General features: G+C 39.9%; 2 protein-coding genes across 2 annotated transcripts; one reads left to right on the forward strand and one right to left on the reverse strand.

Moving 5' to 3' along the window:
- Window positions 1-1,076: 1,076 nt before the first annotated feature.
- Window positions 1,077-38,215, forward strand: TBPL1 (TATA-box binding protein like 1). Its single transcript, XM_064291042.1, has 7 exons — window positions 1,077-1,191; window positions 29,265-29,443; window positions 31,412-31,494; window positions 31,660-31,723; window positions 33,222-33,325; window positions 33,425-33,519; window positions 35,950-38,215. The coding sequence occupies exons 2-7, from the start codon at window positions 29,309-29,311 to the stop codon at window positions 36,027-36,029; spliced, it is 561 nt and encodes a 186-aa protein (XP_064147112.1). The 5' UTR covers window positions 1,077-1,191; window positions 29,265-29,308; the 3' UTR covers window positions 36,030-38,215.
- Window positions 38,201-117,026, reverse strand: SLC2A12 (solute carrier family 2 member 12). Its single transcript, XM_010591111.3, is given in 6 exon segments — window positions 38,201-40,644; window positions 40,646-40,720; window positions 57,715-57,847; window positions 69,246-69,368; window positions 96,184-97,521; window positions 116,736-117,026. Coding segments are annotated over 6 exon segments (1,908 nt in total). The 5' UTR covers window positions 116,863-117,026; the 3' UTR covers window positions 38,201-40,532.
- Window positions 117,027-144,179: the final 27,153 nt, after the last annotated feature.

The raw sequence follows: 144,179 nt of genomic DNA on the forward strand, positions 1-144,179 counted from the left end.
GGCGGTTCAAACTGGCAAGACTGCACCCCTACGCGTTCTCCCCGAGTGATTCCAGGGCGCAGAGCCGCGTTAAGGGCCTCAATCCTGGACGCCCAGCTTCCATGTGAGCACCCTCCTACTCCGGACGGCCTGAGCAGCCCGACCGCTTCTCCTGCCTGCTGGCCTCTCCTCTCTCCAGCCCAACCTGCAGCCGCCCTCTGCCACCTCCCTTCCCGCCCCCATCTGGCTACCGGTGTAAAAGGCTCTGAAGTGCCTCCTGGCGCCGAGGGAGACCTGACCGCAAACCGAAGTTCCGTAAGGAATACTGAAGGGGCAGGCGGCAAAAATGTGGCAGAAGTTCCCTGCATTATCCACCCATCTACCTATCCATCCTTCTATCCCCTATCACTGGTTTCAGGACTAGGATTAGAATTCCGTAGTGAGATTTTTATCGCGACGTCGTAAATGAACGCATTTAAATTGAAAAAAATTAAAAAGTTTTTCAGACGGAAAACAAGTCTCATTTAGTTGTTCAGGACTAACTTTACCAATTATGTTGAATGGTGAACCTTTTCTGTAAGTTGAACAAGCAAAGGGAAAATTCTAAGGCTTTGACGACAAAATTAAAGCCGGTTTATAACATATTGTACGGCAGAAATTAAGTACATATGTTTAGGTATCAATTAAAAATCTACAAGGGAGACAGTTTTTTTCAGAATCTTTTAAAGCAGCTCTCAAGCAAAAAATAAAAGTCCAGCCCACTGCCCTAGAGCGCCCCCCCAACCCGTGCCTGGCCAAGCTCTACGGCAGGAAGGGTCTGGCTCGGTGACCAGCAAGGAGGAAGGCAGAGTGGAAGGGGAGGGAGAAAGTGACGGGAACAGTGAGAGCCGGAAATGTGTGGCTAGCGAGGAACCGAGTAGCGCCCAGTCCGGCGGCGCTCTAGCCTTCGTGCGCGTCTCTATGCTCCCCCGCGTCTCCTCTATTTATTGTCGCGGGGAAGCAGCGGCTGCCCTGTACCCGGAACAACAAAGCCCGAAAGACGGAGCCCGAGCCTCAGGGGCTCCTAGCAACCGGCCGGGGCGGGAGTTCCATGGAGACTGGGGAGCGCGCCCGCCTCATCATCATCCTTGTCCTCCAGCTTATCCTTCGCGTCCGACGTTACCGGCAGCAGCGCTGCCGCCGCGTCCTCTGCCGCAGCCCCCTCTTCCCACGGTAACCCCGTCGGCGACCCTTGGCGGGGGTGGGGGGGGTGCGGCGGAGCGGCCTGAGTGCCGGGTGCTGGGCTGCGGGGCGCGGGGCCGGCGTGCGAGCCGGGGCGGTGTTCGGGTGAGGCATGCGGGGGCAACGGACTGGACGGGAGGAGCTGGGGTGGGGGAAATCAGTCGGCGAGCCCCGGGAGGGTCGGCTTCCTAGGAGGACGGGGCGCTACTGGGGAATCCCTTTAGGGATAACGGGGTGGGGGTGGGGCCTTACCGGCTGGGAGCGTTATCTAGCCGGTGCGGTGCGAGAAGAGAGGCGTTTTATTTTTCTGTTAAGCACAACCGGGAAAGACAGGGGAAGGGAGAGTCCCGACTGTCTGCGGAGCCCCCCTCACTCAGGAGGGACCGTGTAAAGATGCTGGGGGTCCTTTGCTTCTCAGGAAACTTCCAGCGGCCTCTCTGCCTCGGCGGGAAGGCTTCCGAATAGCAGCTTCGTCGGTTCCTGGTTCTGGCGATACCAGCAGCCCCACTTGATTATTGTATTTTAAAAAACAAAATCGGGTTTGACGAAGAAGAATCTGGAACTGGGGAAGATAAAATAAGTTGTAGGTAGGGCTAAGCAGGGTTGAGGGTCGGGAAAAGCGCTTAGTAATAGTCCCAAAAGTAAATCTAATAGAGAAGGACGAATTTTAGAAATTGCTCCTTCTGCCGAGATGTGCATCTGCAGATTTTGAGCGTGATTACTGCTGTAAGACTCCAAGTGCTTCCAGTCCACATCTGTGAGCTCTCTGACTGCATCTGTCACCTGCAGTTCTAAAGCCTCACTGGCTTTAACTAGTGTGTTCGTGTAGAGTTAAATAAAAAAAAAAGTGCCTTAAAATTAGTGGTTCAAGAAAAGGGAACAGACTTGGTGTGATTTTTGTGTGAAGAAGCAATGACAGGTTCCCTCGGAAAACTGAAAAAGAGAAGACTGTTCAGGCATCCTGGCATAATCTACAGTTTTTGAAAGTTTGAGAAAAAGGGTAGTTCATTCAAACCTAGAAAGGACTTTTATCACTATTTGGTTTAAAGAGTTATTCACAGTTTGATATTTACAGTTAAGGTCTCATCAGTTTCTGCTATTTCTTTTAAGCCTTACATCACAAACTGCTTAATGGTTTTATACTTTTCAAAGCCATTCTAGGTCAGTAAATGAGGTTAGTTATATGTGGGATACTGAAAAGGGCACATATACATACCACAGTAACACCATTTTTTGTGTTCAGTGGGAACAAAGCTCTTTATATAAAGTTAAAAGTTAAGGATGAAAACAAAATGAATAAATCATGTAACCAATCATGTCAGTAACAGCTTATGGTTGCCTCCTACCTCTTTTCGTAAGCCTGACTGCTCTTAAGCAAAAACGTGTCATCCTTACCCCAGCCCTCTCTTTTAGTACTTTCTGCCATCAAAATCAGTATCAGAAATTTAAGACTGCTAATATGTGCCCTTGATTGGTTGACTGATTTCTTGAGTGAGAGAATACAGAGTTTTAAACTCAGGCAAATTCATTTTAAGCTTTTTTAATCTCACACTGAGATCTATGCAAAGAGGTGGGCAGTTTCCTTTAACAGGGGTGGGAAGTGTGACCATTGGGAGCCTTAAAATTGCCTAAGACTCTTAAGAGGAAAAACCCAGTATTGTCATTTTTAGAGTAAGCCCTGGTGGCACAGTGGTTAAAAGCTCAGGCTGGTAACCAAAAGGTCGGCAGTTCGAATCCACCAGCTGCTCTTTGGAAACCTATGGGACAGTTCTACTCTGTCTTACAGGGTATCTTTGAGGCGGGACTCGGACACCCTGGTGGCATAGTGGTTAAGTGCTATGGCTGCTAACCAAGAGGTTGGCAGTTCACATCCACCAGGCACTCCTTGGAAACTCTATGGGGCAGTTCTACTCTGTCCTATAGGGTCGCTATGAGTCGGAATCGACTCGACGGCAGTGGGTTTGGTTTTTGGTTTTTATGAGGCAGGATCACCTCGATGGCAATGGGTTTGGTTTTGTTTTTTGGTTTAGTTGCTTAGTCTAATAGCTGTTCTTCTGTGAAGGATATACTGAGGGATGCCCACCCTGAGGCTGTTGGATGTTGGGTCACAGGTTTTTCATAGTGCTTATGAGACTGCCAACAGATACTGCCATCAAACTCACTTCACCTAGACTTTATCTCCTATTGCCTCTTTGCCTTCTGTGTTTGAGTGGGAGTCAAGCCCCTAGCTTCCGCCTTTGTTAACAGCCCAGTTTGTGCTCTGCCTGCTCTCCGCCCCAACACTTCCAATGTTTGGTGTTGTCTTAGTTCCTCTCCTTACTTAATTGTGTCCCAGTCAAAATAATTTTTTATGCTATTTTCTTTCGGAGTTTTCAACATATGTCCTTGGCCTGTATATACTTTTCATTAATGTTACTTTGTTGCATTTCCATCTGTATCTCTCCCCTTTATTTGGAGAATTGGATTGGTCATGTCAGATGTTCTGTGTTCGTTCTGAATAGCTGTTGATTGTGCAGTACAACAAGCAAGAGCCTTATCCTGAGAATCAAGAGATTGTATTGAAATAAGACATGCAAAAATATTGAACTTTTCAGAATGAATGGGTTTTTAGAAGTCCAAGTTAATACTAAAACTAGTGTTAACACTGTAGTTGTAAATATACTTTTTTAAAGGTGAAAGTATTATAAAGCCTGCTGTGTGTTTTAGGTTGAACCATAGATTTTTGTAATTTGTGTTAAAAAAAAAAAATCATTCTTTTTTGTTCATTTTGCAGCTGGAAAATTACTTTGTCAAATTTGAGGGAACTATTTTAAGTTATTTCCACAATATATGTGAAAATTCTCACATCAAAATTTATGAATGTATACATATATGGAACATGCAGAATTTACTGTAAAGTAGGATAAATACATATGAAACATCCACAGCTGAATATATTTGGAGACTATTATTTCTTACGGATGTGAGACAGTATTTAAAAATCAGCAGATAATTGTATGATCTAGTTGACTGTGTCAGTGCTATATTCAGGTGAGGGAGGCCAGTAATAACCAGGGGGTTGATTTCCTTCTGTTGCATCATAGATCATGGGATGAAAGTATTGTTATGAAAAACAAAGTTTAAATTGATTTAGAGGAATTTATTTTTATAGTAGAATGTTTTCACTATGTCTTAGTCAAAAACCTGTAGTGTTTTGAAAATTTAGCTGTATTGTGACGTTTAAAGTACTAAAGATTACCTGAAATTATATTCTTATTTGTTGCACCTTTCATATGCGTGATACCATATCAGGTGTACAAAGCTGGTTCAAAGAGGCGCTTCTCTTCAGATGCTTCTTGTGCACTTGTAGATAGCAGAGAAATGACATTATATACGGGTAACAAAATAGGACACAATTGTAAATTTGAGATCCTTTATTACATACTGCCTGGTACTGAAGTTATTGCTGTGTATCATCTTAATTTCGACATGCCTGCTAAATTAGAAGGCCCTCGAGGACCAGGACTGTGAATTGCCGTCATGTTCTTGTGTATGTGTGTGTTTTAAAGTTTAAGGTGTTAATAGATTATATATGTGGATGTGTGTGTATCTATATGTATCTATGTATTTCACTTCAGGAGAATCGATAAAGAGGGCCTTAACCAGTAGACTGAGGGGAACCTTTTTGAAATCTAATTCTTGATGCCTAAAATTTCAACTTCTGATCCTGGCTGTAGGGATGGAAGTTATAAACAGCAAAAATTCTTCAAATGTGATTAGGTCTTGTTCTTAACCAATTCAGAACAGTAAAAATAATGGCTTACCACTTAAGGAGATTTCAAATGTGTGATGCCAAAAAAAAAACAAACCCAACACATTGCTGTTGAGTCGATTCTGACTCATAGTGATCCTATAGGACAGAGTAGAACTGCCCCACAGGGCTTCCAAGGCAGTAAATCTTTACAGAAGCTGATTGCCGCATCTTCCTTCTGTGGAGCTGCTGGTAGGTTTGAACCGCTGACTGGTTAGCAGATCAGGACTTAACCACTGTGCCACCAGAGCTCCTTCAAACAGGTAACAGATTATGTAAACAAAGTTTTTGCGGTCTACATAGACAAATTTAATTTTCGTCCTGTGATACAACCAACCTTTTATTCAGAAGAGAGAGGGAGTGTGTGTGAAAAAGCAGGATTCCAAAAGTGTGTCATTGTTGTCGGATGCTGTCGAGTTGGTTCCATCTGACAGAGTAGAACTGCCTCATAGGGTTTCCTAGGCTGTAATTTTTACAGGAGCAGGTTGCCAGGCCTTTCTCCCATGGAGCCGCTGGGTGGGTTTGAACTGCCAACTTTTCGGTTAGCAGCCGACTGCTTAACTATTGTACCACTAAAGGACTCCTTTATCCTAGGACTAAAAGGTAATAAAATTCCTAATTTGATTTTTAATGGCTGATTTTTGTGTTGGGAAGCATGCTGCTGGGAACTCTATTAAATGTCAAGAAAACATTTTAAGGTGAATTCTGAAACTGTTCAAAATCAGTCTTCATATGGGAGTCAATATGACACTTCAAAATTTCACAAAAAATGCTGCACAAAAGTTTGGCCATTGGCTACTTTCACCATGGAGAAAGAATACTAAAAATCAGAAGGTCTGTTAACGGCAGTTTTCTGAGGACACGCGTGAATGGCTTTAGTACTGGATTGTGCCTAGCATGGTGGACAACTGTCCGTAGACATTGGTCCATGGAATTTTTTTTTTTTTTTTTAAGCTCATTTGGTGTTGACTTCCAACATCTTAAAAGTAGTTAAAAAAAAAAAAATTCCCATTAACTAAATGGTTCCAAAGAATCAGATGTTACCCCCCGTACCTGATGAATTACAAGTATTTTCATTGTGAGGTAGAATGAAGTTTAGATCAAAATCAGTTAGATTTTCTAGGGATTCGGGTTGGGTGTAGTTGAGTATAGCTTTAAAGGTTATGGACTCTGAACACAGCCCCCGTTGCCTTGATGCAGCATCATAGCTATGCTGCTTATTAGCTAGATGGCCTTAAGTTATTTAACTGCCCCGAGCCTCAGTTTCTCTTTGGCAATATGGAGTTAATATTAGCACTACCATATAGGGCTGCTGTGAGCATTGAGTGCAAAACATTTAGAATAGTGCTTAGCATCATTAAGAGTTGAATTAATATTAGCTGGTGCCAGCAGTAGTGGTACTAGTAGTGGTTAGTACATTAAAGGTAAACCGTTAGACCACTTGAATGCTTTGCCTTTTTCATTAGCGGCTTTTTACTAAAGCATTGAAATTCTTTCCTTGTGACCACTGGCTATGGGAAGACTCATCTCTGCCTGTAGGTTTTGGAAGGGGGAGTACTTTTGTTTTAATTTTCAATTGTCACAAAGGCATCCAGTTATCACTATGGCAGATGGACTAAGTAAAAAGAGACATCTCTGTGTCTTGGAAAAGGCAGGCCAACAAAGCCTGGTCTGGCACTGTGTTGTGGCTATTGAAATGCTATTTCCCTGTGGACTTGACTGCTTGTTTAGCTCTATCATACTTCTGAATAAAAGAAATCAACCCCAATGGTTTCATCTAGCAGAATTGGTCTTTCTTTAGAAGATACTATTTTTTACTGGTATAACCTTAATTGATGGTAAACTTGAAACTTGTTAGTGTCAGCGTTAGGCCATTTAACTTGAGTTTCTGTGTCACAATAAATGTTCTAAATAGTAGCTTTTTTGTAATTTCAGAAGTAGCTGAAACTGCTGCTCTGCTCCAATAATTCAAGTGACTCAAGAATAACTGTATAGAATTGCTAAATTATTTGTTTATGGTAAGGCTAAAGCTAAATATTGAGGCTACCTAATCACAGAAATAAATTGATAATTATAGCTTTGTTTAGGCTGTTATTGTCACAAACCACCCAAACCCACTGCTGTCGAGTCGATTCTGACTTATAGCGACCCTACAGGACAGAGTAGAACTGCCCGATAGAGTTTCCAAGGAGCACCTGGCAGATTCAAACTGCCGACCTCTGGGTTAGTAGCTGTAGCACTTAACCACTACGCCACCAGGGTTTCTGTTATTGTCATAGCTACGCTACTCTTTAAAGTTAAGTTCAGATGTTTTAGTTTCATTGTGTGGGCGCTTGCTAAAGAAGAAATGTTTCTGCTTAAACAAAAGTTAATTGCAAATTATTCTTTATTTCCGCTAATATTCCAGGTCTTGGTTTTTAGTTGAAATATATTTCTATGAAATGTCATAGAAATTCATATAAGTACTATTATTGAAAGTATGCTTTGTTTTAAATGTACGTGGGTAAAGTTTTATAGTTCCTTCTTCTAGGTTGTGCTGTTTTTGTATATTTGTTTTAGTTGGCTTTTATAAGCCTCCCAAAACTAAAGAGCTTGGCAAATATGTTTGCATTTGGAGGTGTGGCTTTTGTTTTCTTTTTTAAAGAGAGTGAAGTCTAATTGCTACTATTGATTTAGTTGAGCAACTAGGTTGGCCAGAATAGATTTTGTATTGGTATGTTAATATCATTTCCATAGCTATCATGGATTCTGGATATAAAATATATTGAGATAAAACAGGAAAATATCATGGAAATTTTACCAAAATATATACATCTATGTAATAAATATATATATATATATATATTACATATTTTAAGGACTGTGTTGTTCCTGGGTGGCACAAATGGCTTGTGCTTAACTACCAACCGAAAAATTGGCATTTCAAACCCACCCAGCAGCACAGAGGCCTGGCAACCTGCTTCCGTTAAGATTACAGCCAAGAAAACTCTATGGAGCAGTTCTACTCTGTAACATATGGGGTCACCATGAGTTGGAATCAACTAGATGGAAGTGGTTTTTGTTTTTGAAAGACTGTGTTGGAGATTTTTAGGAAAATAGGTCCCTAAGGTGTTGATATTGTTGTCCAGAATAAAACTTGCCTGTTTGGAGACAAAAACCTAACATGTTGTTAATGTTTCCCTGGTGTTCTTTCTACCACACTCTTTATCAGGGACAGATATTGCTGTCCTGCAGTTATGAAGATAATAAAGCCAGTGTGTAACCCAAAACTGTGAACGTGACGATTGATTGGTATTTGGTTAATGATCATGGTCAAAATTTATAGATAGAGCCTATCGTTGTATACCTCAGCTAGATTTTGTAGAACAAGAACCATCTCATTCTTTTTTAAACGACTAGATACTTTTGTTGCCCCACAAAGTCTTTTTTCCTTACCTGCTTATAGATATGTGAGCTTGCGTATCTTCACTTACACGTAAGCGTGTACAGCCTAGTGAAGTTGTAATGAGTATGTCATCATTGCTGGTAAATTGACCACATTCCAGGATATTTGCTGGTTGCAGGCTAGGGTGGCCCAGGAGGCACAACCTTGCTGAAGGTACAGTTATCAAACCTTCCTCAACACAAACTTGGTGTGCTAATCTCAAAGGCTCACAAGCTTTCTTAACTCAGTTCTCTCTTTGTTTTGGGTTGGGGTGGGGAACCTGAGGTAACGATTGCGACATGGGTCAACCGCTCACGGCAGATAAATGCTATATGAATAATAATTCTGTCATTTCCTCCACAGCGTATTGCTAATGTAAATCTCCAGATCAGCATAGGAGAGAAAACCTTTGCCTGGCCAGTGAGCTTGAAACTTCAGCCTCACTACATGGTGGAAAAACGACTTGAATATTGCAAACTTTGTACATACTTTAAGAACACGTGCTTCTTGACTTGTTCTTTCCAGGCGTTTTGTTTATGGCCTGTTAAATTGGAAGAGTTTCAGATTTCTGAGCCATATTATTAATTTGTTTGTCTTGTGTTATATCTTTAGTCTTACTTTGTAAAGTAGAAAAATAGTAACTTTATCATAAAACCCTGTTTAATTGGATGGTTGATCCTGAGAGTGACTGACAGGGTAGCCCTTCTATGATCATGGAATAGCTTTAGGGTTTGGATAAATTAGGACCCTTGAGGGGAAGTAAAGGAGAGTAACTCTTAGGGGAGGGAAAAGGAACCATATATCAAAACTGCTGAGAGTTTGTGTGTGTGTTTTCATTAAAATAATTCTTTTCTTACATCAGAATGTATTATATTACATTTCCGTGCTTGTAAAAGCTCCTGGGTCATTTTCCCTTTAGGAGTTTGGGGGCAGAAGTAGAACCAATGATAACTTGTTAGGTGCGGGAACGTTAAAAAGGAATATAACCAGAAAGTAGATTAGGATACTGTTGGAAAACTTGAGTGCTTTGGGGCTACCCTGCCTTGGGGTGCTCCTCTTCCAGTTTTTCATGTGGCTGGCTTTTTCTTAGATCTCACTTTAAGGATCATTTTCCATTTATGAGCAAGTGGAGAGGACTTTGCGGGTCTTCCTCCTAAAGTTTATCTAATGTCATGTTGTTTGTTTGCTTTGTAACAAAGATGACATTCTCTAATTATTTTAGTTGATTTCTTATTTGTTGCCTGTTTACTGGAACATAAATGCCATTGGGATTGCTTACAGGACCATTTAGTTCTGAGCTATATTCCTCGTGTCTAGCCACAGTGCCTGGGCCACATCAGCTGTATACTGAATGAATGCAATTATGATTAAGAGTTTGTTCACTGAAACAGGAAAGGGCATCCTAGACAAAGTCATGAAAGGGCCTGCTATTGTCAGAAGGTGGTAAGAAGTTGAGAGTGTTAAGGGGTGTTGAAAGTGGAAGACTGGGTTATGAAAGGAAGGTTGCAGACATTGTGAAGCACACTGCAATGCCAGTCAAGCAGATGAGATTCTGTTTTGTCTGCCTAAGAGAGCCAAGAGATGTTTCTTCAAGCAGGGCATAACACAGTGAGGAAGCTAATTGTGGTAGCTATTTGGTAGATGGACTAGATGGAGGAGACATTAAGCAGAGAGTTCCATTAGGAGGCCATAGCTGAAATGACGTGTGAGAGAGCCTGAAATAAAACAGTGATGCTTTGGATGCAGAAAAGAGGCTAGATTAGAAGTTAACTGGGTGTAGGGGAAAAAGAAGAAATGAAGGGTGATTCTGAAATTTCTCGTTCAGGTGAGTGAGTTTTGGATGACATTAAATGAACCAAAAGTAGGAATCAAAAGATAGAACAAGTATTTTGGAGGGGATTAATGACTTACGTTTTGGGTGTATTGGTGTAATTTCATGAATATAGGTAATAGACCATAGGGCATATGAATTCAGGTCCCTGATAGGTCAGAACTGATGTGGGACCCATAAATTTATTGATGATTCTTGAAACCTGAAAAGCTTAAAGAGCAAGAGGGGGGAAAAAAAAGAGCAAGAGAATTTAAGGCAGTGACTTATGACATTTCAGGGATCTTAAACCCCTTTGAGAATATGAAGAGAACAGTAGCTTCCTCAGGTACACATACAGATTTGTGTAAAATTTGTGTGTATATAATTCCATGGGGTTCCTAGACCTCTGGAATCTGACCTTGAACTTTTCAGGGACTGCGGTGGACTTCAAATTAAGAGCTTCTGATTTTTAAGGAGTAAGGAGCAGACAGAAGTATTTGAGATGGGCAGAGAAGCCAGGAAAGCTACCTCAGAAGCCAAGGATGGGGAGTCGTGAGGGAGAATTTTGAGAATCAGACTATCTATTACTGTATACTCTGGAGAAGTCCAGCAGGAGAGAGCTTCAGCTGTGCCGTTGGGTTTAGCAATGAGCCATTCATTTGTAACATTTCAGTACTGTGAAGAGGCAGAATGTAGTAATTCAGCACGTAGATCAGAGTTGAGAGAACAAGATATGGTAAACAGTGTAGAAATCTGGATGTTCTCTATGATAAACAGCCCTGATGTTAAAATATATTCAATTTTAAGGACCTACTGAAAAGAAAATTCTATTATTTTGATGACCTATTGTGACATTTCAACTGAGTGGTTCTCAACTGGTTGCCCATTAGATATATCTTGAAATTAAAAAAAAAAAAACCAAAAACCCACCATTACTAGAGTCTTGTCCCAAATCAGTTTTTATTCTGTTTGTTTTATCTTTTTTCCTAATAGTTAAGATTCAGTGTTCCAGTCCAAAAACTCATTTCTTTTGTTTTACATGTATGTTCTTAATCAGATTACTCACCTTATAGCGATACTAGTTTTAAGTCTGTGTTCTTTAGTCTATCTTACAGGACTTAGCTTTCAATTAAAAAAAATAGTGTGTCTTTCTTTAGCTCTCTGGCCAACTTCTCCATATTTATATCTTTTGAGTAACACAGCCCTTAATTAAAGGTCTGACCAGTTCCGAGTAAAATAAAATTAACTAGTGGTGCTTACATGTGAACAGTACTTGTATTATAATCCTGTCTGCTTTACATATGTTGCATTTGTGACTTTTTTTTTACTGTTTTGTAACCAGAAAAGTTTAAACTTTGTGCATTGTTTCCCAAGTAGCTACTTTCATAATATTACCCTCTTTTTCTTAAAATGGCATTCATGCATGACTTAGACCTTAAACAGATCATCTGTACTAGAACAGATATTTTATATAAAGGGTAAACTTGTAAAAAGCAGTTGAGGGGAAACTCAAAATAGGAAATTTTACCTGTTATTATTTTCATCTTGTAGTGTTTCCATTTGACTGAATTTTTGATTTAGGTGTCAACTGTTCAAGTTTGAATCCTGTCTTAACACCTTTGCCATAAAATCAGAGTACAAAGAAGTTTGACCTTTATGCATGCCAGCCCTGACACCAACCAGAAGCTGAAAGAGGATTTATTTGGTCTGTTAGCTACGTAATGAATTAACATATATACTTGCAAGTGAAAATACAACAGTTGCCATCAAGGCAATTTCAACTAATAATAACCTTTGAAAATTATGCTCTTTTATTAGTATCAGCTTAATGGCTGAACGAGCCTCACAAATCATTGTCACGTAGTATGGCTAACTTAGGACAAATATCAGCATTGTTTATAAAGACATAAAATATTCTAAAGATTTTTAAAATAGTAGTCGATAATATGGGAAGATAGGTACACATGTAAGACCTGCTCCAGAAAACTGATACCTTGTAATTTAATTGAAATGAACGTATATAAACTTTTGTTTGAACTTCATATCCAAATCTGTGGTACTTCTAATTATCCCTTTTTTTTTTTTTTTTTTTTTGCAGCTACCTAGCTAAGTAAATTTAGCAAAATATCTCTTGTAATATGTAATAGACTTGGTCAATCCCTGGGTGATAAAAGGGTTAATACATTGGGCTGCTTGCTCATCAAAAGGATTGGTGGTTCCAGTCCACCCAGAGGCACCTTGGAAGAAAGACCAAAAAATCAGCCATCGAAAGCCCTATGGAGCGCAGTTCTAGTTCTTCTGTGGCGCACACCAGTGGTCACAAGTCGTAGTTGACTTACCAGCAACTGGTTTTGGTGTAATAGATTCTTTCTTTTTCCTTGTCTCTCCCCATGCTCCTTCCTCCTCCTCCTCCCCCCCAAAAGAATAAAACAACACAGTCAACAATAACAAAGAAAACTTTGTTTTGATTTGAAATGGTTTTGTTATTGTTGGGGATTTTTAAAAAATCCACTCTTGAAGTTCTTTCCATTTTTGAACATTTTTCTATGCATGAAAGATGAATAAATGAGATAATAGTGACAATGAGAATAGCTAAATTTGAATGCTTACTGTGTACCAAGTACTGTCCTAAGTGTTTTATATGAGTTTTCACAACATTCTGCAATATGTACTGTTATCTGCCTTATTTTACAGATGAGGACATTGAGGCACAAAGGTGTTAAGTAACTAATCCAAGGTCATACAGCTCCCAAGTGGTAGCTCAAGCACTCTACTCCAGAGTCTGGCTGCTTTAGTTTATAATGTGTGTGTGTGTGTGTCTGTGTGTGTGTAAGAGAGAAAGAAAATGAATTGCTTTTTAAAAATCTCAAGTTAACAAGCTCGACATACTGAATGTGTATACTGCCTTGGGAACTATGCTAAGGCTGGAGTACAAAAATAAGTAAGATTTGATCATGCTTCTGAGGAATTTGTTGTCTACCAAGGAGACATATTTAAGTATTGTCTGCCAAGAGGACATATATAAATGTCACTGTAGCACAGGTATGGAAAAATGCTGTGATAGGGATATGCATAGTAACATGGTAATAGAGCTGAGAATAGGGACATTCCGGCTTAGTCTTGGAAATTCTGTTTCTTGGTTCCGCAGATTTTTTATTTCACACATGACGGTTTTAATTACTTTCTCTACCCTTCTAGGGTGTAGAAACTAAGGTTTCCAAATTTTCATCTCCAACCTAGGCCTAAATATGTCCCGAGCTATGACTCTTATCTAATTACTCTGTATCTCCTCTTGAATGGCTCACAAGTTCCTTCAGTTCAACATGTCCAAAACTGAATCCTTCAATTGTCCCCTCTCCCACTTTCCTCTCATCCCATTTCACTTGCAAACCTGCTCTCCTTCTAGCATTTCCTATCTCACTAAATATCCCGGGTCATAAACTTGGAGTCATCCTCTAGCTCCTTTATTCTCATCCCCAAACTCTGTTCACTCTGGCTCCTAAAAATGTGTCTTCTGCCCACTTCTTTCTGTCTCCATCAGTACTCTAGTCTGCGCTGTTGCCATCTTGCACAGGACTGCTGTACTAGGCCTGACTGGGTTTCTTACCCATTTTTATCTTCCAGTCCATTCTCCCATTGTAGAAGTGGTGGTAATATATTTTAAAAATGCAAATACATCGTGTCATTTCTTGCTTTAAAATCTCTTTTGGCTTGCCATTGCTCTTGGGGTAAATGTGAAAAACCTCAACATGCCCTAGAAGACCCAGCATGATTTGACACCTCTCCGCCTCTCCAGCCTAGTCTTATGCTACTTTCCTTTTCACACTTGCCATGTTAGCCCTCCCTCAGTTCTGAACAGTTCATAAGCTGAATGCACCTCAGAGCTGAGAACACCTGTCGTTCCCTCTACCAGAACTACTTCTAGGCCCCTAGCATGGGGCCTGATACTTAGTAAGAGTTCCAGTGCATTGTTATGGAATTGATTGAATGAAGGTGATGCTGAGCCATAGGACAAATAGGAATGAGCTTGTTAGGTGTAAAAGTGGGGATAGAACATTTTCCTTAGAAGTAATAGCATAAGCAGGCCAAGGGTTAATGTTCTTTCTATAAGAGTTTTTATAAATCAGTAAGAAATCTCAGAAGGGAAATGAACAAAGGATATGAGACAGGAGGAAATACAAACTGTTAGCAATATTGGAAAAGTTCGCCGTCAGTATTCAAAGAAAATCAATTCAATACTGCTTTTTTTATATCTCAGATTGGCAAATATTTTTATTAAATCTGTGATTGACTAGAAAGGACAGCGTACACATATGATCCCAATTGTGTTTAATATGTACAGATACATATATGGATTTAGCAGGCTAAAAACCTGTTTATATATGAACACAGGAAAAAACAAACAAAAACCAAAAACTGGCCTAATATTTACCAAAATCTTAACAATGATTTTCACTAGTAGGATTATGGGTGACTTTTTTTTTTTCTGGAATGTTTCATGTAATCAAAAAAGACATACTATTTTTTTTTAATCGTAAATAAACACCATTTATTTGAAATACTAAGAAATCTATCCAAAATGAGTTTTGCTTTTACATAACAAGGAATCAGTATGCCAGATTTCCCACTTTGAGTTTGAATCCTCAAATTTAAAGGTGTGTTATGTAAGAAACACCTTTTTTCTCTTGTTATTCACAAAAGTGCTTTAGTTAAAATTAATGTTTATGCTGTTGTTATGTGCTGTCAAGTCGATTCTGACTCATAACGACCCTATAGGACAGAGTAGAACTGCCCCATAAAGTTTCCTAGGCTGAAATCTTTAGGGGAGCAGATGACCAGGTCTTTTCTCCCTAGGCGTGGCTGGTGGGTTCAAACAGCAGACCTTTCAGTTAGCAGCTGAGTTCTTAACCATTGTGTCACCAGGGCTCCTTAATATTTATGTTAGCTTCGACTAATACGGCATTACATTAGTGGGGCATGTTGTAATTTGTGAGGTGCTCATTAATCCCTCAAGAGCATCATGTGAAGGAAATATGATTGTCTGTTTTACACATGAGGGAAGGAGCACTTCAGATCTAGCTCATTGCCATATAGCTTTAATTAGGATCTGTGTCTACTCTGTCAGCGTGCAAGTTTTCATATTTTATAAATATATTTTAGTATATATTGAATAGTAAAACTCAAGTATCCTACTGTTTAAACATTGTTAATACGGAATGATATTAGATTATGCATTCTTACATTGTGAAATACTTCATTTTTTCAACGAGAACTTTTTAATAAGCATGTAAACCATTAAACTTATCCTTTCCTCATTCAGAAAATCAGCATCATTTAAGTCTTCCGCCACCACTTGATAGGCACTATCACAAAATTTTTATTGCCCAAAGCATAAAATATGCTCTTCTTTTCCAGTTTTTTTTTTTTTTTAAATAATTGTTGGGAACCCTCAGAGTTGTCATTATTAATTAATTTCTGTAAAAACTAGTATCTTAGCAGCTCCCTTGATAGAGATTAAAAAAATGTAACAACTCCTTTGATGCAAGTTATTCACATGAACCCTACTTGTGTTTTCAGTCTTCAGAATTGCTATAGCTTGTCTTAAAGGTAGTAGATGAGCTATATGTAGTGAAGATAGTATAACTTTCTGTTTAACTTAATGTGATGGTGGTTTTGTATGTCAAATACTTTTCATTTACTTATTGTTAAATATTTTATACAGTGTAGGTGGTTTTTTTTTTTTTTTTTTTTTTTTGTGGCCAGACCTACAATATTTTCTTCATGTGGCTAGACTACAAAAATGCCAGCCCACCAGCAGGCTCCTAAAATATAAGCCCTTGGGTTATGCATAGAAGTGTCCTCATGATAGAATGCCACCCTGCCAAATAAGTGTAAAGGTTTTGCAGTTTTATGTGTCTACCTGTGCCGTTTACCCCATAGTGCCTCTAACTTCCTCCCTTTATTGCCTCTTTGAACACCAGTGCATATTGAAGGGAAAGTGAGAAGTTCAGAATTGGGATGTTAATTTAATTAAACTAGGATAATAGTTCTAGATTGAAAATGAAGACTCAGTATATAATTTGTAAATTTGTCTACACTGTGTCCTCGACTTAGGTGTTAGAATCCTGGGATTTAGAATTAGATAGGATCTAATTAGAAACTATCTCCTACCTAATAGAAGATTCATGTCATAACATTCCTAAATGCTAGTTAGTTAACTAGCCCCCTCCCCCCCCTTTTTTTTTTTGGTCACTTAACCTCTGTAGAGCCCACTACTTTGTGATGTAGCTATTTGTTTTTTGTGTGGCTTCAAGAGATCTGCTTCCATGTGACTTTAATCGGTTCTCTCAATTTCCTTTTTATTCAGCTATTTGAGAACAACTACTATCTTTCCTTGTTTGGGCTAAATGTCTTGAGACTTTCTTAACACAACTATTTTGATATCCTTTACCATCCTATTTTCCTTTGGATATCTCGATATCAGTGCCCTCTTTAATGAATTCAGGAACTAAACATTCTAGATGTTTCAGTAGTAGAGGGACTATTACTTCTTTTGGTCTGGACACTTGTATTTTTTTTTTAAGTAATATAATTTTTAAAAAAATAATACAATTAAGACGGTGTTGTCTTCGTATGACCTATTGTAGAATCTCTTTCTTATACAGCTTTTAAAAATTATTATTATGGAAATTTTCAGAAAATAGGAAAGTAAAGAGAGTAGCGTAATGAACACTCATGTCTGTGATCTAAATTTAACAGTTACTAGAAGATGAAGCAGTAACATGGCATTTTTTTTTGCGTAAAATACAATTATACCTTATTATCCCAGTCCCTTCTGTACCTCAGAATAGATTGTTTGATTCCAGTGTTGAGATCTGATAGTGAGATATTCATCTGACACTTTATACATATCTATTTGTTCCTGAGTACAGATAGTGAAAGATACTGATATTTTAAAGTATGTTATAGACATAACATTCTCCCTGAATAGTTCATTATCCGTGTCTAAAAAGTAATGACATTTGTTTGTATAGTGATTTTACCTATTCCCAACTAACAAAACTAACAATAATATCATCTGTTGCTCAGTTTCCATACTCAGATTTCCATCAAATATTGCTTATAGCTTGTTTATTCAAACCAGGCTCCAATCAAGAGTCATGTTATATAGATGTTTTATTCGTTTTAATAAAAATTGGGCTTTTTATTGTCAGTGTTGAGTTGTGCCATATCAGCAAATGAAGGTCCCGAAAGTGTAACTCCATCCACGTCATTAAGATTGACTCTGCTTTGAGGAGGCAGCTCTTCCCCAGTCGTCTTCTGAGTACCTTCCAACCTGAGGGGCTCATCTTCTGGCACTATATAGACAATGTTCCGCTGCAATTCATAAGGTCTCACTGGCTAATTCTTTTCAGAAGTAGACTGCCGGGCCCCTCCTCCTAGTCTGTTTTAGTCTGAAAGTTCAGCTGAAACCCATCCACCATGGGTGACCCTGCTGGTATTTGAATATCCGTTGCATAGCTCCTGGCATCACAGCAACACGCAAGCCTCCACAATACAACAAACTGACACACTTGTGGGGACAGACAATTCCAAATGAGAAAAAATAGTTGCAAACATCCATTTAATAGTTGGAATGTGGAATGTACGAAGTATGAATCTAGGAAAATTGGAAGTCATCAAAAATGAAATGGAACTAATAAACATCAATATCCTAGGCACTAGTGAGCTGAAATGAGCTGGTATTGGTCATTTTAATCGGACAGTCGTATGGTCTACTATGCTAGGAATGACACCTTGAAGAGAAATGGAGTTGCATTCATCATCAAAAAAAATTTCAAGACCTAGCCTGAAGTACACCGCTGTCAGTGATAGGATAATATCAGTACACCTACAAGGAAGACCAGTTAATGTAACTGTTGTTTAAATGTATGCACCAACCACTAAGGCCAAAGATGAAGAAATTGAAGATTTTTACCAACTTCTGCAGTCTGAAATTGAGCGAACATGCAGTCAGGATGTACTGATAAATACTGGGGATTGGAATGAGAAAGTTGGAAACAAAGAAGAAGGATTGGTAGTTGGAAAATATGGCCTTGGTGATAGAAATGATGCCAGAGATGGCATGATAGAATTTTGCAAGATCAACGACTTCTTCATTGCAGATACCTTTTCTCACTAACATAAACGGTGACTATACACATGGACCTCACCAGATGAAATACACAGGAATCAAATCTACTACATCTGTGGGGAGAGACAATGCAAAAGCTCAATATCATCAGTCAGGACAAGGCCAGGAGCTGACAGCGGATCAGACCATCAGTTACTCATATGCAAGTTCAAATTGAAATTGAAGAAAATTAGAACAAGTCCAAGAGAGCCAAAGTACAACCTTGAGTATATCCCACCTGAATTTAGAGACCATCTCAAAAATAGATTTGATGCGTTAAACACTAATGACCAAAGAGCAGAGAAGTTGTGGAATGACATCAAGGATATCATACATGAAGAAAGCAAGAGGTCATTAAAAAGACAGGAGAGAAAGAAAAGACCTAAATGGATGTCAGAAGAGACTCTGAAACTTACTTTTGAACTTCAAATAGCTAAAGCGAAAGGAAAAAATGATGAAGTAAAAGAGTCAAACAGAAGATTTGAAAGGGCTACTCGAGAAGACAAAGTATTATAACGATATGTTCAAAGATCTGGAGATAGAAAACCAAAAGGGAAGAACATGCTCAGCATTTCTCCAGCTGAAAGAACTGAAGATGAAATTCAAGCTTCGAGTTGCAATACTGAAGGATTCTATGAGGAAAATATTAAATGACACAGGAAGCATCAAAAGAAGATAGAAGGAATACACAGAGTCACTATACAAAAAAGAATTGATCTGTGTTCAACTATTTCAGGAGGTAACATGTGATCAGGAACTAATGGTACTCAAGGAGGAAATCCTGGCTGCACCGAAGGCGTTGGCAAAGAACAAGGCTCCGGGACTCGACAGAATACCAATTGAGCTGTTTCAACAATCAGATGCAGCGCTGTAAGTGCTCGCTTGTCTATGCCAAGAAAATTCTGAAGCCAGCTACGTGGCCAACCAACTGGAAGAGATCCATATTTGTGCCCATACCAAAGAAAGGTGATCCAACTGAATGTGGAAAATATCAAACAATATCATTAATGTCACAGGTAGGGAAATTTTTGCTGAAGATCATTCAAAAGCGACTGTAACAGTATATTGACAGAGAACTGCCAGAAACTCAAGCTGGATTTAGAAAGGACATGGAACCAGGGATAGCATTGCTGATGTCACATGGATCCTGGCTGAAAGCAGAGAATACCAGAAAGATTTTTACCTGTGTTTTACTGAGTATGCTGAGCCATTCGACTGTGTGGATCATAACAAATTATGGATAACATTGTGCAGAATGGGAATTCTGGAACACTTAATTGTGCTCATGAGGAATCTTACATGGATCAAGAGGCAGTTGTTCTAACAGAAGAAGGGGATACTGCATGATTTAAAGTCGGGAAAGGTATATGTCAGGGTTGTATCCTTTCACCATACCTAGTCAATCTGTATGCTGAGCAAATAATCTGAGAAATTGGACTGCATGAAGAATGGGCATCAAGATTGGAGGAAGACTCATTAACAACCTGCATTAGGCAGATGACAACCTTGCTTGCTGAAAGTGAAGAGGACTTGAAGTACTTACTGATGAAGATCAAAGACCACAGCCTTCAGTATAGATGACACCGCAACATAAAGAAAACAGAAATCCTCACAACTGGACTAATGAGCAACATCATGATAAATGGAGAAAAGATTGAGGTTGTCAAGGATTCATTTTACTTGGATCCACAATCGACACCCGTGGAAGCATGGAAGCAGCAGTCAAGAAATCAAAAGATGCATTGCATTGGACATATTGGCTGCAAAAGACCTCTTTAAAGTGTTGAAAAGCAAGGATGTCACCTTGAGGACTAAGGTGCGCCTGACCTAATACATGGTGTTTTCAGTTGCCTCATATGCATATGAAAGCTGGACAGTGAATAAGGAAGACCAAAGAAGAATTGATGCCTTTGAATTGTGGTGTTGGTGAAGAATATTGACTATACCATGGACTGCCAAAAGGATGAACAAATCTGTCTTGGAAGAAGTACAACCAGAATGCTCCTTAGAAGCAAGGATGATGAGACTATGTCTCACATACTTTGGACATGTTATCAGGAGGGATCCGTCCCTGGAAAAGGACATCGTGCTTGGTAGAGGGTCAGCAAAAAAGAGGAGGACCCTCAACCGGATGAATTGACACAGTGGCTGCAACAGTGGGTTCAAGAATAATAACAATTGTGAGGATGGCTCAGGACTGGGCAGTGTTTCATTCTGTTGTGCATAGGGTTTTTATGAGTCGGAATCGACTCAGTGGCATCTAACAACAATATTATTAGTGTTAGAATTTTTTGTCGAGAAAATATACATAAAAGATATGCCAACTCAGTAATTTTTACATGTACGATTTAATTTGATTACATTCTTCAAGTTGTGCATCCATTCTCACTGTCCTTTTCGAAATCATTCCACCACCATTAACAAACTCACTGCCTTCTAAGCAAAAACTTTCCCTGTTCCCTTCTCTCCCACTCCTGGTAACCACTAATAATCTTTGGTTTCTATGTATTTGCTTATTTCATGTAAGTGAGAACATACAGTATTTGTCCTTTTACAACTGACTTATTTTGCTCAAAATCATCTACTCAAAGGTTCATACATGTTGGGACATGCATCAGGACTTCATTTCTGTTTATGGCTGAGTAATATTCCATTGTGTGTATGTCCTACTGTTTGTTTATCTATTTATCTGTTGGACATTTCGGTTGTTTCTGTCTTTTGGCTATTGTGAAAAGTGCTGCTGTGAATATTGGTGTATAGGTTTCTGTTTGCATTCCTGCGTTTACTTCTTCTAGGAATATACCTAGGATTGGGATTGCTGGATCAGATGGTAGTTCTGTGTTCAATCAGTGTTAAATTCTTAAAGGTACAGATGAGCTTGCAGATTATACAGTCTCTGTTACACCTATTCAGTGTATTTGCATAATCACGTAAAAACGTAAATGCATGAACTCGGATGTATTACAGTAAAACTTGTTTCCACAAAGCAGACAGCTGACCTACTGGTTGTAGGTTGCTGACCCCTGCCTGCTGTTTATTATCTTGTTTTTTTCCATCTGTTGCTGTGACTGTTCTCAAGTTTTTCATCAGTTAAATAATACTATTTGGTCACAATATTCAACCACCTGTGATTCCATGTAATTCTTTGGTCCATTTTTGACCCATAGCAAAATGAGCACATGCTGTGTGCTGTGCACTCGTAATGGATTATCAGTCGTATTTAATCCTTAAAAGAACCCTGGCATGTGCAGGTGATATTATCATCAGTTTGTGGAAGAGAAAATTAAGACTTAGTAACTGGTTAAATAACTTACCCAGTGTCACACAGCTAAATGTAAACACTAGGTCAGAGCCACTTTTTGTAAGGTTTATGCTGTATTGCTACACAGATGTGAAAGAGCACCCTCTTTCTAAAAGGCAAGATGTTTGTTTTTCTCCGTCATGGTCACAGGTGTGTATTAAGAGATTATCAAGAAATGTGTTGGAATCTGACAGAGACCACATGGATTCGTGTTTGCAAATTGGTCTACTGCCAGTTTCTGAGCCTCTGCCATGTCTCAAATTATGGATGGTAATTTTGTGGTTAAACCTTTGAGGCCCCTACTGCAGCATCCTCACATGCAACTTGAATACATTCTCATCTTTAGGTTTATTCCTTTTCTTTTCAGGCTTCAGCATTATTTTCGGTTTACTCTTTTGGCAGTGTTCATTGTGGCCTTTCAGTTTGTCTGTTTTTCGTGGTGCCCAGAAAATGTAAAATGTAGTAGTCTTTGATGCAATTTGTTATAAAAGCCAGGAGGTGGCAGTGTTTTCCAAGTGATAATTTAAGGTTACAGTTTGTGGTAGTTGCTGAAGCTTAACTAGTGTTTGTGAATACTGCTAAAAAGTCAAAGGACCCAAAATATGGATAACGTGGTGTTCTTGTCCATAAAATCACTGAGCTAGGGAGAAGTTGCTTCAACTTTTATGATGCATTTTAATAGGAAGCTAGAAATATGACATTTCTGGAAAATAGGATAGCTGCAGTTTTGAACTTTGCTTTTTATTAGAAAGGAAAGTATGGCAAATTAAACTCATATTGGTGTTTACTCTAGAAACAAGACAAAATATCTGACAAGCCATGTCTTAATATTAGGCCTTGGCAGTGGGTAGATTATTGATATTTAAACTTAAATAGATATAACTTAACTTAGAAATAACCATTTTTCTTGTAGTAAACTTAACATATGTTGTTAAAAAAAAAAATCCAGACTCTACAGAAAGATAGAAGAAATAAATCAAAAAGAAAAGTCACTTTAATGCTAACTCTCTAAATAGAATAATTGTTAACGTTTTAGCAGAAATGGAAAATTTTCTGGAAAATTTAATTTCCCAAAACTGACCCAAGAAGAAATAGAAGTCATATCATAAAGAAATTTATTAGTTTTTTTCAAAAGTCTACCAAGCAAGCAAAGAAGCAAGTAAGACAGATCTAGATAATTTTCAGATAAGGTGTTCTAAATTGTTTTCCAGCAAAAGAGAGAGAAAGAAATCTCCCATCTCCCCAATCCATCTAATGAGTCTAGTATAACCTGGGTACCCAAACCAGATAAGGACAGTAAAAGAAAGAAAAATTATAGCGTAATTCTACTTATGAACATAGATACATAAATTCTAAATGAAATACTGACAACCTAAATTCAAGAGTGTATTTTATATCACAGCTTAATTGAATAAAGGGATGTAATATACATGTAACAAATTTAACCCTTTTGTGATTGCAGTTACCTCTAGGGACCAAGTATTTTTTCTGCCTCTAAAGATTTATTGGAAACCTTGGTGGCATAGTGGTTAAGTGCTACACCGCTAACCAAAGGGTCGGCAGTTCGAATCCTCCAGGCGCTCCTTGGAAACTCTATGGCACAGTTCTACTGTGTCCTATAGCATCGCTATGAGTCGGAATCGACTCTACGGCACTGGGTTTGGTTTGGTTTAAAGGTTTATTGGGAAGCTGCTGCACCACTGACAGTGCGTGCTGCCACGGGACAGCGGCCTTTACATTGTTTGAAACTGAGGAAACGGGCATGTGCCGCAAATTACTGTTTTTACAGGGCATTATATGAGGTGTCTGAAATTTTGGTTGGAAAATTAGAAATTTTGAAAATTTTCATTTGTTACACATACATACCAGTAGATCCTGGTGGAGACTCTGGGATATAATTAGTGGTATTTCATATGTACCGTTAAACACTTGGGGTTGACTTGTAGGAGGGGGTAACAACAACAACAACAGAAATCCACACTACCTACCAAAAATTCAGACACATATAATGATTCAGAGTGCTTCCATTCATGAAAACACATGGTATCAACAAAAAACACAAACCAGAAAATAACTGGTTCACGGAAGAGTTAAGATGAGGATGTCACCTGGCAGAAGTGCGTGTGGAGGCATCAGCTGTATATTAAGTTGGGTGATGGGCAAATAGATACTCGTTGTATTACTTTCTGCCTCTTAAGTATCTTATACTCTAGTGCTATGTTTGGCAAGTTTAACAGCTTTTCAACTTTAAATATTATCACTTTCATATACTCTGTTTTTTTGGAGTTTCTTAAACACATTCCCTTTGGAGCCATACAAACCAGTAAGACAGTAAAACTAACATTTGCTGTAAGTATAAACCAACATGAGATGTAGTAAAGCATCCTACATAGCATTTTAATGGATACTGTATTAAGAGGCTTATGAGAAAAAGACTGTAAGCTCTTTTACCTTCATATGAAAATAGGTGGCTTTGGAAGGAAAGTTTGAGGCTTGCTAATAATAACTTTTTTTCCCATATCTAGTATTAAAAGAATTTGGAATTATGGTTAGATGAGAAGTTTAATATAGATTGAAGGTTGAAATATTGGACTTTATACCATTCATTCACCAAATGATAATTCAGTATCTACTATGTGCCAGATTGGGTGCAAGGCCGTGGGAGTATGTAAACTTTCAAGTCAGAGTCTTTGACCTTAAGAAACTCAGAATGAGGTATTGTTAGGTTTTATTAGATATCAAAAAAAAAAAAACCCAGTGCCGTCGAGTCGATTCCGACTTATAAAAAAAAAAAAAAAAACCCTATATTAGATATTAAGGGTTATCAATTCAAGTCAGAAGCAGCCGTGTTATAAATAGATATCCAAATGTTTAACTGTATTATTATGATAGCATAAGAGTGGTAAACAATTTGGAATATTTTATCGCTACTGGAAATCAGTTCCAACCATCTTTCTTACGGAGCCCTGGTGGCTCAGTGGTAAGAGCTTGGCTCCTAACAAAAAGGTTGTCAGTTCGAGTCCATCAGCCGCTCCTTGAAACCCTGTGGGGCAGTTCTACTGTGTCATACAGGGTTGCTGTGTGTCAGAATCAACTCGATGACAGTGGGTTTGGTTTTGGTTTTATCTTTTTTATATATAAGTAATTATTTTTCACCTAAACAAAGTTATATGTGTGTTTTTTTTTTTTTGAGCTTCTCTTAGGTTCAATCAATTCCACTTTAAAACTGAGAATAAACTTTACTCAGACAGACCTTTTTTACTTATTGATAGAATTACTTAGCCACACTTAAAACTCAAGATATGATAGACTTCCAGCTGCTTTGTAGAAATCAGTTTGTCCATTTCACTGCGTTATCATCCTAGTTATTTTATTTAAAAGAGATACAGTGTGACTAGCCTTAAGAACTCTTTGTTAATATCCAGTACTACTCTCTTGTTTTACAAGATAGGTAGATAAACTGATTCGCAAGTGAGCCTCTTTTCATACTGCTTAAAAAGTGTGGAGTGTTTCATGTTGTTAGGGGCTCTGGAGTTGGTTTCGACTATAGCAACCCTATGTACAACAGAATGAAACACTGCCCAGTCCTGTGCCATACTTAAAATCCTTGTTATGCTTGAGCCCATTGTTGTAGCCACTGTGCCAATCCATCTCCTTGAGAAAAAAAAAAAAACCCCGTTGCCATCGAGTGGATTCTGACTCATAGCCACCCTATAGGACAGAGTAGAACTGCCCCATAGCGTTTCCAAGGAGCCACTGGTGGATTCAAACTGCTGACTTTTTAGTTAGCAGCCAAATAGTTAACCACTGTGCCACGACAGCTCCGTCTTCTTGAGGGTCTTCCTCTTTTTTGCTGACCCTCTACTTTACCAGGCATGATGCCCTTCAGTGACTGGTCCCTTCCAACAAGTCCGAAGTATGTGAGATGAAGTATCGCCATCCTTGTTTCTGAGGAGCATTCTGGCTATACTTGTTCCAAGACAGATTTGTTATTCTTCTGGCAGTCCATTCCTCTTCGGCCTTCCTTATTCCTTGTCTAGCTTTCACATGCTTATGAGGTAATTGAAAACACTGTGACTTCCATCAGGCACACGTTAGACCTTAAAGTGGCATCTTTGTTTTTTTGACACGTTAAAGAGAACTTTTGCAGCAGATTTGCCCAGTGCAATGTGTCCTTTGATTTCTTGACTGTTGCTTCCATGGGCTTTGATTGTGGATCCAAGTAAAATGAAATTCTTTAGTATTTTCCCTGTAGAATCCTTCAGTATTGCAACTCAAGGCTTGAATTTTTTCTTCAGTTCTTTCAGCTTGAGAATGCCAAGCATGTTCTTCCTTTTTGGTTTTCTGTCTCCAGCTCTTTGCATGTGTCATTATAATAGTTTGTTTTGTCTTCTTATGCTGCACTTTGAAATCTTCTGTTCAGCTCTTTTCCTTCATCATTTCTTCCTTTTGCTTTAGCTACTCTACATCTAAGAGCAAATTTCAGAGTCTCTTCTGACATCCATTTTCATCATTTCTTTCTTCCTAATCTTTTTAATGACCTCTTGCTTTCTTCATATATGATGTCCTTGATGTCATTCCACAACTCGTCTGGTCTTTGGTCATTAGTGTTCACTGCATCAAATCTATTTTTGAGATGGTCTCTAAATTCAGGTGGGATATTCTTGAGGTCGTACTTTGGCTCTCATGGACTTGTTCTAATTTTCTTCAACTTCACCTTGAGCTTGCATATGAGCAGTTGATGATCTGTTCCACAGTTGGCTCCTGGCCTTGTTCTGACTGATAACATTGACCTTTCTCATCGTCTCTTTCCACAGATGTAGTCATTTTGAATCCTGTGTATTCTACCTGGCGAGGTCCATATTTATAGTTGCTGTTTATGTTGTTAGAAAAAGGTATTTGTGATGAAAAAGTCCTTGGTCTTGCAAAATTCTATCATGTGATCTCCAGCATCGTTTTTGTCACCGAGGCCATGTTTTCCAACTATTGATCCTTCTCTTTTGTTTCCAGCTTTCGCATTCCAATCACCAGTAATTATCAATGCATCTCGATTGCATGTTTGATCGATTTCAGACTGCAGAAGTTAGTAAAAATCATGAATTTCTTCTTCTTTGGCCTTAGTGGCTGGTGTGTAAATTTGAATAATAGTCCTTTTAACTGGTCTTCCTTGTAAGTGTATGGATATGATCCTGTCACTGACAGTGTCATACTTCAGGATAGTACTTGAAATGTTCTTTTTGATGATGAACGCGACACCATTCCCCTTCAATTTGTCATTCCCGGCATAGTAGACCATATGATTGTCCAATTCAGAACAGCCAATACCAGTACATTTCAGCTCACTAATGCCTAGGATATTGATGTTTATGTATTCCATTTCATTCTTGACGACTTCCAATTTTCCTAGATTCATACTTTGTATATTCCACATTCCGAATATTAACGTATGTTTGCAACTGTTCCTTCTCATTTTGAGTCCTGTCACATCTACAAACGAAGGTCCTGAGAGCTTGACTCCATCCACGTTATTAAGGTAGACTCTATTTGAGGAGGCAGCTCTTCCCCAGTTGTGTTTTGAGTGCCTTCCAACCCGGACGGCTTACCTTCCCAACACTGTTCCACTGTTGTTTTCAAGTAAGATGCCCTTTTAAAAAAAGTACTGACTTTCATATTGTATCCTTGATTAAAAATAGTGAGAGCAGTATTTTCTGAGATTGCTTGCCAGGTTACTACTTATCTATGAACACTTACTAACTTGTGTTAAACTATTCCCATGACCTCATTTTTAAAATTTAAGTTGCTGAGGCATAGAAACTATTGTCGATTTTGAATTAACTTCAAGGCTTATTTGCATTCACAAAGATTTACTTTACCCGTTCTTTCTTGACTTGTTTTTACCCTGTCTATTTCCTTGTATTCTCCCCTCAGGCAGTGTGTTAGTTTAGGAAGACAAAGTATTAAGTCTGAATCAGTAAGTTTTAGCCTGTTCAGTGGGAAAACTCTTATGTAACACTTAATTTGGCACAGTTTCTTAATACAGTTTCTCCTTAAATAATTGCTTTTTGTTGTTTACTCTCAAGGGACATGTATCAGTTAGGATTGGGTTTGGCTGCATGCAACACAAATCCACCATTTGAGGGTAGCATAAACAAGATAGAAAATGGTTTTTCTTTCACATTTATGAAGCCTGGAGGGTTGCTGTGAGTTGGAATTGACTTGATGGCAATGGATTTGGGTTTTTTTTTTTTTTGGAGTTAAGTGCAGGACTCATAAGGAGATTCATGGTATCAGAGGCCTTATCTCATAGTTTCATAATCTAAAATGGCTACTTTAGGTCTAGCTTTCATGTCCAGACTCCAGGCAGAAAAAATGGACAGAAAGGCAGGGAATGTAGGAATATCAGAGTGGCAGAATGTAATGAAGTTGGAGTACAATTAATACACAGAATTGAATGCTACATGGTCCTATAGAGGTGTTAGAAGTCTTGGTCTGACTTGTCATTATGTTGTATCAGAAACTAAGAGTGAGAAGAACGTGAGCGAATTTTCTTTATTTGGACTCTTGACGTCTTCACTGTTTTTTTAATATAATTTAAATCCTTATAAAGAATACTAGCTTTTAGACTTTGTGGCTGCAAGGAACCTTAAAATATAGTTATAATAGTATTGTTACTATTTCCTGATTTTATTTTTGTGGATCAGATAAGCTGAATTGCCATTATTTATTTTTTAAGATGTGGAAACCCAGTCAAAGAGAGAATATTTTAGGAGGATATGGGTGATGTACATAGTAAAAACCAGGGGTTGTTTTTTTGTTGATACACAGAATTACTCTTAGGGTTTTTTTTTTTTTCCCCTAATATGGACATTGGAAGATTCTGATTGTGATAAAACAATACTGTGCCAACTCTGTTAGAGCTCCCCACACACACTGGGCTATGAGCTCCATGAGGACAAAAGACTTCGCCTTACTCGTTTTTTTCTCTCCAGAATCTCTGTATAGAAGGTGTTCAGTAAGTGAATAATGAATGAATGGTTAGTAAGTTAGAGAAGTCTTTTGATTATATGTTAAAATCAGTATTTCTGCTTCTTTGAACTTCAGCTAATTGTTTGACATAGAAAAAAATAGATCATACTTTTTATAGCCCCAGCAAATTGTATGAGGTGGGCTATAATATCATTACTAGTCGGACATTGGGACCACAAGAATAATTAGAGCAGAAGTCCAACCCATAACTGTGGTATGCCTGGAACACACATGGTGGTTGCAAGGCGAGTAGCAGGAGGTGAGTCTGGAAAGTGCCTAGCACGTAAAAGTAAACTTATTTTAAGGAATGACAGATAGGCCCAGATCTAGAAGAACATTATATGGCATGCTATCTTAAAAAAAAAAAAAAAAAAAGAAGAAGACATTTTAAGTGGGGAGGAAAAGGGGCATAATTTGAGTAGCAAATGAAAAATACATAATATAGATTCATTTCCTGCCTTTTAATTTTCAAGATTGTTTGTGAAAAATAAATTAACAGAACGTTTAAGTTTAATTACTTTATTTTGTTTTATTTCTCAGGATGTGATCTTCGTGGTGGGAAGCTAAATTTTTAAACTACCCCAATGGATGCAGACAGTGATGTTGCATTGGACATTTTAATTACAAATGTAGTCTGTGTTTTTAGAACAAGATGCCATTTGAACTTAAGGAAGATTGCTTTGGAGGGAGCAAATGTAATTTATAAGCGTGATGTTGGAGTAAGTATCTGAATTTTGGTGTGTGTACTACATGACCCAATTTTATAGTGCTATGAATGCTACTATAAAATGTATTCATTCTACAGATAATTTCTGAGCTGTAGAAGAGGCCCCTCCTTTCATGGACATAGTGGCGTTTAGAGACGCTATCCCTGCGTCTCAAAGAACTCGTTGGTTACATAGACATTTTATTCTCTCAGTTTCTTTTAACTGAAGAAAGGAACATTTATACTTTTATTTATACTTATTCAAATGTAATTATACTCGAATGATGTCCAAATATATATTGCAATTTTTGTAGTATATTAACTTTCATACTCCTCTTTAGTTAAGCTAGGATAGTTGGTTTTCTTTAGTAACAAATTGCTGAAAATAAATGGTTCATATCTGAACCTAGACGTTTAAATGTTTAGTTTTTGTTAAACCTATATATTTTAAAATAAAAACTTATACCTCATTATCTCAGTGTTTTAGGGTTAACATTATAAATGACATGGATTGTTTATTTGGCTTTTATAAACCAAAGAATGATGACATATGTATGTTACACATTTATTACAAAAATTAAATAAAAATGCATGTGAAGACTTTATTTAAGCTGTAAAAATTATTGCCAATATACAATGGGTAAATTGACACTATCTTTTTTTTTTTTCTTAGTCCTAGAAACCAAGTAAAGAGGAACTAAATTCGATTAAAGTTTTTAATGAACCCCAATTAAAGATTTTCAGGTTCATCAATAATACTGACTTCACTTAAAGGAATAGATACATCTGGCTAAAAAGTTTAGACAGAAAGTTGCCCAGCACTGCTTTGGTACTTTAGTCAACCATACGGAAGAGAAGTAGTTTTTTTCAAGGAAAGTTAACAAGAATCTGAGTTGATGGACAAGCTGGTGGTGAAATAATTAAACATAGAATAAACTCAGTTCAGCGTTTCTCAGTCACTTGTGATGAAATTTTACGATGTATTTTATATTTTAGTTCAAACTCCGTTTTGATCTTTGGTAAATTTTGAGTTTACCCAGATTTTATAGTTTTATAGATAATAACAGATAGTATGGTATATGGCAGAGAGGGAGAACTCAAAACATAAGTTTTAAGAAGAAATGTCTGATTCATTTATGAATTTACATTTACTCGGTAAACATTTCTTTCTCTCTTTTACACATAATGGGCATATAAGAAATATTTCCCAAAATGAAAAGTTGAAGTGAAAATTTAAATTCAAACATTATTTTGGAGCTCAGGTCTTGACCTACTTATACTCACTGTGTAGGTGATTTCATTCAAGCCTGTAGCCTTAAATGCCTTTCATATCTAAGGACTCAAGTTACATCTCCTGCTCCCATGTTTCTCCTATGCTTGAGATTTGCATATTGAACTTGAGTAGGTAGTAGGCATCTCAACTGTAAGATACACTATAAAGTAGGGGAGGGTACCGCGAAGCAGAATAAAGAAGGGTGTAAGGAGTTACAGAGCAATGAAGGGATAGGTATTTTGGATGGAATAGTCAGGCAAGGCCTTTCTGTGGAGGTGGCATTTAGTAAGAGAACTGATTGAAATGCCAGTGTTGAGGGAAGACTATTCCAGGTGAACGTGACAGCTCCTGGAAAGCTGAGTTGTGAACAAATTTTGCATGTTTGAAGATCCCTGTAAATTCCAGCCATTTGACTGGAGTGGAATGAGAGTTGCAATGTTTGTGTGCACATAGTATATTGGTTTCAAGTATATTGTGAGAGATTTGTATAGACCTTGTATTTTTGACTAATTAAATGTCCTTTTGGGTTAATATGTTCTTTGTATTAAGTACTGTATTTGATTTCTGAATGGATGATTTGAAGATCAGATGTTCTAATCTTGGATAAGCTTGGAATGGTATTTTGACATTAAGATGGCTACATAGTACAGAATCCTATATGAAAATTAATGCTTATTATGTAATGTGATTTTTCTTTTTTTTTTGCAGAAAGTATTAATGAAACTCAGAAAACCTAGAATTACAGCTACAATTTGGTCCTCAGGAAAGATTATTTGCACTGGAGCAACAAGGTAAATGTTACTTGGGTTTTTAATTTCTTTAAAAATTCCTCTCATAAGAGAGACTTTTTTCTTAGACTTCAAAACAAAATCATATTATTAAGTTTATTATGTTTCCTCAGTATAAAATTTATTTTTCGTGTAACTGATGATCTTTTTCTTTCCTTAAAACCATAGTGAAGAAGAAGCTAAATTTGGTGCCAGACGTCTAGCCCGCAGTCTGCAGAAACTAGGTTTTCAGGTAAAAATTTTCAAAAAATATCCAAATAGCAAATATTTAAGGATTTATTTTTATAAAATTTAAAACTTTAATTTGATTTTAAAAAATCACCATATAAACTCTTCCTATGATTGAACTTTTTCTCTGGTTTCATACTGTCCTGTAGTATGAGTGGTACTTTCCTAGTCCCCAGATTTGCCCATGTGTATTTGTAATAGATCCTGACTTTTTCACAAATTGCTTTCCCAGGGAGACATTTGTTTCCCTGCAAACTTAATTGCCGTTTCCCCTCTTTGGTTATTTTCATTGCTCATACAAAGCCACGTTTTTGATCATCTCAAGAGTGATACGTCAGGATGATGAGTAGAGAGCTGCAGAACCCTGCTGAAATGTCCACACTGGTTGGCATGCTGTCACACTTGTACAGTGACCATTTGCTGGCATGTTAGCCTTATCAAGTATGAATTTGTAGAGACTTATATTTGAATAAAATTGTTATATATTGTGGAGTTCCAAAGACACTTGCAAATGATGAGGAAATTGAAGATGAGCTATGGTCCCTGAAGTGGTGGGCCTACGCTCTTTTGGATTTGGGTCCATTTGTAGAAATAGTAATGGAAAGTTGAGGGTTTCCATCTGATGACTTCAGTCTTCTCTAAGGTGGAAGGTGATAGGAAGTAACTGAAGTGCTGGTGGGAAGCAGGGGGTGTTGGTGCTTGAGAAGGGCAGTGTAGAGAGCCCTGTTGTGGTACAGCCTGATGGTGAGGCCACTTTGCACAGCTTTTGACTTTTTGTAGCTACCTTGAGCAAGAACTGAGTTGAAGCTTGGTAAGCTCATCCACAATTGTGGTTGTACTAGGAGTGCTTGAAAAGACAATGAGATGATACAGTTTAAGATACTGATAGGGGTTGCTGACATTAATACTGAGAGGACATTAGCTTCAACCTTGGAACTTGTTTTCTTAGCATAACATTCGAAGTGTTGAGAGAAATCCCAGTTAATTAAAAACGTCCTCCCAAAACAAATATTTAACTAAACTCACAGAAATGTCATTTTACCTTATTGTGTATCAGAAAAACATTTGACCTTTGGAGCTCAATGTACACCCCATTTATTGACGTTTAAAGGGACAACTTTTCTATTTTTGACCCTTGAGAAGGAAGACGCTGCTTTAATTTTCTTTCCCTCTAGTCTCTGGTATCCCAGTTGTTTTAAATATCCCATGTAAACTATTAAAATACTAAACTAACGATTCAACAGACCCCACATGTACTGTTCTGATCATGCAAATATCACAGGTTTTATGTTTGTTTTAATGACTCTTTTTGAGCTCTTTTGTTCTCTTTAATTCAATCATAGCGTTAAGGAGTCACTGATAACTTTCAGTACTAAACTTCAGATGTTTCTGTTTTATCTTTTCTTAAGGATTGAAACTTAATTTTTAGGGATTGCCCCGATGAGCAGATTTTTCTATTTCAAAATAATTCATTGAATTTGACTTTTACTTCTCCCCTAAAGGTCATATTTACAGATTTTAAAGTTGTTAACGTTTTGGCAGTGTGTAACATGCCATTTGAAATCCGTTTGCCAGAATTCACAAAGAACAATAGACCTCATGCCAGGTAGGCCTTTGAAGAATCAACATAATATATTTGAAGTTACTTCTCTGGCTATAAATATCTGTATTAATTGTGGGTGTCTGTTTTTGTTTTTTCGTATAGTTATGAACCTGAACTTCATCCTGCAGTGTGCTATCGAATAAAATCCCTAAGAGCTACATTACAGATTTTTTCAACAGGAAGTATCACAGTAACAGGTATTTTATGATGTTGAAACCAAGCTTGTCAACGGTGGATGAATGCAGTAAGAGATGCCCATACCAAAATAAGAATAATGTCTAATTTGTCTTCCTCATTTACTTCCTCTGCCCTTCAGAGGGAACCAGTTTCCTGATTTCTAACACTGTAGATTAGTTTAACCTGCTTTTGTACGATTTGTAAATCTTACATATACTAACTAGTATTTTGTATCTGTCTGCTTTCACTCATAATTACCTTAGTGAAATTCATCTTTATTCTGTGAAGTTGATGATCATGCATTTTCATTGTTGTATAGTGTCTGGTGTGTGAATATAGTGTCCATGGGCATTTGGTAGTTTCTGGTTAGAATATTGAGAATATTCTGGTAATATCTCTATAGTATGATTTTTTTTTAATGATAGCTTATATTTAAAACATCCAAGATAAACCCATTTTATCAACTTCATAGAGGTTTTACTTAAGCACAATATTCAAATATAATTGGTACCCGTTTGTTACATATGTATTTTATAATGTCTCTTGAGTCTTTAAGTATTTGGAAGGGGTAGTTTCAGAAGACCAGGTATAGATGTAAAGAGTAGCATTAGCATGTAGGGTGATCTTTCAAAGGCACTGTGGCCGCAGATTGTACAGTGGCATTGCTTCAGACTCAGGCCCAACCTTAGTCAAAATTTGAGTTGAGGGAGATTTCTGTAGTGCCTTGAATTTTACTTTTTCTTCTTTTAATCCCTACAGGAGAATAAAAGTTATTAATTAACACATTTAAACCCTTAAAATAAGCTTTAGTTTTAACTCATTCTTTGGGTTTTCACATTTTCCTTGGGGGCACTTTTAAGCCTATTGTTGCAGGTCCTACCTGAATCTTAAAAATGGGGTGGTGGGTGGTAGCAAGTCTATTTGTTGCTATCTTTGAACTGTCTGGAATCCTGGTGGTGCGGTGGTTAAGAGCTTGGCTGCTAACCAAAAGATTGGCAATTCGAATCTACCAGCTGCTCCTTGAAAACCCTATGGGCAGTTAAATACTTACCCAATAGGGTCACTATGAGTTGGAATCAACTCAACGGCAGTGGGTTTGGTTTTGGTATGGTTTTCAACCGTCTGTTTCTACACCTTGGAGCCTGAACTTCTGGAAGGACACAAAGTCTAGCATAGGTCCCTTCTAAGAATAGAATAAAATGTGATGCATGTGTAAAATCTACTTTTGTTAGTAGAATAATTAAAACAATAACAAACTGAAGACAATTGACTTCGTTAATGAGCACGCATTATATACTTGTTTACATTTGTAATATCCTATGAAATGTTAAAAATTCACTGAGCACAGACTGAGTAATTCCCACTGGCAGAGTATTATGCTGTGTTTGTGTGGGGCGGCGGGGCGGTGAGTCAGCAAGGTAAGGTGGCATGGTCAGTACCTTCCAGAAGCTCACAATGACTGGATTATGTAAGTTTTCAGGATTTTTCATGTGGATAAGTGTGTGTTAATGAAACTATTTTTACTCAAAATAAATTTAATGAAAATATTTTCATTGCCCCCACTTCTTTTAAATGTTTCTTTTTAGCTATTTAAATGTAGGATTACATTTTTTAAAAGTTATTTCTAGTGTTATGTGGATTAATTGATATGCTTACTCCTTGATACGTTTTTACCCCTGTGGGTAAGCAGTGAAGGTGAGATAGCTAGATTAGTTGTAAACATTAGTTATACATATAGTTATAACTATAAACGTATTATTTTCTTTATAGTAGTAGTAGTAAATCTGTGAAGTTTTTTAGACCCCCTTTTGGTTTCCTAGCATTGTGGCAGCAGCTGTGATTCACTCTGCTAGGCTCCCAGGTACCCCTGTGGTCTTCACCCTTAGCCTCACCAAAAGCCAGACTGCAGTGATGAAAAGGATAGTAGTTGTCTAGCCTCGTTCCTTGCTTTCATAAGCATATTATTATTTTTATCTGTGATAGTTTATATGCAATTTCTTATATACAGTGAAACCTGTGAGAGCCAGAACTTGATGAGACTGCCTTGTTTTTCTGCGTCTCACTAATTTTCCTCCTTTAACAGGGTGCAGTCTTCCAACTTTTCTAACCCTCATGTTAGTGGAAAATATTTGAGTTTTCTTTCTCTGACAGGTTTCCTGCCTTACACAAGTTCTGGCTTTTGTAGGTTTTACTGTACTGTTTTTATACTGGTCTCCTAAAATGAGATGAATAACGTTATTTTGTGTGCTAGGTTTTTTTTAGTCCAAAAAAAAAAATTTATTCTCTCACAGTTCTTATTCTAACTATGTGTATAATTATGTAAGTGTAGAGTAAAAAAACAATTAATCTGCTATTCTAAAGTACTTGAATATTTTTAATTCTGGGAGATCAGTTTTTCCTAGCGCTCTCTTTTCCTCTTCTCATGCCTTTCTCCGTTGTGTTTGTTGCAGGGCCCAATGTAAAGGCTGTTGCTACTGCTGTGGAACAGATTTACCCATTTGTGTTTGAAAGCAGGAAAGAAATTTTATAATTCACCACTTAATTGGTTAGAATCCCTAACTGAGCACCTTTTAAAACCTGCTGCACATTGGACTCAGAACAAAAGGAAAACTGGACCAACAGTAACTGAGGAAATAGACTCTTTTATTCATTCATGGCTGCAGTGTAAGCTCCAGTCCCTTTGGATTTCATTTCAAACCTTGCTGTAATATAAAAAGGAAGTTTACAAGACATGACATTGCTGCTTTTACAAAAGGACATTCTATTTATTTTCGCAGTAATTCTCATGTCCTCATAGCAGAGCTGTCACAGTGTGCACTACCTTAAATTGTTTCATTTTGTCATTGTTTTTTTTTTTTTTTTCCCCAGTTTGAGCTAATGTGTCTTATTTGTGAATAGTCTTTTACATTTTTGTATGCTGAACATGGGCACCAAAGAACCTGTAAAAGTTATCTTTTTCAATTGAATGTGCACAAATAAAAGTTTGGAAACGATCTCTCTTCATATCCATTCTAGAACTTTCATTCCCCATTTTCTATTTTAACAAAAATTGTATTCATATTTTTTTTTTTTAACTATGCAAGCTTAGACTTTTGCTAAAGTGTGTTTGCTCCTTTTCGAAGTGTATTTTGTATATATATACATATATGCCACATGTATATAGTATCTCTTTAATGCTCTGTTACCAAATATCAAATAAGACTTTGTTTCTTGCAGATTAGAAATGCAAACATGTATATAAATTCAAGGGAACAGGAGTAGAACTTTATAGATAAAGCATAATGTTTTATGTTGCTAATTTAATATGATAGAAAATGTTAAATAACATTTGAAAGTTAAGAAAATTGTAGTTTTTAATAGAAAACCCTTCTACCCAGAAGATGGATATGAGAAAGAAACTGATGGGTTGTACCTCATGTACCTTTGTTATTCTGGAAGGACTCTACTATAGTTATGGGAAAGTGACTGAGGTTCTTGACTCATTAAACTTTGGTTGGTGCTCAAGGCTATATTAAGAGTCTTGTCAGAAGTTGATAACATTGTGCTGTTTTAATAAGAAGTGCCCACAAGCTGCCTCTGTGCCACAGTGTAATTACAATATATTTCAACGTGAACTTGAAAGCCATTTTGCGAGATGTCTTTCCCATTGCTGTGTCTTATTTAATGGAACTAAAGAGTGACTATTCAGTATAGTATATAAAGTGGGATCGCAACTCTTAATGTTATAATAAATATGCATTTGTGAAGCAGTTTCTTTCTGGCTCATCTGTGAGCCTGGAATGGAATGGTAATACAGGCCTGAGCCGCAGCTGCGCTCTGCCGTGGTAAAACCAGCGGTGATTTTACCTGCAAATAAGGCTGAGTGGAAAGTTGAATTAGCTTCTCAGTAGAAACTTTATAGAGACAGTATTCCAACACAACCTTCCACTAAAACCTGAATTACCAAAATGTTTTGAAACCTTTGTAAAAAATTATAACATCTTAACCTCCACATTTAGTGCCGTGTCCTTACCTTATTATAAAATCTTGAAAATTTAGTTGAAGCATTGCACTGAACGATACATAGCATTTTACGTGCATTTTTGTTTTCTCAATGCCTCCCCAGCCCCTGCCTCTCATGCCCTCAAAAGTGGGGTCAAAGGCTGGCTTTTATCTTCTTCCTTTTAAAAGACTTGTGATTTTTCAGACGTTTAGTGTCTTTCTCTTTTTTTCCATTGTGTTTATTTACTTTAAAATACAGTAGGATAGCTAATCTCATATAATACAGAGAATAGAATTAGATGGAAATGTTACAGACTCTGGACTGGCTGTTTTAAAAAATTGTTATTATTCATTTAGTTTTAATTAACAGTAACAAGTGAACTCCTGCTTTGCAACATTCACCCCCCCCGAAAAAAAAAAAAAGGAAAGAGAAAATAAAGCATTCTGTATGTGAGGTGCATATCCAGATGTTTTAACATTTTCAGTATTTGAATGACTTGAAATTGGGTAGTATCTCATCAAAATGCTTTATCTGAAAAGGAGGCCAACAGTCTGAGCAGGTTCAGTTTCAGGGTGGCTCAGTGAGCATCACCTGGCAGAGTGTCACTGGGTAAGCTACTAGATCTCACAAAAGTGGTAAGAAGTGATTGAGTGTGATGTCTTCTGCTGGCTTTCCGCAAGTGCTGTAAATTTTTTTATAAATAAAAAATGTGAATATATGCGTACAAATCAAAAGGATTCTCCCTTTTTATTTTTGAAAGTCAAAAAGCTCTGATTTAGGAGGGTATTGGGTCAAAACATAGTTCGAAGACAAAGTTGTTTAGTTACAGACTCAGAAAAATAAAAGGAAACTAGAAGAGAACAATTTAAGACACTACAATTTAAATCACTAGTAATAAACCAATTAGGTTTACAGTTTCCTGCCCATTTACATTCATAAATGAATGGCTAAACCAAGAAATAGCTAAAATATATGTAGTGTTTGAACTTCAAAGGAAACATCTAATAATTTTGTTAAATATCTTAAAATTTGTGATTCTAGTCAAAGAAAAAAATCTGTATTACATGTCTTGATTTAATCTCAGCATATAATTCCACTGAAGATTCGTGATAAATCTCTTTAATTGACCTGTAGAACACAATTTCCCTTCTCCTACCAAAACAAACAGAAACATTGCAAACTCTAACTTGCATATGAAATGTACCACTGTAGAATTGTTTAAGATCTCGAACCTCCTTTCCTCATAACTTCCTCTGCCAATTTTAATTAAGATAGTCCATTTCAAAACCAGAACTTTTAGTCAGTCTTCTGAGATTCAGATAATACAGTCTGACTATTGCTTACATAGATTTGTCATCTTTCTACTTTGTTATCATGGAATGTAGTGAATCATACACCTTTATACCAAACTGGGACAGTTTGCTCCTTATTACCAATAAGGAAAAGTCCAAGCCAAATACAGGTTTTCCTCTTTTTCTTTGAAGGTTTTTGGCTCATAGGATTGATTCTCTTTTCTTCAGACTAATCATTCATGCTTTAATTTTTTTGTGTGTGCCTTCCCATAAAAAAATAGCTTATAATATTAGTAATTTAATGGGTTACTAGTTAAGTGGTTTGAGACTCTTCATTGTGGATTGTCTTATCATCATAACCAAGTTCTACTGGTAAAATATTTTGCCAAGGCTTAAAATTCAACTGGAGAAATACAGAAGAAAGTAATCCATTATTGTGACGATGAAAAACCTAAGTTTCTGGTGTGGTCTGTGGTCTGTCTGTTTCACCACAGAGAACAGTAGTGAGAGGATTGGCTTGATGTCTGAATGTCATTTCTTATATCTGCAGTCATCTGAGAGTCAACGTCAATTACAGCCAGCGCGCCATAACCTGAGGTAGTGATATTCCTGAGGAGGGCTGATAATGGCGAGAAACTCCAGACTGCTGTAAAGTTTTTGTGAAAGCCTTACAAGGAAAGAATTTTATAAACTTGATTTAACTCAAACCTACTTAGAGATTTGGATAAATAACGTAATAGCCTGACCTCTTTCTAATGTTTTACTAATAAAAAAAAAAAAAATTTTTTTTTTTTGCTAATAGCTACTTCTAAATAAATATGGTCCCATGATTTTGAAATTGTTCTATTCACATAAGAAAACAGATGGGGAAAAAATGCTTATTTTTTTCTCAGCAGTTGCAGAATTGTTTCTTTTAATATTTTTATAATACTAGCATGAAATTAATAAAACTAAGATATTTTGCATTAAATTATATTCATAATTCTTAAAATAAGCAGTATAGTCTTTGTATTTGTTGAATTGTAACTAGGAATTATCACTAAAATCCTAGCCAGGATCCTATCCTAATCTAGAACACTTGTGCAATTAAACTGTCAACATTGTGTCCTGGTTCTTTTTTTATAAAAGATCCCAGTGCAAGTAGTGTCTTAGTAGACAAAAAGTGTAAGTGTTCAGACCACTTAGGTATCTGAATAATAAAGCTGTGACTGGCCTCTATACATATTTTAAGGCAAAGGTTGATCTTATCACTAGCACATAGTCTTTCAAAGGCTACTCTGTGAAAAAGGTGGGGAGCATTCAACCAGCTAGCTGGTATATATTTTACCCGGTATCATGGTCAGAAAAAGGAGCCCTGTAGGCACGCAATGGTTAAAGCACTAGGCTGCTAACCAAAAGGTTCAAACTTCAAGCCCACTAGCCACTCCATGGGAGAAAAGACTTGGCAATCTGCTTCCATAAAGATTACAGTCTTGGAAACCCCTATACCCTTCAGGGACAGTTCTACTCTGTCCTATAGGATTGCTATGAGTCCTAATTGACTGGAGGCAACAACAACAACACTTTGCTGAGAATAAGAAAGAAACTCTATGTGACCTTGTGCCTCATCTACATTTTGAGGTTCTTTTTGCAGGGGGAGGTGGCGATTAAAAGTTGTCTATAATTTCAGGGTGTCTTTTTAAAACTAGCTCCATGACATTGAAGAGAAAAGACAGCAGTAACAAATACGTGATGGCACAAAGACACCCTGTGAGGTGTTCTACCAAAACCTGCCATTCGGAAGGTTTTGAGGCCATTTGATCTCTGGAGAAAGCTGCTTTGGTTGGCCCTTACCACCCAGCCTTTTATACTCCATCAGCTGTTCTTGGGGCTCTTTTTTGAAGCTGTCTTCGCACTAATTCCTCTTGGTGGTGACTCATGAAACGAATGTTGTTTTTCACATAGTTCCTGAAGGAGAAAGAGGCACTAATGAAAATGTCATTCTTAATTTACAGTGATTTTTTAAAAAATGTGCTATTACTTTAAATAACACCCTGGGATTTTCATGTTTGAGCTATGCAGAAAAGACATATTTTTATTGTGAAAGCTTTGATGTATCATGAAATTCAGTATAGATAGAACTTTGGGCAATTTCATAGAAAGGATAAGGTGGAGTTGTCATCTTGGAACATAATTATGGCCCACCTGCGTACAGGGAGGGATTCCAAGGATAATGTTACATTCAGAGAAGTAAGGAAGATATCTTAGATCTCATTTCTGTTTCTCAAAGTCTACCGATATGCCTATATTTAGAACTACATATTCTGCCTTCCGCATTAGCGATATGCCTATATTTAGAACTACATATTCTGCCTTCCGCATTAGCCTCTTGCTCCTACATTAATATATTCTCTCTACAGGCTTATTCCCATCAGGATAAAAGATGGCTCTAGTATTTTTTACCTTAATTAAAAAGGAGACAGCCTCCCTTAAGCCCCCCTCCCCATTAAGATATCTTTTTCTGTAATTTAACCAGTTGACAGAGTAGCTACAATGTGCCAAACACTAGGATAGAAGTGGATGAACACCTGCTCATACAGCTTTCTTCTTAATGGAAGAGAAAAGCCCATGAGCATGTAATTTCAAGTTGTAAAAGTGCTAATGAAAAAAAAGTAAACGAAAAAGAATGACTGAATTGGCTGGGTCTGTTTCATGCAGATGACTTCTTTCTAAAGAGGTGACGATCAGAAACTGGAATGAAGTCAGGGAGGGAATCGTAACTGCAAATAAAATGTGTTTACAGAAAGGCCAGTACGGCGAGAGCAAGGTAGTGCATGAATGGAGATGAGGTTGGAGGCTTGGGTAGGAAGGGGGCTGGTGAGAATTTTATATTTGAAATGTGAAGGAGCCCTGGTGGTGTAGTGGTTAAGCACTTGGCTGCTACCCAAAAGGTCAGCGGTTTGAATCCACCAGCCGCTCTGTGGGAGAAGGATGTGGCAGTCTGCTTCTGTAAAGATTTAGCCTTGGAAATCCTGTGGGGTAGTTCTACCCTGTTCGTAGAACTATGAGTCTGAATCAACTTGATGGCCTTTTTTTTTTTTTTTTGTATTTGAAAGGTAATGGGGAGCCTTTGAAGAATTTTGAGCTGAGGAATGGCATTTTAAAAAGATCAATCCAACTGCTGTATGGAAGATAGACTGTAGAGGAGAGGCGCTTACTATGGTCCTGATAAAAGTTGTGGCTTGCATTTAGAATGGTATGGGTGGAAAGGTCAGATTCATGATAGGTTTTGTTAACAGAGCTAACAGGACTTGCTGATAGTTTAAATATGGGGTGCACAGGATGGTGAGGAATCAAAAATGAATCAAGTTTTTGTCCTAAGGTGTCTGCAGAAGGGGAAGATTTGTGGAGGAGTGTGTGTGTTTGGGTGAATAGAGTTGAGAATCAAGAGTTCTGTGTAGGCCATGTAAAGTTAGAGATGACTATTAGATATTCCAAGAAAAGATATTAAGTAAGCTATTAGATTTGAGGATTTGAAAATCAGGTAAAATGTCAAAGGCTGGAGCTAAAAGACGGGGAGTCATCAATTTATGGATGGCATCAAATCCTCCAGGCGCTCCTTGGAAACTCTGTGGGGCAGTTCTACTCTGTTCTGTAGGGTCGCTATGAGTCAGAATTGACTCGACGGCAGTGGGTGGGTTATATAAAGCCATGGAACTAGATGAGATCATCTAAGAAGTAAATGTAGATAGAGAAGAAGCCCAAGGACTGAGACCTGGGTCACTATTGTGTTTATGAGTGTGGAGGAAGAGGAAGCAAAGGAGACTGAGGACTGACTAATGAGGTAGGAGAAAAAAAAGTATGTTCCAGAAGTCAAGTGCATGGAGCATGATGAACTGGGTCAAGTGCTGTGGAAAGTCAAGTAATAGGAGGACTGAGAACTGGCTCTAAGGTTTGATAACTTGGAGGCCACGAGTAGCCTTGGGAGTAAGAAAGTGGGAAAGAACACCTGGTGGGAGTAAGTTCAAGAGACAAAAGGTGAGGACATGGAGAAAGCAAATATAGGGCACTCTGGAACTACTAAAAGTGGGGGCAGGGAAATGGGTTAATAGCTGGTGGGAGTTTGAAGTCTAGGAACGTATATTTTTTTGGATGGGAGATACTCTAACTTTTGTGTCTATGTGTGCTTGTGTTTGTGCATTATAATCCCACAGAAAGGGGAACTTGATGATGCAATCAGTGCACAAATGGAAGAATCGGCCTTTGCCACAAGGCAGAGTATGTGGGCATAGATATCACTAGGTTAGTAGATCATGTGGTGGGAGGAAGTGGTGGTCTCTATTGTTTCTATTAGTGACCTAGAAAAAAGCAAGATTGCTGGCAGAGAGTAAGGTGTGAGGTAATCATCTTGAAGAGCAGGGAAGTCAACTCTCCTGGGAAATGTAGATTGCAGGGCGTTCCTGAAGGCCAACTTGAGACGCTCATGAATTTAAAACAAACCTGTCAGCATAGTTATGCTTTCTTCAGCCATGTTGAGCTCCTCAGATGCAGAGATAAAATAAGCTAAGAGTTGATTTAACCAGGTTTGTTCAAATGATGGAGGAAGAGAGAACAGAATTGGCAGTGATTATGGCGATGGTCCACAAAACTTAAACAGGGTAAGAAAAGAATTGACATGAATGATGGATACTAAGTGAATTCCAGGTCCTGATAAGGGGGAAGATTTGCTGAAGTGCTGGTTCTGGAGAAAGTAAGCTGAAGAGAAAGAAGTGGCTAGAGGATGAGTGGGATGCTTGTGAGTTCAACAGTTACACTGGTAATGACAGAGTCTAGGGTATGACCATCTGTTTCCTGCTCCCTTTCACAGTATGGAACTTCTGGAAAGAGTGGCTATAGCTGATGTCTTCACTTCATCTTCCACTCTCTCCTCAAACTCTTCAGTCAGCTTCTGTCCTCTCACTCCACTGAGATCGCACCTGACAAGCCTCTGATCACATCCCTCTTTGTAGTTGGCCTTTAAGCAGCCTTCAGCATCATCCAGTGCCACTTTCCTAAACACCGCTTTTGGCTTCAGTGATACCTTATTGTGGCTTTCCTCCAGCCTCACTGGTTGCTCCTTCTTCATCCTTTTTGATGTTTCTTCTCCTCTACTTGATCTCTGAACGTTGGCATAATCTCAGGCTTGGTTATGGACCTCATCCTCTGCTTTATCTACACTCTAACTACATGATCTCATCTGGTTCCATGACTTAAATGCCACTTAAAAGCTGATGGCCTCCCAAGTTGGACTCTGAGTGCCTCCAGAATTCCAGACTTGCATAGCCAACTGCGTACTAATAATATATCTATTTGATGTCTAGTGAACATCTCAAAATTAACATACCAAAACAGCGCTCATCTCCCCAGCCCTGAAACCCAATCCTCTTCCAGGCTTCCCTATCTCAGCAAATATACCACCATCCATCAAGTTTTTTGAGCTAAACATTAGGTGTCCTACTGGATGTGTCATTGCCTTGTTGTTGTTAGATGTTGTCCAGTTAGATGTCCACTCACAGTGACCCTATGTCCTTGCCTTACTCTTCTCCAGTTTATTCATGAGCTCCAGCTGTGTACCCAGGAATTGTTTAGGTTCTGGGAAACAACAGTGAGCCTTCAGTCTGCCTGGTGTGTTCAAGATACAGCAAAAAGGCCAGTGTGGCTGATGAGAGCAAAAGGTGGGGGGTGGGGTGGGGGGAGTGGTAAGATATGTAGGGCTTTGGAGATCATCAAGGTTTTTATTTTGAGATGGAGAACAACTGGAGGATTTGAGCAAAGCAATGTCTTAAAGGGATTACTTTGGCTGCTGTGTTGAGAACAGATAGGATGGGAACAAATATGGAAATGGGAGCCAAGTAGATGACTATTTCAATAATCCAAAAGGGAGATGATAGTGACTAAAATCAGGGTGGTAACAATAAAGGTGGTCAGGCTCTGGATATATTCTGAAGTAAGATATAACAGTTTCCTGACAGACTGAATGTGGGGTGTGAGAGAAAGACATCAGGAGACTCCAAGTTTTGTGGCCAGAGCAAGTAGAAGGATAAAGTTGACCTCAACTGGGATCCATAAGACTAAGTGGAATAGCGTTGGGGGGTATCAGCAGTTCAAATTAGGGTATACAAAGATTGAGATTTGACAACTTTGAATCGTGATGTTCATGAAGAATAGTGAATATACAATGGACTGCCAAAAGAATGAACAAATCTGTCTTGGAGGAAGTACAACCAGAACGCTCTTTAGAAGCAAAGATGGCGAGACGGCATCACATATACTTTGGACATGTTATCAGGAGGGACCAGTCCCTGGAGAAGGAAGGACATCATGCTTGGTAAAGCAGGGGGTCAGCGAAAAAGAGGAAGACCCTCAAAGAGATGCATCGACACAGTGGCTGCAACAATGGCTCAAGCATAACAATGATTGTGACAGTGGTGCAGGACTGGGCAGTGTTTTGTTGTACATGAGTTGGAACCAACTCGACGGCACCTAACAACAACAAAAAGATTGAGATATCTGTTAGACATGTGAAAAGACATGTAGAATAAGCAGCTGAATATACAAAACCTCCAGGTCAGGAGAGAGAACTAAGCTGGAGATGTAAATTTAGGAGTAGTGGCATATGTTGTTGTTAGCTGCTCTTAAGGCAGCCCCTGACTAATGGGGACCCTACATGTTTCAGAATAGAATTCCTCCATGAGGTTTTCTTGGCTGTAATCTTTATGGAACAAGTTCATCAGGCCTTTCTTCTGCAGAGAACTGGCAGCAGCAGAACGAGAAGCGCAGCTCCAGACAGTGCCGGAGCTCACCCACAGAGCAAGAGAGCTGCATGTCTGTGCGCAGGAGGGTTCCTGGCAGAGTGGGGTGCCTCCAGGCACTTATTGGTGGAGCTACAGATTTTTGGAGCACTTGCCCCAGCAAGACAGATGCGGGTGTGAGGCCTGAGGAGCTGAGAGGCCAAGAAACCAGGAAGCAGAGCTGAAGAGACAAGGAACAACAAGAAGCCTAGCTGCCTCAGTCTCAAAAGGTATGGCCATGATCTCAGGGGTTACAAAGGGTAAAGCCACGACCTCTGATATTTCTAAGGGTGGAGTTGCCACTCAGATGGACTAGGAGAATGGTACACCTAAAGCCGAGGGAGCAGAGTTGCTGTCATAGTGGGCTTGGAAAGCAGAGCTGAAGCCCAGGGCCCAGGGGCCTCCACTCAAAGCCACTGGGTGGTTTCAAATCGCCAACCTTTAGATTCGTGGTTGATCACAAACCACTTGAGATGACATAAAAGCCATAACTTTATCTGAGATCAACGAGCCAGTGAAGGTGGTAAAGAAGTGGTCAGAAGACTAAACCCTGGGGCCCTCTAACTTTAAGATCGTGAGAAGATGAAATGGACCCAGCAGGAGTTGCTGAGGAGGAGTGAGTCATATGGTAGGAGAAAATGAGGAGGGGGATCCCAAAGGTGGTGAAGTAGGTATTCCAGGAAGAAGGACATGCTGAGTCAATGCTGGGGATGGCCTTTAAGATGAAAGATAATTGACCAGGGGTTTAGTAATTTGGAGGTTATTGGAATGTTAAAAAAAAAAAAGAAGTTTCAGCGGAGTAGAAGCCTGATTGGAGGGGGGCTCATGAGAGAATGAGAAGAACTTTGCTTTAAAATCATAGCAGAGAAATGGCAAAAGCTGCAGAGGGAAATGAGACCAATCCCAACCCTACCCCCTTTTCTTTTCAAGTGCAATGAAAAAGTACTAAAGTATTTTAAAGAAGGGGAAGGAATTACAGTATGTTTCTATACTGATAAGAATGACCAAGTGGTGGGTAAAATATAGGTGATGTAGGTACAGCAGGGACACTTGTTGGAGAATGTTCCAGACTGGGGAGAGGGTACGAAGGGGTGGTTTCACATATAAACGGTGTAGTTAACATGAAGCAACTGGTGAGATGGTGGGTACAAATATTGATGTGTGGGTTGATATGTAAGGTTGTGGAAGTTCCCTTCTGAGTATGCCAGTTCTCAGTGAAGTCTGAAGCAAGGCCATCAGCAAAGATCAAGGAGGGCTGAGGAGAAGGTGGGAAGTGTCATGGACCGAATTATGTCCCCCCCCAAATGTGTGTATCAATTTGGCTGGGCCATAATTCCTGGTATGGTGTGATTTTCCTATATGTTGTAAATCCTGCCTCTATGATGTTAATGGGGGAGGATGGGCTACAGTTTTGTTAGTGAGGCAGGACTCAATCTATAAGATTGGATTGTGTCTTGAGGCAATCTCTTCTGAGATATAAAAGAGGGAAGTGAGCAGAGAGACAGGGGGCCTTATACCACCAAGAAAGCAGCGCCAGGAGGACAGTGTGTCCTTTGGACCCAGTGCCCCTTTGCGAAGAAGCTCCTAGTCCAGGGGAACATTGATGAGAAGGCTGGCAGAGAAAGCCTTCCCGCTGGAGCTGATGCCCTGAATTTGAACTTTTAGTCTACTTTACTGTGAGGAAATAAACTTCTCTTTGTTAAAGCCATCCACTTGTCATATTTCTGTTATAGTAGCACTAGGTGACTAGGACAGAATTTGGTACTGAGACAGTGGGGTACTGCTCTAACAGATACCTAAAATGTGGAAGCGGTTTTGAAACTGTGAATGGATAGATGAGCAGCAGCAGCAGAGGTCCAGCAGCAGCAGAGAACCTGCAGTGGCAGAGAAGCGTCAGCAGCAGAGAACTGGCAGCAGCAGAACCAGAAGGCCAGCTCCAGACAGTGCCGGAGCTCATTCACAGAGCAAGAGAGCTGCATGTCTGTGCGCAGGAGGGTTCCTGGCAGAGTGGGGTGCCTCCGAGCACTTATCGGTGGAGCTACAGAGTTTTGGAGCACTTGTCCCAGCAAGACAGATGCGGGCATGAGGCCTGAGGAGCTGAGAGGCCAAGAAACCAGAAAGCAGAGCTGAAGAGACAAGGAACACAAGAAGCCTAGCTGCCTCAGTCTCAAAAGAGGCTACAAAGGGTATAGCCATGGTCTCTGGTATTTCTAAGTGTGGGGTTGCCACTCAGATGCACTAGGAGAATGGTGCACCTAAAGCCAAGGGAGCAGAGTTGCTGTCATAGTGCGCTTGGAAGGTGGAGCTGAAGCCCAGGGTCCAGGAGCCCTCCACTCAGAATCTAGAGAATGTGGCCAAAACCTAGAGTCTCGAGGGCAGGGCCGTTGTATAAATTGTCTCAGAGAACAGAGGGTTATTTTCAAAGCCTTGAGGGCTAATGTAATTTGTTATGCTGACTTGCTTGATGCTTGTTATCCCTTCTTTTCCTCCAGTTTCTCCCATTTGTAATGGAAATGTCTAGCTTGTGCCCGTTCTTCCATTGTACCTTTGGAAGCAGATAACTTGAATTCTAGATTTCACAGATGAGCAGGAATTTTTAGATTTTGGACTTGGAATTAGGACTTTTGCTATGATACGATGAAATGAATATGTTTTGCATGTTGTAAGGATGTGATTTTGGGGGGGCCCAAAGGGTGGAATGTATTGGATTGAATTATGTCCTCCAAAAATGTGTGTATCAGTTTGGCTGGGCCATGATTCCCGGTATTGTGTGATTTTCCTATATGTTGTAAATCCTGCCTCTACGATATCAATGAGAGAGGATGGGTGGCAGTTGTGTTAGAGGGACAGGACTCAGTCTACAAGATTGGATTGTGTCTTGAGGCAATCCCTTTTGAAACATAAAAGAGAGAAGTGAGCAGAGAGATGGGGGACCTCATACCACCAAGAAAGCAGTGCCGGGACCAGATCATGTCCTTTGAATCTGAGGTTCCTATGAGGAGAAGCTCCTAGTTCTGGGGAACATTGATGAGAAGGCCAACAGAGAAAGCCTTCCGCCTAGAGTTGATGCCCTGCATTTGAACTTTTGGTCTACTTTACTGTGAGGAAATAAACTTCTCTTGGTTAAAGCCATCCACTTGTGGTATTTCTGTTATAGAAGCACTAGATAACTAAGACAGGAAGGTTTAAAAGAGAGAGGTGGTATTGAGGAGTTGTCTAGGAGAAAGGCAGGATTAAAGGACTAGGGGCATATATGATTACCAGACAGCACTGAGGACTGAGGTCAGTGGTCATGAATTAAAATGAGGCCCTCCATTATGCTTGTTTGCTTTCTCCAGCCATGTTCAGCTGTGTGACTGCAGACATTCATTTTTTAACCAAACAGTTGCTATCAGTTCTGACTCATGATGACCTCATGTGTGTCAAAGTAGAACTATGCTCCATGGGGTTTTCCATGGCTGATTTTTTGGAAATAGACTTGACCTTCCAACCTTTCAGTTAGCAGCCAGGTGTGTTAACTGTTGGCATTATTGGGGACTCCACCAATACTCACTAGGCATTCCTTAAAATGTAAACCAGATCCCATCACTCCAGGCTTAAAATACTTTAGTAGCTTCCCGTTGCACTACAGTGAAATCCAAACTTCTCACCCCATCCTGCAAAGCCCTACACAATAGCCTCTACCTCCTTTCTAATATAATCTCCAAGAATCTACCTTCCTGGACTTTTTTCTGTTCTGGAAGCAAGTCAAGCGTATTTTCTTTTTTTTTTCTTTTTATAGTGCTTCAAGTGAAAGTTTACAATTCAAGCCAGTTTCTCATACAAAGATTTATACACACATTATTATGTGACCCTAGTTTCTCTCCCTACAATGTGACAGCACACTCCTTCTCTCCACGCTATATTTCCTGTGTCCATTCAACCAGCTCCTGTCCCCCCTCTGCCTTCTCATCTCACCTCCAGACAAGAGCTGCCCACATAGTCTGATGTGTCTACTTGAGCTGAGAAGCACACTCCTCACCAGTATCATTTTATGTCTTATAGTCCAGTCTAATCTTTGTCTGAAAAGTTGGCTTTAGGAATGGTTTTAATTTTGGGCTACCAGAGAATTCGGGGGCCGTGACCTCTGGGATCCTTCCAGTCTCAGACCATTAAGTCTGGTCTTTTTACTAGAATTTGAGGTCTGCATCCCGTTTTTCTCCTGCTCCATCAGGAATTTTCTGTTGTGTTTCCTGTCAGGGCAGTCATTGGAGGTAGCCAGGCACCGTCTAGTTCTTCTGGTCTCAGGTTAATGGAGTCTTTGGTTTATGTGGCCCTTTCTTTCTCTTGGGCTCATGTTTTCCTTGTGTCTTTGGTATTCTTCATTCTCCTTTGCTCCAGGTGGGTTGGGAGACCAATTGATGCATCTTAGATGGCCGCTTGCTAGTCAAGCTATGCCCTCTGCTTGAATTCTCTTTGCCCCTCTCCTCATAGGATTGGCTTTTTGTTATCACCCAGATTTAATCTTAAATATTACCTCTCAGATCAACCTTCTCAGAACACCCGATTGAAAGTAGCCCCCCAATCACTATCATATTAAAAACCCCTTGCCTTTGAGTCAATTCCAACCCTATAGGACAGAGTAGAACTGCTCCATAAAATTTTGAAGGAGCAGGTGGTGAGTTCGAACTGCTGACCTTTTTGTTAGCACCCGTCTCTCCTAACTACTGTGCCACCAGGGCTCCACTATCATATTACTGCGTTTTAATTCACCTCATGGCAGTTTTACTGGCTCATCCATTGTTGTAGCATCTAGAAAAGTACCTGGCACATAATAGATGCTCAATAAATATTTATTGAATAAATGAATTTGGATGAATGAACAAATGAACACACAAAATTAATGACTAAAAGTGAAAAATAATTTAAGCCTCTGAACTAAAATATTTACAAAACATTAACTTCTCTTGTTTATTTTCTCTATTTGTTCCACTCAAACTGGGGAGAAGAATAAAAGTCACAGCTGAAAGAGTAAATATGGTGAATAACCTGTTTTGAGTTTGTAGCTGGCAGGGCAGAAGTTCAAAACAAAATTCTTTCAGATTACATTATTGTAGAGATCTTTTTCTGACCTCAGTCAGCTGAGTCATTCCTTATTTTATAATAAACTTAAGTTGAGCTCAACTCTTTTACCCCTACGAGAGAGAAAAATGTTAAACAGCATGTAGCATTGAATTTGAAGTTAATTCGATGTTATAAATAGTTTCCTTTCTTACTCCTTAGAAATACTCATTGGGATTTATATATCAGCACTATCTGTTTCCCTGGTGACAAAAGTCGATTCGTTGTTTATTAGCTCCTAAATTTATATTCTGTTAACTCAGCTGGGTCCTTCCTCAATCTTCAAATTTACATCAGTTTCCAGCGGGTTCAGTGGGCTTGCCACTGCCCCGCCTTTCCTTAAGTAATTTGATAACTTTTTAATACAATTTTTTTATGTCTGACATTTCCTTGTTTAACATACATAAACCTTGTTTAACATACATACTTCATGCATACTTTGGTCAATTTGCATAATACAGGCTGCTTACATTTTCATTTTAAAAGCATTTGCCAACTTGCTGCTTCATGTTAAAACAAGCCCCGGGCTCTCTTACCCAAAAAAACCACCGCCATTGAGTCGATTCTGACTCATTGCAACCACATAGGACAGAGCAGAAGTGCCCCCATAGAGTTTCCAAGGAACGCCTGGTGGACTCAAGCTGCTGACCTTTTGGTTAGCAGATGTAGCTGTTAACCACTACGCCACCAGGGTTTCCCCCAGCCCTGTATTATCGCATAAATAGGAGTTAGGCAAGAGTTCTAAAAGCAATTCTTTTTCCTCCTTGCCCTCAGAACTGGGCTTCCCCCCAACTATACCGCCTTGGTGCTGCTGCTGCTGCTATTCAGCAGCAGTGTGTTTGCTGGTGTTGAATAATTTGAGGGGGAATCAACAGGCTGAGAGATGTGTGCCTTCCTTCTTAGCCTCCATTAAGCTCTCACATCCAAGGAAGGCAATAACTGGGTAACTCTTTGCAGTTTCACCTACATATATCCAAAACCAAACCCGTCCCCGTCGAGTCGATTTTAACTCATAGTGACTCTATAGTACGGAGTGGAACTGCCCCACAGAGTTTGCATGGAGTGCCTGCTGGCTTGGAACTGCTGACCTTTTGTTAGCAGCAGAGCTCTTAACAACTATGCCACCAGGGTTTCTAACTTACATATAGAATTTTAAAAAGTATTCCCATGAGGGCACTACTTATTCAAATGCACTACTTGTTGACCCCAAATTATTTTTTTAGTACTTGGTTTTTTCTTTTAAAGGATCCTTTGTAAATTGAAGGAAAAACAGCTGGGGAAAAGGAGTATGAAAGGGAAGCATGCGAGAAGAGTCTGATAGGAAATTGAATATATTCTGATGGTAGAAACAGCTGTGCATCTGGGATGCCTCCCTGTGCTGACAGCATCTACTCTGCTCTTGTCTCTTTATCATTTATCTTCCAAAGGATAGATGGTCAGTGCAGACATTTCCTTGTTTTTGAGTCACCCACTAGAAAGTGTTTTACTAGAATGTAAGCTCCATGAAGAAATTTTTCTGGTTTGTACATTGCTATAGAAATCTCTGAGTGGTGCTAATGGGTAAGCTCTCAGCTGCTAACCAAAAGGTTGGAGATTTGAGTGTGCCCAGAGGTACCTAGGAAGAAAAGCCTGGCAGTCTCCTGAAAAATCCACCAGTGCAAACACCATCTTTGCCCAGATAACTCCCTCCGGATTCAGCTCTGTCATGATTTTACAGAATCAAATCTTCCAACACCCTGTACTGCAATGGTCTGTTTTCTTGTCTGCCTCCTAAAGTAAATAAGCTATGGATTCTTTATCCCCTGTGTCTTCAGTTCTTCCCTAGTACAGTGTCTGACCAATGGTAGATGGTCAACAAAGAGTCAACATCTGAAGTGGTGGGGAAGATGGTGGTATGGTATAGCTAGTATGTCTCACTTATCTTTAATACATACAGTACGTTATCCTCCTCCATCGCACAGATTGTGTTGAGCATAGATTAGATCATATCCCATGATGCACTGATTAAAACCTGTGCAGTTTATACTGTGTCTATGACATGGACAATGGAAACCCTGGTGGTGCAGTGATTAAGTGCTACGGCTGCTAACCAAAGGGTCAGCAGTTCGAATCTGCCAGGCACTCCTTGGAAACTCTATGGGGCAGTTCTACTCTGTCCTGTAGTGTTGCTATGAGTCGGAATTGACTCGACAGCACTGGGTTTGGTTTTGGTATGACATGGACATGAGGATTCCATCTTCATATTCAATCCCCACACACAATGAATTCAGACCTCATCCACAAGTCATCAAATTAAACAGAGGATACTTCTTAATTGCTAGGAATCGATATTAAGTTTGGCACTGTAGACGTTACACAAGAAAGATAATGAGCAAAAACATTCCTGACAACCAAAAGCTTTAGAATGTAGTTAAGGAGGCGAAGCCACAAGAGTGTTAGCTAAGGCAATATAGAAGAAAATGGGACTAGAAAATATTGAAAAACCAAGAGAAAGCGATGCTTATTCAGGACTAGATTTAGTTCCGGCTTCACAGATGAGAATTTGAGTTGACCCTTAAGGCATAAGGATGTCTGGCTAAATCTTCAAAGATAACTCTAATGCAGGAATAGACAAAGATAAGAGTCATTGAGGTAGGAGGGGAACCAGGGAAAATGATTATTGCAGAGGAGCTAAAAGAGAATTTCAGAAAAGAGTAATTATGGAAGATTAAGTGTGGCCACAAATTCTTTGTCCTTCATCCTATCAAGAGGTTAAGTCTATTTCTAATCCACTTGAACCTGGGCAGGCCTTGTGACTTGCTCTGACAATAGGAAGTAGAGGTAGCGATGCTGTGTAAATTCCAGAACTTACGACTTTAGAGGCCTTGCAGCTTCTGCCTTCACTACCTTGGAAATGTTGACTTGATTCTGACGTGGGGGGAAGCCACATTAGCCTCCTAGAGGTTGAGAGCCATGTGAAGGAGAACTGAAACTTCCCCCACTGACAGCCAGTACCTCTTGGACCTTCCAGTCCAACTGACCCTCCTGTTGATGGAGCCACATGAGTGAGTCCAGGTGAAACCACCAGAGGAACCTCCCAGCCAAATCTAAGGATTCATGAGAAACAGTAAATCATTGTTGTTTTAAGCTACTATACTTTGGGATGGGTTGTTATGCAGCAATAAGTTGTTGTTAGGTGCTGTGAGTCAGCTTCCACTCATGGTGACTCTATGTATAACAGAAAGAAACGTTGTACAATCCTACGTTTGTTGCAATGTTAGAGCCCCTTGTCGCAGCCACTGTGTGAATTCATCTTATTGAGGGCCTTACTTTTTTTTTTCCACTCACCCTTATCAAGCATGATCAGGAGCAACTGGTCCCTCCTGATGACATGTCCAAAATAAGCGTGATGAAGTCTTGCCATTTTTGCTTTTAAGGAGTGTTCTGGCTGTACTTTCTCCAAGATAGACTTGTTTGTTCTTCTGGCAGTCCACGGTATATTCAATATGCTTCGCCAACACCACAATTCGAATGCATCAATTCTTCTTTGGTTTCCCTTCTTCATAGTCCAGTTTTTGCATGCATATGAGGAAATTGAAAATACCATGGCTTGGGTCAGGTGCACCTTAGTCATCAAAGTTACATCTTTGCTTTTTAGGACTTTTTAGAGGTCTTTTGCAGCAGATTTATCCAATGCAATACATCGTTTGATTTCTTGACTGCTTTTTCCATGGGCATTGATTGTTGATCCAAGAAGAATGAAATCCTTAACGACTTCAATTTCTTTGCCATTTATAATGATGTTGTTCATTGGTCTAGTTGCGAGGATCTTCATTTTCTTTATGTTCAGGGACAATTCATACTGAAGGCTGTCTTTTACTTTCATCATAAGTGCTTCAAGTTGTCTTAATTTGGGGCAAGCAAGGTTGTATCATCTGGATATCTTAGGTTGCTAATGAGTCTTCCTCCAATCCTGATGCCGAGTTCTTTTTCACGTAGCCCAGTTTCTCGGATTATTTGTTCAGCGTATAGATTGAATAAATGAGGTGAAAGAATACAACCCTGCTGCACACCTTTTCCAATTTTAAACCTGGTGTGCAGCAGGCATAGGGAGGGAAGAGAATTGAAGGAAAATTGATAGATTTGGCTACATGGCTGTTCTGATATCTCTGTTCTGGAAAAGGCATGAAGCTATCAGGAATAGTCTCATTTTACAAATGGTGTTATTGTTAGGTGCTGTCGAGTCAGCTCAGACTCATAGCAATCCTATGTACAGCAGGATGAAACAGTGCCCTGTCCTGTGCCACCCTCACAATTATTGTTATACCTGAACCCATTGTTGCAGCCACTGTGTCAATCCTTCTCTTTGACAGTCTTCTTTTTCACAAGACCTCAACCATATGAGAAATTAGCCCTGCAATTTGATATTTAACTTAGAGCTTGAATTAAAAGTATTTCTGCTTACTAAAGTAAAATATATTAAAGCTTAAACCATTTAAAAATGTATAAAGTAAAAAATGAAAGTTTTCCATAATCCTACTTTCTACCCAGAACCAAAAAAACCCCGACTCATAGCGACCCTATAGGATGGAGTAGAACTGCCCGATAGAGTTTCTAAGGAGCGCCTGGCAGATTCGAACTGCTGACCCTTTGGTTAGCAGCCGTAGTACTTAACCACTACGCCACCAGGGTTTCCATCCTACTTTCTATATTCCCCAAAAAGCCAGCATTAACAGTTTGCTCTATATAAATATATATGCACACATATGCCTACCACCATATCACCTATCAAATTTATTCATCCCTCAGATAAAACGGAAACACTGGTGGCGCAGTGGTTAAGTGCTACAGCTGCTAGCCAAAACATTGGCAGTTTGAATCCACCAGGCACTCCTTGGAAACTCTATGGGGTAGTTCTACTCTGTCCTGTAGGGTCACTATGAGTTGGAATCAACTCAACAGCAACGGGTTTGGTTTTTCTTTTTTTCCCAGATAAAAGTGGAAGAATCACCATGACCATAATTTCTGAAGAAGTCATACATTTTTCTCTAGTGTATTGAAAGTGTTCTTTTTTTTGTGGTAAATGTATATATAACAAAACATTTGCCAGTTCAACATTTTTTTACATGTATAATTCAGTGACATTGATTATGCTTGAAAATGTTTTTAAAAGAAAGCCACAAATTGGAAATCTGTAGTTTCTTCCCATTATATTAAACCCAAGAATATGTGTCCCTATGTTTCCAAGTACAATGACTTAAACTAGGAAAGTAATAAGCTTCCCTTCGTTCCTAACCCATTTGCATTACCTCCTTCCCCAGGGCACTGTCTTAGCAGTTAGAGCTGTGAGTTTTGCTACTAAAAGAGTAGGGGAATTTCCTACAAATTTTAGGTTAACTTGCTTAAACAGTCTCTCCGTGTGATGCTCATTTAGCCAGTTTTCTAACCCTGGTGGCATAGCAGTTAAGTACTACAGCTGCTAACTAAAAAGTCGGCAGTTCGAATCCACCAGGCACTCCTTGGAAACTCTACGAGGCAATTCTATTCTGTCCTGTAGGGTCACTATGAGTTGGAATCTGCTTGAAGGCAATGGGTTTGGTTTTGGTTATTCATATATAAGAAACTCTTTATCTTTCTTAAAATTACCCTAAGTGTGCCATACTTACAACAATCGTGGACATTTAAGTCCAGTGTTTCTGTTTATCTTAGCCTTAACAAGGGTTTAGAGACCCTGGGTGGTACAAATGTTTAACATGCTTGGCTGCTAACCAAAAGGTTGGAGGTTCAAGTTCACCCAGAGGCACTGTCTTAGTTATCTAGTACTGCTTTAACAGAAACACCACAAGTGGATGGCTTTAACAAAGAGAAGTTTATTCTCTCATAGCCTAGTAGGCTAAAAGTCCAAATTCAGGGCGTCAGCTCCAGGGGAAGTCTTTCTCTCTCTGTTGGCTCTGGAGGAAGGTCCTTGACATTAATCTTCCCTTAGTCTGGGAGCATCTCAGTGCAGGAGCCTCAGGTCCAAAGGACTTGCTCTGCTCCTGGCACTGGTTTCTTGGTGATATGAGGTCCTCCTGTCTCTCTCTCGCTTCTCTCTTTTATATCTCAAAAGAGATTGGCTTAAGACACTATCTAACCTTGTAGATCTCATTAATGTAACTGCTGATAAACCACCTCATTAACATCACAGTGATAGAATTTACAACACAAGGAAATCACATTAGATGACAAAATGGTAGACAATTACACAATACTGGAAATCATGGTCTAACCAAGTTGACAGATATTTTTGGGGGACACAGTTCAATCCATGACAGGCACCTAGGAAGAAAGTCCTAGTGATCTACTTCAAGAAAATCAGCCATTGAAAACCCTATAAAACACAGTTCTACTGTGATACACATGGGGTCCCCATGAGTTAGAATCCGCTCAACAACAACTGGAAAACAAGAGTTTAGGGCACAAAGAGATCTATAAGTCTGATAGAGATGGAAGAGCTGAACCCATAGTCTAGTTCATGGTGAGCATGACATCTCAAGGCCTACCTGAAACCCCAAAGAAAACCTCCTGTGTAAGGGAGCTAGGGAGATGGGAGATCTTGATGTTCTGTGATTATTACCGAAAAGAGCTTTGAAAGATTACTTGTTAGAAAGCACTGGTTACTCTAGTTCCTTAAGGAGCCCTGGTGGTGCAGTGGTTGAAGTGATTGACTGCTAACAGAAAGGTCAGCGGTTTGAAACCAGCAGTGGCTCTGCAGGAGAAAGATTTGGCAGTCTGCTTCCAAAGAGATTTACGGCCTTGGAAACCTCATGGGGTCGCTATGAGTAGGAATTGACTCGATAGCAGTAGGTTTGTTTTATTTGGGGGGGGTATTCTAGTTCCTTAGCTGAGTTGCACAAATTAAAGGCAGTTGAAACCAGAATTATATTTTGAAGCACGATCTTACACAAAAAGGAATATCTTAAAATAATTTCAGACATTATTATTTAGTCACATATAAAAGCTGCTTTTTTAACCAAAGAGTGTTGTTCAGAGAGCGATGTACGTAATACTCACGCTTTTGCTAGCTCCATTGATATTTGTTCCAAAGAGCATCCTTTTGTTTCAGGTATAAACACAACAACAAAAGCCAGGGAGGCTAGGCTCATTATTGTATATATAAAGCACACCCACGGCAGGCCAACGAGGTCTACAAAAGACAAAAGAAATTGGTTGGAAATATGTTTTGTGTTGTTTGGATCCCATTTGTGGACAGCTGCTTTTCAGAACACATACGAAGCCATATGTATTTTCAAACACGCCAGTAGTATCCAGGGAAATAGGAATCACAAACGAAAAATATAGTCAGACTCTGAAAGTTTCATTTGTACAAACTACTCCAGCTTTCTCTGGTGAAGTAAATAGCCATGTTATAACTATCACAGTTTAAACCATTACCATCTTCTTGGTAGCATGCTTTTCTTTTTCAAAATAGTAATATATTATTATTAATACCAAAACAAAACAAAACAAAAAACTCCTGCTCATGGCAAAAGCAGAGCCTCAAACAACACAGAAACAGAATGCAGAAAGTAAAATATCTCCTCTCCCTTGCCCTCTGCAATTCCTCTCCTTGGGAATTACCACTATAGCAGCTTGGTTTCTTTGGTGGTCAGCATTTTTAATGACATACAGATGGATTTTTCTTGAAATGAGCTCACCCTTCTTTACTTTGATTTGAATAAATCACTTCATGCTGGCAATAGTTCATTATTTATTTATATTTTTTGTTTATTTATTGTACTTTAGATGAAGGTTTACAGAACAAACTAGTTTTTCATCAGTTAGTACACACATTGTTCTATGACATTGGTTAACAATGTCAACACTCTCCCTTCTCAACCCTGGGTTCCCTATTACCAGCTTTCCTGTTCCCTCCTGCCTTCCAGTCCCTGCCCCAAGGCTGGTGTGCCCTGCTAGTCTTGTTCTATTCCATGGGCCTACTCAATCTTTGGCTGAAGGGTGAACCTCAGGAGTGGCCTCATTACTAAGCTGAAAGGGTGTCCAGGAGCCATACTCTCAGGGTTTCTCCAGTCTGTCAGGCCAGCAAGTCTGTTTTTTTTGGGGGGGAGGGTGTTAGAATTTTGTTCTACATTTTTGCCCACCTCTGTCTGGGACCCTCTATTGTGATCCCTGTTAGAGTGGTCACTGTGGTAGCCGGGCACCAACTCGTTGTACTGGACTTAGTCTGGTGGAGGCTGTGGTAGGTGTGGTCCCTTAGTCCTTTGGACTAACCTTTCCCTCGTATCTTTAGTTTTTTTCATTCTTCCTTGCTCCCAAAGGGGTGAGACCAGTGGAGTATCCTAGATGGCCACTCACAGGCTTTTAAGACCCCGGATTCTACTCACCCAAGTAGAATGTAGAACGTATTTCTTTATAAGCTATGCATTACCAGTTGAGCTAGATAATCCCCGAGATCATGGTCCCCACAGCCCTCAGCCCAGCAATTCGGTCCCTCAGGGAGTTCAGATGTGTCTATGGAGCTACCATGACCTTGCCTTGTACAGGTGGTGTTGGCTTCCCCAGTATTGTGTACTATCTTACCCTTCACCAAAGTTTCCATTCATCTATTGTCTATAAAGTGTTTTTCCATTCCCACCCCTCCCCTCCCTTGTAAACATCAAAGATTGTTTCTTTTTGTATGTAAACCTTTTCATGAGTATTTATAGAAGTGGTCTCATACAATGTTTGTCCTTCTGTGATTGACTTATTTCACTCAGCATAATGCCCTCCAGATTCATCCATGTTATGAGATGCTTCACAGATTCGTCATTGTTCTTTATCGTTGAGTAATACTCCATTGTGTGTATGTACCACAGTTAATTTATCCATCTGTTGATGGGCATCTAGGTTGTTTCCATCGTCTTGCTATTGAGAACAATGCTGCAATGAACATGCGTGTGCATATGTCTATCTGTGTGAGAACTCTTATTTCTCTAGGATATATTCCTAGGAGTTGGATTGCTAGATCATATGGTATTTCTATTTCTAGCTTTCTGAGGAACAACCATATCATTTTCCAAAATGGTTGTATCATTATACATTCCCACCAGCAGTGCAGAAGAATTCCGATCTCCCTGCAGCCTCTCCAACATTTGTTGTTTACTATTTTCTTGATTCATACCAGTAATGCCGGGGTGAGATGCTATCTCATTGTGGTTTTGATTTGCATTTCTCTAATGGCTAGAGATTGTGAGCACTTCCTCATGTGTCTGCTGGCTGCTCAAACATCTTCTTTGGTGAAGTGTCTGTTCATTTCCTTTGCCCATTTTTAAATTGAATTATTTGTCTTATGTTGTAGCTGTTGGATTTTTTTTGTAGATTTTAGAGATTAGACCTTTGTCTGATTTGTAATAGCCAAATTTTTTTCCCCAGTCTGTAGATTCTCTCTTTACTCTTTCGGTGAAGTCTTTTGATGAGCATAAGTGTTTAATTTTTAGAAGATCCCAGTTGTCTAGCTTATCCTCTGGAGCTGTGTATTGTTGGTTGTGGTTGGTATCCTGTTAATGTCATGTATTAGGCCCTCTAGAGTTGATGCTATTTTTTCTTCTATGAACTTCATGGTTTCTGGCTTGATATTTAGGTCTTTGATCCATTTTTAGTTTTTGTTTATGGTGTGAGGTATGGGTCCTGTTTCCTTTTTTTGAAGATGGACACCAAGTTTTGCCAGTACCATTTATTAAAAAGACTGTCTTTTCCCTATTTGATGGACTTAGGGCCCTTGTCAAAGATCAGGTGACCGTAGGTGGATGGATTTACATCTGGGTTCTCAATTCTGTTCCATTGGTCAATGTATCTGTCATTGTATCAGTACCAGACTGTTTTGACTACCACAGCTGTATAGTAGGTTCTGAAGTCAGGTAGTGTGAGTCCTCCTACTTATTCTTTTTCTTCAATACTGCTTTACCTATCCAGGGCTTCTTCCCTTTCCATATAAAGTTAGTGATAAATTTTTTCATCTCTTTAAAGAATGTTGTTGGTATTTGAGTAGGGGTTGCATTCTATTTGTAAATTGCTTTGGGTAGAATTGTCATTTTCACAATGTTGAGTCTACCTATCCATGAGCATGGTATGTTTTTCCATTTATGTAGATGTCTTTTGATTTCTTACAGTAGTGTTTTGTAGTTTTCTTTGTATAGGTCTTTTACATCCCTGGTTATATTTATTCCCAAGTATTTTATTTTTTTAGGAGCTATTGTAAATGGTGTTGTCTTCCTGATTTCCCTTTCATCGTTTTCTTTATTGGTGTGTGGGAATCCACCTGATTTTTGCACATTTATCTTGTATCCTGCTATTCTGCTGAATCTTTCTATTAGTTCCAGTAGTTTTCTCATGAAATCTTTTGGGTTTTCTATGTATAGTATCATATCAACTGCAGATAGGGAGAGTTTAACTTCTTCATTACCAATTTGGATGCGCTTTATTTCTGTTTCTTGCCTTATTGCTCTAGCTGGGACTTTTAACACAGTGTTAAACAGGAGTGGTGATAAAGGAGATCCTTGTCTTGTTCCTGTTCTCAAGGGGAATGTTTTCAGCCTCTCTCCAGTAAGAATGATGTTAACCATTGGTTTTGCATAGATGCCCTTTATTACGTTGAGAAATTTTACTTCTATACCTATTTTATTGAGAGTTTTTGTCAGGAATGTGTGTTGGACTTTGTCGAGTGACTTTTCTGCATCGATTGAGATGATCATGTGATTCTTTTCTTTCTTTTTATTTATGTGGTGGATTATGTTGATTGATTTTCTAATGTTGAACCATTCCTGCATACCTGGTATGAATCCTACTTGGTTGTGGTTTATTATTTTTTTGATATGAGGCTGAATCCTATTTGCTAGAATTTTGTTGAGAATTTTTGCATCTATATTCATGAGAGATATTGGTCTGTAATTTTCTTTTTTTGTGGTGTCTTTGCCTGGTTTTAATATCAGGGTTATGCTGGCTTCACAGAATGAATTCAGAAGTACTGCTTCCTTTTCTATGTTCTGAAATAGCTTGAGTAGTACTGGTATAAGCTTATCTCTGAATGTTTGGTAGAATTCTCCAGTAAAGCTATCTGGGCCAGGGCTTTTTTTGGTTGGGAGTTTTTTTTTTTTTTTTTATTACTACCTTTTCAATCTCCTCTCGTTATGGGTTTGTTCAGATTTTCAACATCGTTTTGTGTTAGTATGGGTAGGTAGTGTGTTTCTAGAAATTTGTCCATTTCCTCTAGGTTTTCAAATTTGTTGGAATATAGTTTTTCATAGTACTTTGTTATGATCCTTTTTATTTCTGTTGGGTCTAATGTCCCCCATTTCATTGCTTATTTGAGTTATTTTTGTCTTCTGTTTTTCTCTTGTCAGTTTGGCCAGTGATTTGTCAATTTTGTTGATCCTTTCAAAGAACCAACTTTTGGATCTGTTGATTTCTATTGTTTTTCTATTCTCTATTTCATTTATTTCGGCTCTGATCTTTATTATTTCCTTTCCTCTGGTGGATGTGGACTTCTTTTGCTGTTCTCTTCCTATTTGTTCAAGTTGTGTAGCTAATGTTTTGATTTTGTCCTTTTCATCTTTTTTGATGTGTGCATCTATCGCTATAAATTGACCTCCGAGCACTGCCCCAAAGGTTTTGGTATGATATGTTTTCATTCTCATTTGATTCTAGGAATTTTTTTATTCCATCTATGATTTCTTCTATTACCCAGTGTTTTTAAGCAGGGTGTTATTTGATTTCCATGTACTTGTTTTTTTTTTTTTTTTTCCTTACTTTTCCTGTTGTTAATTTCTACTTTGATGGCATTGTGGTCAGATAAGATACTTTGTATTGTCTCAATGTTTTGGGTTTTGTTGAGGGTTGCTCTCTGGCCTAAGATGTGGTCTATTCTGGAGAACATTCCATGTGCATTGGAAAAGAATGTGTACTTTGCAGCTGTTGGGTAGAGTGTTCTATAAATGTCTGTGAGGTCAAGTTGGCTGATTGTGCTCTTTTGCTCTTCTGTATCTTTGCTGAGTTTCTTTCTAGATCTTCTGTCCTTTATGGACAGTGGTGTGTTGAAGTCTCCTATTATTACTGTGGAACTGTCAATTTCTCTTCTCAGGTGCTGTTAGAGTTTGTTTTATGTATTTTGGAGCCCTGTCATTGGGTGCATAGATGTTTATTATGGCAAGTCTTCATGATGGATTGTTCCTTTAATCACTATTTAGTGTCTTTTATGGTGGATTTTGTTTTAAAGTCTATTTTATCTGAGATTAGTATTGCCACTCCTGCTCTTTTTTGGTAGTTATTTGCTTGATATACTTTTTCCATCCTATAATCTTTAATAAATTTACATCTTTGTTTCTAAGGTGTGTCTGTTGTAGACAGCATATTGATGAATCCTTTTTTTTTTTTTTTTTTTTTTTATCCATTCAGTCACTCTGTGTCTCTTTATGGGTGCATTTAGGCCATTTACATTCAGTGTAATTATTGATAGGTGTGAGCTTATTGCTGTCATTTTGTAATGCCTTTTTCTGTGGTGGTAACATTTTCTTTATTCCTCTCCTGTGCTGAGTTCCTTTTGTTTGTGGATTTCTTTCTTTTTTGTAGATTTTGTTTTTTTGAGGCTTTATGTTTTTCTTCTTTATTTTGATGAGTAGGTTTATTAACTTTCTTTGTGGTTACCTTGAAATTTACCATTATCTTGTGAGGTTTGAACCAGGCTATTATTACTTCATATCACCTTGCCTTCCTCTCTGTTAGAAAGTTCTATACCTACACTGTTTATTCCCTCTTTTATTGTTCTGATGTTGTTGTCATTTACAGATTAACCTCTCTGGTTCCCTGTTGCAATTATTTTGGTTTTGGATAGTCCTTGAGAGTTTATTTCCTAGGTTGGTATCTGGCTGGTATAATCGTGCATCCTAGATTCAGGCTGTGGTCTGATGTTTTTTGTTCTCAGACCAAAGGACTCCTTTTAATAATTCTTCAAGTTTGGTTTGGTTTTTACATATTCCGTTAATTTCTGTTTATCTGGAAATGTCCTAATTTCACCATCATATCTGAACGAAAGTTTTGCAGGATATTATTATTTGTGGTTGGCAATGTTTTTTCTTCCAAAGTTTTATATATGTCATCCCATTGCCCTCTTGCCTGCATGGTTTCTACCAAATAATCAGAGTTTAGTCATTGTTTTGCCTCTGTGACTTTTTTGTTTTTCTCAAGCTGCTTGCAGGATTTTTTCTTTGTTTTTGGTTTTAGCGAGTGTGATTGGTGTTTTTCTTTTGGAGGTCTATCCTATATGCAGTTTGTTGAGCTTCTTGGATGGTCAGCTTTTCATCATTCATGATATTAGGGAAGTTTTCTGCTGGCAATTCTTTAATGATCCTCTCTGTGTTTTCATTTTCTCCCCCTGTTCTGGAAATCTGATCACTTGCAAAGTTTTGCTTTTGATTGTATCCCACATAATTCTCAGGGTTTGTTTGCTTTTCTTTGTTCTTTTTTCTGATTTTTCCCCAAACAGAGTTGTATCCAAGTGTTTGTCTTCAATTTCACTGATCCTGTCTTCCATCATTTCAAACCTTCTTCTCAGCCCTTCTTTGACACTGTCCATTTCTGAAATCTTGCTGTTTATCTTTTGGATTTCTAATTGTTGTTTTTGTATGATTTCTAGTTGTGCATTTATTTTGGCATTTTGTTTCTGTATTATTTTCCTGAATTATTCCTTTTTTTTTTTTTTTTTGGTCTGTATTTTCCTTGAAATTTTCTGCCTTTTCCATAAATTTGTCTATTTTTGTCTGCTTTTTGCTTTAACTCTTGGGTAGTTCTGAATATTAGAGATTTGAATTCCCTAACAGGTAGTTCTAGTACCTTTTCTTCTACTGGAAAGTCATTTGATATTTTATTTTCCGTGCCTACTGGAACCATCCTGCCCTGTTTTTTTTTTTTTTTTTTTTTTTAATGTTTTGATATTGTCTGCTGTCTTTGGGACACTCTTTAGTTATTTTCTTAGTTTCTTAATTGTAAATTTGTTTGTCTCATCCTGGTTTTTTATGTCTCAGCAGGTGGGCTGTGTGTTCTTTGTTGTTTGCTTGTCTGTAGTTGCAATACTTTTCACCTCTTTGTCCAATGGGCAGGGCCAGTCACTCAGCTATGGTGCAGCAGCACAGGTCTAGCTGAAGGGGAAGGGCTGGGATGGATTGTTTGGGGCATGTACTAGGGCCAACACGGAAGACCAGGAATCAGTGCAGGGCAGGTTCCAGTAGGCTGTGTCTATGCTGCTCAGAGGCATGATGTTCAGTGCACAGTGTAAGTAGGCAGGAAAGAAGGGGGATGGTAGAATGGGTATGGGAAAGAGGAGAGAGAAACAGGAGCCAAACACACACACACACACACAGTGCAAAGGGAGCTTGTCATTGGAGTGGAGAGATAAGAACCTGAGAAATGGAGAGAGGCAAAAATGAAAAGAAAAAATAACTAGATAAAAATATGGAAAAGAGAAAAAAAAAAGGGAAGAAGAAAAGAAAGGCTTCTAGGGGTCCCACCAATGTGGCCATGAAGACCGGGAAAGTCTCCCAGGTTGCATGCACAGTATTGCTTGGCTAGAGGGAGTATATATGTCACATAGCACCAGGTATTCAGGAGATAAGAAAAGAAGGTAAATATAGACAGAAGAGAACTGAGAAATGAAGAAAGACAGAGCAGGAAAAAGACAGAAGGAAAAAGAAATGCCCCCAGGGATCTCATCTACACAGCTGTGCAGGTTTGGGGAGTGTCCCCTAGGCCGTGCAGTACAGCCCAGCTAGAAGGGGTTCCCAAGTGTGAAAAAGAGAAAGAAAACAAAGAAACAAAACAAAACAGAACAAAGCAAAACAAAACAAGCAAAAAAAAAAAAAAAAGCCCCAGGGATCCCACCAGCACGGTGTCACAGGCCAGGGGAGTGGATCCTCAGTCAAGCAGGGCTTCACAGCCTTTCAAGAAGAAGCAAAGATGGCATACAGAGCCAGGTGTTTGAGAGAAAGGAGGAGGAAGTGGTGGGAGGCACAGAAGAGATGGAAAGAAGCAACCCCAGCTCAGCCTCCCAGCCAGTGTGGACTGGGCAAATCCAAGTGGCCTGGGGCAGAAGCAGTTGCCTCCTGGCTAAGAGACTGTAGCTGGTGGGAAGCAGAGGAGGCCAAAGCGGGAGGGGAAGAAGAGTGTGGGTTAGGAAAGCATATATCGCTCATTACCAGGTGCTCTGTCTCTTGCTGGGAACTTCATGAGCTCCCTGTCCGTGGATCTGCAATGTGGGTGGGGGGAATTCAAGAGTAATGGATGCTACACTTCCCAGCCCGCTGAGCCACCACAGCCAGCCAGGAAGCTCAGATGTAGAGCAGCAGCAAGAGGATAGGGGATGGGAAAGTGTGTATCACTGGTTACTGGGTGCTCTGTCTCCTGCTGGGAGCTCTGTGAAGCTGATTTCCCGAGCTTCCTGTCAGCCGATCTCTGACAGGAGTCCAAGATGGTGAATCCCTACTGCGTTAGTTGATAAGAAACCTTGGCACGTATCTCTCCTCCGTCTCGGTCCTCTGTCAGTTTCTTACTCCATTCGGTGTTTGGCTAAGTTCTTCATCTCTTCATTTGACACTTTGGTTTCCGGCAATGACATTTGTCTCTGTTTTACTTGGTTTTTCAGGTCTTTGCTGTGGAGGGACAGAGTGGTACTTCTGTCTATGGTGCCATGTTGGCCCGAAGTACAGTTCATCATTTTTTAAGAGCTCTATTTGTAATGTTTCTTCTTGGGTTCAGAGAAAAGAGTGATAATGATTCCACTGAAAGCTATCAACTTGCTAAGATGCATCAGCAAGAAGCAGGATTCCCAAGCTTTCAGTGGATTTCACCTACCAGCCTAGTTTTTCCTTTGAGCATTTCTAGTCAAAGGTACGGTCCCTTTGTATTCACTGATTGAAGGTAAGGCCCATTTACTGGTGAGGGGGAGCCCCCAAAGCACTGGTGTCCACCACTGAAATTGTGTCACCCCCCTGGCTGAACAGCAGAAAAGTTGAGTGTTGCAGGGAGTAGTGAGAAAAAAGCTGACTCTTTTTGAATGTAAGCTCAGGCCAACCACAGATTTAAGAGTTGCAAACAGCCTTTTAGTTAGCAGCTGCAGCCACAAATCATGGTTGGCCTGTTCTAGAAAACTTAACTGAGGAAGTTGTATACTGAGGCAGCTTTAGTAAGTGCAGAGAAGGATCTAAGCATATTACCCACTTGTCTATCAGTTGGTTGTGCTGCAGTGGGGAGAAGTGGAAAAAAAGAACAGCACTGCAGTTCTTTTGGCAATTTTAATTAAACCCCCACCCCTCTGTGCTTTCCTTTGCTGCTGGCACAGGGTTTTGCCTAAGTGATTGTTTAATAAAGATATTGTAGAATTGGTTCTGCTTCCCTCTCAGGGACATAAAACTAGAATACAAGAACCTGAACAAACCAAGAAGGTCATCTCATCAAATCAGTTCCCCAATTCTGTTTGAAAATTTTCAGTAACAAGGAGCTCACCACTTCACAAAAACTGTGAAGTTAAATCTACCTTACTTAGAGTCCAAATCTACCTTTCAGTAAATTCTGTTGGAGGTCCTGCTTTGTCCTTTGACATTACACACTTCATCTCCTCCTCCCTGTTTGCTTCGTGACATCCATTCAAATATTTGAATGTATCTCCATCCTTTCCCTGAATATCCTCTCATCCAAGTCAAACATCCTGAACTCTTCCAAACGTTCTTCACAAATCATAGGTGACATGCCCTCCTCATCCAAGTCGCTCTCCTTTGGTGGACACACTGTAATTTTTAAGCACTCTCTTTACAATATTTAATCATCCTCTTAAATTATTGCTGAGCACAATACTGCAGCTGTGTCATGACCACTGCAGAGTAAGTTTGTCTAACTGGAGCACTCTTGATCTCTAAAATTACATTAAGAGTTTTGGCATTCAAGGGCTTGTTGCCAAGTAGAACCCTTACATCTTTTAGATATCTCTATCCTGTACTTGAGAAATTGATTTTTTTTTTTTCAAAATAAGTACAGAATTTCAAACTCATTTCAATTAAATGTCATCTAAAGGTTTTCAGATCATTCCAGGATGTTGACTGAGAACTTCCAAGTCTTCATTGCTCATCTAATATATTAACTGTCCTTCCCAGGGATGATTTGCTGTTTTCATCCCTCATCATCTCTATGTCTCTGTCTCAAAGAGCAGATAAGGTATGTGTGTACATATGTGTGTACATGTGTGTGAAGGTGAAGGGCACGTATCTAAGTATGTGATGAGGGTAGGAAAGGTACAGTCAGTGCTCATGAGATAATGACCAGCACTTTTATTTCTTTTAGTCTTGGGCTATCTTTAAAAAATGAAGGACATACGCATTGCAAATATTTATATAAAATCCCAAACCATGCTTAAACAGCAATTCCAAAAGTTAGTTTTCAAAAGTGGATGTGTGAAAAAAAAACATATGTATAAATATATATATGAGCCCTGGTGGTGCAGCAGTTAAGAACTTGGCTGCTAACCAAAAGGTCAGCAGTTCAAATCCACTAGCTGCTCCTTGGAAATCCTATGGGGCAGTTCTACTCTGTCCTGTAGGATTGCTATGAGTTGGAATTGACTCAATGACAACGGGTTTGGTTTTTAACATATATAGAAAAATATATGAAAGAACATATATATTTAAAAAAAGAAAAGGAACCCCAATTCATTGGTCAGTTTTGGAGAACGCTGGGGGGCCATCTCATTATTTTGAAAGGTGGCAAATAAAGAGAAAGTGTCAGTTATTTGCCTTTTTTATATGGTCCATATTTGAGGGTAGCCAAATAGTTCATGAGGAGAAACTCTCCTTAGAGAAATATTTTAGATAATACGTATTCCAGGTGGAGGGATACATCACCATCGGCTGTGCAGAAGTTTGCAAGCCAACAAAATCCAAATCTCTTCAGCCCTCTAGATGTAAATACCAATTTACAGGAAACACAAAGGACAGAGGGACATGTGACATGAATGCAATCAGTCAATTCCAGACTGAGGAAAACTCTATGAAACAAATGACCCAGTTTCTTTAACAATAACAAAAAAAGAAATGGCAATTAAACTTACAAATTATAGGAGACTGGTCAACCAATTGTAAATTATGTATTTGGATCCTGATTCAAACAAACAAACTAAAAAACAAGGATAAGACAATTGGGGGACTATCAGCACAGAGTGGATGTTTCACATTAAGGAATTATTCATATTTCTAGATGTGTGTGATAATGATATTGTGGCTATATTTTGTAAATGTCTTTTAGAGATCCATGCTGAAATTTACAGACAAAATAACATTATGTCTGGGATATGACTCGAAATAATTTGGGGAGTAAAGTAGATGGGGCTATAAATTGGTTATGATTGATAACCATTTAAGTTGGGTGGCAGGGATATCAGGTTTGTTGCCATTGTCTTTACTTTTTAATACATTTGAAAATATCCATATTAATATCTTTTTTAAGTGGATGCATTTCCCTAATATTTGCTGTCAGGAAACAAAATACATTAGAGGAAAGTAACGATTTCTTACCAGTTACAGTCAAAAAGGTCAGAGAGATGAGGAGGTTGATGCCCCAGTTCATGCTAGAAGTTAAAGCCATGGCTCGTCCTCTAATCCCACCAGGAAAAATCTCGCTGAGCACCAGCCAGGGCACTAAAAGAAGGGGAAAAGTGGGCAGGGACAGTATAATTAACAAAAACGCATTGACATTGTACTGTGCAAGCCCGCCATCACTGTCTTGGTCCTGCATGGATTTGTGGTTGGACGGCTGCGGCATTTCCTACCTGGGCAGGATGGAGGAGCGATATGCTTTCTCCTCACCTCCAGCTGGGTGAGAAAGAATTTAGGAGAAGCACCGGGAGAGCTTGACAAAGGTCCCAGGGACTTGGGTGGGACGAAAGATGCTAGTAACTGATGCTGACCTGAAAACCAAAAATGGGAGGGGCAGCTGGCTCTACCTGCCTGGCAGCAACAAGACAGCTAGCTTTGGACATCTGCCAAGCGAACAGCATTAGTGCCAGATCCCAGCCACACCTGCTATGAGACTGTGCCCTTTCCTGTATTTTCCTTTCCCTCTGACCTTGAAGAAGTCCAAAATCACAGCTAAGTGGCTAGGAAATAGAGTTAGGAGGGTGATGGGAAGCCCACTGATCTCCCTTCTCCTTCTTGGCTTCCTGGCCTAGGGCAATGACAAGCTAGGTGGAGAAGAAGCTCTAAATTAGATAGTGCTCAAAGATTTGATTATTATACCAGGCGAAACATTTGAATTTCTGAAATGAGACTCTTCTTGGCACTAAAATAAATCAGAGGACTTTTTATTATCTAAGAGTGACAGGGAATGTTATGGGACCTGCCTGACGGGGTTAGAAAGGGCAGTTGAGGAGCAAATTAACTTGTCTTCTGTTCACAACCTATCAAACCCAGTTTCCTTAATGAAATAGCTCTGAGTCATTACTATGGGCTGAACACTTTTTTTTTTTAATTTTACTTTGGATGAAGGCTTACAGAGCAAATTAGTTTCTCATTAAACAATTAATACACATACTGTTTGTGGCATTGGTAGCCAACCCACAACATGTCAACACTCTCCCCTTCTCGACCTTGGATTCCTCATTACCAGCTTTCCTGTCCCCTCCTGCCCTCTCGGCCTTGCTCCTGGGCTGATGTGCCCATTTAGTCTCATTTTGTTTTATGGCCCTGTCTAATCTTTGGCTGAAAGGTGAACACTTAGGAGTGACTTTAGTACTGAGTTTCAAGGGTGTCCAGGGGCCATACTGTCAGGGTTTCTCCAGAGGGCTGAGCACTTTATAAACATTATCTCACTTGATGCTCACAAAAACCCTACAGGGTAGGAATGATTACAATCCCTCTTTGACAGAAGAGGAAACTGAGGCTGAGAAGAGTTAATAACTTGCTAAGGTCACAGAGCTTGTAAGTGGCTTGCTAAGGTCACAAGAGTTTGTGAGCGGCAGAGGTGGTATTGAGCCCTTGGCAGCCAGACTTTGGAATGCATGCTTTTTAATTACTGTGCTCTCTTGGTAGCAGCTCAATAAACATTTGTTAATGAATAAATACAAGTGGATTGTAAGCACTTTTGATTCTGAGGAAAGAAGTTCTGGGAAGCTGCCCCAGCCCTGGCTCACTGCTGGCTAATTCCCCTTGTTTTGGAAAGTCTGCGTTTATACACTGACCAGCCCCTGTGGGGCACAAATGGTTAAAGTGCTTGGCTGCTAACCAAAAGGCTGGCAGTTCAAGTCTACCCAGAGGCAGCTCAGAAGAAAGGCCTGGCAATCTACTTCTGAAAAATCAGCCACTGAAAACCCTATGGTGCACAGTTCTACTCTGACACACATGGAGTTCCTAGGAGTTGGAGTTGACTTGAAGGCAACAGATACACATACCGACGAGCCCCATAATCCTAGCCCAGAGGAGGAAAAAGCAAGAAGTCAGAGAGAGGTCCCACTGCCAGCAGCCACTTCAGCCATCTGCGCCAGAATTGAGCTGTGCCTATACGTTAACAATTTGTCTCTCTTGATAAGATCACATTCTGTAGAGAAAACATCTCTTTGTAGTGAATTTGATGTTTTAAAATAAGACTAATAAGTTGAATCACAGAGGATGGAATTTTTTTTCCTGGTATCTTCTCCAAATGAATTTACATAGGTTACATTTAGGGCATGAAAGATGATTGTAACAAAAGCAACATATTTTAAATAATAGGGGGTTTAAAAGTAAAATTCCATATCACCTCTCCACTTACCCCTGTCCCAGAAGACCTTGGCTAGGTTCTGGCAGATTATATCCCTGGTGGAAGCACTTTGCTCTCATAATGAGACCAGTACAAATCAGGTAATGTTGTCTGAGCTTTGCAAGATTGGGGATCTGGCTCTGAGCGGAATGATTTCTTTGTAATTCTAATGAGGCCTTGGGAGTGAAGACTTGCCCTTGGACCAATACAAAATAAAATCATACAAATTCCATTTTTTAACCTAAGTCATCTGTGCACAAATCAATCTTCCTATTGCCCTCATGCCACTGGTTGGAGTGGAGCTAAGGGGTTCCTTATCACCTTTTGCTCTAGTGGCCCTGAGGAGAGGTCAGGGAGAGAGGGCACCCTCCCATTTTCTTTTAATGGAAAAGGTCATGCAAGTTTTCTTGCTCCACTTTCACCCCCACCTCATCACCTCTCGACCGTCTTCTTTCCCTCTCCACCTTTGATCATGATGGTCTCTTGGGGTTATCTGGTGGGGTTTTGGGAGAGTCACTGTTGGGCTCATCAGAGTCGAGTTGACCTCAGATGAGAATGACCTGACTCTACTGTTGTAGAATGTGGTGGATCTGGCCAATAAGAAGATGGGACAGTTGTGCAAAGCACTAGTTATATGTGCTCAGTCTGAACTGTCAGGAGCTTTCAGAGAAGAATCTAAGATCCACACTGAAAGTCTGTCCTAAATTCCACACAGCAGCTTTTTTTTTTTTTTTTTTTAGCTAAGCCAGGTCCTTGGGCAGTTTAACCAGTCAATAAGTAATGAAATAAATATTGTAAAAGAGATTTCCATCAGCACCTGTTCTGATAGGAACTTTATGGCTGGCAAACCCTGTACCTGACATTTCCAATAAAAATTTGTCATTGCAGAATGCTTATACTTCCTTTTTTTTTTTTTAAATCTAATACAAAGAATTCAGGAATTGAAACCTTGGTTTATTTACTATTAACAACTGGGCATGGGCATTTCAACAATTGATAAATGTTTTGAAAAAGATGGCTGGACCTCCTAATATAGAGTCTGTCAAGCCCATAAAAAGAAGAATATTATTTTAGCAATGATTTCAAAACCATAACGTCACAGATTTTCAGAGAGAGAGTGAAATAAAAATCTGAAAGTGGTGCTTGCAGCTGGATGGAACTTACTGCAGTAAGTCTTTCCATGGAAGACTTAGGGACAAGAGAGTGCACGATTCTTACAGGCCTCAGTGTTCTCTGGAGAGATGTTATGAATGCCTGGAGTGGAAAGAACAGCAGAGTTCTGTTCCAGTTCATAATTAAAGACCACCATATGAGGATTTAATATGTTGATGCTTATAATAACAGTTGGAAGTTTTCTTAAAAGCACTGATGTTTCTCCTATTAAAAACCCGTTGCCCGGATGAATGGTTAAATAAATTGTGGTATATTCACACAATGGAATACTACGCATCGATAAAGAACAGCGACGAATCTGTGAAACATTTCATAACATGGAGGAAACTGGAAGGCATTATGCTGAGTGAAATTAGAGGCAAAAGGACAAATATTGTATAAGACCACTATTATAAGATCTTGAGAAATAGTATAAACTGAGAAGAACACATACTTTTGTGGTTATGAGGGGGGGGAGGGATGGAGGGTGGGAGAGGGTTTTTTACTGATTAATTAGTAGATAAGAGCTGCTTTAGGTGAAGGGAAGGACAATACTCAATACATGGAAGGTCAGCTCAATTGGACTGGACCAAAAGCAAAGAAGTTTCCGGGATAAAATGAATGCTTCAAAGGTCAGCGGAGCAAGGGCGGGGGTTGGGGGACCATGGTTTCAGTGGACTTCTAAGTCAATTGGCAAAATAATTCTATTATGAAAACATTCTGCATCCCACTTTGAAATGTGGCATCTGGGGTCTTAAATGCTAACAAGCGGCCATCTAAGATGCATCAATTGGTCTCAACCCACCTGGATCAAAGGAGAATGAAGAACACCAAGGTCACACGACAACTAAGAGCCCAAGAGACAGAAAGGGCCACATGAACTAGAGACCTACATCATCCTGAGACCAAAAGAATTAGTTGGCCACAACCGATGACTGCCCTGACAGGGAGCACAACAGAGAACCCCTGAGGGAGCAGGAGATCAGTGGGATGCAGACCCCAAATTCTCACAAAAAAGACCACACTTAATGGTCTGACTGAGGCTAGAGGAATCCTGGCGGTCATGGTCCCCAAACCTTCTGTTGGCACAGGACAGGAACCATCCCCGAAGACAACTCATCAGACATGAAAGGGACTGGACAGTGGGTAGGAGAGAGATGCTGATGAAGAGTGAGCTATTTATATCAGGTGACACTTGAGACTGTGTTGGCATCTCCTGTCTGGAGGGGGGATGGGAGGATAGAGAGAGTTGGAAGCTGGCAAAATTGTCAAGAAAGGAGAGACTGGAAGGGCTGACTCATTAGGGGGAGAGGAAGTGGGAGTACGGAGTAAGGTGTATATAAACTTATACGTGACACTCTGACTTGATTTGTAAATGTTCACTTGAAGCTCAATAAAAGTTAATTAAAAAAAAAAACAAAACCTGTTGCCACAACTTGTCCAAGGCAAGGTAATGGAAGCTCCACGGACACATCCAAACTCCTTGAGGGACCGAATTGCTGGGCTGAAGGCTGTGGGGGCCATGGTCTCGGGGAACATCTAGCTCAATTGGCTTAAGATAGTTTATAAAGAAAATGCTCTTCACTCTACTTTGGTGAGTAGCACCTGGGGACTTAAAAGTCTGTGAGTGGCCATCTAAGATACTCAACTGGTTTCACCCCTTCGGAACCAAGGGAGAATAAAGAAAACTAAAGACAAGAGGGAAAAATTAATCCAAAGGACTAATGGAACACAACTACCACATCTTCCACCAGATCGAGCCCAGTACAGCTAGATGGTGCCCAGCTACCATCACTGACTGCTCTGACAGGGATCACAATAGAGGGTCCCGGACAGAGCTGGAGAAAAATGTGGAACAAAATTCTAACTTACAAACAAAAAAAAGACCAGACTTTCTGTCCTGACAGAGATTGGAAAAAACCCCGAAGAGTATGGCCCCCGACAAGCTTTTAGCTCAGTAATGAAGTCACTCCTGAGGTTCACCCTTCAGCCAAGGGAACAAAACAAGACTAAAGGGGCACACCAGCCCTGGGGCAAGGACTGGAAGGCAGGAGAGAACAGGAAAGCTGGTAATAGGAAACCCAAAGTCGAGAAGGGAGAGTGTTGACATGTCATGGGATTGTTAACCAGTGTCATAAAACAATAGCTGTACTGTTTAATAAAAAAACTAGTTTGTTCTGTGAACCTTCATCTAAAGTACAATTAAAAAAAAAAGGACAAAAAAATTTAAATAAAGTTGATGCTTTGTGGGGGGAGGAAACGTTGACCTTGACTCTGACTCATAGCGATCCTCTAAGATAGGGTAGAACTGCACCATAGTTTTCACAAGGAGTGGCTGGTGGATTCAAACTGCCAACCTTTTGGTTAGCAGCGGAGTTCTTAACCACCGTGCCATTAGATGGCATGATGTCTCCCCAAGTAAAATCAAGATATTGCCACATGTGAGGGCTCCCTTTCACTGGCCAGTAGAAGTGGTCATTCTCCCTGGGTAGCACTGCCCCATCACAAGGGAGAAAGGCATCCCATTTATCCCTTAACCCCATGATAGGCCAACTAGGACTGCTCTGTCCTATTTGCTTGCGAGGAATCCACAGAATACATATTGACAAAACAGAGACATTCTGAACTCTTCAGGAACACAGCCACTGAAGTTTAGTAAGCCCTGAAAAAATTTTCCTTGACTCTTATTACAGTTTCAAGTCCATTCAACTCCAGCACTACCTCAGCAATTTGTGCCCTATAAATGTCATAGTGCGCCCATGTTGTTAAGTCCTGCAACAACTGAAGACATTTTAAACTTCCTGGGAGTAACTGTCCATAGATATCGGAACTTGTAGCTCACCTGGTATCAAATTACCAGGCCTGCCCATCAGAACCTGCTGATTCAGGCGAAGTCTGCAGACAGAGTGTTTATGGCTGCACGGAGTGTCATAAAAAGACTATGAATAATAAATATGGTGAAGTTTCTCTGTGTCCAGTTGATGAGATGGACTTGGCTTAATGGGGTCACTCAAATCGAAATGACTTAGCCCTGGATAGAGATAGATAGATAGCTGCTGTTGAGTAGACTCTGACTCATGGTGACCTTATGTACAACAGAACAAAACATCACCTGGCCCTGCATCATTTCCACAATTGCCAGGATCTCTAAGTCCACCATTGGAGTTACTGTGCCAGTCCATCTCACCGAGGGTCTTCCTCACCCTCACTGGCCCTCTACTTTACTAAAACACAGTGTCTTCCTCCAGCAACTGATTCCTCCTGATGATGTGTCCAAAGCAAGTGAGCTGGACAATGTTCTGTGGTGATCCAGAAGGTTTTCATTGGCTAGTTTTTGGAAGTAGATCTCCAGGTCTTTCTTCCTAGTTTTTCTTAGTCTGGAAGCTCTGCTGAAACCTGTCCACCAGCCCTCTTGATATTTGAAATACCGGTAGCATAGTTTCCAGCATCATAGCAACATGCAAACCACCACAGTATGACAAACAGATAGGTGGTGGGACTTAGCCCTTCCATGTGTAAGTTGTCATGCTTATCTCCTCCCTCCTATGTATTTCTGACCACTGCCACAGTTTGCCCACAGAAGGTGTCATTCAACCACTGTGCTCTCAGATTTAAGCTCTGCACACTTTCCATTTGGCTTGAGCTCTTCCTGAACCACCTGGCATACTAGGCCAGTGTTTGAAAGACTCATGGAGGTCTTGGAACCCTTACCAGAGAACGCCTAGCAACGCTGGAGAAAGTTCTACACTCAGACTGCAGAATTGATTTGACAGAGAGGCCAAATCCTACAGCTTTTATTGCCTTTGCAAGCAGTATGCGGCATACCTAGCTCTCTGACTGCAAAAGGGATACTCAAAATGTGAAATCAAGAGGGAATATGCCCATTTCCTTCCAACCAGATGTTTAAATTCTGGCATCGTAAGTTCCCTAAGTGGAAAAACTATCTTCTTTAAAAAATGTACTCCACTATAGGCCACCGTCTCCAGCATCAGCAAAGTTGTGGTAGCTTTAATTTCTTTTTCTTTTTATGTTCCCACTTCTCTCAGTCTCCTTGAGTTGTGCCCACTCAGGCCTTCTCTTGGAAAATAAATACTTTATTCAAGAAGAGTGTCCTGGATTACTTAAATTACAAACCATGATAAACAATGAAATACAGCCTCAACATTCCCCAGTGCTTTTGTCCTAATGGTCTCTAGTCAAAACCAGCTGAAATGACTTAAAAATATATATATTTTAGGGAAAGCTGGACTAAATGGAATAATCCTCAATAAACCCATTTGCAATCAGGTACCAATTAGGAATAAGAATTCCGTAACAGTCTCCAAAATTTCTTGCTTATATAGCATTTAAAATAATTTGAGAAACTAATTACTTTTCTTTAATTTTTAAGTTGACATCTAACATTTTTTCATCATAGATGTAAATAATAGCAAAGGATGCAATTTCTATTGTTACAAACCCTAATACTTTAAAATAGAACAGTTATATTACTCTTTTAAATGTTTCCAGTGGAATCTAAATATTATAACTATTTGATACCAGCACCATTCATTTTTAAATTATAGCAACACGGTATTCAAAATAGGTCAAAACTATAGAAATATATTATGAATTTTTAGATAAGTGAAAATTAAAAGTGAAAATTAATATTGGAAGTATCTGTCTTAACGAGATGGATAGGAAGTTTATCCTTTACTATGTATCTGTGAGTGAATGTCACTTATTTCTAGAATAACATGATACATGTCTACCTTTTTAGAAAGACGAAATTTACTGTTCTCAAGAATAATGAAAACAGATGGGGAGTTGAAGAAATTTTACGATCGCAGTGTCACTCAATCCTTTGAATCCAACAGTTATTTGTAATGATGGAGCCCTGGTGGCAAAGTGGTTAAGAGCTCACTCTGCTAACCAAAAGGTCAACAGTTTGAATCCACTAGGTGCTTCTTGGAAACCCTATGGGGCAAATTATTTTCCCAGTTAAGAGTTTATACACAAATTGTTTAATGGCATTGGTTGCAGTCCCTGCAATGTGTCAGCACTCTTCCCATTACCACCCTGAGTTCCCCATTTCCATTGCTCCAGTTTTCCTGCCTTCTCATTTTTGCTTTTGGGCATATGTTGCCTTTTGGGTCTCATGTAGATGACTGTTCTAAAGAACACTTTCCTCACGTGTGTTATTGCTTATTTATAAAAACTCCCAGTGCCATTGAGTTGACTCCAACTCACAGTGACCCTCTAGGATCTTCTGTCTTTTATTTGGCAGAAAGGCAACTTCCAGGAATGGCTTTAGTTCCAAATTAGAAGGGTGTCTAAGGGCTATAGTCTCGGGGGTTTCTCCAGTCTCAGACCAGTAAATCCGGTCTTTTTTTTTTTTTTCTGAATTTGTATGTTGTTCAACATCTTTTCCCCCACTCTAACTGGGAACTTCTATTGTGATCCTAGTCAGAGCTGTTGGTAGTGGTAGTTGGGTACCATCTAGTCCTTCAGGTCTCAAGCTGGTAGAGGCTGTGGCTCCTGTAGTCCATTACTCCTTTGGACAAATGTTTACTTGAGATTTTGGTTTTCTTCACTCTCCTTTGCTCCAGATAGAAAAAGACCAATAGTTCTATCTTAGTTTGGCCACTCCAAAGCTTTTACGACCCTAGACGCTACTCATCAAAGTAGGATGTAGAACATTTTCTTTATAAACTATGTTATGCCAATTGACCTAGCTGTCCTCCGGGACTATGGTCCATAGCCCTCAGTAGCTCAGTTCTTCAAGGTGTTTGGTTATGTCTAGGTTGTTTCCATGACTGTGCTCACTGTATGCTCTCTTATATACATGAATATACATGCAGCACAAACAAAACTGCATTATTTTAATAAATAACACCAGAAAACCTAATTCACTATTTCATCCATATAGAAATGAACTTTAATTTAATTCATTGGTCAGAAAGAAGGGGTATTCATGTTAAAATTAGTGATGACTGGAACCTAGGATTTAAAAGAGGAAAGAAAAAGCTTTGAAAGGCTTTGAGGTAGACACACCACAAACCCATTGTGTAGATATTATTGTATAATGGCTACCTTTGATAATAAAACTCTCCTGTTCAAAAAGAACCATTTATGCAATATACCTTTTCTCTAAAGGTGTGTAATTATCCCATAAAAACCATTTGCTGTCAAGTTGATTCGATTCATGGCAACCCCATATTTTGCACAGTAAAACTGTACTCCTAGGGTTTTCAAGACTGTGACCTTATAAAATCAGATAGCCATATTTTTCTTCCAAGGCTTCCCTGCGTGGGTTCAAACTGGTAACCTAGTGGCTAGTAGTTGAGTGCTTAACTGTGCCACCCAGGATTCCATAATTATCCCATTGTTGTTGTTAGGTGCTGTCTAGTCACTTTCAACTCATAGCAACCTTAACTGACAGAGCAGAACTGCTCTATGGTGTTTTCTTGGATGCAGCCTTTACGGAAGTAGATCACCAGGTCTTTCTCTTGTGGAGTTCTTGGGTGGCCTTGAACTACAAACCTTTGCACCACTAGAGCGCCATTATAATTATCCCATAGAATGGTGGAAATGGAAGGCGAGCACTTGGAAAGGCTTTAACTGTTGGTTCTGGGTGGTGCAAATGGTTAACACCCTCGGCTGCTACCTGAAAGGCTGGAGGTTTGAGTTCACCCAGAGGTGCCTTGGAAGAAAGGCCTGGTAATTTACTTCCAAAAAATCAGCCACTGAAAATACTATGGTGTACAGTTCTACTCTGACACACAAGGGGTCACCAGGAGTCAGAGTCGACTGGATGACAACTGGTTTTGGTTATTGTGTTATTTTTAATGTTAGGGGCCTGGAGCCTAAAAAGGAAATATGAAGAATATCATTATCTCTTTTGATACACTTGACTTACTTCTGGTATACAAACCTCTGCGTCTTATAGCAAAGCAGCTAAGTAAACTTCCAAATTAGGACCTACTGTTCCACATCCCCGGAATTGTCATAATCTTTAGCTGAAAATGTTACATGAACAGTTTATTTTCAAATAGCTAGTGTTATTTGGGTATAATACCTAAATTGAAGTGTTATGGCAGATTATTCTCCTGCTTCTGATTAATGCCCTTCCTTTAAAAGGCTGGTTAATGTCCTTGAAACAAACCTAACAAAAAACTAGGTTTTTTAAAAAAAAATTCTTGTTTCTTATTTAAAGTAGAAAAGGGGACTTTTTAGGTTATGTACATTGGGAGACATTTCTCCATGAGTCTCCAGCATTTCTGCACATCTTGCTAGCAGAGGCGCTGAGTCAGTGGCCTCACTAGGACTGGTGTCACCCAGTGTGGTAACTCATGGTGTCTCCCCAACCCCATGGATCTCCTCCCATACCAGACCATACAGAATCCTTAGTAATGTTTTCTGTGCTAACGTTACTCATAAATCGTAATTTCCGTATATCACTCCTTCTTTTCCTTTTATTACTACTTTGTTCTCAAAAAAATTATTGATATAGGTTAACAAATGCTAATTACCACAATGTTGTAGTTAAAACACCAGAAAACTCAACAAAATCAGCGACTATAAAAACGTCAACAGCAACAAAAACAACACTGCATGCTCGTAGTGTGCTTGTAGCGTGCATGCAGGCGAACCTGCATGATTTGAAGCCTCATTGTAATTGGGTGATAATGACAGCTCTGACTGGAAGGCATTGGACGGTTCAAAAATTAAATTAGCATAGAGTTTTAACTTCGTATGTAAGCTGGGCTTACACAAGATGTTTTTGTTATAGCTAACTACAGGGATATTTTTATAAAAAATAATACATTTCTGCTGAAACATCGCACGAAAATTTTAAAGACAGTCATTTTGGTGTCACTTCCTCTGATAGTGTCACCCGGTGTGGTCCTCACCCCTGGCACCCCTAGTGACACTACTGCACTGACTGCCTTTGTTCTAGATGATCTTTCCAAGGGTGTTTTATAGCAAACAGCCCAGGAAGATATAGTGTCTCCCTCTGATGAAAAGATCAGGTGGTTTACTGTCCATTATAGAAGATGCAGTTTCCCTAAGCTTGGGGGTTCTTCTCCAGTAAAACAAACCACTGTGTGTGTAGGCGTCATTTAGCCCGCTTCACATTGCCCTGTGGAGATTGGAGCCTGGGAACTGATGCAAAGGCTGATATTCTGGCTATTACTATCTCTGTGAGTAATACACTCTCCTTTGTCTCTAACAAAGGAATTTTGTGTCTTTTGCTAGCATCCATGAAACTTCAACAGGCTAACTCATGAGCTTGCAAGTGGGATAAAATCTTAGCCTATTTACATTTCTTGACAGTTCACTTGTGGCCATGACACGATTTTTCTGCACATATCCTTTATTATTACTATCGTTAACTTTAATTGCACATTCATATTTAAGGGATTTAGTGTGGTTCTTAAGCCTGAGATTATCCACTGAAATATTTCTAGAAACCCTAATGCTAATCAGGTAAGAAAAAACAACCTCCTCCTACTCCAAATTCCAGGTTCAGATTATCACATATTTCTCTTAGAAAACCATAAAGGAATTGCTTCAAATCCTTTTTTTTTTTCTTTGTAAAGAATCAAGTTTAAATACATTCAGTTATTAAACCAAGGTAGGAACAATTATCCCACTGTGTGACTAATGTCATTCTTTTTCTAAGGGAAGGGACTGGGTTTAATATTTGGAGAAAAAATGGAATAACTTCAGAATGAACATTTTGTCTACTACCCTAAAATTCTTAATGGCCTTAATTTTAGTAAATTTTAAACATGAACCTTCTTTAGTCTCCAAATATTGGAGATAACCCTGAATCCTCAATTGAGCGTCTTTATTCAGATAAAATTTTCAGCCATATGTGCACAGGTTTCCTCACAACCCACATTCATTTCTCATTCCCTAAACATTGACTCAGATTCATACCAGAGAAGACCAGGATATATCAAACCCAGAAGCTGAGGGAGTTATAGAAACATTTTTTTGATTCATCCAACAAATATTTATTGAGCCCCTATCGTGGATTAAGTCCTATGTTAGGCTTCAGGGAAAGCAACAATGAACAGGACAGAGTTCATGTGTGCACAGAGCATATAGGCTAAACTAGGTGTGTCATCTTAGGAGAGAGGACATGTGGGTGCATCTCAGCCTAAACCACACCTTTCACCTTGACCTACACTAGAACAAAGCTTTGTGACTTTCTGTAAAACCTGTCTGGTTTCCTGGGAAGCCGTTTTGATTGTAGGTGATCCAGGGTTGAACTAGACTCCCCAAAGCCAAAAATCTATTTTCTTTTGTCTTGGCCCACTGGAGTGGTGTTTAAACCCCCAAAAACCAAACCTGTTGCCATCAAGTTGATTCCGACTCATAGCAAACCCATAGAGCAGAGTAGAACTTCCCCTGCAGAGTTCCCAAGGAGTGGCTGGTGGATTCGAACTGCCAACCTTCTGGTTAGCAGCCATAGCTTGAGTGTGAAAATGATCATGATATCATAATTCAATACAGGGTTGTGGAGCATGTCCTGTGTACAACACATGGTGTGTTCTGGGGAGCGGCTTAAGCAGAATGCCTACTTAGGTCAGTTTTGCCATTAAAAACAACTATTAACATTGTGTCTAGACCATGGCCAGATACTTAATAACTCTGATAACTAAGTACATTGAGTCCACTGAACTAGATATACTTTATATGGATTGCTTCATTTAATCTTCACATTTATGCTGTGAGGTAGATACTATTGCCCCATTTTCTAGATAAGGAAACTGAGTCCTAGAGAGATTAATTGACTTGCTCAAAGTCCTATACTGAGGGAGGTGAGATTACTAGCCAGGCAGTCTGGTACCAAAAAGCCTCTATGCATCCTTCTAACACTATATTGTACGGCCTCAACAGATGTGCTTCAACCTCATGCCCCCTCAAGGCCATCTGCCCTGCTATCATCCCTGCTTAAAACTCTCTCCACACAGATCTTTACATTGCTCACTTCCTACAAGTATTGACTCAAGTATCACCTTATGGGGCAATCATATACGAAATCACTCTCCCTCAAGGTGCTATTTCACTTTTCCTTCATTTATTTTTTTATCACTCTTATCTCCATCTAAAATTTATCACTTCTCTCCTCCTGAACTTGTATTATCTATGTATTTATGCTCTTATTTATTGCCAGTCCCCACCACTAGCTACAGGAGGACAGTATGGCTCATTCTCACTTATCACTGTATCCCTACTGCCTGGGACATTGCTCAGTGCACCACAGGTGAGCAATACAACTTGCTGAATGAGTGGGTGACTACATTATTCCCTACCACTTTCTCTCTCTATCTTCTTCTCTTCTTGATCTCTCCAAGATGCCTTCTTGCTGCAACTCCGACTTATTTCAGTCTTCAGAGTTGGTAGAAGATATTGGGAGAGGTTTTGTGGTGTCACCTGTCATTCAGTCTTCAGTGTCAGGTTCTCCTTGAATATATGAGTACAAAGAATGGCAGCCTCAGCCTCATTACTGAACTTAATATGTGTCATTGGACAAATTCCTTCCATCTGCTCATAATGGAAAGATACTAAGCATGAGGTGAAAGAGCAGTTTAATTAATTAATTTATGGATGTATGAACTTTTGAACTACAAAAGCCATAATAACTATTGTGAAAAGTCCCTCATGTTTTCTGAGTTACAGTGGTCATTTTAAGGAGGACTATAAAAGGTTTTTACGGACATCCTGGTGGCGCAGCAGTTAAAAGCTTGGCTGCTAATGAAAAGGTTGGCAGTTCAAATCTACCAGCTGCTCCTTGTAAACTGTATGGGGCAGTTCTACTCTATTCTATAGGGTTGCTATGAGTTAGAATCTACTCAATGGCAACAAGTTTGTTTCTTTAGATTTCCACAAGGGGTTCTGGTGGCTCAGTGGATAAGTGTTCAGAAGCTAGCTGAAAGGTTGGCAATTCAAACCTACCAGCCACTCTGCAGGAGAAAGATGTGGCAGTCTGCTTCGGTAAAGAATTACCACCTTGGAAATCCTATGGAGAAGTTCTACTCTGTCCTATAGAGTCTCTATGGTCAGAATTGACTTGATGGCAACAGTAAGTTTAGATTTATACACAAGTGCCTCCTCAAACAAACTCATGAAAAAGTAACTTTATGCCTTGGTTTTTGGCTCATCTTTACTTTTCAAGCATCAATAGAAATCTTCACATGGCTTTACATCCACACAGTCAGGAATCTATGGTTCTACCCTGAAGCTTAAGCCAGGATGGAAACATTCTCAGTAAATAAGAACTAAAATGATGATCAGAACCACCCTAGAAACACTGTGGAGAGCAAGTTAAGATTCTCAACATACTTTGAATTGACTGATAGAAAGATGAGGTACGAACAACAGAATGTTTAGTAAAAGGTTCCAGTAAAGGCTGTGGCGTATATATCATGGCTTTATTTGAGGGAAGAGTTCTAGTATTAGTTATGGAGAAATCGAGAGAAGGGATTCTTAACATTTTTCGGGCCATGAATCAGTTTTATAGTCTGCGGAAGCCTATGGTTCCCTTCTTAGAATAATGCTTTAAAGCATAAAATGAAATACGGAAGATTATTTGGAACCCTTTTCAAATTCTAGATTCTAGGGAAACCCCATTATTTTATAGCTAGGGAAACAAGACCCAGAAAAAATAGAAACACTTTTCTGGCAGAAGAAAAGCCATGCTATGACCTAACAAAACTGAGGAATGTTGTTCTAAGCCAATCCATATTTAAGAAGGTTTAATAATGATGGTTTAATCTTGCTTTTGATTTTACTTTGGAACAGCAAGTACTTTTCCTTTTAGACCTCTGTTAACCCAAAAAATTTGCTTGTGTTATAAGCATAAACCCTCTAAATGAAATACCTGAGGGATAATCAGGTTGATACGTTTCATAATGCATTCAAGGTCTGATATGAAAAGCTTGTTTCCTAATAAAATTCCTTTTTCAATTCCACCTGGTACATGGGGTTTAAACCAATGTTCTAGAATACAATTTTGTGGATAGGCTTAGAATGCCTACGACATGTTTTCTTCAGAAAAAAAGAAGAAAAGAAAAAGAAGTCACAACTTGAATATGGTCATAAATTACTGGCTCTCAGCAAGAAAGAAAGAACAACTATTCAGACCCCTTCTAAAAATTCGAGAAGAATCCATAGCCCCATACCAAGTATGCGAGATGCCTGCTCATTCTCTGTAGAGAGGGTGATTCAGATTTCTGTTTCAGACGCACGGCTTCCAGCCTTATGTGTCAATACCCAGGTCAGTCCTTAAAACGGCAATTATAAATTGAGGAGACCAGGAGGTGGAAGAGTTATTTCCCTTTTCCAGATCCTTTCCCATACCCAGTTCCTTCAACCCAAAGATTTACCATCTCACTGGCATTGCTTTTGGTGTAAGAAATCCTCAAAAAGACTCTCTTCTCCATATTGTAGCAAAAAACAGATGTGTTCAAAAAGTCTGGGACTATTTTTATGTACTCTGTGTGAAAGCTGGACAATGAACAAGAATTGGCGCCTTTGATTTATGGTATTGGCGAAGAATGTTGAATATACCATAGACTGCCAGAAGAATGAACAAATTTGTCTTGGAGGAAGTACAGTCAGAATGCTCCTTGGAAGCAAGAATGGCGAGACTATGTCTCACATACTTTGGACATGTTATTAGGAGAGACCGGTCCTGGAGAAGGACATCAAGTAGAGGGTCAGTGAAAAAGAGGAAGACCCTCAACAAGATGGGTTGACACAGTGGCTCCAACAATGTGCTTAAGCATAACAACAATTGTGAGCGTAGCACAGGACCAGGCAGTGCTTTGTTCTGTTGTATATAGGGTCACTTTGAGTTGGAACTGACTCAACGGCGCCTAACAACAACATAACTGTGGCTGAAATTCCCAAATAAATGTTACTTAACAAAGAAAAGCCCTAAACTTTTCCCACTAGCTGTTTCTGAGCACTACTAACTCCCCTTCATCTTTTCTTACAGGCAAGAACAAAAAGAGATTTTTAGAAATCATGTCCAGGTGATGGATTGCTCTACAGAAAACCATGTGATGGTCTGGCAGGAGCAAGAATTTCTTTGGCAGCCTAACATTACTAGCTTACTTGGTGCTCAGCTGGCCCACCAGATAGCTTGAAACATGTAAACAAGCACACTTCCTGGCCTTTCCTGTATCTGCATCTTATTTTTAAAGTGCTTTTCCTCCCATTCTCCATCCCCACTTTAGAAACACAGATGTAACCCAGATTGGATTTGAAATGGATGTAAGCAGTGGTGGCTTTATAAGGACAGACAGAAAAAATATGAAACGTCACTTATTCCTTCAAAGAGCTTACAATCTAGTAACTATATTCTGGTTAATAAACCAAAATAAATATACAGACCCCTATATATATATATATATATATATATATATATATATATATATACACACACAGACCCAAGACACTGTATAATTAAGGACTGAGCTGTGTTATCACACTCTAACTTGCATCTATATCATACATTATAGCATCCAGTTGTCCCTGGATGGTGCAAATGGTTAATGGGCTTGATTGCTAACAGAAAGGTTGAAGGTTGGTGTCCGTGCAGAAATGCCTTAGATGAGAGGCCTGGTGATTTGCTTTAAAAAAACAGCCATTGAAAACCAAAGGAGCACAGTTCTGCTCTGACACACATGAGGTCGCTGTGAATTGGAGTCGACTTGATGGCAATTGGTTTAACTGGTTTTACAGCATCCAAAAGGAACCCTTGTGGTGAGATGGTTAAATGCTCAGCTGCTAACCGAAAGGTCAGTGGTTTGAACCCAGTAGCAGCTCTGTGGGAGAAAAGACGTGGTGATCTGCTCCCATAAAGGTTACAGCCTAGAAAACCCTGTGAGGTAGTTCTACTCTGCCATATAGTGTCGCTGTGAGTCGGAATCGACTCTACAGTATGTAACAACAGCATCCAAAGCACTCTGAAATGCATTAACCTTTGAGGGTCACCTATACTCTGTACGACAGGACAGAGACAGGTACTATTTCCATTTCATAGATTAGAAAGAGCTCACAGAAGATAAATGATTTCAAGTCACACACCCAGTACGTAGAAAAACTGAGATTAGAACCCAAGTTTTCTGATTTTTAATTCAGACTCTGTAGCACAGAACTGAATTATTCTACACTGGAATACACTAGTAGTTCATACCAATAAAGATCTCTAGGAAACAGAGTGGACTCATAGCAGATATAAAGCTTTCATTGAGTTTTAAAGATAAGAAAGACTTGGATAGAGCAGAGAGGGAAGGAAAAGAGAACACAATTGTGCCTTATGTCTGTTGATTTGAGTCTGGAGAGGTAATAAAGAAGCCCAGACAGAATATCTAGCTCAATTGGCATAACAGAGTTTATAAAGAAAATGTTCTACATTCTACTTTGGTGAGTAGTGCCTGGGGTCTTAAAAGCCTGTGAGTGACCCTCTAGGATACTTCACTGGCCCCACCTCTTTGGGAGCAAGGAAGAATGAAGAAAACTAAAGATACAAGGGAAAGATTAGTCCAATAGACTAATGGACCACATCTATCATGGCCTCCACCAGATTGAGTCCAGTACAACTAGATGGTGCCCAGCTACCACCACGGACTGCTCTGACAGGGATCACAGAGCTGGAGAAAAATGTAGAACAAAATTCTAACTGAAAAAGAAAGACCAGACTTGCTGGCCTGGCAGAGACTGAAGAAACCCTGAGAGTATGGCCCCCGGACACATTTTCAGTTCAGTAATGAGGTCGCTCCTGAGGTTCACCCTTCAGCCAAAGATTGAACGGGCCCATGGAACAAAACAAGACTAAAGGGGCACACCAGCCCTGGGGCAGGGACTGGAAGCCAGGAGGGAACAGGAAAGCTGGTAATAGGGAACCCAGGGTTGAGAAGGGAGAGTGTTGACATGTCTTTGGCTTGTTAATCAATGTCATGGAACAATGTGTGTACTAACTGTTTGATGAGAAACTAGTTTATTCTGTAAGCCTCCATCTAAAGTACAATTTTAAAAAAAAGAAGCCCAGACAAGGAGAGTACTGCCTCATTGCACAACTCCAGGAGGCATCATTCCCTTTGTATTCTGTGTAGAGTTCATATGCACTTCCATGTTAATGTTGGCCCTGGAGCACAACTTCATAGGACACAGTATAAATAGTGCCCTCTAGAGTTGTGCAACACAGTGGTCCTGATAGAGTGGAGTGACACGATGGAGGGTGTATTAGTTTCCTAGGGCTGCTGTAACAAATTACCACAAACCTGGTGGCTTAAAGCAGCAGAAAATTAGTCTTTTACAGTTCTAGAAACAAGAAATCACAAATCAAGGTGTTGAAAATCATGGCCATGCTCCTTTCTTGCCTCTTCCAGCTTCTGATGGCTGCAGGTGTTCCCTCGCTTGTGGCTGCATCATTCCAATCTCTGCCTCATCTTCACCTGGCCTTCTCCTCTGTCTCCCTGTGTCTCCTCTGTGTCTGTTATGAGGACACTTGCCATTGGATTTTAGGCCTACTTAGATAACCGAAGGTGATCTTATAGGATCCTTAACTTAGATCTGCAAAGACCCCTTTTCCAAATAAGGTCATATTCATAGGTTCTGGGGCTTAGGACATGGCCATATCTTTGGGGGGCCACTATTTAACCCATTGCAGAGGCTTGGGAAATAAGGTAGAGTTTTACCCTTAAGGATGGGTGATATACTAGTAGAAAGAGCATGGAATTAGGTTCCAGGTGCCTCGGGTTCTAGCGCTAAATCTGTGTGAACTCAAGCTCTCTGAGCTTCCAGTGTCTTTCTTATAAGAGGAAAATGTTGGACAAGGTCATTCTAACCTCCTTTTCATATTGAGAATTATTTGACTTCTGTGATGTGGTACAAAGTAGGAAGCCATAGAAAATTTGTGAGCGCTGCTGACATGAGAAAAATAATATTTTCGGAATACTGGTATAGAGGAGGAGACCTGGTGGCGCAGTGGTTAAGTGTACAGCTGCTAACCAAAAGGTCAGCAATTGAAATCCACCAGCCAGTCCTTGGAAACCATACGGGGCAGTTCTACTCTATCCTCTAGAGTTGCTATATGTTGGAAAGTACTCCATGGCAACAGGTTACAGGTTTATAGTATAGAGGATGGATGGGCATGACAAAGTCTGGAATAGAAAAGGACTGTTGAAGGGTTTCCCAGTAATCTAAAGAATGAAATCATGAGGGAGAAATTGTTGTTGTTAGGTGCTGTGGAATCAATTTTTGACTCATAGCGACCCTATATGACAGAGTAGAATTGCCCCACAGGGTTTTCTTGGCTGTAATCTTTACAGAAGTAAACTCAGAGCCACTGGGTGGGTTTGAACTACCAACCTTTTCGCTAACAGTGAAGCACTTAACTGTTGCACAGTCAGGACTCCTTAGGGGTAGACTACGGTGACACCAATAGCAAGTAAAAAGATGAACATGGGATCCATTCTTTTTATTATTATTATTTTAGCTTTAATAAACTAGCTTCAAACTTTATTATTGCAAGGTGACCTATATGCAATGTCTTTTTTTTTTTTTTTCACTTGTGTTTTAGGTGAAAGTTTACAGTACAAATTGGTTTTTCATTCAGAAATTTATGCATAAACTGTTTGGTGTCACTGGTTGCAATCCCCACATTGTGTCAACACTCTCCCTTCCCTTTCCACCCCAGGTTCCCCGTGTCTGTTCATTCAGAAGTTACTGAGTTTTAATCAGGTTTAGAAAGAAGAGAACAATATTGACTGAGATCCAAAGTTGCTTCTTAACTCTTAGGCATTTGATCCTGTAATGGGCTAGGCTTTGTATTTATAATACTGAGAACTTGTTCAGGGGGTCCAACATGACATTTCTTGGTCATCTGACTTGATTATTCTTTCCAGTGAGCTCCTGGGATCCATTCTTGAGGGACAATCCAAGAGCATTTGGTAATTGACTGGATTGGGAAAAGATCCTAGAGCATCAAACCCGAGTTACTGGAAGAGTGAGCATCCCATGAGGGAAAAAGGGGTGAGGGGAGTTGTCAGGCAGCCTGGTATAAGGGAGGAAAGTATTCAGCACTGGGCTTGTTGTGTTTGGAGGAAAGTAAAGCCTCAGAGTCAAAAGGCCTAGTACACAGTGGGAGAAAAGGAACTGCAAGTCACGTAAGATGATAGAACTGGAGATAAGTGAGAGTCATTAGCTCAAGGGAGATAATTAACATTTCTGAGAAAATGAGTAGGAAAACTTTTGTAATGTATTTCATGAAAGAGTGTTTTTCAGTTTTATAGCTAACAAATCAAAGGCCATAAGACATTAATGAAATGGGCCTCGCCTCTTTTTTAGAAGTAGATGGAATGAAAACTGATAGCAAATTTTAATAATTAGTATTTTGATAAAAGAAATAAATGTCTTTCAAGGCAACTGAAGAAAGAATTCAGAGCCCTTGATCTTTTGAGATATTTTTTCTGTATTCACATCTATTCTGTTTTTCCTGAGTTTATCTCTGTGCTGGTTTTATACTGTGTCAATTGAACAAAGCTGGAACTACACTTCACAGGACTCCTTTCTTTGTGTAGTTTTGGCTTGGGGTCAACAGGAAGAGAAGTTTGCATGAGATTTGGAAGGCCGAAGTGACTTTTGAGTGGTTGGTGCAGGACTACAGACAGGCTGCAGCTTGTGCACCTTGTTGCTGATCTGCTGGCTTGCCTTGGTGTGGGAAAGCATCTAGGTCAGCCAGACCTCCTCCTTAAATATCTTCAAGCCCTAGGCCAGGCACGTAAGTCACCTCAGCTCTGTGGAGAAGGCCACCACTTTTTCCACAGGTGACCTGCATCACGGAGTTGATGTGGTGAGATATCATTAGTACCAGTGGCCACTGAGTCGATTCCGACTCACGGCGATTCCACGTGTGTCAGAGTAGAACTGTGTTCCATAAGGTTTTCAATGGCTGATTTTTCCGAAGTGGATCACCACGCTTTTCCTCTGAGGTGCCTCTGGATGAACTCCTACCTCCAACCTTTTGGTTAGTAGCTGAGCACATTAACCATTTATATCACCCAGGAACTCCTGAGAGACAGACACAGGCTCCAGTTTGGCCTCGTGAATTTCAGATTGTCTTACCGGGTTTCAGTTGCCTTTGCTTTCCCTGTTTCGTGTCCAGTTTTTCCTCCTGATTCCCTGCTCTGCTGACCTATAGGGACTTCAGGCCACCACCAGATACAAAGAAAACATCCTTCCACAGGCTTCTTCACCAGCTTCTCTTCCTGGCCCAGAATAATGACTTTTTTCTTAGTCCCTGATTGTCTCCTTCCAGACCTTGGCTCTCCCAGCTGATCCCATAATTGTGTGAGGTTTAATCCCCATAAGAAATTCCTTATTCTCCATCACTCACAGTGGTTCTGCTTCTCTGACACAACTGCTCACAGATCACTATCTACAAATTACCCAGGTCCTTCTACAGCATTGCTATGAGTCAGAATTGACTTGACTGTAATGGGTTTTGTTCTGTACCAGACCTCTCTTTAATTGACTGCATTTCACCTATTCTCAAGAGACCAATAACTATGCATTAAACTTGCATCTTAATATTTCTAAATAGCCATCATATAGACTAAGAATTCTATATTAAAGTACCGGCAAAAATAAGGTCTGGGGAAGTTATCTATAGGCTTCAGATACCTGACGCTGAGATCCTCCGCAGCAGCCCAGAACTACCCAGCTCAAGCTGTTAAGTAAGAGAGAAACTTCTGTCTTGTTGAAGGCTCTGTTATTTTTGCCTTTGTTATGTCAGCTGAGCTTAAATTCTAACCAAAACACACATTTAATATTTTCTTAATCTAGTTCACTTATTCAAGTAAATGCACTGGAAAAATTTCTCCATTCTTATCATTATTTTCTCTTTTATCCTATTCCTCAGCCTTATAAAAACTCCATGCTCACTTACCTAGCACAGCTTCAGAAAGAGACAGACAAGGTCTCTAATATCCATCCTGAATAAGATCCAGAGTGTCCCACTTAATAGGCTGATAAGAATGGACGACGATATATTGTTTTTATTCACTCTTACTTCTAATGTATACCGGTGGAAGGAAGATAAGTAAGAATAGTTCACACTTACTATCAAGACCAATACAGGACTGCTTATTCTTGTACTGGGCAAATTTGTTGCAAAAGATCACCATAAAGGCTTAAGAAGCAAATACGCCACTTTGATAACTAACGTGCACCTGACCCAAGCAATGGTCTTTTCAATTATCTCTTATGCATGCAATATCTGGACAATGAAAAAGAAAGACAGAAGTAGAATTGATGCATTCAAGCTGTGGTTTTGGTGAAAAATATTGAATATACTGTGGACTGCCAGAACAACAACAACAACAAATCAGTCTTAGAAGAAATACAACCAGAATGCTTTTTAGAAGCAAGTATGGTAAGATTTTGGCTTGCTTACTTTGGACACAACGTCAAGAAAGACCAATCACTAGAAAAGTGCATCACGTTCGGTAAAGTAAAGGGTCCGTGAAAATAAGCAAAATCTTCAATGAGATGAATCAGCACAATAGCTGCAGCAATGGACTCAAACATACCAAACATCATGAAGATGACACAGCATCAGGCAACATTTCCTTCTGTTTTTCATAAGGTTATCATGAGTCAGAGCAGCTCAATAGCAACGAACAACAATTCTTGTCTTGGACCAGATATTACCATTGAATTTCAGAAACAAGAGATATTCTAATTTATTTGGGCAAATCACTTAACCTCTCTGGGATTCAGTGTCTTAATTTGTAAAGTTCAGTGAATTCTCTTTCTTCATAGGCTCGTAAAATGAAGTCTTACAAAATATGAAAAATTGCCTAGTATAGTATTTTATGTCATAAAAAAACCCCTAAACCCACTGCTGTTGAGTCAATTCCAACTCATAGAAATCTTACAGGACAGGGTAGAACTGCCCTACAGGGTTTCCGAGGCTATAAATCTTTTTTTTTTTTTTTTTTGTGCTTTAGGTGAAGATTTACAGAATAAACTAGTTTCTCATTAAACAGTTAGTACACATATTGTTTTATGACAACATGTCAACACTCTCCCTTCTCAACCTTGGGTTCCCTATTACCAGCTTTCCTGTTCCCTCCTGCCTTCTAGTCCTTGTCCCTGGGCTGGTGTGCCCCTTTAGTCTGGTTTTGTTTTTTGGGCCTTTCCAGTTGTTGGCTGAAGGGTGAACCTCAGCAGTGACTTTGTTACTGAGCTGAAAGGGTATCCGGGGGGGCATACTCTCAGGGTTTCTCCAATCTCTGTCAGGCCAGCAAGTCTGGTCTTTCTTTTTCAGTTAGAATTTTGTTCTACATTTTTCTCCAGCTCTATCTGGGACCCTCTATTGTGATCCGTGTCAGAGCAGTCAGTGGTGGTAGCTGGGCACCATGTGGTTGAACTGGACTCAGTCTGGTGGAGGCCGTGGTAGATGTGATCCATTAGTCCTTTGGACTCATCTTTCCCTTGTATCTTTAGTTTTCTTCATTCTTCTTTGCTCCTGAAGTAGTGAGACCAGTGGAATATCCTAGATGGCTGTTCACAGGCTTTTAAGACCCCAGAGACTACTCACCAAAGTAGAATGTAGAATATTTTCTTTATAAATGATATTATGCTAATAGAGCTAGATGTTCCCTGAGACCATGGGCCCCACAGCCCTCAGCCCAGCAATTCCATCCTTCGGGGAGTTTGGATATGTCTGTGGAGCTCCCATGACCTTGCCTTATACAAGCTGTCCTGGCTTCTCCAGTATTGTGCACAGGCTGTAAATCTTTATGGAAGCGGGCTGCCACATCTTTCTTCCATGGAGCGGATGGTGGATTTGAACCACTGATCTTTTCGTTAGCAACCTAGTGCTTTAACCACTGTACCACCAGGGCTCCTTATAGGAGTAAACAACTATTAGTTGAATCTAAAGCCTAAGTTGTATTTTAGAAGAATTAGGGTAGAATCTACTTCCAAAAAGTCAGCCATTGAAAACCAGATGGTGCACAGTTTTACCGTGACACACATGGGGTCACCATGAGTAGGAATAGTCTCAACTGCAACCGATCGATATACTAGTCTGCTATTTAAGGAATTCTGGAAAGTAAATAACAAACAGACTCTAGTATTTTTCCTAAAGTCAGAGAGGGTTTCCTGAAAAGGGGAACTCCTGCTCTAATATAATGTGTCAAACGTTATGTCAGTGACTGAAGGATCTGCTGCAGTTTTCAAAGTTACCCAAAAACTAAAGAGAGAAGAGTAGCATGATCCTGAGAGAACTCTAACCATGAAGACATTAGTTATGGGAGTTTAGAATCAATGTCTCTTATTGTGATATGCGCCAAACTGGGAGTTTCCTTGAATTAAAACAAAGAAGGCGTCGCTTTCTTTTTGGTAACCTTTTCTTAACTTTCTAGTTGATTCTTGGATTTGCAAAAGATCGAATTAAAAAAAGTGATGTAAAAAAGGAAATATTTTCAGTTTTATGATGAATATATCGGAAAGAAAAAGAAATGGTGGCAAAGGAAATCAATGGAACAATAACTACCACGTAAAGTTTATCAAATGAACAAAACTTATTGTTGCTTGATAATATAGAAAAGTTTCACAAGCAAAGCTAAGTTGTTCCTTGGTACAAGATAGCACCTGTATCTTGCCCTTCTGATCGATTTCCAAGAGTTTCTGGAAATAAAAGTGTCAATAAGATGCTTGCTCAAATTTCATTAATGTATCAGAGAAGCCATGTAAGTATCTCACAGGTATACACCCCAGATCATTGAATCCTGAAATAATTGTAGAAACATATTTCCAGGAAACTGTTCATTAATGATATTTGCCACTCTTTAGTCTTAAGAAGCAGGGTTAGGGTTCAGGAACAATTCAGAACATTCAGAGGCTTACAGTGTTGTAATGTTTACTCTATCTGCCCATGCATAGCCCCTTTTGGGGAAATCTGGCCAGATGAAGTTCCAGCTTCTAGTCATCCATGTTTTGGATCATGTGATCCTATCTTGCCACAGTTGATTGTACCAGACGTAGACCTGAACAATAACTATGACTTGGCACAGTCAAGAACAGGGTCAATTATATTCTCTCTTTCTCCTTCCTTCCTCTCTCTCTGGAATTTGAACGAATCAATATCTAGAGACTGGGTTCACTTAGGAGTAGAAACTGAAAGATAAGGATGCAGAGTTGGGGCTGAAGATGCCATATCAGCCACGTGCAAGTCCAGTTATACATTAACTGAAGACTAAGCAGGGCAAATCTCCTGATTGCTGACCAGAACAAAGCAGACACAGGAGGTGTAGCTCAGTACATTCAATGATAATCTTCTTGAAACAGGGAAAACTTATGTTCTTTTCATTACTGTTTCCATAACATTTAGCATAGTTTCTGGAAATAAAAAAATAATTCGCTCACTATGTGTCACTTGAATGAATAGTGAATGAGTTAGCTGTGGATCACTAGAGTGAAAATTCATGAACTGCTGCTATTCCAAGACTTCAAAAGGTCTTTCTTCCAGAAAAACTGTCTAGTTCCTAGCATTGGAAACCTACATTTGCCCATGAGATTCCTTCTCCCTCAACACAGCATACATTGTTCCTGACCCTCAATACTTCCCTTTATTTGAGTCCATTTGTTTGGTTCCTTGATCCTTGTAAACCAAAGTTTCAATACCAACTCTTAGAGAGAGGGAGAGAAGGAGGAAGAGAGAGAGAGAGAGTGAGAGGAGAGGAGAGAAGCAAAGAGAGAGAGAATGAGATTACCATTGTTTCTAAGCATTTTCTTTTTTTTCTAGTGAGGTGTACAAAAGACCATGACAACCTCCCTACGTAAAGGTGTAGCCTTAGGGTGTGAGACAAACACTAAAGCATTGTAACGACCTATTCTATCAAATCCATCTCTAAAAGAGTTTGCCCAGGACAAAAGTTTAAACTTGGCCATTGGAGTAGTCTGGTTGTGTAAAACAAAACAACCTGGTGACTGTCTCCCTGTAACTTGTTTGTATTGTGTTAAATGAGAGTAACTAGACTCCCATTCTTCTGTTTAATGGACAAGAGTAAAGTGCCCTGGGAGATTAGTCTAATGAATAAAATGTACTTAAAGAGATAATGAATGCTACCCTAACTCATAATTCCTTTCTTCTTCATTATTATTGAAATGCATCCACTCTTGTGTCCTTCAAAGAAAACCTAAACACTTGATTATTTTTTTTCTTTCATCTATGAAGAAACTCAGGAATGATATGAAGGAAAATGTTACTCTGGTGAACTTTGCTTTTACAAAAAACAATATATTCTCTTGGGTAATAAATATCTTTTCAGGTCAGGTTCATTCCCAATCAACTGAAGTTAAAGATAATGAAAAGCTTATCCTTTGATTGAATATTACTCTGTACATTTTACAAGCATACTTTCCACATTAATAAAAACACCAGTGGTCAATATTATCCTCAACTTGCTTCTAGCAGTTATATGCCCAGGATACCCTGACAGGTCAAAAGCAATAAATTAACATTTATAAGGAAAAAAAGAATAAAATACTTACTTGGTCCTAGACCAATTGAAAAAGCAGCAACGTAAACAAGCAAACTGGCTAAGGACAGCCATTTCAAAAAGGCCGGGACTTCCTCTGGATCTGTGACTATTTGGTATCCAGTCTGGCTTAGTCCGGCATTTGGTAAGGATGTCAAGGTCATCTCTTCTCTCTCATTCACATCATTTCTCATAGGTGTTAGGGAGCTCCTGCCATGAGAGGTGATCCCTTTAAGGGGCTCTCTGAGACTGTTGTTGGCTGACAGGTTTCCTATCCCAAAAAATGCAGACTCATTCAAGGACTGGTTGATAGGACTATAGCTCCTACAGATATTGGTGATGTTCATGTGGATGTTGAGATTCACGATGCCCATGGTCATCAATGAAGCTGCCATCACAGAGGAGCCTATGCACAGGAAGGTTTTGCTCCCAACACGGTCGACAAGAAGAGTGGCTGGGATGGTGCTGATGACCTTGACAACTCCAACCCCAGTAGATGCAAGGCTCGCTGCCTCATTGCTTTGAAACCCAACCGATTTCAGAACAGTCGATGCATAGAATAATATGTTTGGCTGCCCAGTGACTTGTACAAAAAACACCAACGTTAGGCCTATTATTATTCGGGTCCTCATGTTGTCCTTTGAACGAAACAGATCCCAAAAACTATATTGATACTCATCTTTAAGGGAAGATTTTATCGCAGTGAGTTCTTCAGTTGTGTCTGAGATTGCTCTTAACCTTCTGAGAACCTTGCTAGCAGCTTCTTCTTGTCCTTTCATCACCAGAAACCGAGGGCTTGGAGGAAGAAAGTACATTGCAACTGCTTGCAAAACTCCCAAGGGAATAACAAGACCGAACATATATTTCCAGCCATGGGAAACACTGGCAAATGCATAATTTGAAATATAGGCAAAAAGAATGCCGATGACAATCATAAGCTCATTTAGTGACACCAGGAGGCCTCTTCTGTGCTGGGGGGCAATCTCTGCGAGATAAACACAGGTGGCAATTGAAGAAAGAGAAATGGAGACGCCCAGAGCAATGCGCCCCACAATGAAAACCGTGTAGGATGAACTGAGGATCAGGATTAAGCTTCCAAGTCCAAGGAGGCAGGACGACAAGATGATGGCCGTCCTTCTTCCATACCTGTCTATCAGGACCCCTCCAGTGAGAGAGGCCAGGAAGGCCCCGATGAGGAGGGAGCTCACAACCATTTCCTGCTCATGGCAGGTTAGGGCCAATTCGGTTCTTATCTGAAGGAGAGCCCCAGATATGAGTCCAAGTTCATAACCCACCAGGAGGCCACTGACAGCAGCAGTGACAGATGACAGGAAAGTAAATATGCCACAGCCTACAGGCAGAGAGGAGAAGGAGAGGTTAGCTCTGAATGGTCATTTTAAACATTTTATGTCTTACCTGAGGCTTAACCTTACATAAATCTTTCATAGTGCTGAGGTAAAACACACACACATTACACACATGCAATTATAATAAAATAATATACTAACAAAAATGATGAGATATGGGGGAAAAATCATTTTTCTTTCTTTTTTTGGGAGGAGGGGGGTGAAGACATTTAGGAAGTTCCATTTCCTTCTATTTTTGATGTTGATGTTTTTAGTTTAGACCAGACAGTTCTATCCAAGATAAATAGATGATGATGAACTCTGAACAAATAAGAACACTTCATGACTTGGAATTGGATCAGAATTTCAAGTAGCTCAACTCTCTAAAGGCACACTCTTGAGGGTAGGATAGAGAGGCTAGGAATCTCAAGACGTGCTATAATAATCTTCACAATATAAACTAGTTGCCATTGAGTCTACTCTAACTCATGACGACTCCATGTATATCAGAGTAGGACTGTGGTCCATAGGGTTTTCAGTGGCTAATTTGGACGCAGATGACCAGGCTTTTCTTCCAAAGTGCTTCTGGGTAGACTTGAACCTCCAACATTTTAGTTAGCAGCCAAGTGTGTTAACCTTTCGCACCACCAAGGAGAGGAAAAATTGGCTTTCTCTGAAGAACATGAGGATATTAGCCGAGTGAGGGCAGTTGTGAGCATCTTAACCAAATTAGCGATGCATTAGAAAGAAGGAATGGATACAAGATGGGAACCAACAACATTCATTTCTCACTCTGAAGAAGGAGGAAAGAGAATAGAACATGAGGAGAAGAACAAAAGGACCTTGTACTTTGCATTGTTCTATATTTTGATGTTAAAATATGAAGAAAATGGCAAAATGTTAAGTTCTAAATTTTTGGTTGTGGGTACATAGGTGTTTGTTACATGATATGTTTGTAACTTGTCAAAATATCTACAAAACAAAACAAAAAGTAGCAGGGCATAGAGCATTCCTGGCATGGGAAACAGTAATTTCCAAAGCCTTAGGACAGAAAAGCTCTTGTTTTAGGAACTGTCAGATGGCCAGAACATAATGTGTGGTGAGGGTGCAAAAAAGTAGACCTGGACAGGTAGGTGAGAGAGGGCATAAAATGAATCTGGATAGGTAAGAAGGGGGTACATCATGTAGGACCTTACAGGCCATGGTAACATATTTTTATTTTATCTCACCTATAAGGGGGCTGACACCCATTGAACAGTATAGAAGACATTAACACTATGGGTTTCTTGTTTTTTAAGGCTACTATTACTGCTCTTTTATTGTTATACATAAGATGGTATAAGACCAGCAATGCTTTATTTTGTTATATATAAAGTCACCATGAGTTGGAGCTGATTAGATGGCAACTAACAAACAACATTGCTGCTGTGTCCACCACACATCTGTCAGTTTGTCATACTGTGGTGGCTGGTGTGTTGCTGTGATGCTGGAAGCTATGCTACTGGTATTTCAAATACTAGTAGGGTCACTCATGGTGAACAGGTTGCAGTGAGCTTCCAGACTACAACAGACTAGCTTTCTTTGGATACACAGTCAGGAAGGATCAGTCACTAGAGGAGGACATCATGTTTGGTGAGGAAGAGGGCCAGTGAGGGTGAGAAGGGTTGGTACAATAGTGCAAAGATGGACTAGAATATGCTGGCAATTTTGAGGATGATGCAGAACCGAGCAGCATTTCATTCTGTTGTATATTAGATTGCCATGGATCAGAATCAACTCGATGGCAGCTAACAACAAAAATAATAATAATTGCTGCTGTGTGCAGACCAGTTCTTTGAGGGGCAACATTAGTACCAGGGAGGAGTTAATTGCCACAGTTTTGACAAGAAAGAATGTAACTTGGACTATATCTTGCTGGTTATGTTTCTCTAGAGAATCCTAAGACAGAACCTAAAATGGTTCCACGGCTTGAACACTTGGGTGGGTTATTGTACAATACATAATATACTGTATCCACACTATTTACTAAACTGTGCAATTTATTGACATTGGGAAAGTTGGGAATAGAATTGGTTGTGGGTGGAAGTGAGAGGAGTGAAAATCAAAATTCCATTTTAGATTTATTAAAATGTCAAATAGGGAATTGGATATACAAATTCAGAGCTTAAGAGGTAGGTCAAGGCTGGAGATATGTGTCTGGAAGTTAGCAGTATGTATTTGGTATCTAAAACCATGGGGATGGGTGTGATCACTTAGGGAGACAGGACAGAGGAAAAGAAGCAGTAAGACTAGATCTGGGACCTACGGCATTCCAAAGTTTAGAAGAGGAGGAGCCTGCAAAGGAGATAGAGAAGAAGCAGAGCAGAGACATGTGCAAAATGACCTATAAGCATGTGCTTGGGCACACATTTATGATATGCTTAGCTAGGCTATTAAACCATGTCTTTTGTTGCTGTTGTTGTTAGTTTCTGTTACATCGGCTCTGACTCACAGAGACCTTATGTATAACAGAACAAAATATTGCCGAATACTGTGCCATCTCCATAATCCAGTACTATATTGGACAGTGTTCTTCCATGACCCATACGGTTTTCATTGGCTAATTTTCAGAAGTAGATTGCGAGGTCCTAGTCTGTCTTAGAATGGGAATTCCAGAAAACTTTATTGTGCTTGTGAGGAATCTGTACATAGATCGAGAGGCAGTTGTTCAGACAGAACAAGGGGATACTGTGTGGTTTAAAGTCAGGAAAGGTGAGCATCAGGGTTTTATCCTTTCATCATACCTATTCAGTCTGTATGGTGAGCAAATAATCTGAGAAGCTGTACTACATAAAGAAGAATGGGGCATTAGAATGGGAGGAAGACTCATTAACAACCTGCATTATGCAGATGACACAACCTTACTTGCTGAAAGTGAAGAGGACTTGAAGCACTTACTAGTGAAGATCAAAGACCACAGCCTTCAGTATAGATTACACCTCAACATAAAGAAAACAAATATCCTCACAACTGGACCAATAAGCAACATCATGATAAATGGAGAAAAGATTGAAGTTGTCAAGGATTTCATTTTACTTGGATCCATAATCAACACCCATAGAAGCAGCAGTCAAGAAATCACATGATGCCTTGCATTGGGCAAATCTGCTATAAAGGACCTCTTTAAAGTGTTGAAAAGCAAAGATGTCACCTTGAAGACTAAGGTGTGCCTGACCCAAGCCATGGGATTTTCAACTGCATCATATGCATGCAAAAGCTGGATAATGAATAAGGAAGACTGAAGAAGAATTGACACCTTTGAATTGTGGTGTTGGCGAAGAATATTGAATATACCATGGACTACCAAAAGAATGAAAAAAACTGCCTTAGAAGAAGTATAAACGGAATGCTCCTTAGAAGCAAGGATGGCGAGACTGTGTGTTACACACTTTGGACATGTTATCAGGAAGGATCAGTCCCTGGAGAAGGCCATCATGCTTGGTAAAGTAGAGGGTCAGTAGGAAAGACGAAGACCCTCAATGAGATGGACTGACACAGTGGCTACAACAATGGGCTCAAGCATAACAATTGTTAGGATAGTGAAGGCCTGGGTAGTGTTTTGTTCTGTGGTACGTAGGGCTGCTATGAGTTGGAACCAACTTGATGGCACCTAACAACAACTGTCTTGGTCTGGCAGTTCCTTTGAAGCTTGTCCACAATGGGTGACTCTGCTAATATTTGAAATATCCGTAGCAAAGCTTCCAGCATCATAGCAATACACAAACCACCACAGTACGACAAACTGACTGATGGGTGGTGAGACACTGTCTTTGTGGGGGAGGGGGTTTAAAAAATGGTTGTCAGCTGTAGTGCCATGAGCAAGTTAAATAAAGGTGATCTAAATCTCTTCCCACTCCAAATCCTAAGGCATTTTGCATCTCTCAGATCTTGGTGGAATCCGGGAAGTGAGAAGTGGAAGACTTCAAAGTATACAGTAAAAAAGGCATTAAATATTTAGATGGAGGAGCAAATAAAAATGAAATAATCTACTTTTAAGTGTTACAAACAAAAACCGTTACATTGAAATTAAATTGGCAATTTATTCTCTTTCTCTTTTACTTAAAATCAGAAAACAAATTTTTAGCACCAACTATATGCTAGGCACTTTTCCAGGGACTGGAGATAGATGCATAGATGGACAGATGGATGGGTGGAGGGATGGATGGACAGACAAACAGATGGATGGACAGACAGCAGTGAACAAAACAGACATGGTTTCTGCCCTCAAGAAACTTAACATTCTGGTGATAAATCTATTATCTATTATTTATTATTTATTTTATAGTGCTTTATTATTATTTTTAATGTAAAATGACTTCCAAGTACTGTCTTATAGGTTCATTCATGTTCTCAGTTTCCATATACCATTTTTTCCCATATGATCATATCATCTTTAACAACAAATTCCTCTACATTAAGGAGAATTAGGTCACATTCTCACCATCGGATAAAGAATGTTGTATTTTTTCTCATCTCTACTTGTCTTTGTTCATTTTATCTAAACTTGATATGTTAATTAGCATGTGTGTTTTGCAATTGTGAAATGGTCTCTCATATTCCAATTGGAGAAATAAATGATTTTGCAACATGGAACACTTGGGAGGGCTGGAAGAAGAGGCAGATGGAATGAGGCTCAGTACATACATACACAGACAATGTGCCTTTAAAAGCTTAAAAACTTGCACTCGGACATTCCATGACCCTATTTCCAGGGCTTACCAACATGAAGGTAGATACAGAATTAAGCTAAGGTTTTAGTAGTCTGAATTTTACTTGCAGAGTATATCTCTGCCACCACATGCTTTAAGGGGCACTGCTCAAAACTAGCTCCCTCACTTACCTCACTTACTACTGCTAAAATTCCACTACAAATCCCCCGGCTGCCCAATCAGGGTTGTGAATTCTAATTCAGTGTGTAAGGCTAGCCACTCGTGCTTCCAAGATGGTAGACTTATATCACAAGAAATTTTCATGGTACTATTTTACCTTACAAAAACAATGAGGAGAGACAGGAAGACTGGGTTTTTCCTTCTGTCTACGTTTTGGTTAAGTATGGTCGTATAAGTAAGATGTTATCCTATGGATGCCAGAATGTAGAGAAAACTCTTCCAAGAAATTTGGCGGTAAACAAACAGGAGGAAAGAGATAGGGTGTGGTTTGAAGTGATGGCAAGGAGGTGTGGTTTATGTTTGGCTAAATGTGAATATGAGAGTTTGAGGCAGCTGGGTGGGTTGAGGAGAAGCAACCAGTGCTAAGGAAAGGGTAAGAATGAGGACTCATAATCTGTACCTTTTCAAAAAACACCCAGACCTCATATCAAACAACCTGCTCCGCCAGGCCTCCTTAACGCTGAATGCTTAGTGATGAAGCTTGACAGGAATATTGTTCATGGTCTCCTTCATGGGGGAGGGGGGCTTGCTTTATAGGCCTCTTCTCCCCAAAAGGGCCATCAGGAATTCTCAGCTTTTGTGGACATCACAAAAGTGGAAACTATCAGGACACCTGCAACTGGTACTGAGACGCTGTTTGGTCCTGCCTACCGTCTGTGGTGTGCTGCTTTGCTAGAAGGCCAGCAGCTAACTGTAAAAGGAAGCTTTCCAGCTTTCTTTTTGATGCAATAACAGTTCTTTATTCAAGTAGTGAAGACAGACTTTCCCCAGGGAAGACGTGAGCACAATCAAGAGGATTTAATGCAACGAGTGCTGAGACCCATAGCCAAAGGGTACCCCGGGCAGGCAGGCCCGTGCCTGGGCCACAAGACTGCAGGGCTGGCTGCCACAACAATAGCTGCATTGTCTGGCGCTCACAGTAAGCCAGACAAAACCACGGCTAACTGGCACCGAACGTGAAACGCTCCATTTTTTCACAATATTTAAGTTTCCGCCTGCTCTGTTCTTTCCTTTCTTCCCCATATGCCTATTACAATGAATGTTCATAACGGACACACAACAAGCACTTGGCAACAAAATCCTCCAACATACTAAAAAGAATGCACACTCAGGTTTTTTTTGGCAGGGGATCAGGTAATTTTACAGCTTGATCAATTGTGAATGCATCACAAATTAAAAGGACTCCCTACTTCATGTTTGGCTCAATAAAAACTTAGTTCCCCCAATATGGTCTTGCTGTTGTGGTCGGACACTTCTTTGCTCTCTCCATGAATGCTTTCACTCCAACTAATCTTTCAAGAGTCATCTCAAGTACCATCTCCCCTCTGAAGACCACTCTTCTGTCCCCAGCATCTCCCTGCCCTGCCATGTTCTCCTGCCCCCACCCCTCTCCCAGCCCCTTACACTTCAACTGTACACAGGATGCGTGTTTTCAGAGCAGTGGTTAAGAGCTCGTCTGCTAGCCAAAAGGCTGGCAGTTTGAATCCACCAGCTGCTCCTTGGAAACTATATAGGGCAGTTCTACTCTGTCCTGTAGGATCACTATGAGCTGGAATCGACTCACTGGCAACAGGTTTGGGTTTTTTCGGGTGGTGCAAATAGTTAATGTGCTTGGCTACTAACCAAAAGGTTGGAGGTTCAAGTCTACCCAGTGATGCCTCAGAAGAAAGGCCTGTAGATCTACTTCTGTAAAAGCTGCCATTGACAACACTGTGGAGCACAATTCTACTCTGACACACGTGGGGTCACTATGAGTCAAAATTGACTGGATAGCAACTGGTGAAATGGTCATCACGTTTATGGCACTCCTTACCTATTTGTCTTTCCATATTAGACAGAATGTTCCTCGAAGGCAAGGACCCTGCTTTACACACATCTGTATTCTCAGGTTTAGAATTTGCCTGGCATAAGGCAAATGCTCCATAAATGTCTGATGAGTGAATGAATCAAGGAAGGATGGAAACAGCACTCCAGAATACCATGTCCTTGGTTCTCTCCTCCCACGGTTATATCAGGGGACTTAGGTTAATACACAGTATTATGTAATGGTTAGCATATATTATGTAATGGTTTGCATATACTTCTTCAATCTGTATGCTGAGCAAATAATCCAAGAAGCTGGACTCTATGAAGACCAATGAGGCATCAGGATTGGAAGAAGACTCATTAACAACCTGTGTGTGATATGCAAATGGAACAATCTTGCTTGCTAAAAGTGAAGAGAACTTGAAGCACATACTGATGACGAACAAAGACTACAGCCTTCAGTTTGAATTACACTTCAACATAAAAGAAACAAAGATTGTCACAACTGAATCAATAAGCAACATCATGATAAATGGAGAAAATATTGAAATTGCCAAGAATTTCACTGGATCCACAGTCAACGCCCATGGAAGCAGCTGTCAAGAAATCCAACGATGTATTTCATTGAGCAAAGCTGCTGCAAAAGACCTCTTTCAAGAGTTAAATAGCAAAGGTGTCATTTTGAGGAATAAGGTGTACCTGACCCAAGCTGTGGTATTTTCAAGTACCTCATATGCACATGAAAGCTGGACAATGAATAAGGAAGCCCAAAGAAGAACTGATGCATTTGAATTAGGGTGTTAGCAAAGATTATTGAATATATCATGGACTGCCAGAAGAATGAATAAATTTGTCTTGGAAGAAGTACAATCAGAATGCTCCTTAGAAGCGAAAGTGGAGAGACTTCGTCTCACATTTTTTTTTTTTAATCAGGAAGGACCAGTCCCTGGAGAAGGACATCATGCTTGGTAAAGTAGAGAGTCAGCAAAAAAGAGGAAGACTCTCAACGAGACGGACTGACATAACAGTTGCAACAACCATCTCAAATATAGCAACGATTGTTGGGATGGCACAGGACTGGGCAATGTTTCATTCTGTTGCACGTAGGGTTGATATGAGTCAGAACTGACTTGACGGCACCTAACAACAAAAACAACAGCATATAGAATTTTATATTCACATTAATACTTACTATTTGAGTAGAATGCTGTCAGCATTTCTATAAAACTTTCCAGCATTATTATTACCTAGTTAGTATTAGTGGCATTGCAGAGACTATAAAATGTTTCATTGTCAAGTGTATATTAATATTTTATTAAGCATCAGCCCTATGCATGGGTTTGTTAGTGCACAGTTATGCAATGTTAGTGACCAGTTAGTTCCACAGCACTCTCCAGACACCTATTCTCCAGCCTGTCTGTGCCGTCGCTGTTTCCAGAAAAATCTATACACTCAGACTGTGCTTTGTTTATGCAATTTCCTTCACCACAGTGTCCTTCCTGTCCTTCACAGGCTAGGGAAAGCTATTCATCTTTGAAATATCTCCTCAATTCTCTCTACAAAATCTTTCCAAACTTCTCTTCCATGAGCATGACTCTCCCTTCTCTCTCTTGCCTCTGCGTCCATGGTCTTTGGTGGCCTCTATTACTGCACCCTGGACTATATTTATTTATGTCTGTCTCCTGCCTTAGACTGTGAGCCCTTTGAGAGCAGGAGTGTCTCTATCACAGGGACCTACACAGGGCCTGACACAAAGTCAGAGCTCAGGAAAGGCTATTAGATGCCACATGAAGGAGTCACCCAGGCTTAACCAGAAAGATGGTCTCCCACTGACTCCCAGAGGACATGTCTAGTGGAGAATTTTGGCATTGTCTTTCCCTTGTCCAACAGCTATCAGAGATCCAAGATGCTGGACCATGTGTTGGTGATCCCCGTGGTAGTAAATATTGGGGCACTGGCCTTTCCCACGCCTCCCCTACACTCCAACTCTCTCTTTATCGCACAATGAAGTTGAAACTAATAGAAAAACTGTCCTCTCCCAACCCGTATTCTTACTAAGCTTTTCTAGGAAACAAAAAAGAAAAAAAAAGTAATTTTTTATTTTTTTATTTTCCTTTTCCCAATTCTAGGTCTGATTTAGAAGTATAGTTATAAGTTGCTTAATGTCCATGATATGCTCTGTGAAACAGGACGTTATGTGGTTTGGACATTGTGTGAACATCATAGTATATACAGGCAGTCCCCAGTTACAAATGTCCAACTTTCGTACAATCAGTAGTTACAAACCAATCCCCATAAATAAAAATTCGAGGTATATACAATGGTTCATAATAACAAACAGGCACTACTTTGCCATGTGCATCAAAACATTATTATTATTATTACTGTATTATTGTTGTTGCTGTATTTTTACTGTATTACTCAGATCAGGATTTCTGGACTCTATTGCAAACTTAATGGAATCATGGATGTACACGTGGTCAGATTTTACCCAAATGGGCTTTATATGGCACAGGACTGTACTTCCATAGATGATACTTTCCTGAAACTAATGTTCTTCAAATTCTATTGACTGGATAGCATAGAGGAGGAAATAGTTTGAATCTGCATATTAATACTTCGCAGGGTTTTGCTTTATCCCTGTTGTTCACTATCATTGTTCTGCCCAGTTGCATGTATAACTTTCATTCTTTTCTTTTTTTCTTTCCTTTCTTCTTGCCTGCAATTCAAAAATTTCACCAGGATAAGTTTGGGTGCTTGTTTCTTCTAAATTTTTCTACTCCTAGCTAAGTCCTTTTTCTACTCAGAAAAAGTTTTCTTCTAGTATTTTTTATATTATTTTTTGTTCTACTTGCTTAGGAATAATTACTCATATGCTAGTTAAATATATATTCATATGTATTCATTTCCTCTCTGATTTCTATCTTCTTGTCCTTTTATCTGCATCCTAGAAGGGCTTCTTGTATTTATCCTTCACAACACAGATTTCAGACAGTATTTCTGCTCTTGCAGTTTTAGTCTCTTCACACTCCATACATGTCCAAGATAGGTCTATTTGTGTCATTTCTCAGCAAGCTCCATCTTCATCTCTGTTTACTCTTATCATCCGATGTTGTCCTATAACTCTTTCTTAAGAGTTCATTTAAAAAAAATTATATTGAGATAAAAAATCAGATGGAGTAAAGGGCTTGATAAATGTTAGCTGTTAATTTCTTAGCCTCAGTTTCCTTATCTGTGAACTGGGAATAATATTACCTCATTGGGCTACTTTAACGATAAGAAGGCATAATAGTGATAGAAGCCCTTGGCCCACAGTAATCATTCAACAATGGTTTGTTTAACCTGAATCTATGAGGTAAAATCTCTAGAAATCTGAGGTGAAGCTTTGAAACAGTCTCTCCTACTAATAACAAAACAAAACAAAAAAGAAACCAGTTGCTGTGGAGTCAATTCCAACTCCTAGCGACCGTATAGGACAGAGTAGAACTGCCCCACAGAGTTTACTAATAACAAAGGAAATAATAAAATGGTATTCTGTTTCCCCATAAAAATTGTGCCTTTTCATGAATTCCCAAATTCCTTTGTTTTCAAAATTGACAGTACTTACTTAAATGGGCTTGCATCATGAAAAATTTTTACTGTGATTTTGCCTTGGGGTTTCTACCGTTTAGTTTCCCGATGGAAATGAAACACTGGATTAGTTTGGTGAAGCTCTCTCACTGTATAATTTGATTCTAATTACTTTCTTTTTTCTGTTCTTAAAAAGCCTTGTCCATCTGAAGCTGAGACCCCATTTCAGGCAGGCTTCTAAATTAGCATTGTACAGAGCTCCTAACTCTGACCAGACATAAAGTGAAGAGACACGTGCAGGCAGGGGCAGGACATTATGGATAAAATAATATGGACGTAGAGGAGCCCTGGTGGCACCGATGGTCAAGTGCTTGACTGCTAAGCCAAAGGTTACACAGTGGCTCTAGTGGAAAAAGATCTGGTGATCTGCTCCCATAAAGATTACAGCCTAGAAAACTCTCAGGGCAGTGCTACTCTGTCACACTGGGTTGCCATGAGTTGGAATCAACTTGAAGGCACCCAATAACAACAGCCCAGAGTCCAGGGATGCTGGGCAGACTTGAATCATGAGAGCTTCTGAGAAACCATTGAATCCAAGAGCAGTAAAATTTAAGTTTAAAGTTAAATTACATTTCATTTACTTAAGGAAAAAGAAATACTCCTGTAAGTCAAACAAATTACTACATTTTTCTCCCTGATATTTTGGCAGAACAGTATAAAATGAGTCATTGTTCAAAAATCATGAAAACTCCTAAAATTAGAATGATGTAAATTATTTAGTTTTATTACTCCTACCTAAATTGAACAGAAAAATTGGTACGTTGTTGAGGCACAGCCATTTAGCAAATACATAAATGCATGTGCTATGACATAGGAAAAAAGGATGTCAATGAGCAAAACAAAATAAAATAAGGCAACAAAAAAAATCTATATGCACTTAGTATTGTAGGGTCACTACGAGTTGGAATCGACTCAAAGGCACTGAGTTTTTGAGTTATGAAGGTAATATATTTGACTGGATATTTCAACTGGGGAGTATTTGGGGGGATTTCAGACCCTGTACCTTTAACTGAGATGGAGTACTTTTTGAGGGAAGATAGGATGAGAATTTGAACTCATTTGGTGTTTGGCCAAAGAGCCCCTTGGGAAGGTGATTGCAACTTTTCTCCTTTCTCACCCCATAACTTGGTGTTCTGCAAACGGCTTTTATTGTGTCATTTTGTCCAATAAGATCCTTCTGGAGAAGACTGTTCCTGAGAAAAAAATTGAACTAGCGAGCTCTGACTCCACTCTATTTAAAAATCTTATAAAACCAGTGCTTGCTCACCTCACTGAGTAAATAGCAGCTTCAACTCTTAGAAGCCAAAGATAACTGTGCACTAATGGTGAGGAAGCGGAAGGGGAGGTTTGGAGCTCTCAGAATTTTTTTTTTAATTATGAACCTAAATAGTACTTGGGTTTCTCCTAATTAGAAACTGGTATCTATGAAGCCATGATTCAAGAACCAGTGAATGAAAAATAAAATCCCACATACTCACACCAACTAAAAATTACCGTTTAAAACTGACTGATTCATCTTTTATGTGCACATGGAAATTTGAGCTTCCTTGGGCTGCTGTATGGTGGAGGCATTGTGTTGTGACTTCTTGTTTCCACCAGCTAGGGTATGACCCCCTCCAAAAAACCCAAACCAGCTGCCATGGAGTTGATTCCAAGTCTTGACGAATCCATGCGTGTTAGAGTAGAACTGTGCTCCATAGGGTTTCCAGTGGCTGCTTTTTTGGAAGTAGATCACCAGTCCTTTCTTCCAACACTCCAAGTGCATTAACCATTGGTCCACCCTGGGATTCTAGTGTAAGACCCAGACCACAGAAAACTACCCCCTAGAGAGTGCACAAGGGATTTCTCTTGTGGGCTCAGGTTCAGTTGATCAGCTACCACCAGCCATGTGCCTGGGATAATAGCTGCTTAGCTCTTCCCTAGATCTGAAAGGGAGAAGCATGATATTAAAAATATTTAACAATCAGGACAAGGGCACCAACTAATCAGAATAAACATTGGCTGTAAAAACCTATTCAGGCACGCTGGTGTGTGCCAGCTACTGTCAGCCCTGCTAGGTAGCCCCCACTACTGTGGCTGCTCCTTGGGTTGGCTGTATCCATGTCTGCCAGGCACTGCCCTGGCAGGCCCCTACCAATGCACATCTCCTGCAGTGTGGTGGCTGGAAGGTGCTGGCAAGTGAAGAACACCTCTCTGTCCCCTCTGGATGTGGTGTCCTCACAGAGAAATGAGAGGACTGCTATGTGAGCCAAACACCACCTAGAGTTTGCAGTGAAACAGCTCCCATTGTGTTTATTTAGAGCCTTCTCTCTCCTGTGGAGACCCCAGAGGGGTCATTTGCCCAGACCTCACAGTCATGAAAAGCCTCAAATTAAAACTTTTGATGTGATTTCCAAATGAGGTTACATATACAGTCACAGAGATACGCTGAATGGACCGAAAGAGGAGATGTTAACCTTTAAACTCAGTCTCATTACCAGACACAACCGCTTATACTGGACTCACATTGACCCTGTAGGATGGAGTAGAACTGCCCCATAGCATTTCCAAGGCTGTAATCTTTACGGACGCCCACTGCCACATCTTTCTCTCTCAGAGCGGCTGGTATGTTCAAACCACCGACCTTTCGGTTAGCAGCCAAGCACTTTAACCACTGTGCCACCACAGCACCTATCAACAGCCTACAGGCCCTCAAAAATTAACATGTCTATAAATTCTATCATTTCCTTGGGAATATCATATTATGTACATTTTTTTGTTGTTAGTATCAGCCATTAATTTTTTTAAATACACGTATTTTTAAAAGCAATATTTTTTTGGCATAGATTTTGGCATTTCTTTACTTTTTAACATACAGAAAGCCTGGAAAAATGGAAATGGTTCAGCATCTTATAAACTCTGAGAGGTTCTGGAGCCAGGCCTGGGTTTACCCGAGTAGGGTAGCCTATAGTTAGAATCCCTCCTCTCACAACCAAAATTATCCAGTCAACTTGTCAGCCAGACTTTCTCTTCCCCAGAGGTGAGTTTGTTCCCAAAAGTCTTCTCACTCTCTCCTACATGTAGACTTCACTTAGGCTGTCTGAGCAACCCCAAGAAAGCCAAACCTAACTGGATTCCAGAGGTTGTGTTTTAGGCTAAACCTGGAGCCCAAGATTCAGTAGGGGCACAGTAAATATGCCACTGATCTCAGAATCATGGCCTGGTTGAGAGAGTAGTGACAGGACCTGTGGTTTGCTAAATGCCATCCTGTTCCATGGAACCCACTCAGGGCTACAACAAATGGGAGGGAGGGAGCCAGGCTGAAGCCCCCTCTTCTCTCCATCTCTCCTCTTTCAATTAGAGCAGCATCACAGTTACCTGTCTTACATACTAACCATCTACTCAGCTACCGTCTGTGAAAGGGAGTTCGCAGCTTTAAAAGTGTTTGAGAACAATTATTTTAGGGTATTGATCTGATTAGCGCAAGTGCGTACTTCTTAAATCCCAGGACCATGGCATCTTGGATGTAGACGAGTCTTCAGAGAGGAAGTAGGAGTCCCTGCACAGTTAAGTGCTTTTGACTACTAACCAAAAAGTTGAAGATTCAACCACCCTGAAGCACCTTGGAAGAAAGGTCTGTCAATCTAGGTCCAAAAACTCGGCCATTGAAAACTCTATGGAGCATAATTCTACTCTGAGACACACAGAGTTGCCGTGAATCAGAGTTGACGCAAGGGCAACTAACTGGGTTTTTGTTTATTTCAGAGGTGACGTAGTGCAAGCCTTTACTGGGTCAGTGAGTCCAGTTCTCAACGTTGTGGGTTCCAGTACATTTGTTTGGCAACTGGGTCTGCAGTGCTCAGAACCTACACTCATACAATAAGTATTGTTCTTGATTTTGGACTTGTGGGCAGAACAGAGAGGAAAAGCAGTGCTGGAAAAACCCTCTGCCTAGCCAATTCTTTACATCATGAAGTAAGAAAAGCCTGGGAGATCCAGGTCCTGAAGATGAAGGAGTGGGTAGTGGGCCTCCTAGGCCAGAGGTCCATTCTAAACCAGTTGCTGCATGAACTTAGGCAACCACCCATCTGGCCTCATGCTCCCCTTGAGTGGAATGCTCCAGAAGTCTATGTTTTCTCACCTCACCTGTATCTGTTGTCAGCTCTGGGCACCAGCATTTCAAATTGAGCTCAGGCCTACCTGACAAGGCCAATTATAATGTCCGTGACAATTTAAAATTTTATTGAAAATGTACCCATTCTGAGTCATAGATTCTTGAAAAAGAGTTTAACTCTTTAGTTACTATTGGTTTAACAGTATGTTCTTGTTGTTAGGTACTGTCAAGTCAGTTCTGACTCATAGAGACCCTATGTACAGCCACTGCCTGGCCCTGCACTATCCTCACAATCCTTGCTATGTTGAGCCCATTGTTACAGCTGCTGTGTCAACCCATCTTGTTGAGGGTCTTTTCCTCTCTTTCACTGATCCTCTACCTTACCAAGCATGATGTTTTTCTCTAGGGACTGGTCTCTCCTGATAACATGTCCAAAGTACGTAAGGCGAAGCCTCACCATTCTTGCTTCTAAGGAGCATTCTATCTGTACCTCTTCCAAGACAAATTTGTTTGTTCTTTTGGCAGTCCATGATACATTCAATATTCTTCGCCAACACCGTAATTCAAAGGCCTTAATTCTTCTTTGTCCTTCCTTATTCATCGCACAGCTTTCACATGCACATGAGGCAGCTGAAAATACCATGATTTTGGTCAGGCACACCTTAGGCCTCAAAGTGACATTTTTGCTTTTTAATAATTTCAAGAGCTCTTTTGCAGCAGATTGGCCCATGGCAATACATCATTTGATTTCTTGACTGCTTTCATGGGCATTGATTGTGGATCCAAGTAGCCACTTTTTATGCCTCTGGACCTCCTGGGCAGCACATAATACACTTAGTGTCAAGGTGGCTCCCTTTTGAAATACACGAAGCTCAGAGACCAGGGCCTCATTGTTGTGTAGGTTGAGAATTCTACTAAGTGATGCTTCCTGGATGTGTCAGTTCTGTGAGCTTTTGTCCGTTTTTCCCTTTATTTCCTTTATTTCTGTGAGATAAGGCTAGTAAGCATAATTATAGCTTTCTTGCGCGATAGGAAGCTCTGATGTGTTTGTTTTGGTTTTTCTGTGTCATATAACCTACGGGAAAGGCACTCACAATAAATTCTCTATTTAGTTTTTATTGGTATATTGTCATTCCACAGATTGGTGGCACCAGAGTGCCACTCGCTTTATTAGTGGCTTGTATTACCAGATCATATTTCTTAAAATTCGTATTAAAAAAAAAAACCCAAAATCTGTATTACCAACCAAAATTTTAAACACACTGAATTAGTAAGCATGCATTCTAATACTGAAAACAGATGCCATCAAAATATTAAGAAAAATAAATTAAAAACTGGTAATGGAAGGGTTTAATTTCATTAGCTTCTAGTCATTAGAACAAAGCATTCTTTTCAGTTTAAGAGGGGTGGCCAAGGAAGACCTGCCAAAATTTTTCATTGTGCCCAGTAGCATTAAGGGAGATTCAATGGCAGAGCTTAAGATTTTTTTCTGTTTTGTTTTATTTTTCAGTATCCTAAATGATTTAATTACCTTGTCCTGGGTTGCATCATTCACTCCTTTTCATGCTTTACTTTTTACATCTAGGATATTGCCTTAGGGTATTCATTTGCTTCGCCTCATGCACACGCTAAAAGCTGGACAACAAATAAGGAAGCCCAGAGAAGAATTGATGCCTTTGAATTAAGGTGTTGGCGAAGAATATTGAATATACCACGGACTGTCAGAGGAACCAACAAATCTGTCTTAGAGGAAGTACAACCAAAATGCTCCTCATAGGTGAGGATGGTGAGACTTCATCTCATGTACTTTGGGCATGTTATCAGGAGGGACCAGTTCCTGGAGAAGGACATCATGCTTGGTAAAGTAGAGGGTCAGTGAAAAAGAGGAAGACCCTCAACGAGATGGATTGACACAGTGGCTGCAACAATGGGCTCAAATATAGCAATGATTGCGAGGATGGCGCAGAGCTGGGGAGTGTTTCGTTCTGTTGTACATAGGGTCGCTATGAGTCGGAACAATTCATTTGCTACTTTCAAATGCAGGGATATTATAAAAATTATTAATCATATTTTAAATGTCGTGAGTTTCAAAGATGTAAGAAATTATAGAAGTTTTAAATATAAAGAAGTTGAAAGGAGTATTTGACAAATTTTTTTTCATTAAACCTCAACATTTTAGTAAAGCAGACTAAAATATAATCCTACTATTAATGAGAGGCTAAATAACTTGTTGAAGCCATATAGCCATTTTATATCTATCTATCTACCTGTCTGTCTGTCTATCTATCTATCTATCCATTGGAGCCCTGGTGGCACAGTAATTAAGAGCTATGGCTGCTAACCAAAAGGTCAGCAGTTCGAATCCACCAGCCGCTCCTTGGAAACCCTATGGGGCAGTTCTACTCTGTCCTATAAGGTCGCTATGAGTTGAAATCAACTCGGCAGCAATGGGTTTTTTTGTTGTTGTTATATATCCATTATATATATATCCTATTTTTTTTTATATATATACACATATATTCGATATGCCATATTTTTACACAAATAACATGCGCCTTCTACATTTGTTTGCCAATCACTCCCCCCATGAGATGTTTTAGTAAGCGCACTATGCTAATTTTTTTTTTTACAGCAACATGTAAAAAAACATTGGCATAGCAGTGTTTATGAAAATACCTCATGGAGGGAGGGAGCAGTTGGCAAACAAATGTAGAAGGCATGCGTTATTTGGGTATGTGTGTGTATATAGTTATATATATATATATATGTATATATAACCAGAAAAACAAACAAACAACCCGCCTGCTGTCAAGTCAATTCCGACTCATAGTGACCCTAAAGGACAGAGTAGGACTGCCCCATAAGGTTTCTAAGGAGCAGCACATATATATAAATATATATATACACACACACACACAAAATTGCCCTTGTACCAAAGAATGCTTAAGACAATTTTGTAAAATTTACTAAAGAAATAATAAAAGTTTGCATTCATTTAAATATAAACTCTATATAGCACAAATCAAAGCTATAGTTATTTGAGATTTTAAGGAAACATTCAGACTTCCTCTTCTACAGAATAAAAATTCATTTAAAATTAAATTTGAAGGATTAGTTATGGTGTTTATTCATCTATTATTGCTCTGTATGAACATAAACAATCACCCTTTAAGTTGAATTTTGTGCATGTATTTTTTTTTTATTCAACTTTTGGAAACATAAATTATATGTTCGCTTTCTTTAGGATAACTGTGAACTTGTATAATATAAGCTATTAAGAGTATTCTGTGCTTTTAAAATCATATCAGAATTAAATAGTCAATTTTTAATTGTTACCACAAAGGCCACTCCTGGACAAAGTTTCCTTGCACCTTCTTTGTGACATAACTAACCCGACTTAGTTAACCCTTTGGTTGACATTACCACCTCAGCTTACTCTGCACTCGACATTGCAGCTCAGTCTCTCAGGAATTCAGAGAAAAGAACTTTGCAACTCTTTCCCTTTATTCCAAAATACATGTTCCCTTGCCTGCTGGTAGGGAACTTACGAGCCAGAGAGCAAGTAAACACACTGGGAGAAAAGGACACCCTTGCTTAGGAGAGGGCTAGGCCATATTGAAAGATGACCGCAAATATTCATTCTTGACTAGAAGTGGGAAAGCAGGAGAAGACAGAGCAAGGAGCAGGACACAGAAAAATGACCGACGGCTTCTCAACTCCTAAGTAGGAGCTGCTTCATGCCTCTGTGTGACGGGTCATGGATCCGTTTCCAACATCCAACAAACCCACAATGCAAACGTAAGTATGTATATCTACTCCAAGGTGAAAGGTAAATGCCTTTTGTAATATTTAAGTTATTCATGAAATTCCAATATGTAGCTTGGGAATGTATTATATGATTAGATGGAGAAGGGCTGGAAGTAGGAAAGACAGAATTATGTGTAGTTGATTTCATTTAATATTAAAATTAGCTTTTATTCCTTTGAGAACAAATGAAATGCGTTGGAAGAGGCAGCCAAAAGCACGCAGTGTGTTTGTGGGAACTGTAAATGTGGAATTGAAGAAAAGCATTTGCTTTAGCAAAGATAACTGAAAAGAATTAAAACTTTCCCCGATTTCACTTCTGCAAGGAAAAAGTATCAAACAAACCTCAGTTCAAAAGGCCAGCGTTAAGGAAAAAGCAGGAGGAAGTGAAGCAGAGATTCCAGGCTCTGAATGAGCTCAGACCCATCTCAAACAGATGCTAGGAGTTTAAAAAGAAAGTTGTGATCATTGATTACCCTCTAAAGAATGATTACATAACTAATAATTTTATGTAGCTTCTGTAAATTTCTGATTTAAAAAATGGTGGTTATAATGTCTACTTGTTACTGTGTGCCAGTACACGAAAATCTGTGTGTGTGTGTTTGCACACAGGACAATCTTGCCGGCCAACCTTTCCAAAAGGAAAAAAGATGAATACACTATATTATGTAAACACAATCGAGAGGACCTGTCGTACCAGTAGTGGGTGTGTAACTCACAGTTTCTTAAGACATAAGGTCAAAACAAGGCTTTATCAATCATAGCTACTACATTCAGCTCTTTTTCACTCCCCGTCCCACCAGGTCCAATCCCCCTTCCTCCACGTCTCTAACACACACACACACACGCACACGCACACGCACACGCACACTCGCACGCGCGCGCACACACGTGAGACTCGAGCGGAGAGTGCCGCTTGCGCCTCTAGTCGTCCCCGAGCCCCGCACTCTCACTTTACCTCTCGCCGCAGCCGGGGGAGGATGCCCGCCGCTGCCGGCCCCGCTGCTGCCATCAGTCTCCGTGGCTCTGCCATTCTGGTTCAGCAAACTGGGGCCCTCGGTGTTTTCAACAGGTACCAGGGCCATGGTCCCCTCGGCACCAGTCCACTCCGACTTGCCCCACTGACAGTAGTCACGTTCTCCATGGTAGCATGTTAAAGAAAAGTGGAGAAAAAAAAAAAAAAAAAAAGTCGGGCGGGCAATGTGATTTGTGACCAACTTTGTTTCTATTTCAGAAGGCTTTGCCCTTTTCGGTGACAGAGGCTGTTGCTATTCCAAGCAGCCTATCACAGGCAGTGGGAGGGCCATGTCTCTGAAGGGTTGTTTTTGCCTTTAGATACAGAGCTGGAAACGAGGGGTTAAAAGACTTGGGAAAAAGAACTCAGACACAGCATTTGGCCAGTAGCTAGGGGCAGCTCTTGTAGGCCTGCACCTTTGAAAAGAGGCAGAGAAAAACAGGCAGAATTCAATGCAAGCTGAGAGGGAGGGCCCAAATACTTACCGATGGTATCAGTTAATCTTGCTGAAAGAGGAACAATTTATAAAAGACATGCCAGAAGGAAAAGTGTGTCAATTTCTCAGCAAAACGGTTATTCCAAGAATCTTGACATTTACCAGCTTAAACAAAGCATAAAATATCTTTGTTTCAACCTGATTTGACTCTAGGTAAATAACTTATACACCCTCTCTCTCCAAGGCGGACTAGAAAAGTCAAGGCCCAAGACCAAGAATATACAAACTCAGAATGCACAGATCCTTTAGACTTTTTGTATTCTGGGATGATGGCAAAGTAATCCCATTGATTTATGCATAATTGTCTTCAAGAGAGGAGCCAATCCTGAATCTTCCGTCAGATTGTGCGTTGTTTGTCTGGGTTGGCCAGGTTAAATGACCCACTGTGGGGTATGGGGAGCCCTTGTGGTGCAGTGGTTAAGAGCTTGGCTACTAACCAAAAGGCCTGCAGTTTGAATCTACCAGCCACTTGGAAATCCTATGGGGCAGTTCTAATCTGTCTTATAGGGTTGCTATGAGTCAGGCTGGACAGCATGTGTGGAGTGGTAGCCATATAATCAGAAACAAAATCAAGGCATGTCATGAGGAGGAGGATTATTTATTTATTTATGAATTTGTGAATACATTTTAATAAAAGACCTTACACAATTAGGACATTTCTCTCTCAGTTACAAACTTAGCAAATCATATGTATTGAAAAACCTTATGGAACAAAGGTACTCATCTTAGAAAATTATTAGGAGTAAAAACTAAAATTTATGGAGCACTTATAATGTGCTCCGTAAGTTGTGAAGAGGAGCCCTGGTGGTGCAGTGGCTAAAGCGATCAACTGCTAACTGAAAGGTTGGCAGTTTGAAACCACCAGAAGCTCTGAGGGAGAAAGATGTGGCAGTCTGTTTCCAAAGAGATTTACAGCCTTGGAAACCCTATGAGGTTGCTATGAGTGGGAATTGACTCAACAGCAGTGGGTTTGGTTTGGGGGTTTTATTATGTGCCAATGATTCATTTGAGGCTGAGTAACTTGCCTAAGTAACCTGAAGGAGCCCTACTGGCACAGCGGTTAAACATTCGGCTGCTAACCGAAAGGTCGACAGTTAGAACCCATCAGCTGCTCTGCAGGAAAAGAGGTGGCAGTCTGCTTTCCTAAAGATTAAAAAAACTAAAACTAAAACCAAACCTGTCGTTGTCAAGGCACAGCCCTGGAAACCCTATGGGGCAATCCTACTCTGTCTTACGGGGTCACTGTGAGTCAGAATTGACAAAAATGGGTTTGGTTTTTTTTTTGGTTTAACTTGCCTAAACTCACACAACTGATCAGTGGTGGAGCTAGGATTACAAAACCAGGCCGTCTAATGCCATGACTCTTCTGTATTCTAACTTCCCAGCCTTGTCCTTCTCTGATCTTCTTGGTTTCTTTCCCTTTCAGCCCCTCTTGACCTGGACAGGATGCCTATAAGACAACCAGGCTTTTTGCGTTGGTTGGCTCTCTGGGCAGAAAAGTGAGTTTGTGCTTTTATAAGCCGCAGCTGAATTATCCAATACTTAAACGTTTTGATATTTCGGCTGGACTATAACAAAGCAGGAAACCTGGTGGTGTAGTGGTTAAGACCTACAGCTGCGAACCAAAAGGTTGACAGTTTGAATCCACCAGGTGCTCCTTGGAAAAACCCTTTGGGCAAGTTCTACTCTGTCCTTTAGGGTTCTATTAGTGGGAATTGACTCTTATGCAATGTTTTTTTTTTTTTTTATTTGTTTGGTATAACAAAGCATCAGGATTGAAGGAAGACTCGTTAACAACCTATGATATGCAGATGACACGGCCTTGCTTGCTCAGAGTGAAGAGGACTTAAGGACTTACTGATGAAGATCAAAGCCTTCAGTATGGATCACACCTCAACATAAAGAAAACAAAAATCCTAACAATGAACCAAAAAGCAACATCATGATAAACGGGGAAAAGATTGAAGTTGGCAAGGATTTCGTTTCACTTGGCTCTAGTCAATACCCATGGAAGCAGCAGTCAAGAAATCAAATGACCCATTGCATTGGGCAAATCTGCTGCAAAAGACCTCTTTAAAGTGTTAAAAAGCAAAGATGTCCCTTTGAAGACTAAGGTGCCCCGACCCAAGTCATGGTTTTCTCAAGCGCATTATATGCATATGAAAGCTGAGCAATGAATAAGGACGACTGAAGAAGAAGTGACACCTTTGAATTGTGATGTTAGTGAAGAATATTGAATATACCGTGGACTGCCAAAAGAACGAACAAATCTGTCTTGGGTGAAGTACAGCCAGAATGCTCCTTAGAAGCGAAGATGGTGAGACTTCATCTCACAAACTTTGGATATGTTATCAGGAGGGACCAGTCCCTGGAGAAGGACATCATGCTTGGTAAAGTAGAAAAAAAAAAAGTAGAAGGTCAGAGAAAAAGAGGAAGACCCTCAACGAGATGGATTGACACAGTGGCTGCAACAATGGGCTCTAGCATAACAGTGATCACAAGGATGGTGCAAAACCAGGCAGTGTTTCCTTCCCTTGTACACAGGGTCACTATGAGTTAGAACTGACTCGAAGGCACCTAACAACAACAACAACACAGCAAAGCTCTAAATTAATTTATCATTTGTAGATTTCCTTTGCTCATCACTAGATCTTTCTATATTTTTCTATCCTTATCAAGAGAAAAATGGAAACAAATCTATAATGACTCAGCTAACGTTTATTAAGCTCCTGTTGCATGTCTGCTGATAGTGTTGGAAAATGGGCATCCTCCACGCTTAGCTCAGCCCCTTCCTTATTAAGAGAGTGAGAAATTCAGAATGGAGCAAGATCAACTTGTCCCCATGAAAGATGTAGTGCATCGGTAGTTTAGGCAAATGCTTTTATTTGTTCCCATGGTGTGTTACGATTGTAAGAGCTGTTGTTTTGTCTGTGAGACACACAAATATCTCATCAGCTCTCCATATTCTTTTGGCTTCTGTCTTCTTTCGGCTCAGAACCAATGACCTTAGTAGAGGGAAATGTTCATGCAATGGGTCACTTGTATAATTGCTTTTTGTTTAGTGATCCCAGACATGTGTTTCCAGCAGCTTCTTGGCACCGTGGAGGTGTTGGGGTGTTTGCTGTACCATTTGACTAGGCAGAAGATAAATCTGACTTCAGAATACTTTATGCTGTGAAGAGAAATTCAACAATTCTCGTTCTACTTTCTGTAGCCTATCCATACAGCAACTCCAAAAGCATAAACCAAGGAGAAGTCAAAAGGAATCAACAAACATTGCAGCTGACCACATTACCTTCTGGTGCACTTAATTCTGTTCCTTGTTCCATTGTTGACTGACTCGACATGGGCCACTGGCCATCCCAATCTCTGTACTGTGCTCGTGTCACTCTCTTAACTCATCTAAAAATTTAGGGAGAAAATTCTTTTCACCCTGGCTAAAGGGAATATTCTCCCTGCCTGAGTTCCCTTAACGGAGCCCCAATGGCGCAGCGAATAAGCGCTCAGCTGCTAACTGAAACATTGGCAGATAGAACCCACCAGCTACTCTGCAGGAGAGAAGACCCGGCCTTCCTGTCTCACAAAGACTGCAGCCTAGAAAACCCTTCGGGGCGGTACTACTCTGTCATGTGGGGCTGCTGTGAATCAGAATTGATTCAGTGGTACCTAACGACAAGTTCCTTTAAGAGTTCTGTATTTTTTCTTCACAGTGTTTTGCATACTTATAGTTTATTTATTGTAGTTACATCTAGAGATTTGACTTCTGCCTTCTCTGCTGGATTATAAGCTTCGTGAGAGTGCAGGCCATATATGTTTGGTTCCTTATGGTCTCCCCAGTGCCTGGCACAGAGTAAATACTCAGTAAATATTTATTGACTAGTAGACTGATATCTGCATATCGAATCATCTTTGGCGTTACTGGAATATAAATTTCCAAGAGGGCAGGCACATGTGTCTGTCTTATACCCTCATTCACCTTGGTATCCCCACCTCCTACCACAATACCAGGCATCTCATAGGCTTTCAATAAATATTTGTTAAATCAGTGAGTGCTGACAAACGGAGCTCTTAGAGAGCTGAATAACTATTAGTTCCTTAATATCAAAGTCCATATAGGGACTACTTACAACGCTCTGTCATTCCTCTCTCCTTTCTGCTAAGCGCCTTAGAAAAAGTATCATCCCAGGCTGCCCCGCCCTACCATCATTAAAAGCTGTTCTTCCACTCAATGCATACATAATCAGCAGAGTCAGCAGGCAGAAAGTTAGTTACCCATGTACCCCCTTAATTTTGTTACATGCCATTTTAGACCACCTGCTCACAGGCAATGCTACCAAATACACAAATACATGGCATAGCTTATAACTGACAAGGTGGGAAAGGGGGATGAGAGGACAGGCAAGTAAACATCTGCTATAAAAACAAACAAGCCAAACCAGTGGCTGGAAAGTCTATTCCAACTCATGGTGACTCCATGTGTGTCAGAGTAGAACTGCATTTCATAGGGCTTTAGAGGCTGTGACCTTTCAGAAGCAGATTGCCAGGCCTTTCTTCTGAGGTGCCTCTGGGCGGGTTCGAAGCACCAACCTTTCAGTTAGTAGCCCAGGGCTTAAGAGTTTGCGCCACCAGGGAATTCCCAACACTTACTATATTACCCCATGATTTTTTTTTAATCCGAACTTTGTAAACACTATTATCTCCGTTTTACAGACATTTAAACTGAGAAGCTTATGAAACACACACAAGATAAAAAAGTTTTTTTCTAATGTTTTATGATGACAACTTTCAATAATACGGGAAAACCTAGATTCTGCAATCAACATTTACTATACTTGTTCTCTCCCTCATCTATTCATATACCAATCCTTTTGTTTAGTTTTTAAGCATTTCAAAATAAATGTAAATACTTCATGCACAGCAGTAACTAGAGTTCAGTGCTTGTTTATGTTCTTTTTTTCTTTGAGGTGAAATTTACATAGAATGAAATAAATGCACAAATCCTGTGTGCAGCATCTGGGTCAATTCAGAAAAATACATAGTCAAGTACAACCCAAGTTATCACCAAGTTACGGCACAGGACCGTCAGTCCAGAAAACTCCTTCACGGCCCCTCTGAGGAAATCCTCACTCCAGTCTTCAGAGGCAAACAACGTCCTGGGTTTTAGACCACCTTTGCCTGTTCTAGATCTTCATATAATGGAGTCATAGGGTACGTACTCTTATGCAAGATCTCTTCTGTCTAGCATGTTTTTGAGATTCATCCACGTTTCTATGTGCCTTAGTAGTTCATTCTCTTTATTGTTGAATAATATTTAACACAGTTTATTTATACATTTTCGTATGGACAGACAGCCCTATGGGGCTGTTTCCAATTTTTGGCTATTATAAATAAAGCTGTTATGAGCATTCTTGTACAACTCTTTTTGCAGAGCATAACATTTTCTAAGCACAGCTGGTCCAAGTCCATTTGATTCCAAAATCCACATTCTTTCCACTACACCCCGTTTCTTCTCTGCAGTGGGCCCCACTGGACGTATATGTGGAATGTACCTCAGGAGGTTTTATGCCAACATGGTTCATTAGAGTGTAAATGCCAATGGAAGAAATATGATGTTTAGATAAACAAAACACTTCAGATACGTATTCACCTCTTTATCGCGATATTCCAATAAAACGCTCATCCTGCTTTAATTGTTTGGAAGGATATTTATTGTCTCACCTCTTATATTATCTAATTAACTCCTCTCTCTAAAAGTTTTCAGTGTAACGTTTTTCCGTATGTGTAGAATATTACCAATCATAGCATATTAAAGTTTCTCAAATGGCAAAAATTAGTTAAATTCATTATGATATGTTTACTTGCTATACAATTACATAACAAATTATTGAAAGAAAGAAAATGTGGCAATGCAATAAAATGTTATCTCTATTATTTTAAGTGGAAAGGTCAGGGTAGAAAATTACATACTCATTATCATCACAATAACTTTGAAAAATATGCGTGCATATTGGTAGAGGCTAAATGAGAACCTGGAAAAAAATGGAAAATAACTGATGTGTTGAGATGGTAAATCATGTGTGAAAACCATTTTCTTTAAAAAAGTTTTTATTGTGTGTATAATAAACACAACTCCGGAGAAAAGTTCTTCAAATTTACGGCTGCCGTATACTGTTGTGCAAACTGTAAGCTGCACTATTCTAGGTGGGCCCATCCCATTCATAGGTAGCAGAGGCTTGTTTGTTTGTAAAGCCAATATTCTGGAATATGACAGGAAAAATGCCTTGAAGCAGAGGCAGCTTTTTCTAATTTGCACAAAGGTGCGTTTGGTCAATTAAAAAGGCTGTCCAAATTCCTATCCACCTTTAAACCCACCAACATCTCATCTATTAGATTCGACCTTTGTCTGCTTTTATACTGCTTAGCTACACAAAAGGAGTCCTCTTCTCCCTTCAGAAACCCTGGTGGTGTAGTGGTTAAATGCTATGGCTGTTAACCAAAAGGTTGGCAGTTCAAATCCACCGGGTGCTCCTAGGAAACTCCATGGGACACTTCTATTCTGTCCTATAGGGTTGCTATGAGTCGGAATTGACTTGACAGCAATGAGTTTAGTTGTTTTGGTTTTTTTCTCCCTTTGATTAACTGTTTTTCCAAATAAGTCATACCTATTTTCTAAATCTCCTTCAGCACTACTACTATGCTCTTTGCATGAAGGGCATCCATCAAAAGTTGCTCAAGGATGAAGCCTTTTCCTTTAGGTTTCCCTTCCTTGTATTCCAGGATACCAGAGAGTGGCTTAATCATTCGTGGCAACAGACAGCTTTTATGGACCTGGAGGCTCTGGTCCACCTTCATTACATTTCTCTTCTTGCTTGCTGGTTAATAAGGAGGGCACTGAACAGAAAATTAGTTATTTTCCAAACTTAAGTAATCTGGACAGTTGGAGAAACTTCAGGAGCAGAAAGATCACTGACATGTGAAATGTCAGGCTTCTTAAGACAAACTCAAAATTTCAGCACTGGTGGACAACATGGAATGTGTAGAGGACTTTTATCTTTCTTTTAGGTTGTCTGTCATCTGAGGGCCCTTCCTATGTTAGGGGAATTTCTTACTGTAGAGAGGATCCTGGACCCCACGTAGAAGCTAGAACAGTCTGATAGTCCCTTGACTGGTTTTCTTTATACTTATCGCCAGGCTCTGCCAAGTACATCACACACTCTGGACTTTGCATCAGAAGCTAGGGGCAGCAAGTAGCAGGATTTGCAGACCCCATTCAGCAATGGCGGTGGCAGTGGTTCTGGCCACCATGCCCAGTATTCAGGATTACACTGTAGAATTACTATGTATGAACTGCCCAGGAGTGCCTGGACCAGCTTGGAGCAGAATTTTGGGAGGTATTCCTGGATGTAGGATCTCCAAGGAGAAGTTGGTTCCTGTTATTTCCAACCCAGACCCATGAATGACGCTGAACTGATCTAGCCAAGCCATTTTTCATATATACCTATATGGGTGCAGAGGCAGATTAATCATGAAGCAAGGAAAGTTCAAGCATCAGGGCCTCTCATTCTCACAGACCCTTCCAAGGCTGCCTGAAAGGGGCCCCATAAAACATTCAAATGGTCATACATTTTTATAAAATTTGCAAAAGTAAAGTATTTTAACTCCAATCAGTTAAGACCACTAACTCTTTGCACTCTGACACTGACTTATCTTCTTTGTACTTCTCTTGGCTCAGGTAGTATAGGAGCTGGCTTAGAGGCAGTGAAGTTGGGAAAATATTTAGTTTGGATTCGTGTATAGGGCCCATAGACACTAGGATGTGCAGTTGAGCTCTTGCTAGCAGTCCTGATATTGGAAGTAATTCCAGGAATCTCTTGTTACCCACTTCATCAACTCACTTGGCACATTTTTCACATCATCCCTCAAGTGACGAAGTGATGAAAAGGTGCAGGGCCAGAGGGTGTCACTCAGTGTGAGCCTGTCCTTTGGCTCCCAGTGCCCAGAGGATGTGGTCTATGGAAGAGGCAAAGCTAGAGGACAGACTATCAAGTCAGCTGTGACTCATGGTAACCTCGTGTGTGTCAGAGCAAACTGTGCTCTATAGGGTTTTCAATAGCTGATTTTTTGCAAGTAGGCAGCCAGGCCTTTCTTACAAGGTGCCTCAGCGGGGACTCAAACCACCAACCTTTCAGTTAGCAAAACCAAAAAACCAAACCCATTACCATCAAGTCAATTCCAATTCATAGTGACCCAATAGGACAGAGTAGAACTACTCCACATAGTTTCCGAGGCTGTAATCTTTACAGGAGCAGACTGCCATATCTTTCTCCCACAGGGTGGCTAGTGGGTTCAAACCTCTGACCTTCTTGTTGCCAGCTGAGCACCTAACCACTGGGGTACCTGTGCTCCATTCAGTTAGCAGCTGAGCACATTAAGTGTTTACACCACCCAGGAACTAATAGGAAAGACTAGGGTCTTTTTATTTTCTTCAATGGAAAATTATAGGACCAAAAACACTGTGTTATGCAGAAGAGATCAAAAAGGCATGCAACCAAAAATGGAGAAACAAAGTATGAAAGAGAAATGTCAGACAATTAATGGATTTTGTAATGTTTGTAATATTTGTCAGCTGTTTTGTCTTTTAATTTTGTTGTGTTTTAGGCAAAAGTTTACAGCACAAGTCATTTCTCATTCAAAAATTTATACACATATTGTTTTGTGACATTGGTTGCAGTCCCTGCAATGTGTCAGCATTCTCCACCTTTCCACCCCGGTTCCCCATTTGCATTCTCCAGTTTTCCTGTCCTTTCCTGACTTCCTGTCCTTGCTTTTGGGCAGGTGTTGCCCATTTGGTCTCTTATACTTTATTGAACTAAGGAAGCACGTTCCCCACGTGTTATTGTTTGTTTTGTAGGCCTGTCTAACCTTTGTCTGAGAGGTTGACTTCAGGAGTGGCTTCAGTTTTGAGTTAGCAGGGTGTCTGTGGGCCATAGTCTCAGGGGTTCCTCAAGTCTCTGTCAGATCAGTAAGTCTGGTGTGTGTGTGTGTGTGTGTGTGTGTGTGTGTGTGAATTTGAATTTTTTTCTACATTTTTCTCCCATTCTGTCCAGGACCCTCTCTTATGATCCCTGGTCAGAGTGTCCAGTGGTGGTGGCCATGTACCATTTAGTTCTTCTGGGCTTATACTGGTGGAGGCTGTGGTTCATGTGGTCCATTAGTCCTTTACACTAATATTTTCTTTGTGTCTTTGTTTTTTTTCATTCTCCTTTGCTCCAGATGGAATGGAGCCAATAGATGTATCTTAGATGGCTGCTTGCAAGCTTTTAAGATCCCAGATGCTATTTACCAAAGTAGGATGTAGAACATTTTCTTTATGAACTATGTTATGCCCTTTGACTTAGATGTTACCCAAGACTATGGTCCCCAACACTCAGCCCCAGTAACTCAGTCCCTCAAGGTGTTTGGATGTGTCTAGGAAGCTTCTACGACTTTGCCTTGGTTAAGCTGAGCTGACTTCCCCTATACTGTGTGTTGTCTTTCCTTTCACCAAAGTTAACACTTGTCTGCTCTCTAGTTAATGATTTCCCCTTCCCACCCCTCCCCTTCCTCTTAACCATCAAAGATTATTTCTTTCTGTGTGTAAACCTTTTCCTGAGTTTTTGTAATAGTGGTCTCATACAATATTTGTTCACTTGTTGTTGACTTACTTCACTCAGCATAATGCCCTCTAGATTCATCCATGTTGTGAGATGTTTTGGGGATTCATCATAGTTCTTTGTTGTTACATAGTGTTCCAGTGCGTATTAAAAAAAAAAAATCCTTTGCCATCAAGTCAATCCTGATTCATAGCAACTCTATAGGACAGAGTAGAACCACCCCATAGGGTTTCCAAGGAGTGCCTGGTGAATTTGAACTGTGGACCTTTTGGTTAGCGGCCGTGGTTCTTAACCACTAGGCCACCAGGGTTTCCATAATCTGTTTATCCATTCATCTGTTGGTTGGCATTTAGTTTGTTTCCATCTTCTTGCTCTTGTTAATAAAGCTGTAGTGAACATGGATGTGTTCATTGTAATGAACATGCATGTGTCTACTCGCCTGACTGCTCTTATTTCTCTAGGATATATTCCTAAGGAGTGGGATTGCTGGATCGTATGGTATTTCTATTTCTAGCTTTAAGGAGGTACCATATCATTTTCCATAGTGGTTGTACCATTTTACATTCCCATCAGCAGTGCTTAAGAGTTCCAATCTCCCCTCAACCTCTCCCACATTTGTTAATTTCTTTTTTTTTAATTCATGCCAGTAAAGTGAAGGTGAGAAGGTATCTCACTGTAGTTTTGATTTGCATTTCTCTATTGGCTAATGATCAGGAGTAGAGCATTTTCTAATGTGTCTGTTAGCTGCTTGAATGTCTTCTTTGATGAAGTGTCTGTTCACATCCTTTGCCCATCTTTTAATTGGATTATTTGTCTTTTTGTTTTTGAGGTGTTGAAGTATTTATTGATTTTAGAGACTATACTCTTGTTGAATGTGTCATAGCAAAAAGAATTTACCAGTGTATAGGTTCTCTTCTTACTCTTTTGGTGAAATCTTTTGATGAGCATAAGTGTTTAATTTTTAGGAGCTTCCAATTATCTAGTTTATTTTCTGGTGCTTGTGCATTGATAGTTATGGTTTGTATTGTATTTATGCCATGTGTTAGGACCCCTAGCATTGTCCCTATTCTTAATTCCATGATCTTTATTAGTTTAAGTTTTATGTTTAGGTCTTTCATCCATTTTGAATTAATATTTGTGTATGGTGTGAGGCATGGGTCCTGTTTCATTTTTTTATAGACGGACATCCAGTTTTGCCAGTACCATTTGTTAAAAAAGATTGTCTTTTCCCCACTTAATGGACCTTGCTCCTTTGTCGAAGATCAGCTGACCGTAGATGGATGGATTTACGTCTGGCACCCTGATTCTGTTCCATTGGCCTATGTGTCTGTTGTGCCAGCGCCAGGCTGTTTTGACTACCATGGCTGTATAGTAGGCTCTGAGATCAGGTAGTGTCAGGCCGTCTACTTTGTTCTTTTTCTTCAATAATGCTTCGCTTATCTGGGGCCTCTTTCCTTTCCATATAAAGTTGGTGACTAGTTTTTCCATCTCCTTAAAGAATGCTGTTGGTATGGGGATCTGGATTGCATTATAGCTGTAGGTCACTCTGGGTAGAATTGACATTTTCACAACGTTGAGTCTTCCTTTCACGAGCATGGTATGTTTTTCTCTTTATGTAGATCTCTTTTGGTATCTTGCAATAGCATTTTGCAGTTTTCTTTGCATAGGTTTTTTATGTCCCTGGTTACATTTTTTTCCTCAGTATTTTATCTTTTCAGGGGCTATTATAAACGGTATTGTTTTCCTGATTTTCTTTTTGAAGTTCTCTTTGTTGATACAGGGATCCAACTGATTTTTTTATGTTGATCTCATATCCTGCTACTCTGCTGAATCTTTCTGTTAGTTCCAGAAGTTTCCTTGTGGAATCTTTGGGGTTCTCTATGTCTAGTATCATATCATCTGTGAATAGGGATTTTTTTTTAATAATTTTTATTGTGCTGTAAGTGAAAGTTTACAAATCAAGTCAGTCTCTCACACAAAAACCCATATACACCTTGATACACACTCCCAATTACTCTCCCCCTAATGAGACAGCCTGCTCACTCCCTCCACTCTCTCTTTTCGTGTCCTTTTCGCCAGCTTCTAACCTCCTCCTCCGTCTCAGATCCCCTCCGGGCAGGAGATACCTGATCCAAGAAGCTCACTCCTCACCAGCATCCCTCTCCAACCCATTGTCCAGTCCAATCCATGTCTGAAGAGTTGGCTTCGGGAATGGTTCCTCTCCTGGGGCAACAGAAGGTCTGGGGGCCATGACCATCTTTCCAGTCTCAGTCAGACCATTAAGTCTGGTCTTATGAGAATTTGGGGTCTGCATCCCACTGCTCTCCTGCTCCCTCAGGGTTTCTCTGTTGTGTTCCCTGTCAGGGCAGTCATTGGTTATAGCCGGGCACCATCTAGTTCTTCTGGTCTGAGCATGATGTAGTTACCGGTTCATGTGCCCTTTCTGTCTCTTGGGCTCATAATCACCTTGTGTCCTTGGTGTTCTTCATTCTCCTTTGATCCAGGTGGGTTAAGACCAATTGATGCATCTTACATGGCTGCTTGCTAGCGTTTAAGACCTGAATAGGGATAATTTTTTTCCTTCCTTTTCAATTTGGATTCCATATATATATATATATTCTTACCTTATTGCTCTAGCTAGGACTTCCAGCACGATGTTAAATAGAAATGGTGATAAAGGGCATTTGTCAGCTTTTTAACATTGATTATTTGTTTAAGTAAATATTCACTTTCATCCTTAATTTTGTATACTTTAAAAACAAAGAAGCACCCAAATTTTATAAACTCCAAGCCCCATCAAACTTAGATCTGCACCTGTGAATATCTTTGGAGAATACAGTTCTGTCCAGATAAGCATACTCACTGAATACCTCTTAAAATGAGTCACTTTTCCTTCTCCCCACTGCAACACTCTAAATACAAGCCACTTTACTGCCTCCCACATGGACAGCTCCAAAACAGTCTTAAACAGGTCTCCCTGCCTGCATTCTTGCTCCCTGCAGCCAATATTCCATACTGCAGCCAAAATCTTTTTTTTTTTTTTTTTTTTAATCTAGACCCATGGCACCTGGTTGTTTTAAACCTTCTGCCAGCTTTCAATTTTTCTTAGGATTTTTCTCAATTCTTTAATGTAATTTAAAATGTCCTGCATGGTCCAGCATGAGTTGACCCCTCCAAACCCATTTCTTGCCGCTTGAACTCGGCAATCTAGCACCATGGTGGGCTGTACTGTGGGGAAACCAATCATCACCTCCCTAATACCATCCCCTTTTAGACACACTTGTCTCATTCCTCACTGTGGTTATCCCATTCTCATCCACAGCACATTAAATAAACCACAAGTAGACTTCTCATGCACAGGGGGCCAACAACATATGCCAGGCCAATTCGTCTTCTCTCTTTGAATTAAATTAGGAAATGATTGTATCAGTCAGAATTCATGGCAGGAATTTTAAGCAGGAAGGAATTTAAAACAGGGAATTTAGTGCTTATAAAATCACCGCAAGGCCTGAAGGGCCAGATTCCAAGCCTTCAGGAATGACTTCGAGAATAACACAGAGCAGGTTCATCAGCTGAGCTCCTGCATCTAAGGCCACCTAATGGAACAGTGAATTCAAGAACACATTGATGGAATCCAGAGATCAGATCACTGGTGCTGCCATAATTGCATTCTTATGAAAGCCATAGAACAGGTGTTGGAATTCTGCCTCAGAAAAATCTCACATCTGCCTGGCCCCATATACTAACAGAACTGTCCCCCACCCAAAAGCAGTGAAAATAGGCTACCCATCACATCCACCTTCACGCAGATACAACTAGTTGACATCTGGAGACCTATTGCAGGGAAGTCTGAGAAATAAAACATTTCAATCTCCCCAGTGAGAGGGACAGTGGAATGGAGGTTGGAGAGCCACTCCACACTATCCACTACAATGGTGAATGCTTGGGTCGACAGATCATATGGAGTTGGTCCAGGGGTCAGGGCCATGGCAAGCCAAATCTTGCATAAACCAGACTTATGATAGAGGGAACAAAGGAGAAATGCAAAATAAGAGAAAGCCAAGTGCAGAGAGAACAGAAGAATGAAAAAAATCACAGAGAGAAGTAGAGATGGGGAATTCTATAGCTCCATAGAATGGCCTTGGCTTCTTATTTCCCAGGACCAAATACTCTGAGGCCTGACTGTATTTTATACTTTCCCTTGAACACTTGAGGGGTTGCGTCATATACTCTTTTCTATCCTTCCTTGTCCCCAACTGTCCCTTTTTGCTAGGTGCTTCAGGCTTCTCTGATCTCCCTTTCCCCAGGCTGGGCCAAGTACCCTTTCTGTGTTCCCATAACACACAGAGCCAGCACTGACATAGCATCAGGCAAATTGTGCTGTAATAACTTACCCATATGTTTTCTCTATTAGACCGTAAACTCCTTTTCCATCTCCATAGTCTAGCGCCGTGTCTGAAACCTTAAGTTGTTCATTAAATGTGTGTTGAAAGAAATACGGAAGAAAAAAATGAAGAAGAGGATATAAACAATATAGCTTCAGATTGGTCTTGTGTTGTTTCAGTAGTGTTGTTTTGAAAGTAAATTCTAGAGCCAGTCATGTTTTTTAGGTTTTAATTCTGAGTGTACCATCTATGCCTCAGTTTAGTCATCCTTAAATGGGATAATCATAACCAAAACCAAAAAACCAAACCCAGTGCCGTCAAGTCGATGTTTCTGGGATAATCATAAGAAAAAAAAAAAAAAAAAACGATCAAATAGGGTTCCTGTGAAGATTAAATTAATTAACATACAAGAAGTATTTAGAACAATATCCAACCATAGTGATCCTCAATAAATGAGAGTTGTTGTTGTTATTGTATCCAAGGGACTCTGTGGACATTTAAGGAAATAAGGGGTTGGGGGGCACTTGTTCAGAAGTAATAGAACCTAAATTCTAACCTTGGATCTTTTGTTTATTAGCCACATGACTTTGGGCAGTTCATATCATCCTTCTAAGCTCAGTTTCTCATCTCTAGGATAAAAAAATAGGGGCCCTATATTTGCCTTGCCTAAAGCTGCTATGTTTGCTTGCCCAGCATTCAAGTGCTCTTCTTCAGGCAGTATTCTTGTAAGTTTTCTTTGGGAAAATCGTATTCCATTTTCATGGACCTGCCAATCAATGTGCAACAAAACAAAACAAAACAAAAACAACCAAATCCATTGCTGTTGAATCAATTTTGACTCGTAGCAACTCTATGAGAGAGAGTATAACTCCCCCATAGGGTTTCCAAGGCTGTAACCTTTATAGAAGCAGACTGCCACATCTTTCTCTTGCTGAGAGACTGGTGGGTTTGAACTGCCAACCTTTTGATTAGCAGCTGACCTCTTAATCACTGCGCCACCAGGGCTCCAATCAAGGTACACCACAATCAAGGGCCCTAATCAAGGAGCAGGTTCCTGACTTCCTAGATCGCTATCTCTGGATTGTGAAACAAGGACTATTCCTGAGTGCCTCAGCCATTCCTTAAGGCAGAACCCAGAAAAGACCAACCACCCCTTCCTGTTGCCTGTTTCTCCGAACCTATCCTGCACCTTCCCTAGATTTCCCCACTTCAGCTCTATAAATCACTCCAAAACCAAGCAACAAATTCATCTTTGGCTAACATAAGTCAGAGTTCAGAAATCCCTAAAGTAAACTCTCTAAAAGGGTTTTAGTTAAGATAAAATTGGCTGAAGTATCTGAAAGCACCTTAAAAACTGTTAAGGCACAACCACTATACAAATGCAATCGATTCAACAAAGCAATAGCCATAGCAGCTCTTAGAAGAGAATCAAGTTAATGTCAATCTGCTTATCCACGCTTTCTGAATAAGGACTGAGGCAGCAGAAGGCAGTAGACAGGCTACTGATACAAAAAAATACAGCAGTGATAAACCAGAAAGAACCACAAATCTCCGGCTTTACAGTAGCATGACCTGACTCATCATTTCACAGAGTCACATTCCCAACTAGCAGCCCCTGGAGAGACCTTTAAAGCTCACGTGAAAATTGGGGGTGGCTTCACTTACCAGAGGTGGTGAGACGGTGACACAGGAAGGGAAGGGGCAAGTACAAAGGATTGGAAGATACATCTGAACACGTTTCAAGCCCCATCTTCCACAGCATACGCCATGAAATTGCAGTGGTCGAACTTCTCTCCCTGTTGGCAAAAAGAGCTGATACGTTAGAGCTGAGAGAATCAATTCAGCAAAAATAGGAAAGGAATTGCTAAGACTGTACTTCCTGATGGTCTTCTACAGATAGCAGGTGTCCCTGAGATGTTAATAGGTATTCTGAGGAATTAAAAGGTGGGGTGCTGACTGCTGGTTTCTGGTTTAGCATGTAAAGAGCCTGGATGTCACCCCTCCTGTCCCTAGAACAAGAAAAAAAAAAAAAAAAAACCTGACAATCTGAAATTCAACAACTCTTTTTAGATCCTTCAGAGAATTGAGGTCACAGAGCAAACTGTCACCCAGAAAAAAGGCAAGATAGACAGGCTGATACAGAGAAATCACTACTTACAGAGAACAGAACCAGCTGCCTTTGCTGCTGCAGCTGCTGCTGCCAGACCCAGCACAAAGGAGGAAGGAATACTTAAAGGAATTACCCTTGCTAGAGATTGAGTTTGGACTAGCTTGAGAGATAAAAACTCCTAGAGGCTAAGCCTTAGGGGGAGCCCAGGGTTTTGTGGATTTTTAATCCCTAGAGTCTCACCAGGTTTTCACAGTGAAGCTAGGAGAAAAATTCCACTCCCCTCCCCCCGCCCCCATGCTTTTAGCAGGGGAAGTGGAAAAGATATGAAGTTAGCGCACATTTTGAAATAGTGCTCTGCTCTCTTTGGCAAGAGGTTGGTCTCAAGTGAAGCTATTTTACCAGAGCCTAACCCTCATGGGTTGTATCAGAGTAGAATCTACTTGAGAGCATCTAACAACAACCACCCTCAGTGCTACCACAGGCTTGAAGAATGCAGCATCAGGATTGGAGGAAGAAGGCCTCATTAACAAACTGCGATATGCAGATGACACAACCTTGCTTGCCAAAAGTGAAGATGTCTTGAAGCACTTATTGATGAAGATCAAAGACCACAGCCTTTGGTATAGATTACACCTCAACATAAATAAAACAAAAATCCTCACAATTGAACCAAAAAGCAACATCATGATAAATGGAGAAAAGATTGAAGTTGTCAAGGACTTCATTTAGCTTGCATACACACACTCCTGTCAGTTTGTCATACTGTGGTGGTTTACATGTTGCTGTGATCCTGGAAGTTACGCCACTGGTATTTTGAAAACGAGCAGGGTCACCCATGGTGTAAAGTTTTCAGCTGAGCTTCTAGACTAAGACAGAGTGGGAAGAAGGACCTGGTTGTCTACTTCTGAAAAAACTGGCCAGTGGAAACCTCACGTATGGCAGTGGAATGCCAAAGGAAGGTGACCCAGCAGGAAGTGGAAATTGTCAGATAATACCATTGCTATTGCACACAAGTAAAATTTTGCTGATGATCATTCAAAAGTGGTTGCAGTGATACATTGACAGGGAACTGTAGAAGAAGATGCAGAATGAGGGGTATCATTGCTGAAAGCAGGGAACACCAGAAGGACGTTTACCTGTGTTTTATTGACTATGCAAAGGCATTAGACTGTGTGGATCATAACAAATTATGGATAATGTGGTGAAGAATGGGAATTCCACAACACTTAATTGTGGTCATGAGGAACCTTAAGAGGCAGTAGTTCAAACAGAACAAGGGGATACTGCATGGTTTAAAATCAGGAAAGGTGTGCGTCAGTGTTGTATCCTTTCACCATATTTATTCAACTTGTATGCTGAGCAAATAATCTGAGAAGCTGGACTATATGAAGAGGAACATGGCATCAGGCTTGGAGGAAGACTCATTAACAATCTTTGATATGCAGATGATACAACTTTGCTTCCTGAAAGTGAAAAGGACTTGAAGTGCTTACTGATGAAGATCAAAGACTACAGCCTTCAGAATGGACTGTACCTCAACATAAACTAAACAAAAATCTTAACAACCGGACCAATAAGCAACATCATGATAAATGGAGGAAAGATTGAAGTTGTTAAGAACTTCATTTTACTTTAATCCACAATCAACACCCATAGGATCAGCAGTTAGGAAATCAAATGATGTTCTGCATTGGGCAAATATACTGCAAAAGACCTCATATACTACAAAAGATGTCACTTTAAGGACTAAGGTGCACCCAACCCAAGCCATGATATTTTCAATTGTGTCATATGCATGTGCAACCTGGACAATGAATACGGAAGACTGAAGAAGAATTGACACCTTTGAATTATGGTGTTGGCAAAGAATATTAACTATATCATGGTCTTCCAGAAGAATGCACAAATCTGTCTCAAAAGAAGTATAGCCAGACTGCTCCTTAGAAGAAAGAACAGAGAAACTTAGTCTCACGAACTTTGGACATATTATCAGAAGGGACCAGTCCCTGGAGAAGGACATCATGCTTGATAAAGTAGAGGATCAGTGAAAAAGAGGAAGACCCTCAATGAGATGGACTGACACAATGGTTGCAACAAAGAGCTCAAGCATAATAACGATTATGAGAATAGTGCAGGACCAGGGAGTATTTTGTTCTATTGTACTTAGGATCTCTATCAGTTGGAACTGACTTGAAGGCACTTAACAACAACAACAACAACAACACAATTAAAGCCCATGGAAGCAGCAGCCAAAAAGTGAAACGATGTATTGCATTGGGCAAATTTGCTGCAAAAGACTTCTTTAAAGTGTTGAAAAGCAAAAATATTATTTTGAGGACTAAGGTGGGCCTGACCCAAGTCATGATATTTTCAATCACCTCATATGCGTGTAAACCTGAACAGTGAAAAAGGAAGGTCAAAGAAGAATTGACATATTTGCATGTGGTAATGGTGATGAATATTTTTTAATATACCATGGACTGCCAAAAGAACAAAAATATTAGTCTTAGAAGAAATATAACTGAAATGCTCCATAAAAGCTAGCCCTCCATTTTCACCTAGGGGCTGAGGAAGAGAACCTGAAAAGCAATTGCAAAACACAGATCTGATAAAGGACTTGTATCCAAAATACACAAAGAACTCTAAAAACTCAACAATAAGGACACAAACAACTCAATTATAAATTGAACAAAAAATCTGTACCGAAATGTTACCATAAAAGATATACAATTGGCAAATAAGCATATAAAAATTAGTCAACATTATATGTCATCAGGGAACTGCAAATCAAAATAACAATAACATATCACTACATACCTATTAAAACAACTGTCATCAAGTCGATTCTGACTCATAGCGACCCTATAGGACAGACTACAACTGCTCTATAGAGTTTCCAAGGAGTGTCTAGTGGATTCGAACTGCTGAAGTTTTTTGTTTAGCAGCCATAGCTCTTAACCACTACTCTACCAGAGTTTCTGTAGAATGATTAAAATTCTAAATACTGCCAACACTAAATGCCAACAATGATGTGGAGCAACCAGAGCTCTTATTCAGTGCTGGTGGGAATACAAAATGGTACAGCCACTTTGAAAGCAGTCTGGCCATTTCTTACAAAGCTCAACATAGACACACCATGTGATCCAGCAATCTTGCTCCTAGGTGTTTCTCAAATGAGATGAAAATGTATGTCAACATGACAAACCTGGACACAAATGTTTATAGCAGCTTTATTCATAATTGCTAAAAATAGGAAGCAAGGAAGTTGTACTTCAGTTGTTGTTGGTGTTGTTGTTAGGTGCCATAAAGTCGGTTCCAACTCATAGTGACAGAACAAAACACTCCCTGGTCCTGCACCATCCTCACAATCGTTATGCTTAAGCCTATTGTTGCAGCCACTGTGTCAGTCCATTTCATTGAGGGTTTTCCTCTTTTTCACTGACCCTCTACCAAGCATGATGTCCTTCTCCAGGGACTGGTCCTTCCTGACAACATGTCCAAAGTGTGTGAGATGCAGTCTTGACATCCTTGCTTCTAAAGGAGCATTCTGGTTTACTTACCCAAGACAGATTTGTTGTTCTTTTGGCAGTTCATGGTATCTTCAATATTCTTCTCCAACACCACAATTCAAAGGCATCGATTCTTCTTCAATCTTCTTTACTCATTGTCCAGCTTTCACATGCATAGGAGATGACTGAAAACACCATGGCTTGGGTCAGGTGCACCTTAGTCTTTAAGGTGACATCTCTGCCTTTCAACACTTTAAACTGGTCTTTTGCAGCAGATTTGCCCAATGCAATGCATCATTTGATTTCACGACTGCTGCTTCCATGGGTGTTGATTGTGGATCCAAGTAAAATGAAATCTGTGACAACCTCAGTCTTTTCTCCATTTATCACGATTTTGCTTATTGGTCCAGCTGTGAGGGCTTTTGTTTTCTTACATTGAGATGCAATCCATACTGAAGGCTGTGGTCTTTGATCTTCATCAGTAAGTGTTTCAAGTCCTCTTCACTTTCAGCAAGTAAGGTTGTGTCATCTGCATAACACAGGTTGTTAATGAGTCTTCCTTCAATCCTGATGCCCCATTCTTTTTCATGTAGTCCAGCTTCTCTGATTATTTGCCCAACATACAGTTTGAGTAGGTATGATGAAAGGATACAACCCTGATGCACACCTTTCCTGGTTTTAAACCACTCAGTATCCCCTCATTCTGTTTGAACGACTGACTATATACAGGTTCCTTATGAGCGCAATTAAATGTTGTGGAATTCCCATTCTTCCCAATGTTATCCATAATTTGTTATGATCCACACTGTTGAATGCCTTTGCGTAGGCAATAGAACACAGGTAAACATCTTTCTGGTATTCCCTGCTTTCAGCCAGGATCCATCTGACATCAGCAATGATATCTCTGGTTTTGCGTCCTATTCTGAATCCAGCTTGAATTTCTGGCAGTTCCCTATCAATGTACTGCTGCAGCCACTTTTGAATGATCTTCAGCAAAATTTTCCTTGTATTTGATATTAATGATATTGTTCGATAATTTTCTGCATTCGGTTGGATCACCTTTCTTGGGAATGGGCATAAATACGGATATCTTCCAGTCGGTTGGTGAGGTACCTGTCTTCCAAATTTCTTGGCATAGACGAGTGAGTACTTTTAGTGCTGCATCTGTTTGTTGAAACATCTCACTTGGAATTCCGTCAATTCCTGGAGACTTGTTTTTTCGCCAATGCCTTCAATAGGTGAGTGGATAAACAAACTGTGGTATATCTATAAAATGAAATATTATTCAGCAATGTAAATAAATGAGTTACCAAGCCACGGAAAGACATGGAAAAACCTTAAATGCATATTACTAAGTGAAAGAAGCCAGTCTGAAAAAACTACGTACTGTATGATTCCAATTATCTGACAGTTTTGAAAAGGCAAAATTAGAGACAATGAAAAGATCAGTGGTTACCAGAGGTCCAGGGGGAGAGGGAAGGGGGAAGGAGTGAATAGGTGGAGCACAAAGCATTTTTAGGGCACTGAAACTGTTCTGGATGATACTGTAATGGTAGACACAGGACATTATACATTTGACAAAACCCATAGAACTGTACAAAACAAATCGTGAATCCTAAATGTAAACTATGGACTTTAGTTAATGTCATGGATTGAATTGTGTCCCCCCAAAATATCTGTCAACTTGGCTAGGTCATGATTCCCTTGTATGATTGTCTACCATTTTATCTTCTGATGTGATTTCCCTAAATGTTGTAAACCCTATCACTATGATGTAATAAGATGGATTAGTGTCAGTTATACTGATGAAGTCTAAAAGATTAGACAGCATCTTAAACCAATCTCTTTTAAGAGATTAAAGAGAGAAGTGAGCAGAGACATGGGGACCTCATACCACCAAGAAAGCCGTGCCGGAAGCAGAGCGCATCTGTTGGACCTGAGGTTCCTGAGCCAAGATGATCCCAGACCAAGGGAAGACTAATGCATCACAAGGACCTTCCTCCAGAGCCGAAAGAGAAAGCCTTCTCCTGGAGCCAGCATCCTGAATTGGGACTTCTAGCTTACTGAACTGTGAGAGAATAAACTTCTCTTTGTTAAAGCTATCCGCTTGTGGTATTTCTGTTAGAGCAGTACTAGATGACTAAGACGGTTAATAATAATGTATCAATATTGGTTCACCAATCATAACAAATGTGTCACAGAAATGCAAGATGTTAATAATAGTAGAGACTGTGCAGGGAGGAGAGGGTATATGGGAACTCTATGTACTTTCTGTAAACCTAAAACTGCTCTAAAAAACAAAGTTTATTTAAAAAAAGTGATGGGACTGTTTCATGTTCTAAAAAATTTGAGAAATTCTCCATATTCTAAACCTTCTAAATGCTGTTTAGGATATCAAAAAGCATGTTATATCTAAGTAATTTTATAGTAAAGATACCTAAACACTTTTATGTAGAGTTTCTCAAATGTCTTTAGTACTGGATTCTTAATTTCCCCACCAAAAAAAACATTAACATTTAGAAGGAGGAGGAGGGAACAGCAGGCCACAAACCTGAAATGGCTCTTCTCTGCTGCCCCCTTTTGATGGATAGTGGGAAGAGCATATTTCCAGCTGCAAGGAACAGAGGAAGATTACAAATTGCTGCTTGTGTCTAGTGGAAAAGGAGACAGAGACACATAAATCCTGGGAGTTGCTCTTGTTAATTGCTCTGAGAAATTTTTGTGGCCCCTGTTAGTTGATTGTTCTTGCTTTATCTATGCTTACTCAAGTGTCTTGGGCCCTGGAGTGAAGGGAATATTGGTGTTCATTCACAAAATCATCCATCCATCCACCAACCCATCCACCAACCCATCCACCCCCCCACCCCCCCCACCCATCCATCCATCCATCCATCCATCCATCCATCCATCCATCCATCCATCCATCCATCCATCCAGCCACCCACCCACCCATCCACCCATCCACCCATCCATCCAAATATTTATTGAGTGCTTACTATGTGTCTAGCACAGTTCTAGGTGATAGGGCCAGAATAATGATTGAGGCACTCTTCATGGAAGGACCAGAGACTTTTCCAGGCTGTCTGCTATATTCATTACACCCGTGCCTGACATTCCTTTGACTCTAATAACCATTTCCAAATATGAATCTCAACAACTAAGATCTTTGATCTTGATTTCTTCTTATGACATCCAACAACCACCTTTTAACATCTTTCCAGCTCCCAAATACTATTTCTTAAGCACATTTTGCTTATGGTTATAAATGGCTTCCTTAGGTTCATATGATTTTCACTGTCTCCAGAATTCTTCACAACTAGACCTATAACCAATATCATGATACACATCTTGATAATCAGAGAAAATATTGAAGTTGTCAAGCATTTCATTCTGCTTAGATCCACAGTGAACACTCATGGAAAGAGCAGTCAAGAAATCAAACAACATGTTGCATTGTGCAAATCTGCTACAAAAGACCTTTTTAGAGTGTTGAAAAGCAAAGATGTCACTTTGAGGACTAAGATGCACCTGATTCAAGCCAGGATATTTTCAATCATCTTATATGCATGTGAAAGCTGGACAATGAATAAGGAAGGCTGAAGAAGAATTGATGCCTTTGAATTATGGTGTTGGTGAAGAATATTGAACACACAGTAGACTGCCGGATGAATGAACAAACCTGTCTTGGGAGAAGTATAGCCAGAGTCCTCCCTGGAAGTGCAGATGGTGAGGCTTTGTATCATGTACTTTGGGCATGTTATCAGGAAGAACCAGTCCCTGGAGAAGGACATCATGCCTAGTAAAAATAGAGGGTCAGTGAAAAAGAGGAAGACCATTAATAAGATGGATTCACACAGTGGCTGCAACAATAGGTTCAAACATAACAATGATTATGAGGATGGCGCAGGACCGGGCAGTGTTTCGTTCTCCTGTACATAAGGTCGATTGAATTGACTTGATGGCACCTAGCAACAACAACAACAACCAGAATTCTTACTTCATTCTGACTTGCACTGAGATTTGAGGTGGAATCTTGTCACGTAGTACATGCTGCTTGAAGCCACGCTGGGTGTGAAAGTTTTTTCATTATGGGGAGACATTTTAACGGAATTCATAATATCTTAAGGTGCCATCACCCTGTATATGATTCACAAGAAATGGACCATTTTTAGAATTTTTCCAGAAATAAAAGAACATTCATGAGACAGTTTCTAGCCCTGTATCCTTTTCCTGCCTGCCTCCAACCTCGCAGAAACTTCATGGTGGCAATGAGGCACCTACTAGTAAACTACAAAGTCTTGCTGCATACCATGCAGTGGCTCAGGCAAGCCAAGACACTTTGTCATTCCAACTATCATTATTACATGGTATTTACTGATGAGCAGAAATCAAGTGGTAGAAGGAAAAAAAAAAAAGAGTCTTCCATTACCCCAGCACATGAAAGTGAATGTATTCTCACAAACTGCTCTCAAAATAACCATTAGATTCTGGGGCTGTAGGAGTTCTGATATGCATGTAAACCTTCTAAACTCTTCACTGTTTGAGCTCCTCTATACTACTCAATAAGAAGCCCTGGTGGCCCAATGGTTAAATTGCTCAGCTGCTAATCAAATATTGGCAGTTTGAACACACCCAGCCACTCCACGGGAGTGATCTGCTAGTGATCTACTCCTGTGAGGATTACAGCCTAGGAAATCCTATGGGGCAGTTCTACTCTATCTACTCTGTCACATGGGGTTGCTATGAGTCAAAATCACTTTGATGGCACACAACAGCAACAATACTACTCAATGGCTAAGAGAAAACAGTTCTTTTTTATTGCTCCATGATTTTCTGCCACACAGGTATAAGCAGCACTTTATATCTGCCTTCTGTAAAAGTAAGAGGAACTAGGACCCATCTATTATGATGGACAAGCCGCAGTGACAAACTCTGTCCCCATCACTCTGCCACCCAGCTCACCAGCAACTGGAGTTTTGGCCTATCCTCAAAATTTCAACTTCATCACAATCCATCTTAATTCTTTCTACAACCCACATAATCTAGTCTAGAGCACATAGTGGATAATAATTTGATCACATACAAGTTGTACTTTCCTTTTCTCAAAACGATCCTTCTACTTCTTAATTAAATATGTGTGTCTTAGGCTGGGTGCTCTAGAGAAGCAAAACCAGTTAAGTGTGTGTGTATATATATATGTATATATGTATATATATATATGTGTGTGTATATACATACATATATATACACATACTTGTATATACGTGTGTATATAGAGAGAGAGTGAGAGAGATTTATCTCAAGGAAATGGCTCATTTGGTTGTAGAGGCTGGAAAGTCTCAACATCAGCAGGTACGCTGCTAGCTTAAGTCCCAAGAGCCAGAGAGCAGATGATGATGAGCCAGAGGCAAGATCCAGAGCAAGAATCTTGCTGGAACATCCATTTATATACTGGAGGCATGCCACACCCCCAAGGAAACTCCCTTTCCACTTACTGGCTGCTCATAGCAGATCTCATCATGGCATTGATTACATTATTACTTAATTGCCAAATTACATCATTACACAAAACTGCTAAACTAAATCATAACTGCCAAACTACTGAGAATCATGGCCCAGCCAAGTTGACATACAGCCTTAACCATCACATTTCACCTCTCGTCAACTTGGCATCTGTACACATCTCCTTAAATCATGTGTAATCTCTAAATAAAGACAATTATGAAGTCATACTTGTGCATAACATGATACGGCTAACACATGTACAACCGAACACGCACTAGCTCTGTTCACATCTTATATTTTATAAGTGAAGAAAATAAAAATATTTGATACACGTACAAGGAACAAATATTCATAGCAATTACAGTTCCTGTTGCTGTAACTTGTAGCTGGTATTTAGAACTACCTTCTTCCGTATTCCCTTTACCTTCAGCAAGCACCTCAGTTGGCAGTGATTCTTCACCTGGTGGGGAGACCCAAACCTTCATTCCTGAAGGGGTCTGGGCCATTAGTAGTCATGTTAGAATTGGATGCTGTAGTTTTCCATTGACTTTAATCACCGGGAATGGTAGTACTAAGAGATGCCCTAAGAGATCTCTTATATTCCGGGCATACTCTTCTTTACTTCCGTTTATGTAATTTTAATCCAGTTTCCCCTTAGTAATCAGGGTCAGTCACAACAGCCACTATGGTAACTCTTCTTTGCCTGTTGATTCAGAGACATGAGGAGCCCAAGTGGCCGGGTGGCATTCTTGACTTCCAGTTCAATGAAATTAATGATGTGTCTTCAGGTGGGAACATTTCTTCTTTTGGACCTAAAATGTTTAGACCCACAGAGCATAGGGTCACAGGGGCAGGAAGTAAAAATTTTGTGAGTGGGTCACTGGGAGTAATAGTGAGTGGTGCCACTCCCTTTTCCACCCTTTCATTCCTAGACTCATGAATCCCGGCTATTGGACAAAGAGCATCATATATTGGATGTTTGTTTAGAGCATAAACAGCCTTATGGAGAACATTGCCCCAGCCCTGCAAAGTATTGCCACCGAGCTGATTCTGTAATCACGTCTTTAGAAGGTCATTCCATCACTCTATCAAGCCAGCTGCTTCAGGATGATGGAGAACATGATAAGACCAGTGAATTCTATACGCATGGGCCCATTGTGACACTTCATTTGCTGTGAAATGAGTCCCCTGATCTGAGGCAATGCTGTGTGGGATAGATACCATGACAGTGGGTAAGACATTCTGTAAGTCTACGGATGGTAGTTTTGGTAGAAGCATTGTGTGCAGGGAAGGCAAATCCATATCCAGATTAAGTATCTAATCCAGTAAGAACAAAATGCTGCTCTTGTCATGATGGAAGCAGTCCAATGTAATCAATCTGCCACCAGGTTGTTGGCTGATCACCTCGAGGAATGTTACCACACCAGGGACTCAGTGTTGGTCCCTGCCGCTGGCAGATTGGACACTCAGCAGTGGCTGTAGCCAAGTCAGCCTTGGTGAATGGAAGTCCATGGTGCCAAGCCCATGCATAACCTCCATCACTGCCACCATGGCCACTTTCTTCATGAAGCCACTTGATAATGACAGGAGTGGCTGGGGGAAGAGGATGGCTGGTTTCTGCAGAATGCATCATTCTATCCACTTGATTGTTAAAATCCTCCTCTGCAGAGGTCACCCTTTGGTGAATATTCACATGAGACAAATATATTCACTTCTTTGGCCCATTCAG

Source organism: Loxodonta africana, chromosome 1 (genome assembly GCF_030014295.1).
Source record: "Loxodonta africana isolate mLoxAfr1 chromosome 1, mLoxAfr1.hap2, whole genome shotgun sequence".
Taxonomy (NCBI): Eukaryota; Metazoa; Chordata; class Mammalia; order Proboscidea; family Elephantidae; genus Loxodonta; species Loxodonta africana.

What these genes read in the sequence shown, in the direction of transcription:
- TBPL1 (XM_064291042.1), top strand. Translation starts at nt 29,309, where the DNA reads ATGGATGCAGACAGTGATGTTGCATTGGACATTTTAATTACAAATGTA. An exon ending in AACAATAGACCTCATGCCAG is followed by an intron (nt 33,326 to 33,424) that starts GTAGGCCTTTGA and finishes TTTTTCGTATAG; the next exon opens with TTATGAACCTGAACTTCATC. An exon ending in AGGAAGTATCACAGTAACAG is followed by an intron (nt 33,520 to 35,949) that starts GTATTTTATGAT and finishes TGTTTGTTGCAG; the next exon opens with GGCCCAATGTAAAGGCTGTT.